Source organism: Mauremys reevesii, linkage group 13 (assembly GCF_016161935.1).
Source record: "Mauremys reevesii isolate NIE-2019 linkage group 13, ASM1616193v1, whole genome shotgun sequence".
In the NCBI taxonomy this organism is placed as follows: Eukaryota; Metazoa; Chordata; order Testudines; family Geoemydidae; genus Mauremys; species Mauremys reevesii.
The window spans coordinates 38,108,626-38,252,804 of record NC_052635.1 but is presented as its reverse complement, the minus strand read 5'-3'; the positions used below and the strand labels follow the sequence as shown (position 1 = coordinate 38,252,804).

The 144,179-nt window shown below is 43.6% G+C and overlaps 1 protein-coding gene across 3 annotated transcripts; it reads left to right on the top strand.

Annotated features, from left to right (window-relative positions):
* Positions 1-70,553: 70,553 nt before the first annotated feature.
* Positions 70,554-141,779, top strand: PMEPA1 (prostate transmembrane protein, androgen induced 1). 3 transcript variants are annotated; one of them, XM_039499214.1, is made up of 5 exons: positions 76,818-76,887; positions 77,599-77,711; positions 129,333-129,487; positions 136,126-136,179; positions 136,283-141,779. In XM_039499214.1, exons 3-5 carry the CDS (start codon positions 129,374-129,376, stop codon positions 136,829-136,831), a joined length of 717 nt encoding a protein of 238 aa, XP_039355148.1. In that variant the 5' UTR covers positions 76,818-76,887; positions 77,599-77,711; positions 129,333-129,373; the 3' UTR covers positions 136,832-141,779. The 3 variants fall into 3 exon arrangements, with proteins under 3 accessions (XP_039355147.1, XP_039355146.1, XP_039355148.1); XM_039499213.1 differs by lacking the exons at positions 76,818-76,887; positions 77,599-77,711 and adding an exon at positions 70,554-71,071 and having other exon boundaries at positions 136,286-141,779; XM_039499212.1 differs by lacking the exons at positions 76,818-76,887; positions 77,599-77,711 and adding an exon at positions 70,556-71,071.
* Positions 141,780-144,179: the final 2,400 nt, after the last annotated feature.

Sequence of the window (144,179 nt, the reverse complement as noted above, 5' to 3'; positions counted from 1 at the left end):
ATGGCTACGTATTTCAAAGTTTGTGAAATTGTTAGTGTCTGCATGTATGTGTGTTTTCTCCTAATTGTTGCCCATGGACGAAAGAAGAGACACAAGATAGGGTTTCGAGTGCCTATTTAAATTCTGGAGTGGTGAGCTGTGTAAGTCAGGCTGGCTGAGATGGTTAAAACCATTGCTGTTTGACTGATGATGAAATTTTTGTTTATTAGAATGGCTAACCGGAAAGCCTCAAACCAGGATACGTTTCCTGGAGGCTTGCATGTAGGCTAGAGGAAGTATGTCTGTAGAGTAAGTATCTCAGATCCAAAAGGCTGGATCTTCAGTTAAATATGGTTATAGCTCCAGTCACAAAAAGCAAACCACATGGTTGAGTATTCATTTTATTTTAGACTAAGAAAAAAGACACCAAGAAAGCACAAAAATAAAGTCTCTAGGAGCGAGAAGTGTGTGTGTGTGTGTGTGTCCATCCTCCATACTGGATGCAGCAATTTGGAGAACAAAATGGCTGCTGTCTCTACAGTCAGGCAGAGTTCTTAGCAGTGCAAGAAACTTTGCAGGCAGTATGCAGGACAACAAAAACCAACCAGTTCCATTTCAAATTATCTGGCAAAGATCCTTTGATAAGACAGAGTTTGCTCTTACAGACAGATGGGAAGAAGGTAATTAAATATACTTCTGGGGTGCATTAGAAGTAATCTAGTACAAAGCAAAAATCCTCCACGCTCTGGATGTTTCCATTTCAGACATATTGAAAGGGGTGGGGAGCTGGAGGGAGGAGCTCTAGAGAACCATGAATGGGCACTAACAAGGACCAGTCCAGGTGAAGTCAAACCAACAAGTAGTTAGTAAAGGCTATACTTGTAGATTCATAGGCACTAACATGGAGGGAATTGGATCCTTGTTTTGTGTCTCTGTATGAATGTAAGAAGTTTGCTGAATGCGTACATACTGCACATTGGAAAATGGCTATGGATGCAACTGAAATTTCCTTGGAAGATAATAGCAGTACTAACAGTAAAAAGTAGAAATTGTTTAGCTTGAGGGCCTGGAAGGGAGAGAGGTGCTTGAGAAAGAAGGGAGTTTATTAGTGTTTGAAAGTGGGTATCTGAGGGATGCTGGAAAGGAGCTACTCTGTCATTATGGGCTGCAGTTGGGGATGTTTCAGAGAGTAAACTAGTAATAGAAATATTTTATAGGACACCTGACCAGAAAGAACAACTGGACCGTGAAATGACTGTGCAAATAAAACAGGCGTGTGAAAAGGAGAGAATGGTAGGAATTGAAGATTTTAACTACTCAGGCATAGACTGGAATACATTAAGGGGAGAAACATAAGGCTAGAAATATGTTTGCAGATCAGACAAAGGCCCGCTTTCTAATTCAATCTATGCATCAACTGCACGGCTTGGGTATTATGGAGGTAGATATTACCACATCCGAGGTAGAAGCATACTAGAATAGCTTAATGGGACTAAATCAGGGGGCCCAGATAATCTTCATCAAAGAATATTAAAGGAACTGGCACATGAAATTGCAAACCCATTAGCAAGAATTTTTAATGAATCTGTAAACTCAGGAGTTGTACTGTAGGACTGGAGAATTGCTAACATAGTTCCTATTTTTAAGAAAGGAAAAAAAGTGATCCAGGTAACTACAGGCCTGTTAGTTTGACATCTGTAGTATGCAAGGTCTTGGGGAAAAAAATAGAGGAGAAAGTAGTTAAGGACATTGAGGTCAATGGCAATTGGGACAAAATACAACATGGTTTTACAAAAGGTAGATCGTGCCAAACCAATCTCCTTCTTTGAGAAGGTAACAGATCTTTTAGACAAAGGAAACACAGTGGATCTAATTTGCCTCGATTTCAGAAAGGCATTTGATATGGTTCCACATGGGGAATTATTAGCTAAATTGGAAAAGATGGGGATCAATATGAAAATTGAAAGGTGGATAAGGAACTGGTTAAAGTGGAGACTACAACGGGTCATACTGAAAGGTGAACTGTCAGGCTGGAGGGAGGTTACTAGTCGAGTTTCTCAGGGATCGGTTTTGGGACCAATCGTATTTAATCTTTTTATTACTGACCTTGGCACAAAAAGTGGGAATGTGCTAATAAAGTTTGGGGATGACACGAAGCTGGAAGATATTGCCAATACAGAGAAGGACCGCGATATCATACAGGAAGATCTGGATGACCTTGTAAACTGGAGTAATAGTGAAAAGTGCAAGGTTATGCATTTAGGGATTAATAACAAGAATTTTTGTTATAAGCTGGGGACACATCAGTTGGAAGTAACAGAGGAGGAGACGGACCTCAGAGTATTGATTGATCACAGAATGACTATGAGCCGCCAATGTGATATGGCCGTGAAAAAGCTAATGCGGTCTTGGGATGCATCAGGCAAGGTATTTCTAGTAGAGATAAGGAGGTGTTAGTACCGTTATACAAGGCACTGGTGAGATCCCATCTGGAATACTGTGTGCAGTTCTGGTCTCCCATGTTTAAGAAGGATGAATTCAAACTGAAACAGGTACAGAGAAGGGCTACTAGGATGATCCGAGGAATGGAAAACCTGTCTTATGAAAGGAGACTCAAAGAGCTTGGCTTGTTTAGCCTAACCAAAAGAAGGCTGAGGGGACATATGATTGCTCTCTATAAATATATCAGAGGGATAAATACCAGGGAGGGAGAGGAATTTTTTAAGCTAGGTACCAATGTGGACACAAGAACAAATGGATATAAACTGGCCATCAGGAAGTTTAGACTTGAAATTAGACAAAGGTTTCTAACCATCAGAGGAGTGAAATTCTGGAACAACCTTCCAAGGGGAGCAGTGAGGGCAAAAGACATATCTGACTTCAAGACTAAGCTTGATAAGTTTATGGAGGAGATGGTATGATGGGATAGCCTAATTTTGGCAATTAATTGATCTTTGACTATTAGCGGTAAATATGCCCAATGGCCTGTGATGGGATGTTAGATGGGGTGGGATCAGAGTTACTACAGAGAATTCTTTCCTGGGTGTCTGGCTGGTGAGTCTTGCCCACATGCTCAGGGTTTAGCTGATCGCCATATTTGGGGTTGGGAAGGAATTTTCCTCCAGGGCAGATTGGCAGAGGCCCTGGGGGGGTTTCGCCTTCCTCTGCAGCGTGGGGCAAAGGTCACTTGCTGGAGGATTGTCTGCTCCTTGAAGTCTTTAAACCACGGTTTGAGGACTTCAATAGCTCAGACATAGGGGTTTGATACAGGAGTGGGTGGGTGAGATTCTGTGGCCTGCGTTGTGCAGGAGGTCAGACTAGATGATCATAATGGTCCCGTCTGACCTTAAAGTCTATGATTCTGTGAAGTAATACAAAGGGACTGAGTAAGGACATGAGGGGAGAATGCTGGGGAAGCACCAATACCAGGCTCACAGGGAAAATACTTTAAAGAGAGAGAGAGAGCACTCTTTGAACACTTGGAGTTAGGGTTACGATGAACTAGTGAACCTTCAGCAGCATCTCTGAACCACTCTGCAGGATTCAGAACATGAACCCAACCCTGGAGTCAATGGAACTACCTTCATTGGCCCCTAGTGGTAATTCCTGGGGTTAAATCCTGCTCCCATTAAAATCAATGACAAAAGTCTCACTGACTCCAATGGGGCCAGGACTTCACTCCTGGTATTTCATGTTTTCCTTATCCAGAAGGTTGGGCTCTGAGTATGGGTCTGTACAGCAAGGCAAAATGGTCTCCCATAATTCCACAAAACTCTTCTCTAGGAAATAGAGGGGGCAGGGGCCATCCCCTCTCAACAACCCCACACAATTCTTGGTTACACACAGTCACCAAAGGGAGAACTGCCAGTAAAGGTAATGATCCAAAAACGCAGAGAGCCAAACTTGAAACCATGCACTTCTGTGTCCACCAAAATGCATAAAAAAGTATTTTACACCTGCAAATGAGCATTTGTGAACAAAAAAGTGACCACCAGGCCTGATCTGCTTGCAAAAACTCTTATATATGCATTCTTGTGGGTGCGAACACTTATGTGTTCATTCTTGCAGGACCAAAAAAATGTGAAGACTGGAGCCCCGCTGAAAGCTTGGCTCTACATTTTACAGAGTGTTAGTACAACAGCGTTTTGATCATTGCTACCAAACTCTGAAGAATGTTTTTTAAAAAAAACCTCCTTGTTTTAGTGTCATTGACTGAATGACCTTCACTTGTTTTTAAAATGGAAGATTTAAGCTTCCAAACTGTTATGAAAATAGAGTTTATTTTAATTTAGAAGACTCCCGCCCATTAATTTGCTTTGCTGGGCGATTACTCAAGGTTACTCTTGGCAGGCTACACAGTGTTATGACTGTGATTTTAAAAAAAAAAAGTGGAACTGATCAGAGTAGAATTTCCTGTTTAAGAGTGTAAAATTGACAGACAGTAGATGATTTTGGGAACATTGCAGCTCTCAGGAAGCATTCATTGTTTTCTCACAATCCATAGACTTGACTCTATCTCCTGTTTCCTGATCTACTGTAAACAATAGATAAACAGCATGGTGGAAGACTTTAAAGGATTATAGGCACTAGCGGAGTGTCTGGCGATGGCTACTGGTCTGATTTACCGGTAGTACATGAATGTTACAGGAACCTCCAAATAAACACTGCATTATTTCATTCTGTTTCTTTTTTGTGGAAAGGTGAAAAAGAAAAAAAAAAGGGATATCAATAGGTACCAAAGAACTACAGTTCTGTTAGTCACCCCCACTGGCTATGCAAATCGATAGAAGACTCGGACTATTAAATAAATATTCGGCCTTTGTGTAAAATGTCACCTGATGAACGAACAGTCTCTGTTCTGAAGTTGTTGCATCAAAGGCTCAGGACAAGACCTGGGAAGAGGAGAGAGCTGTAAGCAAAGTCACGTAGCAGGTGAATAGTGTGAAAAACAAAGGCTGAATTTTTAGGGGCGTTCATAAAAATAATAGTAAACTGAGCATATGTTTTTAAATGACTTAGAATGAGCACTCCAGGAAAACTCTTCCAAGTAGAAGGGCTGTCAGAGATAAAGGTAATTATGTTTGTGCTATAAATGTTTGCTTAACAAAATGCAAATTCACTGTAACAGGTGCACAAACTTATAATATAAGAAAGATATGGCAAACAAAAGATGAAATTGCAGCACGTAGGAGAGAAGCTGAAATCTTTTTTATATCCTGGTTAGATTTTCCATGAAAATGTGCCCTGCTCTGCATCAGCAGATTCCTGCATCTATGCATAGCCCCATTTAAATCAATGAGGCGCTGTACAAATGTAAGTGTCCACATGCAAGGAGTTCGTTACAGGATTAGAGCTGGATTGTAAATTGTTCAGTCAGCAGTTGTCTTCCTAGGTGCTTTGTCTGTGCCTAATATACAGTGGACACTGCTGGACTACAGTTACTAAAGCTGGTCCAAAAATGGGATGGTTGCTGCAGAAAATTTGGCCCAAAACTAACATTTCAACCTTTTGTCAAAGAAATGAAGAAAATTAGCAGCCTTAAAACCCCAAAATGTGCAGTTAAAAACTGCTAAAAATTCTCTGTTTTGGTCTTCTGATGTAAAACTGAAAAATTTCAAGGATAACAGGTACTTTCTGCAAAAATATTTGTTGAATCAAAAACCCAAGTTTCTGTCAAAAAAAAGTTTAGGTGGAAAGTTTTCATCCAGCCCTAATAAATAACAATAGCCACTTAGCTAAGACTCTGCTAGTAGAGCTGATAGGGTAAAATAAGAATTCTCTGTAAATCCTTTTTCATGATAAAATATTGTTATAAGCAGTGGATATTTTCTATATGATTTTTTAAAATGTCGGGTTGAATTTCTCATAACTGCTCTGACGATTTGATGCAATTACTGACCTCCCAGTTTCTAATATGTTAATTGGTGACGGTACTGTCAGTGCATTTAAATTACCAGTAACCTACTAAAAAGCTGCTGCACAGTAATGCTCTCATAACAATAACCACTGAAATGCTGTAACCTGCTAGAGGGCTAGTATTTTTCACTCGAGAGCCAAGCTTTGGTCTGTGCTGCTGTTGGCTAGGGTTAATTAAACAATCAGAGCAAAGTGATTAGTACGTTTTGGGGACTTTACAAGTTGTGTAGAAGAGTTGATTGAATTTGTGGCAAGAGATCCCCTACATTTTACAAGGCAAACTAAGCAAAATATGAAGATCTTCAGCAATTGTTGGCATGTTTCTTCCTTAGGGTCTCTAATCCATTGTTTTAACTTATTCGCATAAGTCACCACTTACACCTGCATCAGATTTTGCCCTGAGCCATCTTGCTGTTCCTGACAGCTGGCTTGGGGAAAAGAAAATCATCCAGCTATGAATGTTTTCTCATAACATCATAACGAGGGTATCTGAAAAAGTCTAAACCTTTGAGATTCAGGCCTTGACTTATTTAAAAAAAAAATGGGGCTGGCCACTGACATATGTGATTAATTTGTGTCCCCACACTCTGGTTGCACATGCAACTTGGGTTATGGTGCACACAAATTAATCATCAAGGCACTTGGAAAATACTTCCCTGATTTGCTTAAGTAGTCATGATAATTAGAGGTCAAGTCCTTAGCCACTCTTTCCAGCTGCTTTGTGCCTCTCAGGCAGCTGAAAGCTGCCTTAATGGGGCAGCTGGGGATGCCCCCTTGTGTAGGGGAATTTCTGGGTGGCATAAAGCCAGGATGACTGGCTCTAGATCACCTGCTACAGAAGCCCTCAGCATAGGGGTGTGTCAGAGGGAAGGCCGGGCCTGGCCAGAGCACCTCCTCCTCCGGTGATCACTGGCGGGCAGAACAATTCCTAGGGGATCATTGCTGCTGGGATAGTTTAGCAGTCATAAAGTGCAAAGTCGTCAGGCTGCTCTAAGTCATGCTATGCACTGAACTGACCACCAGCCGTCCCCAGCATAGGGGAAGAAAGCGGATTTAGAGACATCTTCCCACTCTTTCCCTACCTGCCCTTGTGCCTCTGCCAAAGATCTGATCCCCATGTATGCAAATCATACGGTTACCCTCACCGACATTCTTAAAACCAGGCTGAATTTGTGTAAGCTAATTTGTTAAAGCCAATATTCCTAGAAATTAGCTTTGGCCCTGTCCTCAGTGCAATTAGAGCCATGCTAGGACTGGAATGTTGCCTTCTGGTTGCCTATATCCCTTTGGAAAAGGAGATTTAGGCTCCAGAATCAGTTAAACATTGCAATGCTGAGCATAGCAACACCTAAAGACTTTTAAAAACCTGGCCCTAAGTGCCTTGCCCAAGGTCCCACAGTGATTCAGTGCATTTCCCCTGAAGATTTTCCATATAATACGTGTTCTAGCACAGGTCCTTCCGGAAGTATCTGTAGTACAATTTTACTGTGGCCACTGACATTATGTGACACCACCTTTCTGCTGGGACTGCCAGCTTGCAGTCCTAGAGCTCCTGGTTCCAGGGAAAGTCAGTGTACATACAGTTCCCAGAGGTGACTCAGCCCTCCAGTTTTATCATGGCTGATCTGGGCCTTTCATTCCTCTCCGTCCCCCTCCACTGCCTCCCTGCTTATGAACTTGTGTGTATTGGAATAGCCTGGAGGGAGGTTCGTTGTGGCTCTAATATATATTTTACAGTCCTGATTTTAGACTCCAGGTTTGCCAGCATGGATCTGAACACCTACTAACCCACCCCGATTCCTTTCCTAGCTGCAGGCAATCATTACACCTAACACCTGCTGGAAGACAAAATGGTGGTGCACTGCAATGTGCCGTGGTTCAGTCAGCAGGGGACAGAAACGAAGCTATACCAAAAAGAGTTTTGTTACTGCTGAACCATCTCCAGTTCTCATTGGACGAGGCCTGCAAACCACCCTGCAAGCCAAGTAGCAGACTCATACTTCCAAGGGAACAGTTGATGAGTACATTTAAGATGGAATAGTGGGAGGATGGGTTCCCAGTATCCGTGGCTGTGAAATGCCACACCTGTCACTGCTGAATCAATCTCTCCAGGCTCTTTTTATCATGTGTCTGTCTGCCTGTCTACCAGCACTGTACTTATCTGGTGGTCAAAGTCACTCAGTCTTATTTACATTATCCATGGGAGTGTGCTGTATTGGCCAGGGAGTGCACGCCCTCTCTTGTTAGATTATGTTGAATGCAACCCTATTAAAATCAGCTCATCCTCATACTAGATTGCAATTTAAGATAAGGTGTTTCTTTTATATAAATTAGACAAGAAAGATTATGTTAAATGCCACACCCTGTAAGTATTTCAAGAGGCATTACTTTGGTGAGAACTGTTTCTCCCCAAGTCTGTACTTCAGAGCCAAAGAAAACACTTCCCCGCCCCCCAGTTTTCTTCCTGTTTTGTTTTTTTAAAGGACATTTTCCCTCTATCTCCTACCAAAATGACAAGTTGTCATGATCTGTGATTTCATTACAGTTGTAGATGTAACTCAGTAGGGAATCTACTCACGTTCACATGGGCCTGATCCTGGTCTCTTTTATAGCAGTTTAAATCCATTAACTGCAGGGGAATTATTCCAGATTTACACCAGTGTAACCGAGATCAGAATTGGTTCCTAATTATAATACTTAACCTCTGTGTCGTTCAGAGCACTTTGAAAGTCATTAACGAATTAATCCTCACAACAGCCCTACAAGCCACTAATCATTCCTATTTTAGACATGGGGAAACTGAGGCAGAAAGCATGACTGCCAAAGTCACAGATAGTGCCAGCACCAGCTCCAGCATCAGAACTCAAGTATCTGGCTCCCAAACATGTGCTCAGGCCAGTAGAACCATTCTAATAGTCACTGTCTCAGCACCAACACATACCATTTCTCACCAGCTTTCCCCACCATCACCTAGCAGTAATCCCCCCAAACCAGCCTCAGGTTTTTGTGGGGTTCGGGTCAGTCCTGCTAAGGTACCGTGGATAGATTTTGGGTCCCAGGTGAAAAAAACATTTGAAAACCATCATGTATCTATCAGCTAAAGTGATTGTTGCCCTCCAATGCCTGCCAATGCACATATGTTGCAGTTACATGTAATAAACCCGCATAGCTTTATGGGGAGGGGGGAAGCTATTCTTGTAATGGCCAGATGTGAAACAGAAAAACTAGAGGACCCCATGTTTCTTATCCAGCGGATTTTACATGCAGAAGAGGTATATATTTACCTAGACAGGTCTTTTTTCTCTTGTATACTGACTCAGGTTATTATGGTAACTTGAGTCAGTTAACCACATGCATTTTTATAGCATATGGAGTCACATGCCTAGTCCAACTGAAGTCAGTAGGAGTTTTGCCATTAGCTTCAGTGGAACCAAATCTATCCAAGTGTTTGCTCACATAAAAGCTAAAGAGAAAATGGCTTTGCTGTCCCATGCTGATGCCAACCAGGGTTAACATTAGTAATAGGCAAAACAGTTCAGTGAAGATGAAAACTGCATCAGGCCAATAGAATATTTTTTTGTCAGTTTGGGTGGGGAGTTTGATTGCCTCTTCCCAACCCTTACTGGACAGACTTAGAGTTGTCCACACAGGAGAATTTCCCAGCATAGCTATACTGGAATAATTATTCCACGATGGTTAAACTGATGTAACGATAGCAGAATAATTATTCCAATATAGATACGCCAGGAAATATCCCTTTGTGGACAAGCCTATCGAGGGAAGGGCACAAGTGAGCTCGTTGAAGGATTATGAAGGAGGAGGGACCTTTAAAAGTTCAGATAAGCTTTAAATAAACCAGTCCAAACCTTTGGCGGTTTCCCCATTACTTGTCAAAGAGATCAAGTCACAAGAGAGAGGCAGAGAACAAAAGCGGCAGAAACATGGATTCCTTTTACTAAGGTGGTCAGTTGGACTGGGGAAATAGAGGAGTAATTTCCAAGAGAAACGGCCTGGTGCCTGGACTTTAGATTATTTGCTTTTGGAAGGTGTGAGTCATTAGGAGAGAGAAAAAAAATCTTTGTCTTTGGTCGCTATGCAGTTCCGTAGAACAGTAGTTTCTATGTTTATTTCTGTGTTTTCCAGCACTGAACTTGTTGCCACGCATCATTATGAAACTGGAGTTTGTGCACACTCCAAAGAGAAAAGCAAATATTCGCCGATACAATAGCAGCTGCTTCCAACAGTAACAACAGATGCAAATATGTTAAATATATCGGGAGAGGAGGTATAATTAAAAGAATCAGGCATTCTTGGTAACCTTCCCTTGCTGAAGATTTTTTTTTTATATATAACAGAAGCAACTGGACTGGAAGAGCACCCAGAGCAAGCTGGAAAGAAGAAATCTTTGATCTCCCCCTTTGTTATTATTGTGTCCCAAAAGAGAGAGAAATACTCCCCGTTAAGTTACTCTGTTAAAAAACATGGGCAGTAGGAGAGCTGATGGTTTGATCTTCTTAGAGTTTATTATTCCTTAAGTTTGACATCTCAGTGCTAGAATTCTACTCCTTGGTTTTGTTTTTACATCTCTTCACCATGTTTTTTGGGGTGAGTTGGTTGTTTGTGTTGGGTTTTGGTTTTGGTTTTTAAAAAGTTGAAAATAAAATGTGACCAAAACAAGCCTGTGTTTGTGAGATGCTGTATCTTCCACAATCAAGCTACTGCCTTTCTCCAATTTCGGTTGGGGTTTTATTATTTGGTTTGGTTTTGGTATTTTCAGTCAACTTTTACCTCAGGGTTGATTAAAGGCAGGATTTTGTCATCATGTTTATTGTTTACACTAAAATCAGCCCATTTCAGGGGAAATGAACTTACAGAAGTCAGGTGTGCTGGTGCCGTGGCAGCTTTCCGCAGACTGGCAAAGATGGCTTGAATCACTGTGCAGTTCTTCTTGCTTTCTCTCTGGGCTCTCCTCCTTTTGGGATGGACTCATAAACTGTCAGGAACACTAGAGATATTCCAGGGACCTATCGTTCACAAAAGCTGGCAGACTGCACCGTTCTTATACCCCACAAAATAAAAGATTCCTAAAAGTATCTTTTGGGTGCTCTTTCTTTTTCTAGCAGGGTTGTCTCCCTCCCATCTCACAATAAGAGATTCTGATACATAAATATATTTGGTTTCCACAGCTCCCTTGACTCCTGCACACACTCCCACACCGATATATTTTCTGAGGCTCAATGCTGTGCACTGTCTCTTCATGGTTAGTCTAATGGGGTCATTCAAAAATGCCAAGAAAAGACAGCCTAGCAGGTAAGAGCCAAGGTGCCCCTCGTGTGCTTTGTGAATTGCTTTCATGCTTGGTAAAACTGGCAGGGGAGGGGGAAAAACACTCTGCAGCTCCAGTCTAGACCTCCCCTGCTGTTCAGGGAATGAGAGAATTTGCAGCCAGAGTAGCTAGCCTGGGTGAAATCATAATAGTTCCATTGACATCATACAGTGTTTGAAGGACTTGCAGACCCAACATCCTGTCAGTTAAAATGTCTCACACTTGCACTGATGCTCTGTTGTGACTGAGGGACCCTGATAATGATGCCAGTTGTGCTATTTTCTCATGCAACGACTAACGTATGGATCAGGACAGCTCCAGTAAGGTTTATCTGGATCAGGAAGAGCTACAGATCTGCTTGTAATATAAGTAAATGGTACTTTATCTTCCCATTTATGTTTAAAGTGGTGGTGTTGCCGTGTTGGTCCCAGGATATGAGAGAGACTAGGTGGGTGAAGTAATATCTTTTACTGAACTAACTTCTGTTGGTGGAAGGGACAAGCTTTGAGCTTCTTCAGGCCTGGAAAAGGAAACCAGAGTGTTCAAGCTAAATACAAGGTGGGACAATCCCACCTCTGACTGACAGCATTCTGTGGCAGTTATCAAGATTATGTCCCCCAAAATCTCATAGCGTCCTTCAAATATCCTCTCCAGCCTGTTACCACATCTGACACTCCCAGAGCTACTGAGACATTGTAAAAACTAGAAAAACAACAAGGTATAATACAGCTGAACAATGACTTCTCAGCAAATCAGCTTGTAACAACGTGGAGGCTTCTGCAGCCTTCAGAATTATTTGGTGTTGGTTGACCAGAATTCTGATCATGTGCCCCGGCTTATTTTCTGAGCTGCTGCTGACTTTTAAGACCTACTGCACGGCTAACTGATGGAAAATAAAACCTTTATGTGTGCTACTGGCAGTGGCTGTAAGGGAGGATCTTGTTACGAAGGCCGTATATGGCACACTGACCTGTGCTATAACTGTACATTTCAATTGTGCTCTGCAAACTTTGCCCCTGCAAACTGATGGAAAAGAGATAGATGGAGCACAGATTCATTTCTGAAAGGAAATGAGAATATAAATTCATTTAGGAAATGTCATGTCAATTTTTCTTTTCCCTTTCCCTCTCATAATAAACTGCATGGCTGCCAGGAATTTCTGTGAAAATAGCACTTGCTTTTTGAAAATCCTGCTTGAGTATTATAAAAGACCTAGAGACTGATGTGTCATATCTAAGTTCTCGGCAGAGGTAATCCTCACTAAACAAATGAGGACATCTCCCTGAGTTTTACTGCTGACAATGATATCAGTGTAGGATGCAACATTACTTCACTGAAACTTTGAGAAAATATATAACCCATTTACTTAATGGACTGAGCTGTAATGTCATCGCTTAAGTGAATCCCATGAATAAAGAGCAAGATGAAGTAATTGCTTCCAAAACACTTCTGGAATGAAGCAAAGATTCATGGTGGTTGGTCTCCTGGGGCCTCATTGATAACTTGTTTTCATCACCGTTTGCTCTGCTGTGACATAGAGACCCCTTTCCAGGTGATACTACAGCATTAGCTTAATAGGTGGAGCTAACCATAGGACAGTTGTGGTCTAGTCCTTCTTAGATTGTGGTGTGTGGGCTGCAACATGGGTTGGGTTCAAGTGTAGTAGTAGCAGAATGAGAATTCATTCTAACCACACTGCTGAAAATTACAGTGGTGGTGAGTCAAATACTTTTGCATGTGAGGTGGAGTAGTCTAGCCCTTAATGGCTGAGACCTGCTGGTCTAATGATCTGAAGATGAGGTCAGAGGTCAGGCCCTCTGACTTCTGTCTCACGCAGGCAGACTGCAACAGAGCTGGAACCTGGAAATTTTGGTCTAAACAATTTGCCGCAGGTCATGCAGACGATGGAAGAATGAGATGGCCAATCATGGGGTTAAGCCTTGCCACATCTGCAGCAAATTGTTTTGACCAAAATTTTTAAACTTGAGTGCCCAAAGCCTTAAGCACTTATATAAAACTGACCATATTTTCCCAGCTGCGGAGCACATGCACCTCTCCTTGCAGGCTACCACACACATACCTACATCAGCACCAACAAACTACACAGAAGCCTGTGGTGCAAGTCCTAGCTGGGATGATTTCAACACAAGTGAAGAAACATTAATGGGCTGATGCTGCAGTCTGTACTGATTCACTACAGTGGGATTTTTACATGAGTAAGGTCTGTAGAATCAAGTTTAATTTGACCACATCTGCAGATAACCCTGTTGCTCTGGCTTCTTTCCAAAAAGGCAAATCTTCTGCAGATGTACATGAGCAGAGCAGACCTCAGAGATGGTGGAACTGGTAGCCTTCCACTGCAGAGGACCGGGGCAAAAATCTGGCACGGTACCACAGGGCTCTGCAACTTCTCTGCACTGTGGAGCTCTGATCGGCAGTGAGTCCCTCCCTCTATCCCAGGACTCAGGGATTTGCGTGGGGGACCAGGAGAGGGGTGTTCCATGGATTATCTATTACTCGCATCCACCATCAGACCCCCACTCCCCACCCTGGAGGTGGAGAAGCAGTTATAAGATAGTCACAGACTTCCTGGGTGATCTTCAGCAACTCATTTGATCTCTATTTCCCATCTTCCACCAGGGCCGCCCAGAGGGGGGGGCAAGAGGGGCAATTTGCCCCAGGCCCCGAGCCCCACAGGGGCCCCAACGAGAGTTTTTCGGGGCCCCTGGAGCGGGGTCCCTCACTCGCTCCGGGGGCCCTGGAAAACTCTTGCGGGGCCGGGCGCAGGAGCTTCTTCGCTCCCGGTCTTCGCCGGCGGGGGGTCCTTCCACTCCGGGGTGGAAGGACCCCCCGCTGGCGAACTACCGCCGAAGACAGACCCGCCGCCGAAGCGCAGCTCGGTCTTCGGTGGTAATTCGGCGGTGGGGGGCCCTTCCGTTCAGGGACCCGCCGCCGAAGTGCCCCGAAGACCCGCGGTGGGCCCCCCGCCGCCGAATTACCACTGAAGACCGGGCTGCGCTTCGGCGGCGGGTCCGGCTTCGGCGGTAATTCGGCGGAGGGGGGGGGCCACCGCGGGTCTTTGGGGCACTTCGTCGGCGTGTCCCGGAACGGAAGGGCCTCCCGCCGCCGAAGACCCCGGGCCCCCAGAATCCTCTGGGCGGCCCTGTCTTCCACTTATATGTTGTATCCCCTTATTCCACCCATTGTTTGTCTTATCGGTTTAGACTGTAGGCAGTTTGGGGCAGGGACAGTCTTTTATAACGTATATGCACAGAGCCTAACACAGCAGGGCCCTGATCTTGGTTGAGGCCTTTCAACACTTCTGTATAACAAATGATAATTTAAAAAATTAAATACCTTGACTGTCAGTGTTCCTGCATTTCTTACACAAAGGCTCTGGCTGCTGCATGTATCTATCAAAGCAAACAGAAGAAAAACAACTTCAGTTCTTTTTGTAACAGCAGTAAAATACCATAAGAAAAATCTGGCCCAATGTCCCAGTTCTGCTGGGAATAAATAAAAGGGCTGAGAACTCTATAAGTACAAACCCAGGATACTTGAGGCCTGATATTTTGTCAGCCAGAGGAACAAAGATAATGGAGATGTGGTGATTAGGGTAGGGCAAGGTTTTCATATCAAGTTTGTCTTCAAGGAACTGAGTATTCTTCTCTGCTCTGCATTAAGAGCAGTTTATCTCATTATAGTCAGTGGAGAAGGAAGAATTCTTTGAAGGAAAAGGGACTGCGTGGTTTCTAGATACCTGACTTCTAAACAAAATGTCTTGTGGGAATAAGGCAGCAAAAAGTTTGACAATGACAAAGAATCTAACTTAGTAAAAATCTGTCAGCGGGGCCAATAGTTTTTTGTAAAGAAGTACTTTGTGCATGAACAGGGATTCATCACGGACATGCCAGCACAGTAAGAAAAATTAAAAAGGGGTAGCTAACATTCAGATCCAGGCAGGGGGCAAGAGCTCTTTATGTTCACCAGTTCCAACAGATGCTGGCTACAGAGGCTGTCCCCATGGTGTATGTGCTACAGAGCAGCTTGAGGCAGGGGAGAGAATGCCGTGAACTAGAGCAGCCCCAGAATCAGGTGGATGCTCCAGGCACAAGAAGCCCTGGGAGAAAGAGAGGGAGGGAGGAACAGAGGGGGTAAAATGGCACCCAGCCAGGGCCACCGCTTCCCCCAAGCCTCCACACTCAGAACAGAGCTGGGGAGATTCCTCCCCATCCTACTTTGAGGAAGCTAGGACCCAGGTGGTGCCTCTCCTTTCCCTTCCACTGCCCACCTCCATACCCTGGCCCTGTGGCCTTGGGGAAAAACTGCAGAGAGGAAGCAGCCAAAGATGCCAGCTGATAGGAGCTGCTGCCTAAACAGCTGAAGCGGGGACCTGCGGACATTCAAGCCATGCCTTCACTGCATAGTGCTAAGCATGGGGTAAGTTACCCCGCGATAACCTACCCCATGATAGCACAACCACATTACTGTACTGTCATGACCTCCATATGCCAAGGTGCAGTATCTGGCCGTGACAAGCCAGGCAGCTGTCTGGGCACATATCCCAAGATTCAAAGTGCCACAACTCACTGTGCTGCTCTGGACTTACATTTCCGGGGTATCGTGGCACAAGTTGTCTGCCCAGCCTGGGGATCATGGAAGGAAATGGTCTAGGCCTGTGGAATTCATTTCCTGGCTTGCTCTCTACCCCTGGGTAGATAAGGAAACCATCTCCCTGCTTTGGGATAACCCTATGTTCCCCAGATACCACCCTCTGCCCTACCTGCCTGTGGGCTGCATGTCAAGGGTCTTTGTTCCCCAATATCCATGGCCACTTTCAGAAAAAGATCCTTTATTATAGGCAGCAGCCTCTTGGCTGCTGCACACATGACTTGGGCTTTTCTCACCTTTGGGTAGCAATCACACATGATGCAATCCTCCTTATCTGCCTCGGTTTCCCCACTTTCAGGTGGGGTCTCAGTTACAGCAACATGGAGCTGTGTGTGATGCTGGAGAAACTGCCAACTGCAGGGAACTAAGCAGATGCAGATAGTCCATTTCCAGTCAGAGGGCTTATGGGAAGGGATTGGTGGACCAACATGACTCGATTGTTGTGGCTGCCCATGGCTCTCATTACCAATGCAGTTAGCTCAGGGTAGCAATGCATGTTAACAGCTCCCTTGCAGTCTTCCCTATAGCTCAGGATGACCTTTGCCATGTACCACTGACAGAGAAATGTAGATGTGGAACATGGGGCAGATTAAGGGAAAAACTGGCAGTTGAGTCTGAGTTCAGTCTGCGGTGAAGACAAGCTCTCGGAGAACTGTCTACAGTTCTGACTGGACTTGCTCCACCCTGTTCTGAGTGGCTGTTTACTCCCATCTTCTCCCTCCCTCCTTCCCTCCCAACTTCCCTTCATCTGCCCCTCTTATCGTCTTCTCCCCTGCACTGTTGTTCTCAGCCCCCTTCCCTTCAATGTCCCCTCTCCATTTGGTTGATCTCCTCCTAAAATCATGGCACTAACACAATGGTTGCTGTCATCACATTGTTCACTTTGCTTAGATCTCATCCCGCTTTCCCCCCACCCCGTGTCTGTCTTGTCTATTTAGACAGTAAGCTCTTCGAAGCAGAAAGGTAGCAGACTTAAGCACTTCCTTGCACGACACTCAGCCAGCCTGTGGAACACACAGGCAGGGGGTGTTGTGAAGGCCAAAACTATAACAGAGTTCAGAAAGAATTAGATAAATTCAAGCCATCAGTGGCTATTAACCAGGATGTCAGAGATGCAACTCCATGCTCAGGGTGTCCCTAGTCTCTAAGGACTACCTTATTCTGTGGCCTGAAAGCATCCCAGTCACCCCAGCAGGTGTTGGGCAGTATTCTAGAGTATAGCCAACCCAGTGCTCAGTCGCTTACCCAGTGCTCAGGTCTGAATGAGGTTACATTGCAATGGAATTCCAATAAATAATACGCCAAGGCCTTCACCCAGGCAAAGATTTCCTTCTGCAGCATTTTCATTTATTCATCATCTGCTTAAATGGACCATCCTTCCAGGGAGAAATGTTTTTCACCCAACTGGGATACATATTCTTTTTTCCTATGATATTATGTATTATTCTTGCTTCCACGTATAATGTGATGATAAATGCTGTTTTTAAAGGTTCCAAACTGCTGTCAGACTCACCCATGTAACTCGCATTGACTCAATGTGGTCTGTTCATCCAGTTCTGAGGGCTGAGCTGGGTCGCAAATATCTCATTTAGATTCTGGGTTGGTTGAAGAATTAGAAATTTTACTGTGAAAAAAAGGGACTTTTTTTTTTTGGTGAAAATTTTCACATTTGTCTAGCTTTTCTCCACACCTGTGAGGGCTAGACACTTGCTTTTTTCCTTTCAAATGAAATCTAAAATTCTCAGGTAGTCACATGAGCCCAAGAGGTAGGACTTTAATAAAAACAAACGGTGGTGAGACTCACAATAAAGTCATGAAGTTGGGAACACTGTGCCCAAAGCATCCCGATAAGAGCGTGTGCACTGTAGGAAGTGATTACATGGAGTAAGACACTTTTACATCTCTCTGTCTTTCATGAAGACATCCACGACTAAAACTTTTTTTTCAGATGATTCAGAATCCCATCATGGGAACTACCATAGGACCTACCAGGGCACAGAAGAGATATGCCAAGAGCAGCCTTGCCCAGTGTATCATGAGCTAACAAAGGGAGAGGCTGGGCCATTCTGAGAGCTGAAGGCGGAGTCAGGATACTAACAGGAAGCCACAGCGTAGACGGAAGCTAAGGGAGAGGGCAAGCACACGGCTCACTGCTGCACCTCATCTGAGGGGACACAAGCTGTCTGGGATAAGACTGAATGCTAACAGCCTGCTATTCAGAGGTTACTGCTTCCTGTCGTGTTCAGCGTACAACGATGAAAATATAAGAAGTCTAGTCTCCATCTCTGAGGCTGGTGGTGTTCTTAGGAGGGATCGGTCCTAGTGGGCGTCATCTGTAAAAGCTAATGGCGGGAAAGGGAAATCAGCTTTGTACCAGGGTGAGGGAACAATCAGACGTACGAAAACAAAGGAGGAATTTTGTTTGGGTTTGTGTGTTTTCTCGCATTCTTGGGAGACTTTGCAAAAACGTTCTAGTCTTTGGAGATGCAGAAAGCATTCAGAAAGGCTGCATTCTTCTTTCTTCTCCTTTCAGAGACACGTCATCTGCAACAGGGCCTGAGATCTACTTAGACAAAATGCTTTTCAAAAACCCAACATGAAGACTGTACAATGAAAACCCACCTCTGATCTTTGCCTGCATCTCCCCGAGCAGCCAAAGAAACACCTTTCATGCTGAGTTTTTTTCTTTTTCTTTCTTTCTTCTGTGAATATTTTTATCCTGATTTTTTTTGTCATCCTGTGCAGCAAAAGAAACTGCCAAAGAGACAATCTGTAAAAGTGCTTTCTCAGTTTGCTAGACTTTTTTTTTTCCTATACAGGCTGTGAGGTCAGAGACTTGGGTTTCTCTTTGTTTTTTTGTGCCCAGCTGCTATTCCTGTGTTAAAGCACAAGGTCCAGATAAATAAGGGAACAGAAACAGAGGCGATCTATTTAAAAGAAAAGGTCTGTCCCCAAAAGTCTGAAGAGAGAGAGGATCTATTATCCCCTGGGCAGTATCCAAGGAATCTTTTGCAATCTTGATGCTGGAGCTACAATGCCCAGTGACTTACTGTGCCCTGACCAGAGGGATCATCCAAGAGCTGAGCTGCTTCACAAGCTGAAGTCTTGTTTGAGTGCCACTCTGCTGGGGACCTTGTCCAAGGAGAGGAGGAGCTCCTTGCGACTAACTAGAGCCCCCCAGAGTAACTCAGACAGTATCAGCCTGAGCCCCCAAAGGAGGGCTGGGAAAGTGCTGACGAATGTGGCAAGGATGATAGAGGTAGACCTAGGAGATGCAGAACAGGCTTTGGATGGATAAGAGAGAGGCTCCCCATAGTCTGAGAGCACTGGGATCTATTCTTTGGGCACTGACCATTATCACAATAGGGGCCAACTGTAATATTCAGATCCGGAGCCAAAACTTCCCCAAAAGCCTGGGGGGATTGGTTTGGGCCCATCTCTAATGTAGATGCAGCAATGCCTTTTCCTGGAAATTATCGCTATGGAGCCATTCACAAAAGGGAAATCTGCAGCTCCCCAGGTCAAATCTCATGTTTCAGAGCAAAAGGAGCTGATCGCTCCAGAGGTCAAGAAGGAACTCCCCCCACCACTTGTCTTTGCATAGTTGGCTGGGAACATTATGGGTTAGGCTTCTACCCTTGCTGTACCTCAGAAGCATCTGGTATTGTCCACTGCCCGAGAGTCAGGTTATTGGACTAGATGGGCTGACGAGGTAGAGGTGTGTCTCTGGCAGGCCCCTCCTGCTTTTGATGAGGTCAAACACTTATTATGGGCACTCACTCTGTTTGTTAGACAGGGATCAAGGAAAGCAACTGCACTGTTGTCAGTTAATAAGACAGCTGGGCTTTGTCTCCATGCGTGAAAGCATGACATGGAATGGACTGATTTAGCAAGGGACTAAGCAGTTATGAGAACAGAGAAGCTGGTTACATCCAATGTATAAAGCAGGAGTGGCCAAACTTACTGACCCTCCGAGCTGCATACAATAATCTTCAGAAGTTCAAGAGCCTCAAGACACGCACAAGGCACCACAGGGCAGCAGTTGCTGGGGCACGGGGCTAAAGCCCTTAGACACACACACACACACCCGCCCCGCGAAGGGAAGAAGCCCCTAGTCTCACCACGCCATCACAGGGCAGAAGCCCTGAGTATTCCCCCCCACTGGTAGGAGGAGAATGGGGGCGGGGGCGGGGCTGGGAGGCGCCGCGAGTCACACTTTAACTGTAATACGGCCAGGGCCAGCTCCAGGCACCAGCAAAGGAAGCAGGTGCTTGGGGCGGCCAATGGAAAGAGGCGGCACGTTCCGGGTCTTTGGCGGCAATTCACAGTGGGTCCCTCACTCCCTCTCGGAGCGAAGGTCCCGCCACCGAATTATGAAGCGGCGCGGTAGAGCTGCCGCCGAAGTGCCACCGATCATTTATTTACACACACACACACACACTCTGCTGCTTGGGGTGGCAGAAAAGCTGGAGCTGGCCCTGAATCCAGCTGTATGCAGCTCACAAGCCACAGTTTGGCCATGACTGGTATAAAGAGCTTTGAAAACCAAGAGAGCAATTTGAATGTGGGCTTTGTAGCTGGCTAAGAGGAGGGTGTGTACCAGCTTTCCTGAGTGGGAAGTGAGTCTTGCCACAGATTTCTACATCCGTGAGAGCGGCAAGTTTTCAGCACCTTTGAAAAATCAGGCCATTTATTTAGTCACCTAAATATGGATTTAGGGGCCTAATTTTAGACAGCCATCGTTTGAAAATATTGGCCCTAGAACACAGAGTTCAGGCAGAATTTGAAGGGTGGCTCTCACATGGGTTCTCCCATCAGTACCATGTGAGATTAGTGCTTGCATCCAACAGGCACTGAGCCACAACCACCAAACACATCCAGTCTGCCAGTTGGACTTCAACCAGACATCCAAAGGTGAAATCTTATCTCCGTGCTTGAGAGAACACAGGAGGAGGTGCAGATGGTCTCTATAAACCATTGCAGGAAACAAAGTACACTCGATAAGGAGAAAGGGAAGAAGATGACGAAAATGGCTAATGCCAACGATTGTGTTAAAGACTTTGACCGTGCCTTATGGGAGACTGCATAGTTAAAATATAAATAAACTGACTTTAAAACATCCAGGCTGGAACAGTAGCTGCTGAGCTGAATTTAAATCACCTTCTGTAGCTGTTGGAATGTTTAGCACTGTAGGGGAGTGGGATGGGTTTTTTTTCCTGTTACATAATTTTCTTTTCAAATCTCTGAAGCAGCATATTGAATTTATTTTTAAAAAAACGCCACCGGAGATGCCCACACCTCTTTTCAATATTTTACAAGTAACGTGAAAGACCACATAGGTTTAAAAAGAGGAACTAATAACCCAAATTGTCCTTTGTAGCCTTCTTCAAGCAGTCCTTTGCCTTTATTTGAAAACCTGAAAATTTTCAAAGAAAAAATGTTGGTGAAAACAAAATATTTTAGTTTCTATCAAAAAATTTCCATGTGTGTATGGGGCGGAGAGGGAGGGTGTATAATCATTTCCCAGTTCTAAACTATTGTAGGACTCTTCTTCCAAGGGACTTTTACATATTATGTGATCGACCATGCAACTGTTGTGTTGGCAAGTACTTACAAGAGAAGTCCCATTGGCTTGAATGGGACTACTTTTATGAGTAACTGAGAACAAACAGCTGCAACTCAGTCAACAGCACAAGGTCTATGTACCATATAAGCTCTATTATCAGGACTTAACTGATGCATTGGCTTTGTTCTGGTCCCTGGCTAAGAATGAATGTCACCCCATTCTGACTAAGAGCTGCGCCACCTAAATCTATATATAGTTCAGCATCTTTAGATCAACCCTTGACAATGTTAGATTTAATATTAATTTCATAGTATGTTTATGCCTCCAGAGGATACAAGACAATCCTAAAGCCCTTTTCCCCCTTCCAAAATGGTATATGAGACAAATAAATCTACAGGACTCTCTTAGACTGACTGCTGATTCATTTCTGATTCATAAAAATAAACAGATAGCAAGACATATGTCTGAGCCAAACAGCATTTACTCTGTGGGAACATGTAAATGTAATAACACACTTTAACAGGGTTAAACAACATTAGCCCTCTGATTTGTCATTATTAGTGTCACTAATTCTAGTTTCATGAACATCACTGAAAATATATGGCACGCAAAAAACAACCACCATAATGTGAGTACGTCCATCTGTCTTTCCAGAAGAAAAACAGGCTTGGCAGGGACTGCAGATCTGCACGGATTTAAAAATCACAATTTTTTTTGTTCATTAAAACGTGGTTATGGTCTGAAAATGGACTTGGAGGGGGTGGGAAAAAATGACCCCTCATTACAGACCAGCAATTTTCTCTTCCCCCGACACCTGGGCAAACTGCTGACAGATACAGAAACCTAACACTGCTCTCAGTGGCAAAACTCTCTGTTGACGTCTGTGGGAGAAGGACCCCATCCCATATGTCTACTGCTGTCAGCCGTGCGGAGCCAATGCCCCCCCCCAAGGGAGCAAACTGGTTTCTTTTCTCCCCCAGGCATCTTCAGCAAATTGCCAGCTAAGCTTTGATTCCAGACTCTCTATTGTGGCTGAGGATAGCTGATGACTGGGCTCAGCCAAGCTTGTGGAGTTTGAGGCATGCTCCACATTGCCAGCCACAAGCACAGCTCCTAGGGTAAGTACAGGGACTGCTCCTTCCATGCATCCCCAGGGGCCAAAAAATACCCCCAACTGGCTGGGGAGGAAGCAAGACCATGTGCCACCCGGTCCAAAAGCTGAACCATGGTGAGCTCCCTTAGGTACAATCCTTATTTCAGTCCTGTGGCAGTATATGTCTGCACTATTCCCTATTCCGGGGTCTCCCTATGTGACACAATCTAACCCTAACAGTAGAAGGCCGCAGCCTCCTGTGGCATACATGGCTAACAATGCTTGGCTGCAAAAGTGGGAGAGAACAATTATGAAGACAACACCAACAGAGGCACACGCTAGTGCTGCAGTCTCTCTGCCTCGTCTCCCATCCTCCAAATGCTAACCTGACACAAACATATGGCATGTACTTTGTCCACCAGTATTTCTCTCTTTCCCTCTCCGCTCTTTTCCTCGGTCTTTTTGTGCTTGTTTTTCACTCCACCTGCTATCTGTTCACCCTATTTTTCTCTCTTCCCCTATCTCCACTCTCATTTTCACAGCCTCTCTCCAAAAGAGAAGGTGAACCCAACACATTTCAAAATATGAGGTGAGACAACAATCTCTGAGCAGGTTTGAAAGAAGTCAACGTGAGCTAGCCTATCCCTCGGCAGGGTGATGAAAGAAGTAGGAAGAATGTAGACTCAATTTTGGATACCAGGTAGAGCACAGGGTAAGCGCCTATTTTAATCCTCTCCAGTATCTGTGAATTGGCTTGTACAAGCAATGCTGGTTTTCTCAGGTAAATTGAGCCAACAGGGTAGCAAAGTCGCTGATGGGAATTAAACATTGTGCACTAAGCTACAGTCATTTCTTTCCGACATGTTAAAGTACTTTAGGTACCAAAAAAACCTGAGTGTGTATTAGTCCATATTTTGCAGAAGATAAGCCTAATCTTTATGCTCATCTCGAATGGGACTTTGGGGGCTGGAGTAAAAAAGTCTGTCTAGCATCACTGTCACTCCTGGCAGTGCCTACTTCTTAGTGGGTGATCTGTTATTTTGCTGTTATTGCTAAATTCTAATAGTCATTCTGCTCAGTGGTTCACAACAGATATTGCTCTGCCTACCATGGGAATGGGGAGAACACACCATTCTCACATCCATGCCCAATTAGTCATCGACCAGAATTATACTGTGCTTATCACTGGGGTATATCAAAGCTCCAGGTAATGGTGGCACATTCTAGATCCTGCTCCATTTCAAGGAGAGATCTGAAAAGGCAAATACTTGCAGATGTTTCTATAATACAGACCAAACTGAGATTGGAAGGGATGCCTAGACAACAGGGGCCTGATTTTCAGAGATCTTGAGCATCCACAGATCCCGCTGACTTCCACTGGAGTTCTACTTGCTCAAAATCTCTTACAAAATATAGACCCAAATCTGAAAAGTCAAATCCCTCAAGTGATTCTTTTTCTGTCACTCATTCTCATAACACAAGAACTAGGGGCCACCAAATGAAATTAATAGGCAGCAGGTTTAAAACAAACAAAAAGAAGTATTTTTTTACACAACGCAGAGTCAACCTGTGGAACTCCTTGCCAGAGGATGTGAAGGCCAACATTATAACAAGGTTAATAAAAGAACTAGATAAATTCATGGAGGATAGGTCCATCAATGGCTATTAGCCAGGATGGGCAGGGATGGTGTCCCTAGCCTCTGTTTACCAGAAGCTGGGAGTGGGTGACAAGGGATGGATCACTTGATGATTACCTGTTCTGTTCATTCTCTCTGGGGCACCTGGCATTCACCACTGTCAGAAGACAGGATACTGGGCTAGATGGATCTTTGGTCTGACTCCGTATGGCTGTTCTTATGTTCTTATTCCCCATTCCCTTTTTGAATTTTAATGATGTATCATTGCCTTTGATTAATGATAAGCCATTGGAAGGTGAATTTTCAAAACCCAGGCAGGATCCTTCAAATATATTTCTTTAATTTTTTAACACATCCCGGGTCCCTCTTCCCAAGAACCCCTTAACACTGTGTACTTAGTGCTTCTGGTGATGGGAAATCAGGGAAAGATTTTTAATAGATTTATTTCTCTAGACTGTGTCCTGTCATTCATAAATCCAGTTAGAGAGACTTCATGACTGTAGAGAACTCAGAGAAATTTTATACCCACTCACTCACCTGCAGAACAACTTAACATTGCATGTCAGCATGTAAAGAGGATTGTCTGTAATTAGGCTACAATCAAACAGAAGTACAGTGGTCACAGACAGTAAAACCTGAGCAGGGATCTCTTCCTGCAGTGTCTGTTTGACTTTGGTATTCAATAGCCTACGTTCAGTCTTATGCAGGAGATGCACAGTAAAAATGAGTAAGATATAAATACATTACAAATATAGATTGGCTCCAAGGGCAATATCAGTAACATATTGCCTCAGGGGGTGGGGGGGCAGGAGAGCTTGGGACTGGGACAACGAAAGGAATTATTTTTAATTGACAGCAATCGTTTTACTTCCATGGTCCCAAGAGACTCACCGTTTCACTATCTTTCTTTCTTTTTTTCCCTTGGAGCCAGCTGGAAAGATGTGCAGGGAGCAGCTCTGCTGGGGAGATGTGCTGACTTCACTGAAGGCAGAAATGGGTCCCTTTAAGGGATTGGAAGCTGGTTTCTTCTGTTGTTGGTGCTGTCCAGCCACAGGTCAAGAGCCCCAGCAGCGTGTCTGTGCTCTCAGGTGGTCTCCTGAAGCAGAGCTCTGCACCCGGAGGCCCCAGAGCACCTGTTTCATGGGGCTAGGCGTGCTCTCTTAAAGCCTGAAGACGGGTGTCTTCTCGTGTTCTGCATGGGCAGGTGGGTAGCCTCCTGAAGCTGGGGCTCTGGATTCACAGCTCCCAGAGCTCTTGTCTCCTGTGCAGGTGGATGGGCAGCAAAGTAAAATGAAGGGTCATATGTACAATTTTCTTAGTACCAAACACCTGATTCAAGGGCGGCAGCATGCCCCCGTCTGAAGGCAGTCTGCATACCTGTGTTATATTCCTGATTCAATGTGTAACCTTGGATAAGTCACTTCACCAACCTGCTCTGCAGCCTTCTCAGCTGACCAATAGGGAGAATGACACTTACTTCCCCTTTGGAGATGTAAGGCAGACATTTTTCACAGTGAGGGTAATTAACTACTAGGCAATTCACCAAGGATCACAGTGGCTTCTCCATCACTGACGCCTTTTAAATCAAGATGGGATGTTTTTCTAAAAGATCTGCTCTGAGAATTATTTTGGGGGAGTTCTCTGGCCTGTGTTATATAGGAGATCAGACTAGGTCATTGCCACTATCCCTTCTGGCATTGGAATCTGTGAATGTGTGAGGCAAAGCACCATGTAAGTTACTTGCAGCTTTTGGTGATATTGTCAGATGCAGAAGGGACACCAAAAGAACCCATTAGGCAACTACTAATAAGTTGCTTATTGTTACCTCAGACTAGTCTGGCAACAAGCACAGCTTAACTACAGGGCTTGCGTCCGTCTGCTGCGTGTTTAGCGGCACCGCTCCACGGAAAGATGAAATATATGGCTGGGCAATAACAGAAAAGCTGGAAAGAAAGATTTATAATTTTCCCCTTAAGCTTGTCACTCACCTCCCTAATAGAGATGTGATTTAGGAAGGCAACAACTTCTTTTTCTTTTTTCTTTTTTTGATAAAAGCTTTGTGTATGTACCCACAGCCTGACAACCAAATGGGGCTGCTTTTTTTTCTTCTTTTTCTTTCACTCTCTGGATTGCTTCTAAGTCTGTCAGTCAAATGGAGCAGCAGTTTCATGAGGAGGAATGATTAAGGCTCCTTCAGAATAATGGACTGCACGCTGTGTTTTTTCTATTCGTCAGCGCTGAAGATGGAAGAGTGATTCTGTGCTGCTGAATAGCATGGTTTCTCAGACATACAAAATATAGCTCGGAAATACTGTACTCAATGAAGCTCAAAAGCCTCCAAGTGCCTCTGCCTTTTTTCTGATTATTTCTGCATGAACATGCTTTATTTTTTTCTTTTCACCACGTGCTCCTGGGCCCTGATTCAGCAAAGCCTTTGAGCAAATGCTTAACGGTAGCTCCATTAAGCATATGCTTTAATCTTAAGCACTTATTCTGCACTCCGTTCCTTTTCAATGAATCGCATAAGCACATGCTTAAGTTCCACTGAAATCAAAGGGACTTCAGCACATGGTTAAACATGTTCTTAAGTGCTTTGCTGAGTGGAGATGGACTCTGTGAAGATTCCCATTGACTTCAGTGGGCTTTGGGTCAGGCGCTGACTCTCTAGAACTTGTTTTTCATTGAAAGTTATATGATCAGAACAAACAAACATTGAGACCCAGTATGTTTGGTGGCGAGAATGTGCAAATCACTCACAGTAGAATCCTGCCTCAGTGATGTCAAGGCTGTTCATACTATCAGGATTTGGGATAAGGGGTAGTGAATAAGGGAGTCCACAGGACAGGGAGATCCTGGGCAGTTCATTAGAAAGGGAAGTTTAGAGTGTGAGTATCTGAATGATCATATTAAAGACCTGTCTTATCGGTACAATTAATAGCTGTATTAAAGGCCTATGTAGGACCTGGGATATCATGTGCATTTAAAAGTGAACTTTGCTTTTATCTAGCATCTCTTCTCACTTTCACCTGTGTAAATCAGGAGTATCTCCAATGGAATTACAGGCATGAAAGAAGAGAAGTGGGCCCTACATAGTCAAAGAATCGGGCTCTATATGCTGCACAAATATTAGCTAATCCGTTAAACCACACAGCCCCTTGCAAACAGGAAAATGCATACTATTATCCCTGTTTTACCTGCAAGGAAATCTGAGACATGGAGGTGTGAACTGACTTGCGCGGGGATGTAGGAGATCAGAGCCAAGATTTCCTGATGCCAAGCCCTATGCTCATTGCACTAAACCATGCTGCTCCCCAGCAAAGAAATGAGGAAGCTGAACAAAGGGGGGCAACAAATGGTGTTTGGGCACTTTCCTGCTTCTTTATAGCGGCCAAAGACAGCTGCATAGTGGTTCTATTCCTGTCAAAAACACAGGATAAAATGTGGATTTATTTTGTTTGCATGATTGGGTTGTAACTTCCCCCTTCCTTGTGGAGGACTTCGGCAAACTGTGGAGGACCTGGAATATGACATCACATCTGGAAGTTGCACCGTGAGCTGCGGCTCTCCTCCAAGAAGAGAGGAGATGTTTAGTCTTGAGTCTCAGGCAGGGACATGCGCAGCTAAGGTTCTCAGCCCCCCTCGGTAACGTTCTCCAAAACTCCCCCAACCTCGCTCTCCAAGGGAAAGAAGGAAGTTAGGATCTGATATCTGAAGGCAAAAGAAGTGGCTGAGGTTGGCGTTATACCTTTGAAAGCCGTAATAAGGGGCAAAGTCCACATACATGTTTTTGTTTTGTAATTCAACTAAGCACAAGCTCCATATTGGTATTATTAATTATGTCTATTACAGTAACATCTAGGGGCTCCAACAGAGATCAGGCCCCTATTGTGACAAGCACTGGGCAAACAAATGATAAGACATGGTGCCTGCGCTGAAATGCTTAGAAAGTAAATGGATGAGCCAGACTAAGGGTAGGAGAATGGAAGTATTATCCCCAGATGGGAAACTGAAACACAGAATAATTAAGTGACGTGTCCAGGGTCACACAGAAAGCCTGTAGCAGAGCTGGGAAGTGACCCACAATTCCTCAAACTTCAGTTCCATGCCTTCATCACAGCACTATCCTCCTCCATCCAGTTAAGGTACAATGTATAGAACCTAGAAAACAAAAACAAAGTGAAGCTATGTCTGCACCGCGATAACCCCTCCCCCGGCACTGAGTCTCAGAGCCCAGGTCAGCTGATTCAGGCTGGCACAGCTCAGGCTGCAGAGCTAAAAATAGCAGCATAGACATTCGGGCTTGTCCGGCTCTGAGACCCTTCACCCCTGCAGATGTCAGAGCCCAGGATTTAGCCTAAGCCCACACGTCTACACTACAATTTTATAGCCCTGCAGCCTGAGCCCTCCAAGTCAGGGCAGCTGACCCGGGCCAGCCACAGGTCTTTCACTGAAGTGTAGACATACCCTCAGAGTCCCTCTGCAGTTCACTGAAATGCAGGCTATTACTTCACGACTCCCTCTGATATTTTATTGTGTGGCGAATCTATTAGGGGGGTAATTTTCAAGGAGCACACTTAACTGAATTTTAAAAAAGGAGAAACTATTCTGGTCAGTTTCACTTATAGTTTTAATGGCTGCAAGAATCCTGCCTGTGTGAGTGACTGTAACAGCCCGTGTGCTATGTTTGCCAACGTACAATGGAGTGAACACTTTGGTACAACATGGTAAATGTTTCATGAAAAGAGTATTAAATGGACGGTCTAAAACCCTGAGAGACTGTCTGCAATGCAGTCAAATGCAGGACATTATTTTATGATTCCCTGTGATCCCTTTTGCATTGTAATTCTAAACTGTGAAAAGAAAAGTGGATGAAGGTAGATTACAAATCCTAGTCCATATATTGAACCTGTAATTATTTGCTAAACCATTGCATTTAGTCTCTCATGCTCTTTTCTCTCCAGTCTGGGATATGCTGTATTTGCCTGCTGCACTCTCTTGACTGTATTACCAGAACAGTTTAGAGGGACCATCTGCATCTCCTCCTGCTTTCTCACATGCATGGAGATAAGATTTCACCTTTGGATGTCTGGGTGGAGTCCAACTCGCAGTCTGGATGTGGTTGGTAGTTGTGGCTCAGTGCCTGTTGCATACAAGCTTCATTTTGAAAGTAGAGTTCATGATTTTAAGGAATGGCAGGAGGGAAAACAGCACAATAAAGATAATGGATTTCAGGAAGGCAGATTTTAGCAAACTCAGGGAGTTGGTAGGTAAGGGGAAAACAGTTCAAGAGAGTTGGCCGTTTTTCAAAGAGACATTATTAAGGGATCAAGAGCAAACGATCCCACTGCATGGGAAAGATAGGAAGTATGGCAAAAGACCACCCTGGCTTACCCAGGAGATCTCCAATGATCTGAAACTCAATAAAGAATCCCAAAAAAAGTGGAAACTAGGTTAAATTACAAAGGATGAATATAAACAAATAACACTAGCAGGTAGGGATAAAATTAGAAAGGCCAAGACACAAAATGAGATTAAATTAGCTAGAGGTATAAAGGGTAACAAGTAAACATTCTAAAGATACATTAGAAGCAAGAGGAAGACTAAGGACAAAGTAGGCCCATTATTCAAACAATATCAGAAAATGTGGAAATGACAGAAGTGCTAAATGACATTTTTGTTTCTGTTTGCACCAAAAAGGTTAATAGCAATTGGACATCTAACAAAAAGAATGCCAGTGAAAATGAGGAGGGTCGGACGGAAGCTAAAATAGGGAAAGAACAAGTTAAAAATTATTTAGAGAAGTTAGATGTCTTCAAGACACTAGGGCCTGATGAAATAGATCCTAGAATACACAAGAAGGTGACTGAGGAGATATCTAAGCCATTAGTAATTATCTTTGAGAAGTCATGGAAGATGGGAGAGATTCCAGAGGACTGGAAAAGGGCAAATATAGGACTAATCTATAAAAAGGGAAATAAGGACAACATAGGGAATTTTGGAACTGTCAGTTTAACTTCAGCACCCGGAAAGATAATGGAGCAAATAATTAAGCAATCAATTTGCAAACACCTAGAACATGATAATAAGGTGAGAAGTAACAGTCAGCATGGATTTGTCAAGAACAAATCAACCTGATAGCTTTCTCTGACATGGTAACAAGCCTTGTGGATGGGGGGAAGCTCTTTAGAGCACAGATCAAGTGTAGTACCTGTTCTTAGTTTCAAATCTTGATCTTAATGGTTTTTGATACTGTCTTGCATGATCTTCTCATAAACAAACTAGGAACATACAACTTAGATGGAGCTACTATAAGGTAGGTGCATAGCTGGCTGGAAAACCATTCCCAGAGAGCAGTTATCAGTGGTTCACAGTCAAGCTGGAAGGGCATATCAAGAGGGGTCCCTCAGGGATCAGTTCTGTGTCCAGTTCTGTTCAATATCTTCATCAGTGATTTAGCTAATGGGATAGAGAGTACACTTATAAAGTTTGTGGATGATACCAAGCTGGGAGGGGGGTGCAAGTGCTTTGGAGGATAGCATTAAAATTCAGAATGTTCTGGACAAAGTGGAGAAATGGTCTGAAGGAAACAGGATGAAATTCAATATGGACAAATGCAGAGTACTCCACTTAGGAAGGAACAATCAGTAGCACACATACAAAATGGGAAATGACTGCCTAGTAAAGAGTACTGCAGAAAGGGATCTGGGGTCATAGTGGATCACAAGCTAAATATGAGTCAATGGTTAACACTGTTGCAAAAAAAGCTAACATCATTCTGGGATGTATTAGCAGGATTGTTGTAAGCAAGACACAAGAAGTAATTCTTCCACTCTACTCCACGTTGATTAGGCCTCAACTGGAGTATTGTGTCCAGTTCTGGGAGCCACATTTCAGGAAAGATGTGAACAAACTGGAGCAGGACAAGGGAGGTACTAGCCGCCGCTTCCAGCAGCTCCCATTGGCCTGGAGCAGCGAACCGCGACCAGTGGGAGCCGCAATCGGCCAGACCTGCGGACGCGGCAGGTAAACAAACCGGCCCAGCCCGCTAGGGGCTTTCCCTGCACAAGCGGCGTCCCAAGTTTGGGAAACACTGGTCTAGGTAATACTAGTCCTACCTTGAGTGCAGGGGACTGGACTAGATGACCTCTCGAGGTCCCTTCCTGTTCTATGATTCTATGATTTTCACACAGAACTAATGGGAGCGTGCATGCTGAAATCCAACTTGAACTCAGTCATATTTTGATCAATTTTTTAGATGTCTTAGGACAATTTCTTGAACATGTTTTGGGCTGCCATTTTTTTGGTGTAAAACTAATTGTTTTCCCATGATAGAAAGCTAGAGTCTGCCTTAAATCTCAAGGAACTTCAAGAAAAGTCCTTTTCTTTCTTTCTTTCTTTCTTTCTTTCAATGGGACAGAAGGGACATTCCCCCGTATACATATACAAGAACATATACATATATATGTGTCTCCAGTAGTAGCAGGATGCATATATATATATATATATATATTCTCTCTTATTCTACTTTATTGCAATTCAAAATAGCAACATTCTGGCTATCTGTTCTTTCCCACCAAAGACAGGGAGGAGTTATTTGGGTGGAGTGGGGAGGGCTGATTGTTTGAATTTTTTAAAGTCATCACAATGAAGTTAAATATAATTTTCGTTAAATGCTCCAAGCACACCACATTTGCTTGGGTATGTTGTTTTTCAAGCTTTCTCCCACCTCTAATCAGATCTGATTCGGCACAGTTGGCAGTCACTACTCAGCTGTGGCTCACATCTAAGCTAGTAAGCAGACTGTCTGAATCACAACTCAGCCCTAGAAAGGATGGTCTTTCTAGGTCAGGGCTAAATATACCGAGTATGGGGGTGAGGATGGAAAAGTTCCCGTTAAAGCTGCCTACACTGTGCCTAGCCTGTGCTGAGTCTCCAAGGATAATGATTCCCTATCTCACAGGAACGCTGGGAGGATTAAGTCACTAACATTTGTAAAGTGCTTTGAGATCCTCCAAAGGAAGATGAAAGGTATTATTATATTCACGATTGCCCTAGCCCTGGCAGCCCTGAAGGTCTGCGGGGGTGTGGGGGTATGTAAAAGTGGTGTGAAACCAGAATGCATGCTCCACGTGATGCTGGTGAAACCCTTTGTGCATGTTCTTTGGGCATGATTCCCTGCTTAAGCAGCATGGGGTAGCTGCTCAGATTTTTCCAGAATGCGACAGGTGGTAGGAGTGGATGCACAAGCTCAGTCGACCAGTGGTTGTGCTGTGAAGAAAGGTATTGTGTGGATACAATTCAGCCACGTTTGTTGCAACGGAGTTGGATGAAGGTGTCAATGTCTGGTTAAAAAGCACAGAAGTCCTTGTGGTGTAGATGGAGCCCAAGTGCTTTCCTTGGGGCTGAAGTTTGCATGATACCATCTGAAGCACATCTCCGATGGAAGAAGGCAACTCACAGAAACTACCTCCAGCCTGGTCCAGGTCTCCCTCTACCCTGCAACTGAAAATTGGTAACTTGGCTGGAAAAAATAAAGCACAGATCTGCACACTGCTTAAAGGCAATAATGAAATGAATGCCCATTTCCACGGGCACACAGGCCACTCTCTATTAATTCTACAATAGCATCTTTTGGTGTCATATAAGACATTAGCCCTGTGTGAGAGTTTTCTTCCCTTTAGAAGATGAAGCTTAGTCTCGATTGTTACGGTTGCTAGAGGCAACTATTCTGCAAAAACTGTTTATTTAAAATTTATTTAGCTAATTAAAAATATTGTAATAGCACTGTGTTCGTAGGATCCAATATCTCCTCTACACAGTGCATGTAATGGGCTACGTGTTAACTTCTTCTGTAGAACCACAGAGAAATGGGGAATATAGGGATAAAAAAATGGCTGCCCCAATTCAGCTAATTCTAATGCGCCATCTCCTATAAAGCATTGGGACCCACGATCTGTCTCGTTTTTTATAGAAAGAAAAGTAACAAAGTGTGTGTGTGTGGCGGGGGGCGGGGTGGGGAGCTTATAATGGAGTCAATTCAATGTAGTTGGCAACAGGAATAGAACAGCCTTACATCAGTGACATTTTCCAGTGAAACAAACCTGTCGTACAGAGAAAAATTTTTAATTAACTCTAAATCTCATGTGTCGAGGAATGTGAGCAAACTTCTTTATGACTTTACTTTCAGCTCCAAAGTACATCCCAATTTTTACTCTCCAAGAATAGAACCGGGGGAGGGGGGGTGAATGGCAGGGAACGGTGGGTTTCTAAAAATGCATGTGAAATTAAGTGCAAAACAACTTTGCAAGTATGCTACTGATTTTTTTTATCTGCCTCTTTTCCATAATACAAAGCATAGTGCGTTAACCATTACATGGTCCTGAAAAAAATTCATGTGCTGCCAGAGGTGGCTGAAGTATGTATTGAGATTGGAGCCACCCAATATTTGGCTTCCCGTCCAAAAAGGGTGGCCCCATCCAAGACAGCGAGCAGTATGTGCCATACACACTGGCCAAATCAGTCATCCGATCACCAACTATCACCTGCCCACAACTTCTCTCCTGCCATGAGATGGTTTGGGAGGAGCTGTCAATGATCCAGAATGCACCTCTCCTTCCTGTGACATCTGCTGCTCTCTGTTTCAATGGCAAAGCTTGGATCCGTGGAACTGGCTTTAGGGTGTGATTCTGTGATTCTTTAGGGCATGAGTTCCATGCATGGAACTCCCATTGAAACAAATGGTTGCTCTACATGAAGAGGGCCTAGGAGATCAGACCCTTAAACTTAATGTAACCCACACGCCTCCTGGATGTGATGCTCTATCCCATCTAATGGCACCAAGACCACTGAGAGAGAGAGAGACAGAGAACGATTAATGAGTCTGCTCTACAGCCTTAGCTAAGAGCCAGTTGGCTTTTAGCTCATGAGATAGAGGCTCATGCGCTAAGCTTCAGAGGTCCTGGTTCGATCTCGCCCGCCGACAACCGGCATCTGTTGGTGTTACATTAACACTCCAGCACTTTGTGGTAGGAAAGTCTCCTGACTTGGCTAGAAGTGTTGGGAAGGTGGGAAAGGAGGGGACTGGTTGGCAGGGTGGTCCATTGCAGAGGGGAATGCACATTGCCAGTTCTCCCAGGGTGGTGGAGCTGCCAGTATAGCATGTGCATGCTGGAAGTCTTTATAAGGAATTCTTTCAGGAGGCTCCTAGTGCAGTACAACCCCTCCACACATCATCAGTGTGGCCTTAAGCTGGAATCTATCCATAGGATAGCACAGAGAATGTAGACATAGCCCTTGGAACAAACAGGTTCCAAATAATTGCTGTATATGTCTCAGTTCTGAGCCACCTCAGGGACCCATGCAAAAAAGTAACCGAGTGTAAGTCATTGCACGCTGCTCACATGGGTAGGTGAGCAGGGGAGCAGTCTCTATGGAGATGCTACACTCTGTCCCACGTGTTTGGGTGAGGGTGGGGGGAGGCTTGGCCAGCAGAACTCAGCTGGGGCACCAGGGCAGGTAATCGATGCCTGGTAAAGGGCTCTGTGTCACAATCGGGTCCCAAGTCTGCTCCTTGGACAGTGCAACAACATGGTGAGCCTTACACAGAGCTTGTGGCAAAGCCAAAATTGAGCCCAAACGGAAGCACTAGAAAAACAAGGGACACTTCTCCAGTGTGAGACCAGCGCTAACCCATATACTTTTTCCTGGTCAACAATATCAAATTACTATTATTATTATTTGTTGTGGTTTTTCTATAGAGGAGCATGGAGCTTTGCAGATAAGCACCAGAATGCTCTGCCCCCAAGGAGTTTACAGTCTGAACTCGTGGACAGGCAAAGAACTGGAGAAGGAGTAACAAAAGGGGAAGGTCAGATTTGGCTTGGCACATCTCTTGCTATTCCAGGGACTTGATTTAAAATATATATTGTGTTTATGGCACTGGCAGGACAGGATTACTATCAGGCAAGCTGAAAGAAGTGTGGTTTAGTGGGGACTTGAAGAAGAAGAAAAATCAACCAGCTATAAATTAACCAGTCTGCAGGCCAAGGAGCTTTATAAATGTAGCCAACGAGCCCCCAGATCTCATGCACATGTCTCAGTAGAATGTTCTGTACTGGCTATGCAGCTGCTCTCAGCATATAGGCTGCAGCTGTGTTGCAGAACTGGAAGATGACATGATGAGCACCATAGATCATATGAGATATGAGCCTGTGTGCTTTAATTCAACTCAGACTGGGTTTCCGAAGTCCTAGAAAGCATAATGACAGATCCAGAGGGATTGTTAGTCCAAGCCTGCATAATAATCTCATCCAGGATTTCCCTAATGGACAATAGTAAAGATGTTTCTCAAAATAATGGGTGAGTCAAATGAACCAAAGAGCAGCTAAGTAGGAGGATATATGATCTGGTTCAGGGGCCTTGCAGTTGGGAATGGGAGAGTCTTACAAGCTGTAACAATTCCGGAAAGCGATGCCAGTGAGTGAGTAGCAGCCACTGTGTTAAATACAAGGGTCTAGGGAGCATTATATTTATGGATGAAGAATTATTTTATGGGGCCAAATCCTTCTCCCATTGAAGTTAATGGGAGTTTTGCCACTAGTGTCAATAGGAACAGGATTGGATCCATAATGAGAAAATAATAATGGTAAAGAGCAGCCAAGAACCTTCTAAAGAGATGTAGGTAAACTGTATGTAGTTTGGGTGCAAATATAGGTTTTTGCATCAAAGTCAGTCATTCCCCAAACATTTGTGCAGACAGGTGAACAAAAAGGGGGTGCAAAGTGTTATTAAGTGGCACCAAAACATTTTAAAATAGTTTGTTTAAAATTCTTAAGATTTGGACACTATAGTTTTAGGTTAGTTTTTGGGCCAAAGTCAGCAGTGTATACGGTGGTGAAAGTGCTTTGAGATCTACGGATGAAAAGCACTACAGAAGAGCTAGGTATTATTATTATAAGGTGTACTTTACAGGTTATATACCTGGCATTCTAAGTTGTTTTAATTTATCTCTTCTTCCATTTCCTCGGCTTGTAAATTACACAGACTTAGGCACACCCATGGATGTGTAATTTACACTTCTTTGCTCAGTACCTCTGACTTCAGTCCATTGTCTCTATCCCAGGCACACTGAAATGGCTGGAAACAAGTTATAAAGAAAGCAGCAAAGAGTCCTGTGGCACCTTATAGACTAACAGACGTATTGGAGCATGAGCTTTCGTGGGTGAATACCCACTTCGTTAGATGCATGTAGACGAAGTGGGTATTCACCCACGAAAGCTCATGCTCCAATACGTCTGTTAGTCTATAAGGTGCCACAGGACTCTTTGCTGCTTTTACAGATCCAGACTAACATGGCTACCCCTCTGATAAGTTATAAAGAGATCACATGATGCAGCTTCTCAACCAATAAAGGGCCTTTACAGACTCCTTCCTGTGTTAGGTTTCATTAAGATTGGTTTGGATGCCTAGCCCAAGCTACCTAACTCACTCTGGAGGTACAAATAGCTTTGTTTCACCATCCACAGTGAGGTTATGCCCCATATTCAGAGATTTGCTTTTCTGAGTTATTTCACCCCATCTCTAGTTTAAATACACTGGGGAAAGAAAGTCAGAGATCAATAAAAGTGAAGCACAGAAGGCAGCCAGCAAGTAATAGCTTTAAGTATTCCCCCTAGAGACCCTCTGCACCAGAAACCTGCCACTTAGTGCTGGTGATCCTGACACCTCCTACAAACTGTCTGTGGGTGGCCATGCTCAGTATGTGGATGGGAGACTTCTAAACAACACCCCTGTTGCTGCCGGAAATGGGATTGGTAATTCAGTATGTGACTCTCTTTTCTCGAAGTCACTACTCAGTCCATGGCTCAGGATGTTTGCAGGGGCACTCGGCTGCTGGTGCTGTTATTTTTTGAGATGAGATTTAAAACCAATGTTCCCACTGTCACTATCTGTATTAAATGATACCTGGCTTTTTCCCTAACATTTGGGTGTTAACACCAGTGTCCTGAGCAAATTTCAAAGCAGGCATTTATAGGCTGCCTCCCTAAATTCCCTGTTTGCAGTTTTTGTTGTACATAGTATTTTTCATTCCTGTCTTACACTGGCAGGTAATGTAGCTGTGTGCTGTTAAACAACCAGAGTGTTTTGCCCCAGAGGTGGCTGCATTTTATTGATGTATTTAAATGATCCCTTTCTCAGTTTGTAACAAACAGTGCTAGCAACATGGAAAATGTAGTTCTTATTATTGCCTAACTCTGCCCTCCTTTCTCAGAGCGTATTCCCATTGCAGGATCGGCCCCGTTGTAATTAAACCTGTATAAGAAGCTTTGCTCATCTGTGTAGTCTCTAGGAGTGACCCAAGTTCAGCTTAGAATAAACTAAAGGACAAACCAGATAGACGAGACAACCCATATGTTACTGACGGGAATGAAAACCTTCTCTTACTTGTATGTGATAAGACCTCAATATTCAGTCTGACACAGGGTTTAGCACTGTGTCAATGAGCCCTCATGACATGAATCTGTATCTTTTGTTCTTGCAGTGCTAGAGCCTTTTATTTTCAGAAATGCTAAAAATTTGCATGATATTAAAATGCATATTCCATTGGGCTTTCCATTTAAATTTGTTCTTAACAAACAGGGCTCAGTTTCACCATTGTTCAGTTTTTCTCTTATTTAAGCAAAATTTTAAGCCCTTCAGCTGCTCTGCCGAGCGTTTTCTTTCATTACTTTATGGCAGATGAAAGTTAAGAGGCCCAATTATGAACATTTTATGATGGCACAGAATATTATTAAAGCACTTAAGAGGTTATTAACACCTTTTATGTACCTCATTATTTAAAAGACTGCCATATTTAATCATTTTAGCACCATTAAATTGGCATTAACAACAACCCTATGACTTACACTCACAAAATGTCACAATTTGACAACACTCATGTAATAAAACATCTTGGAGAAACCTGCAAGCTCCAGGTGCTTCTTGAAAACAGGAGTTTTTAGTAGCTTTATAGCTACAGAGAAGCAAACGGGGACCCACAGGCACTGCGGCTTTCTTAGCCCTTTCCCCCACTGAAGCATTTTCTTATGTCCAAATGCAATTGGATGCTCTCGCTCTCCATTTAGGACCTGTTACCCGCCAGTGGACAATACTGAGAATAGCGCCTGACTATACAGGCCCAGAAAAAAAAGACTCGTATGATTGTGTTTAATGCCTGCCAAGGTTTAAGATGGCTGGTCATAGCTGGATGCAGCGAGACAAGCGAAGGGCAACACTTGTTCCATACGCGGCTCTATCCATGAACAGGCGAGCCTGTTGACAATCCATTGCAACACTGTCCTCCATTAGAGTTGATTTTTGCAGCCCTTAAACATTGTGCTTTTGGAAAGCGATGCCACAATTGCATTACTTTTGGCTCCTACGGTGCCTCCCATTGGAGAAGTCAACACGTTTTGCAGCCGTGAAGGAACAGATTCTCTGCTGAGCTCAGCTTTTGCTGGGTGCCAAAGGCAGGGGCTGTCTGAGAGGCATTTACAGGTCCTTCATTCTCTGCCTGGCTCCAGACACAGGTAAGAGCAGCCTTGGGGCTACTCTAAATTGCACCAGCTGGAGACAGCTGACCTCCAGGCGACCAGAGATAGTGAACGCTCATCACTCTCCAGCCACTCTCTCGCTCCACATCCCTCCTTGTCTTTCCCTGCTCCTGATATGCCCCTTGCACTAGCGACTGTGGCGAGGGGAGTAAGAGCTAGCCCTGCCAGCTCTATGTCCACTAGTGACTACTCCATGCCAGGGGGTGTCCACAGTAGGGGATTTTGGGGGTTGGTGGTGCCTGAGTGGATTAAAGAGCAGAGTGGGGCCAAGAATCTAATCCAAACTGTTTAGTCTTCACTCCCCACTGAGGTAGGGAAGCAGTGTTAGCCCCATTTTACAGCTGGAGAAGGTGAGTCACAGAGCAGTTGTTAGGTGACTTTTTCAGAGTGACATAGGAAGTTGGAGGCAAGGCCAAGGTGCGATCGCAGCTGCTCTGAATCCTGCCTATTAACCACAAAACTGTCCTTCCAAATGTCCATGTTCAGGGCAAACACAGTGGGAATTCCTATTTCATATTTCTACAGCACCTTTTACACTGGCCCTTTGGCTTGCTGAGGAATGGGCACATTCTCAGCTGCAATGGAGTATGTTTTAGAACAAATGGAGAGTGAAATAGGACAAATCTTTCAGAGAAATGGGGGCCCATTTTCAACTTCAGATGGAAACTTGAAAAGATCCTCAAAGTCTGACCCCTTTTCCCTGCCATTGCGGTTACACTGCACATCCCTGAGCGTGACTCCAGGATAGCCGTGTACCAGAAGGTGGGCGGAAAGGGAATTCAGGAGCAGCAGCTCACCTTGTCTTGGTATCCAGAATGCTGAATCACTAAGGGACAGACAGACTCTGCCACCGTTGTGCAAACCTCTCCTCGTTCTGGGAGCATCCCCATCCATTTGGGTAGCAATATTTGTGGCGTGCTGCTCAGCACGACTCAAGGTGGCAGAATCTGACTCTAAGGGTAGGTCTATACTTACCCAACAGTTCGACTTCTCGGAGTTCGAACTATCGCGTCTAATCTAGACGTGATAGTTCTAACTCCGAACGCTCTCCCGTCGACTCCGGAACTCCACCACCGCGAACGGCGGTGGCAGAGTTGATGGGGGAGCCGCGGATTTCGATCCCGCGGCGTCTGGACGGGTGAGTAGCTCGAACTAAGGTACTTCGACTTCAGCTATTCGCGTAGCTGAAGTTGCGTACCTTAGTTCGACCCCCCCGCCTTAGTGTAGACCAGGCCTAAGGGCTAGATTGTAACTTTACAATCTGGCCTGAGTAAGGGGCCATACGTAGCTGCGGTGCCCCAGGAGCAGACTAGAGAAAGGGTTGTGACCTAGAGAGTCCCACTTCCTGCCCAACTACTCCTTGCTCAGGACAAGGAGTAAGTCCCTGTGCCCTTTTCTTACATCTCTCTGTGCACTCAGCTAGCCAGTGTGGGGGCCGAGTCAGGGCTCCTCTCAGGCCGCATCTACTTGCTTATATAACACACTGCTCACTGTGTTATGTGTCCCCCTTCGTGCTCAATCCACAGAGGAAGTGAGCCTATTACGGCTACTAGTTTAAAAGGCTAGTTCTTTAGCTCAAGGTGTAGCAGTCTTGTTCTGGAGATTAGCCAGTTCACTCCTCAGTGCAAGCCAAAATAGTAGCTATCACCCTTGCAGTAGGGAATATTGGGTGAGTATCTCCCACAGGAGAAAGCACCTTCTTCCCCTGTGCAGCCAAGTCAGAGCTGTAACAATCTCCCCTTGTGTTTGTAGAATAATGCAATAACATATTCGCACATCCCTGAAGGGTTTCAATGCTGTTGTTTTTCCCGTGTCCCTCATTTCTGGGGCTCTGTCCCTCTTTTTGCCCTGGAAGGTTGAGGCTGAAGTATGATATGTTGGTCGGGAATTATGCTTTTAATATTAGACTCTACCAATTCATTGTGAGCTAGATTGGGGGGGGGGAGGGCAGGAATAAAACACACAGACACAGACAACAACAGCAGAGTGGCTAAGTGGAGCATCATGTTAATCAAGTCAGAAGTATTTTTTTAAAATATCCTGATTATTTCTTACAACCCGGTAAAAGCCAATGTGACCTGGATACCTCAGAGAAGGTCTGATCGAATTAGGAGTGTTCCTATTCCATTTGACTCACAGTTTGGTGCCACAGGAAAAAGATTCAATTTGTGAGGGGATTTTTTTGTAGCAAAATACTTGTTGAATTTTAAGGCTTGCAAACAAAACCCCCACAGTCCCAAAATGAATGCTACTAATGTACTATGGGCTTAGGCATTTTTAAAACACATTCTTGTATCTGCTCTTAAAATGCCTGCTATAAATATGAAGACAGAATCAGGCAAATATAGCCCATTGCTCACCTGCCCTGACTCCGACAGGGTTCCCTTTCTTCAACAGGGTTATCCAGCTCCAGCAGAGAAATAGGAAGTCCAGGATGCTTTAGGTTTAAACCATGAAAGGGAGCCCATTGACTTGTCTTTTCAGACACTATCCTCACATACAAGTGACTGCATCTAAAATAAATCAGATCTGTGTACAAAACATACTGATACCATTGGCTGGAAAGATGCCATCACTGCTATCAAGGGTATTAGTTCAACCATTTGGGGTAAATGTCAGCAATTCCAATGCAAAGAGGTCAAGACATTCTGCGGTTAATTATGCTGTCTGTCCACAACAAAACTCCCAGTGTTTAATGTTAATCACTGGCTCTTGCCTATTTCCAAGGCCCCCGATGGAATATATTAAGGCTTGGATTTGTTTTACTGTTTGTGCTGCATCCATATCCGCAGCAGTTTAATGTTGACAGACCACCGTGTCTCTTATATGTGTGACAGGAGCCCCTCCACTTAGAATCCTACACCTCATGTGACAGGCTGGAACACTGCGTTCCAAATTACTCAGCAGTCTAATGTCAGCAGAATGAGACGGGTCTGACTAGTGAATCCACCATTGGAACAGAAGCTGGATTGAGTTATTATTTGAAAAGGTGGGGGGGTGGAGAGAAGGAAAGAGTTACCACTCATTAAAGTGAGAGATAAATAGCAATGCTTTGGGGACCTCCCTAGGTCTAGCCTAATCCCCACCTTCAACCTTCCTCTGTTTCCCTTCTAGAATCATAGACTATGAGGGTTGGAAGGGACCTCAGGAGGTCATCCAGGGCTGGTGCAAGGAAGTTTCGCACCCTAGGCGAAACTTCCCCCTTGCACCACCCCACAACCCAGCTAACCCCGCACCCCCACGGCAGTTAACCACGCCCTCCCACTTCCCCCGCAGCAGCTAACCCAGCCCCCCACCCGGGAGCCCGCCCCTGCAGCAGCTACCCCCCCCTCTGTAGCTAACCCAGCCCAGGGAGACCCCCCTGCAGCAGCTAACCTCACCTGGGGAGACTCCCCTGCCACCCCCTGCAGAAGCTAACCCCGCCCGGGGAGCCCCCCACCCCCCGCAGCAGCTAACCCCGCCTGGGGAGACCCCCCCACGGCAGCTAACCCCACCTGGGGAGCCCATCCCAGCTCTCCTCAGCTCCGCCTCCTCCACTGAGTACGCCGGCGTCGCTCTAATTCTCCTCCCCTCCCAGGCTTGCAGCGCCGATTGGAGGAGACTTAGAGCAGGGGTTGTGTGCTCACTGGAGGAGGCAGAGTGGAGGTGATCTGGGGCAGGGAGCGGTTTCCCTGTGCGCTCCCCCCCCCCATTACTGCAGGCAGCCCTCCCCGCGCGCCCCCACACCCAGCTCACCTCCACTTCACCTCCTCGCCTGAGCGGGCTTTTAGGCACCCTCAACCACTAGGCGCCCGCCTAGTTTCCCTAAGTGGTTGCACCAGTCCTGCATCTAGTCCAACCCCCTACTCAAAGCAGGACCAATCTCCAGACAGATTTTTGCCCCAGATCCCTAAATGGCCCCCTCAAGGATTGAACTCACAACCCTGCTCAAACCACTGAGCTATCCCTGAGTGACTTAGATGCCTGAGTCCCATTTTCAAAAGTGACGGAGGCATTTAAATCTTATTGGAACTTGGGCTCCTAAATGCCTACGTCACTTTTGAAAATGGGACGCAGGTTTCTAAGTTACCGAGGCACTCTTGAAAAATTTGCCCTCGGTGTTGTTTGGAGGGTGAAGGGGATGGCCCTGGGTGGCTCCATTGTACCGGCCTGAATGTGTTCTCGTGGTCTAGCTGACTACACCAGGAGCAGAGAGGAGGGGGCAGAAGCTAAGTAAGTGGGTTACTGCCTGAATCTTTGGGCCTGGATCCAGAAGCTGCCCACAACCTACTGCATTATGGGCAGCCTCTCTGTACACAGAAGTGTCACTGAAGTCAGTGGTAGTTTTGTATCAGATGTGTTGCAGGACTGGAAAATCATAGGGATGAGGCCATATGGGGAGCAGAGCTGTGAGCGGCTTAGGCCTTGTCTACACAGGAAAGTTTTATACCAGTTATAGCAGTATAGTTATACTCATATAACCTCCTTGTGGACACTCTTATTCCAGTATGAATGGCTTTTTTTTGGTTTAGCTTAAACCCCTTCCCAGGCAACATAACTAAACTAAAGAAAGCCTCTCTTATACCAGAATAAGAGTGTCCACACAGCAGGGAGAGAGGTGATAATGGTGGTATAACTCTATCAATTTTAAATTCACACCTTAGCTTATACCAGTAGAACTTTGCCGTGTTGACATGCTCAGAGTAGTCGTGCCAGGGTTCATCCATCTCTGCTCCAGAGCAGAGTTTTGATTTTCTGCTAGGGAATGTAGCTTTTCGCTTAAAACCCAATGACAGTTCACAGCCCCATAGGAGACAAGTCTCCTGGATTTGCCCCACGTGTGAAATTTCATTCCACTCCATCCCATTTTCAGATGCAAAGGGCAATTTTTATGCTGGTTTTCATAAAAACTAGTAAAAAAAACCAAAAGGGCATTTCTTGCCCATGGACGACACAGCTCTGCTATGGAAGGCAGCTCTAACATAGCCCTCAGCCCAACAAACCCCATTGGTGAGGAATAGTCACCAGTAGAGCTGGTCTGCAGTTTTTTTCTGCAGCAGAACTTTTTGACAAAAATGAAAAAAACAAAACAAAATCTTTAATTTTCCAGGTAAAATTTTGAATTTTTGTTAATCTCAAAACCAAAGGATGTGTGCTGAAAGTGGGAGTCTTGGTACCTCATGGGAGTTGTAGTTTGCTCCTTGAGTCCCCATTTTTCCTTCAGGGGCTAGGATCTCCAGCTAGACTACATATCCCATAAGGCATCACGGTCTTCCCGTCTGATGAGGGGAAGCTGTGGAAGACAGAGCCCTTGTATGTGGTGCAGCCCATCCAGGGTGGAAATTCCAGCCTACTAGCTAGACTAGTAGCTGCTGCCTCTTCATGGGAATCCCAGGTAATGAGCAATCCTGGATCCAGAGCTCCCTCCTGCAATGGGCCTGCCATGTGAGACTATTTGGAGCCAGTGCAGAGCCCTACTTCTGGAGTATGAAATGGGTACTGTGCACCAAAACCAACAGCAGCTCAAGCGTCCCTATTCTGATTTTTTAGAGTTCACCCCTAAACTGCAATGTGTGAGAGGGTATCTCAGAGTGCGTGCCCATTCCTTTCTCCACCTTTCTCTGAGGCTACCAATAAGATGATCATCTGGTACCATTTGTAATAGACCAAAGTAACCAACCCAATCAATCATACACCCAGATGATAAATGGTTATTGTGACTACCAGTCTGGGCTGATGTATGGCTGCAGTCTTGCACGTAATCTGCAGAATCAAGGTGTGTATGTGTGTGAATTGCTGCTCAGTTGTCCTCCCGCCTGAGGCCCATTGACTCTAGCTTTGAGCAGGGAGAAATACATTTCACCCTCCATACACAGAGTTCAGTGGGAAAGTCACATTGCTATTCATCTAGTACTGAATAGCAGATTGAGGACGTGCCTATTTTCCACCACTTGATTCAAGAGATCCTTGCAAAAAACAAAAACAAAAATGTAAAGGCCTTCAGGATCTCAGCTCCTGCATCTGACAAAGTGTTTTACTAATGTCCCAAATGTTCACTGTAGGAGAAAGACGAGGTGACATATAGCAAGTCCCACTTTGGTCAATTCTTACTCAAAGATAGATTATTGTAATCAAAAAGTGAGTTAAGGTTGTTGTTCTGTTTCTAATTATAAGACTTGATTCTAGAACAGGCAATCATACAAGTGAGATTGGCTCACCATCCCACTTTAACTCCACATTGTGTCACATTGGAATGGAAATGGCCTGGTAAAAGCCAGGGAGTTCATATATGATGCTGCCAGATCATTATGAAATATTCACAAGACATTTAATTTAATGTGGTGCTAATTGAATCCTGACAGCATAAGTTACTCTTGCTTGCAGCAATAGTCCATCACATTTGGGCAAGTGACATTCTCCCCCTTTGATACTATCACGGAAAGTACCCTGCACATAGTAGGGGATACAGTATCTCAGGGTCCAATCCTGCTGGCCCCATGCAGGAAGAACTCTCGGAAGCCAATGGGAGTACAGCTTCACAGAGTGAGGCAGGCTGGTCCCGTGTTAGGGGAGTAGCTGAGGAGTTGAGAGATGCAGGTTCAGTTCCCTACTCCCCACAGACTTCCTGAGTGACCTAAAGCAAGTCACTTAGCTTCCCTGGGCCTCAGTTCCCAGCTGTACAAGGGGGCTAATATGATGAGGGTGTTGTGAGGATTAACACATTAAAGATCAAAAGGTGCTCAGACACTAAGGGGGTGGGTGCCAGATAAATAGGGATTGCAAGGTTGGAGTCTACGGGGGTAAGTTTTTCGATATAACTAAGGTGTAAGTTTATACCAGTCTAGCTCTCATGATTTAACCTCCCACCCCACGTGCACACTGGCATAAGAATGCCCTTTCCCAGTTTGGTTCCTATTACTTGGGAAGAAGCCACTCATACTACAGTAAGAGAATCTAGAGGGGGTTCTGTCTGTGTAACGATATTGATACCACTGGCAAAACTTTCTCATGTAGACAAGGTCTTATTCGCTTCTCCGTCTGATTCTTTTCTAAACAAATGAACATAATGTTTAGTGACAGTTCTAAATTTGTTTATTGTTTTGTATGCTCAGTTTTCCCCAGAGGCATTAAACATCCCATCAGGAACTTTATTACTGTCTTAATTGTCCCTGGTTTTACTTATTTCAGAACAAAGTTTGAAACATTACTTTAGAAGCATGATGTCTGGATTCTTCAGAGGGGACGTGTGGTCTAACGAGCTTGGGCCCAGGCCTTGGAGCCAACAACTCTTGAATGCTAATCTTGGCTCTGCCATGGCCCAGCTGTGGTTTTGGATGAGTAGCTTGACTCCTCTGCCTTGGTTTCCCAGCTGCAAAATAATAATGCACACATAGCACACAGAGGGGTGTTAGGGAATAGCTACATGTTACCATTTGAGAAGTGCCATGAAGAAGTAAAGTGCTATGTGAATGCTAAATGCTATTACTGGCGTGCACACAGTGAAGGCATGGATACTGAGAAGTAGGCCAACAAACGGACACACCACTTTGTAGAATTATTTGAAGCATCACTTCAACATTTTCCATTTCCTAACGCATCCAGAGGGAAGTTCACAGCACCTGCGTAGAGCCAGAACAATAGTATAGTGGGGAAAACCCAGCCCTTAACCTGGGCTCAGGATACTTGTGTGGAGTTAGGGCCACTGGATGTGTGTAACTGAGGAACCAGGAGTCCCCTCCACTACCCCCAGCACCGCCTTCCACACCAGCCAGTTTAAGCAAATAGAAGAGCTCACTTCTTATGCACAGGGCATACTGAGATCCTGCTACACCGCTGCTCTGCCCTGTCCCTCCTATGGAAGACAAATGTGGTGCAGAGAGCTTCTGTGGGACTCTCTGTACAGGTGTGGATTTCACCCCATGAGATGGAGACCTGTGTGTTACAAAAGTGACTCAGGACATTTTTAATCTGGAGAGCAAGCTCCTGATCTGCCCTCCTCACCTATCCTTGGTAAAGAAGGGAATTAAAGGAGACTGGCTCACAACACAGGAAGGTGTTAATTAATTAAGCTGACAGTGATTTAAGTGCATTAGTTCATTGAGTAAATGGCCAGCTGACTACAAGTTCTGATGTGAGTGCCAGCTGACTATAAAAATGTATATAGTCCTAACACCACTGGAAATTCTAGAGAGGCGAAGTCACGCCCTGGTCCTTAAGGGCTGGCCTTCACTAGAAAACACTGGCATTTTAGCACTTTACCTCACTCACGCCATGTTAATTATCACTGTGTGGTCCGTGTAGGCAGGGACCATCATGTCTGGCTACGTCTTCATTGCAAAGAAAGGGGCATTTTTACATCAAGAGAGATTACTTGATGTGCAGCCCTAGCATAGACAAGGCACTGTTGTTTTTACCTCAGTGTAATTCATTGAAGTCAGCTCTAGTTGAGGGTTGTAGAATTGACCTTGACTGACTGCATCAATGTAAGAACTACCTGTGCCAAATGACTGGAGGATAGCTAATGTGATGCCAGTTTTTAAAAAGGGCTCCAGAGGTGAGCCCAGCAATTACAGGTCAGTAAGCCTGACTTCAGTACCGGGCAAACTGGTTGAAACTATAGTAAAGAACAAAATTGTCAGACACATAGATCAACATAATTTGTTGGGGAAGAGTCAACATGGTTTTTGTAAAGGGAAATCCTGCCTCACCAATCTACTAGAATTCTTTGAGGAGGTCAACAAGCATATGGATAAAGGGGATCCAGTGGATACAGTGTACCTGGATTTTCAGAAATCCTTTGACAAGGTCTCTCACCAAAGGCTCTTAAGCAAAGTAAGCTGTCATGGGATAAGAAGGGAGGTCCTCTCATGAACTGGTAACTGGTTAAAAGATAGGAAACAAAGGGTAGGAATAAATGGTCAGTTTTCAGAATGGAGAGAGGTAAATAGTGGTGTCCCCCAGGGTCTATACTGGGCCCAGTCCTATTCAACATATTCATAAATGAGCTAGACAAATGGGCAAATAGTGAGGTGGCAAAATTTGCAGATGATACAAAACTACTCAAGATAGTTGAGTCCCAGGCAAACTGCAAAGAACTACAAAAGGATCTCTCAAAACTAGATGACTGGGCAACAAAATGACAGATGAAATTCAATGTTGATAAATGCATAGTTTTGCACATTGGAAAACATAATCCCAACTACACATATAAAATGATGGGGTCTGAATTAGCTGTTACCACTCAAGAAAGAGATCTTGGAGGCATTCTGGATAGTTCTCTGAAAATATCCACTCAATGTTCAGCGGCAGTCAAAAAAGCTAACAGAATGTTGGGCATCATTAAGAAAGAGATAGATAATAAGACAGAAAATATCACATTGCCTCTATATAAATCCATGGTATGCCCACATCTTGAATACTGTGTGCAGATGTGTTCACCCCATCTCAAAAAAGATATATTGGAATTAGAAAAGATTCAATAAAGGACAACAAAAATGATGAGGGGTATGGAACGGCTTCCGTATGAGGAGAGATTAAAAAGACTGGGACTTTTCAGCTTGGAAAAGAGACAACTAAGGGGGGATATGATTGAGGTCTATAAAATCATGACTGGTGTGGAGAAAGTCAATAAGGAAGTGTTATTTATTTCTTCTCATAACATAAGAACTAGGGGTCACCAAATGAAATTAATAGACAGCAGGTTTAAAACAAACAAAAGGAAGTATTTATTCACACAGTCAACCTGTGGAACTCTTTGCCAGAGGATGTTGTGAAGGCCAAGACTATAACAGGATTCAAAAAAGAGCCAGATAAATTCATGGAGGATAGATCCATCAATGGCTATTAGCCAGGATGGGCAGGGATGGTGTCCCTAGCCTCTGTTTGCCAGAAGCTGGGAACGAGTGACAGAGAATCACTTGATGATTACCTGTTCTGTTCATTCCCTCTGGGGCACCTGGCATTGGCCACTGTCAGAAGACAGAATACTGGGCTAGATGGACCTTTGGTCTGACCCAGTATGGCCGTTTTTATGTTCTTATGCTTTGTCTCCACTAGGATTTTGAATCGAGAGGGCTAACTCAAGTTGTCTATCTTGCTGTAAAAACACACTTTTTTTGCAGTGATAATAAAGCCTTAATCATCAGATCAGCTGATTATGGGTGAACCCTGAGGTTTACATTATAGGGTTAACTACAACCAGTTGATGTGATGTTAAATACAGCATATCTCAGTCTACACTTCCTGCAAAGTCATGTTTAACATCCTGTTAGTTCACATGACTCCTCAACTCAAGGTCTTATTTTAACATGGCCTAATCTGAAGACCCAATCTAAAGGGGTGTCAGATACAATGGTGATGGGTGCCAATACAAGAACCCCAGCTAAATAGATCACCTACACTAGCTTTCTCCTCCACAAATTTCCCACTGTTGCTACCACTGAATGCTACTTTCCAAGTGCCATCACCATAAATGGGTTCAAATTGTGACACTGCACCCCATATTCTTCACAGTGATTTTATTATGATATGATTATGACAGTCATGATGTATTTTATGCAAGGTAAGTCATGTGAGATGTCATTGGAAAGGATATGATTTGCTAAATATTGTTATCCTATTGGTATGCATGTATCATTCTTGTATACAAAGTTATGAATATTGACTATGTATCTATTTCACATGTAGCTATTCCTGGGCAATGTCCACTAGGCAAAAGGCTCTGGCTGACTGGGAAGGGCCCATTCAAGTTAATGAGCCATTAGCGAGAACAATGGGACTTAGGAGAAGCGTATGTCTCACCTTGGGAGTCTTTCTGAGGATCCTTGGAGTAATGGCTGCTGTGACACTATAGGGACATGTGACAAGGTCACCTGGTGCTGGACTCCATCTTGGGATGTCAGTATTTTTCCACTGACTGGTGTGGGAACCAAGCTTTGAAACAAAGGGTTCCTGCCATATGCAAAAGCAATATATAAGGCAGGGGAGTGACATCACTGTGATTCTTCACTGACTCTCCCATCCAAGATGACTTGTGGAAACAGCTGAGAAACGAAGACTGAACTGGGGGAAGTGCTGGACCCAGGCGAAAGGGATTTTTAGCCTGTGAATGGAACACCTGGGGATTCCAAGCTGTAGGCAAGTGCAACTTGCCCCTTAAGAATCTGAAGCCTGCTTCTACCTTCACTTAGGGTGAGAATTTGCTATTCATATCCAATCTATGTAGTATACTAAGCTTAGTTTGCATTTTTGTTTATTTGCTAGGTAATCTGCTTTGGTCTGTTTGCTATCTCTTATAATCACTTCAAATCTCTCTTTTGTAGTTAATAAACTTGTTTTTGCTTTATCTAAAACCAGTGTGTGGGAGTCATAACTCGGGGCAGAAAGCTGTTGCATATTTGTCTCCACATTGAGGGAGGGGGCGAATTTCATGAGCTTACGCTGTACCGTTCCCTGTTCAGTGCAAGATGGTATAATTTGGGTATACACTCCAGACGGGGTATGTGCCCGAGTAGCTGGGAAGTACCCTAGCTGGAGTCTTCCCATGCAGGGGCTGGTCAGAACATCTGCATATAACTGCACCTGGGTGTGTCCCTACCTGTACACATGATGGTAAAAGGAAAGGCTTGGAAAGGGCTTGGCGGCTTGTCCCAGCAGTACAGTGTAAAAGGGAGCCCAGGCTGATGGGTCAGGGGAGCTCAGTGGTACCCCAGTTCCAGGTGGCACCCCGGGGGGGAACCTAGCACACAAATGAATTTGCATTTCCTCCTGTCTGCATAACATAGCCTCTTGAGAAAGGGATGCATGACATGCCCCACCCTCCATGGAATCCTGCACCAACTGGCTCCCATAACTACTTCTCCTCAGAGAGAAACTAAATGATGGTCTGGAAATCATCTATCTTGATTCATTTTATTCTGGGCTAGAGCAAAGCCAATAGACAGTGGGAGGACTCCACTAATAAAATATTTTTTCCAAAGCAGAGAATACCAGAAGATAACACAACAGCAAATTACTGCATATTTTAAACCCTTGTAGCTAAACATACAGTTTTGGGGCTACGCCAGGTATCTTGTGGTGCCAGTGAAAATGGGATACAGATGTTCCCTTGTTTGGATGGAGACACTGCAATAATTCATGCCTGCTACAAATTATATGACGCCTCGTGCTCACAAAAGAACACCTCTATCTTTTTGTCAGTAATGAGAAAATATATTCTAGCTGCCTATCTTAAGGAATACAATGCCTGTAAGGATTTGGAATCTGGAAAGTTGGTTCTTTCTTTTCCATAATGCTGTAGAAAGCACTGACTTCTAAAAGTATTAGTACCACGGTACAAAACAAATGGTGTGTTAAAGCCATCACTCAGAAATGCAAGTCAATTAGTGGCAGGGATAGGTGTAAATCAAGTTAAAATGTATGAGTAAAAAGATATGTCATGGCTCAAACCTACAGGACTGTGAGAGAATTTGCCATGAAAAAGCAATCTGCAGTGTCAGTGGGGCCACTACAGACTTCTTCTGTCTATAGCCATGCTGGTCAAGGATGTGAAGAGGTGAGATCCCTGACGGACACAGCTGTGCAGGCAAAAGCCAGGGCTGCCCAGAGGCGGGGGGCAAGTGGGGCAATTTGTCCCAGGCCCCAGAGGGGGCCCCATGAGAATATAGTATTCTATAGTATTGCAACTTTTTTTTATGGAAGGGGCCCCCAAAATTGCCTTGCCCCAGGCCCCCAGAATCCTTTGGGCAGCCCTGGCAAAAGCTTCTGGGGTAGGTGTAGCTATACCAACAAACGTGCACTTTTTGTGCATAGCTCATTTAGCTCAGGGGGAATGAAATAAGCTGTACTGGCAAACATGCAGCTTTGCTGGTCTAAGCTTTGTCCACACTAGGAGTGTTAGTATACCAGTATGGCTATACCGGCAAAGTATACCTGGAGTAGACCTGGCCTGAGACTAAGGCTCCTAAGTGCCTCAATCCCTTATACCAATTTGAATTTTTTACCTCTGGTCTTGCAACCATTCCTTTTGCAATGTACACACCATTATAGCCCCATTGGAGTCAGTGGGATTACTCAAGGCAGTAAAAGGCTCAAGAATCTGCCCCATCCAACTGAGGGGGAAATGTGAAACCTGTCAGGCATATGCTGAAAGGGGGTAAATTTCCCAGAGGGCTGAGGTCTGCCCTCCCTTTGCAGATGGAGAATGCACTTGCAAAACTGTCATCTGCAAATGGTATTCTGAGAGCAAGTCTGAGTACTTACACCTCTGACTTGCACTTTCCATCAGATTTCTGCCAGCAGAAATGCAACTGGATTTGCATCGACAATTCAATGGCAGGTCCAAGAATGCAGGGATAAGTCCGGCAAGGGCAAACGGCATCCCTAAAAGACAAGCCACCTCTTTGGAAATCTGGCCCCACGTCACTTAGCTTTCACTCTGGCTATAATTTTTTTCCTGTTTTTCTTGCAACATCTATATTTAAATAAAGGATTTTTAGCCTCTCAGTCCATCATCTCCTGGTGAAACCTTCACTGGAGCCAGAGTTAGTGCTGTGTGTTATCACCAATTTCATGGGACTTTGTGTGAAATTTTGTAATGTTTCCACTATTTTGTCCCCACCCTTTACATTTGACCTTTATTTGCAATTTTGACAACATGGCTTTGAACTTGCTGAGATTAGGGCAACTTGTAATGTATCAACATCAAAATTGTTACACTATGGCAAATCTCTAATTTACCCCAGTAATCAGTAGGATAAGTCACACTAATTGAGTCTCCATCATGCACCAGTGCATCACATCCACGCTAGTGAAAAAACAGAGACAGAGCCTATTTTTGTTCTGCAAGAATTCTCAAAACATGAATTTCCATGTGTTTCCAATGTGGAAAGTAGAGTTACTTTAATTTGCAAATGAGACTGTATATGCTCAAAAAATTGCCAATTTCCAATAAAAATAGTGCCTATTTTTTGCTCTGAAAATATAGACCCTTTTGAAAATTGTCCCATCAGATTTGGAATAGGATGGAGGTATGTGTGTGGGGGGGGAGGGGTGCCATGAATTTCAATTCATTTTTCATTTCTCTAGGAGTATGTCACACACCTTTAGTCACAATGCTGCATTTTCTATTGTCACATTAATTTTCACAGCAACAGACTGATATAAACACTGTGACTGCAGTGCAGAATCAAGCAAGAGAAACTGGATTGATTTGGAGGCATAAATATCTTCAATGATACTGAGGGGAATACAGAAAACAACCAGCCAAGAAATTGCTTTTTGTATAAATGTTATCTTTTTACAAGTGTGCTCCAGTGTGAACGTCCAGGAGCAACAGGGAAACCAGTGACCTCTTAATCCATTTATCAAGCTGATTGTTGCTCCTGTTCCAGTGAGGCAATACCACAATGAATACAGGAGGAAGAAACTCAGTCTGCATTCAGAAAGTTTTATGAAATACAGGGGCCCAATCATGCACGATCTGCACAAAGGGAACTCCTACGGATTTCAGTGCGAGTTCTGTGCATGTAAGAATTACAATACCAGGCTCAAAAAAAATGATGTATTTATGACAAAAGATCAGCACGCACCCATTGAACCAGATCCTCCAGTGCTACAAAGCCACATGAAGATTCCTTTTGTGAAGGGGAATCCTTCAGTGGCATAGAGCCAACAGAATAGCTCCTACACCTGTTCCCTTCCAGTTCCGGTGCAGTGAGCTTGTCCTGGAAAAAAGTGGGTACGGCCAGACATCCCTGTATCCTAGAGATCCTTGGTGGGTCATCCATGCTTTTGTCACCTCCAGATTGGATTATTATAGTGTGTTGCTACATGGCTGCCATAACTCAAGACCATCTGGAACCTTCAGCTAGTGCAGAATGAGGTGGCTCTCTTGCGAAGCAACGTGTTTCCCAGTCTCCCTACTAGCAGCGTTTCCTGCAGGGAGCACATTACACCGGAGCTCTATGATCTGCACTGTCAACCCAATGATATCTGAATGAAATTGAAACTGTTATCTTTATCTCATAAAACATTATATGATTAAGGCCCCGCCTGTTTCAGTGACCACCTCTCCACTTGGCTCAGGAACTGAATTCCTTCTTTGGCCCACCAGTGCCCAGGTTTCTGGATTTTTCAATGCATGCTGCAAAGCTCATCTCTGCGACCAGTTGTTTTCAGAGGAAGGACTGAGAGTGGCACTGGTTCATGGAGATGATGTTTTGTAATACATTTGGTTAGAGATAGTTGAAATGCGTAAATAATGGAAGTGGGAAGTGTTCCATGAACCAAGTGCTGGGTAATAACATGAGAGGACACCCTGTTTCTAAAACTTAACTGGCTATTAATAGAACGGTTTGCAGAGATGTTGCAATTGCGGCTAGCACTTCAACCATGTGCAAAGAGTCCTGGTGCCTCCTCCAAACTCTTCCTTCCTGCAACCTGTGCTTCTCCCAACAAGTTCCATGCAGATTGCTCCATGAGGGACTATCACACCGTCTGAACAGATTTTGCTAATAAAGGTGAGTTGTGTATCCATATGTATGCTACATTTCTCACATTTTTCCCACTCATTGCTGGAACTGCATAGTGTTTTGTAAAACTTGTTCTTCTGAGGCTGAGCCTGCAGTTCCCAGTTGATAAGGCCAAGCTTCTGACAACAAATGCCCTGAGTGGAAAATCACTTATACAAATTTATTTATACTATATGAATGGCTTGCAGTAGCCAGAGCTTTTAAAACAAGAACAGATAATGGCATCTTCATAATGGTGTGTACATTGCCTGACACTGGACTGGACTGGATATGAAAAATCACTCATAGCCAGACCTGCAAACACAAATCCACAATTTTTGAAGAGTAGGATTCAACTGAAGTTCTTAAGCCCTATTTTATTTTATAAAGATCCACTAAAATTTTCAGTTTGAGCACATTATTTTTTTAACAAAAGAGCACGATACAGCCCAATATATCAGTCTGAAGCAAAGTGATTTGTGTCATGAATACTAATATGCATTTGACGGCATCACATAAATTCAACACATTTTGAGGAACATTAGCAAGAGTTGTAGCTACCGTACTTAAGAATTTTTTTTTTCAGTTACAGACAAAAGGAATCTAGCAAGAGTCTATAATTGTATTCTAAACAAATATGGCTCTGGTAATGGTAAAGCTTATGTGTGCCATGCTACACCTGTGACTAGTGCACATTATTGATTTTGTCTACATTAATCACCCTAAAGCTATAGGAAACACAAGCTGACACTATATAGATCTGATTTCCACATTAATTTGTTGTTCATTAGAAAGATTTTCTCTTTCTTATTTGCCGCACCCCTGGTGCTGCACGTTCATTAGGGGAATGGAATGTATTCCAAATATTTCCTAGCACGGGCAGGGCAGATGGCTAAAAGTAATGTTGCAAATTCCTTTGGAAAAGAAAATAAAACAAAACACCAAAACCAGAGACATCAGTTCTCCTAATGCTGATGTGTTTCACATTTTTATGTCCCTCTGGATATAAGACATTTTATGTCAGGGTTATGTGAAGGGCTGTATATTGATGGGTGTGTATCACATTTAGGGTGACCATATAAGACTAGGCCCCAAATATCAGGCTATAAAATCAGGACATTTGGTCACCCTAATCACATTACAAATGTGATGCTTGTGTGGCTACTTTTTTTTCCCCCGCCAAACACTGGGGTAGAGCGTCAGGTGAAGTTATGCACCAGCCAGAGTCATCCCCAGGCTGAATTCTGTCTGTCCCAGTTGGAAATTCTCCAGGGAGCAACCAGCCTACCTGCTGCACTACCATAAAAGAGACATTAGGTGGTGGGGAATGCAGGAGCCATGGCCCCAAATCCTTTCAGGCACCAAATGCCCCCTAAGGTCCTGGGTGGTAGCAGAGACTATGCTTCCCATTGGTGTTCTAGCCAGCTTTACACAGAGCAAGAGAGGGAGTACAAGTTCCTTATGTCCTCCTCCCCCACTGTGTAGGTACTGGCCCTATGGAAGAAGAGGTATCCTGCACAGGTCTAAATGTTCAGATAATGGCAGAGTAAGTAGCCACGAGTGTGTTTCCTTCTTGACTCCTCTGTAGAATCAAGAAAGTGAAATGGAATGGAAAATTCAGCTCTTAGATCCACTTGAAGGATCTCAGCATTGACTCTCTGCTCTCCCTTCATGCTCACTTCTCCTGTTGTCACAGAGAGCAGACGGGAGAGCAGAATATCAGAGTCAAGATCTATCAGGCAGATCTGCAAGCCCTAAACGTGGGTAACAAAACAAAACAAGTTTCAGAGGGGGACTCCTCATTGTTTTTGCTAATACAGACTAACACAGCTACCCCTCTGAAGTCACTACAAAAAATAATTTCCCCTCTGTTGATACTCACCCCTTCTTGTCAGCTGTTGGAAATGGGCCACATCCACCCTAACTGAATTAGCCTCATTAGCACTGACCCCCCACTCGATAAAGCAACTCCCATCTTTTCATGTGCTGTGTATTTATACCTGCCTACTGTATTTTCCACTCACTGCATCTGATGAAGTGGGTTATAGCCCACGAAAGCTTAAGCCCAAATAAATCTGTTAGTCTCTAAGGTGCCACAAGGACTCCTTGTTGTCTTCCCAAAGGCATCCACTGCTCATGCTTGGAATGGTCTCTATCTTTCCACGAGCCCCTTGACCTTCAGGTCTTTCCTCAAACCAACACTCTTGCAATGAAGCCTTGTAAAAAGGACCCACTGCTGGATTCTTATATCAATTCTGCTCACACTAGCACAACATGTCAGACACAAAGAGTCTGAACTGAGTGTCTGCGTCTGTACTCTAAGCTCCTTCGCAGCCACCGTGGCTTCATATTTGTTTTCAAAATGCTTAAGCACAGCAGTGATGATGAGTCATAAATAAAAAAGAGAGTAGGGTTGCCAACCCTCCAGGATTGTCCTGGAGTCTCTGGGAATTAGAGATCAATCTTTAATTACAGATTATGTCATGTGATGAAGCCTCCAGGAATACGTCCAACCACAACTGGCAAACCTAAAAGAGACAGGGGCTCAGATAGAACCCTAGATCTGAACTGAGGAAAGTTCCTCCTTGGCATCTCTTAGCCACTGCTGAAAACAATTCTCTCATGGGTGTGGACAGAGTCAGTCAAGATCAACAAGTACTGCAGCGCAACATGCTAGAAACCTGGCAGAAGAAAGAAATGTGTTTGACCCCATCTACACCAGTGCGTCACCCAGTTCCAGCACACAGGGAAGGGCTTGGAAAAAGCTGTTTTTGACACCTGTTGCAAAACCCAGGAGGATTTCTAGTGCAGACACACCCTTGGGGTTTAATTTTCAAAAGGGATGAAGCCCAGCTTTTCTTTCTGCAGGCATAGTTTGCAGTGTTCAAATATGTGAGTGCAAACTGTGGGACTTGTGCCTCTAGCTATACACAATCAAGTGTTAGAACACAACTTTGATCCAGCAATTCAATGGTGGGCTCAGATTTTGTAGGCACAAATTGCTCTTCAATTCAGAAAAACATTTAAGCATGTACTCAGCTTTAAGTCCCTGCTTAAGTCTCATTGACTTAATTTCATGGGGCCTGATCTTTCTTTATATTGTCTTCAATTTTTTGTAAAGTAACATGTATGTTGCCTTCAGTAGGACTTAAGTCCATGCTAAAATGCTTTGATGAATTGGGGGCCCCAAAGAAGACGTGAATCCTTTGAAAATTTGACCCTCACTATCCACTGTTAGGCTACTTAATGGACCAAAGCATGAGATCAACCTTGTAATAGATTAGTACTTATGTGGGACCATCGTGTTCCTCATTGGAGAGCTGACTTTCGCTGTTCTATGGCTGAGAATAGCTAACACTAATCCTTGTTAATACCCCCTAGAACTGTCTAGCAAACAGTGTTTCAGCTGAGGTTTAGAACCCTGTCTAAGCCATACACAGACACATATTTTTCAGTGCCGAGTTTTAAACTACTTACCATCAGCTGGCCAAGAGTCTTCAGAGATGAACAGTGGGGATAATTCCATTATCAAGATTTCTTTTTAATTTGTTTTTACTGAAATGTTGAAAATGTATTTTATTCACAATTATAATGGATTGGAATGAAGTTTACTCAGGGTAATTTACAGCACAGCCTACATATGTATAAAATATTATCACAGTCATATTTTAATTAAAATCTGTTAAGATGATACCCTCCCCCCAAAAAAACCTGAACCAAGATTAAGTTTCTAATTGTTTTAACAGTGAGATTCAGTTCAGTGAACACAGGGCATATTAGTTTCCTTGGAAACACTAGCAATGTATTAGCTGCATAAAATCTACAATAAAAGATTTGGAAAGTAAAGCCTCTAGGTCTTAACTGATATTATAACTCTTTTCATTTTAAAAACCAGATTGATGTGTGGCCCCTGGGAAGGAGTCATTTTGGTGTGTTCTGTTAAGCCTTAAAATTAATCAGTTAACAAATGACCAAAATCATTAAGAAAAGAATCTAAAATGGAAAACAAAAGCCCTCTGCCAACCCAATATTCCTGATTCATAAGGTTTATTTCACTGGTGCAAGCACGGCAGAGCTCAGGCAAAACTCCCAATGACTCCAGCAAGAGCTATAGAAATCTGGCTCTTTGTGTTTTAACATATATTTTATTACTATTATTTATTATTTAACACACATGGTACTATACGCCAGAACCTCAGCTGGTGTAACTTGGTGTCGCTTCATTTACACCAACTGATGACATGGCTCCATAAATTAGTCATAGGCATATAACACCATATGTTTTCATGACATAAGTTTTGGGAGATGTAGTCCAGCCACAGAATTTGGCGCAATGAGGAGAATAGTGGCATGAGGTGCCTGAACTACAACTCCCATGAGGCAATGTGGCAGCTCAAATGGACACACATCAGTATCAACGTGAACCAAAATGAAATATTTTGTTTCAATTCTCCTGATGGAAAATCAGAACATTTCCGGAAAAATCAAAATTTTCTGTGGGAAAAGTTCTATTTTATGGAAACAGCCTTTTCTATCGAAAAAACATTTTGACAGAATTCCTGATCAGCACAGCACAACACCACTTATGCTGAAACAATCTACAATATTTTAATATGTGTGATTCACTCTGAGCAGAAAATGTGAGGCTATATAGTAACGAAGGACCAAAATATTGCAGAATCGTGTTTTTAAATTAAGCAAAAAACACTGTAGATAAATTAACAAATGTATGATTTTAAATATCAGAGCACAAAGTAGATGGCTGGGTTTTAACATGTAAGACTAATAACTCAGTTAAAATCATTTTAGCAGCTGCTGAGTAAATACATTTACAGAGAACATCTATATGGATGAGTTTGTATTTTGGGATTCCCACTCCCAATCCCCCGCTCCCTTTTTTCCCTTTCCCTTTTGTGTTGAAGCTTCCAAGTTAACAGGTTTATTAGGTAATGATGACGATGTCAAATGTGCAGCTATGCAATCAACAAAGCCTCTAGACTGTAACATATACATATAAATTGAGCAAATTGAGTGCAAGTTCAGCAGCTCATCCGCAAACAATAGGCCTTTCTAAAGCAATAGGTCTATTCAACTACGTGCTTGGCTGATTGCCACCAAAAGCTGTGACCAGTCATGCACAGTCCAGGAGTCTGAAACACTCACAGACAGACACACACACACACAATCCCCAAGAAGACTTTTCTTTTCCTTGTGCTCTTTAGTGATTTCTATCTGCTGCAACCAGATCACTTCCATTGCACTTTTCCCTAGTGAGCAGTAACCAGACCAGCTCTTCTATAGAAAGAGATTCCTAATGCATGCAGTTAAAAGCATCAGGAAGGTGGAATTGAGGAGGGTATGAAATAATAGGAGACTAAAGAAAAACAGGGTTCGGGGTATAATTTTGTTCCAGTTGAAGCCTCTAAGGCAGTGGTTATCAAACGTTTGTACTGGTGACCCCTTTCACATAGCTAGCCTCCGAGTGTGACCCCCTTTATAAATTAAAAACACTTTTAAAATATATTTAACACCATTATAAATGCTGGATGCAAAGCTGGGGTTGAGGTGGAGGCTGACAGCTTGCGACCCCCCATGTAATAACCTTGTGACCCCCTGAGAGGAACCTTGCCATTGACTTTTTGGGAGCAGAATCAGGCCCCGCGTGACAAATGTGAAAAGGGATCTTTTGAATTTATTGGAGGGGTTAGTACACACCTTCTGCACCCAGTTACACAGAGGTGCCAAGACTGAGTTGTGTTTAAACTAGTGGCATACACAAGGATCTGTTACCAAAAGCTTTTCCCATTTAATAAGATGGTAAATAACAATGCAGTGGTCACTAAGAGCTGCTGTTATTTGGTAATCTCTGTAAAGTGCTAAGTATGTGTGAAGTGTCAATAATCAGTGCCGAGAATGTCTGAAACTTCTGGTTTTTTAAAAATAAGGGCCATATCCTCTGCAGGTGTAAATCAGTTCAGCACCACTGAAGACAATAGATTTGCCAATTTGCCCATGTGAGGAGACGTCACGTATAAACAGTGCTGTATTTGATTTAAAGTTTTGTGTTTTATGACTCACAACATATCCTTCAAAATGAGCATAGTTACAACTAGAAATAAGCACTGCCCTTGATGGGAAGCACTTGCGAGATTGGGGTCCCTTGTGGCATAGTAAAATATAAGCCTGGATGTGCTTCTGTATCAGGCTGTTTGCTTGTGTGTAGATTTCTTGGGGAAGCTGATGTGTGCACACACAGAGATGTATGAGTAACTTGACACAGGTGAATAGTGCTATTAAAGCAGCTCTATTCACATCTGTAAAGTTACTCCCTGGCATAAGTCTTGCAGGATCAGAGCCTATATGGTGACATACTTGTGGTATTATGTCCTATTATTATTTATTGATAATATTAAAATGATACCATATAATTAAACGTTATGGGCTTTGTTCTAGCAGGTTCTGATCACTCATGACTCAGGATCAGACCCTACTAGAATCACACACAGAAATCCGACATATTACAAACCCTTTGTCTAGGCTTTAATTGAGATGAATTTATCTGGAAAATAGCATTTTTCCTTTCTTTGTGAGTACAGCATGTTTACTTCTCCCTTCCCTATTGGAACATGGATAGGTGTATTTTAAATATTCTGAAGCTACCAAATAACAGGAAGAATTAATTTCTTTAAAAAAAAAAACCAAGAAGACCGATCTGTTTAAATTGAACTTCATCCGTGGCAAGAAGCAGTGATGGCTTTTAGGAACGTGTTTCCATTGCTTCGTAGACAGAGACACTGGTGCAGCTTTTGCAGGGAGGCAGAACAAGTGGGGGGGGGGGCTGTCTCTTTAATGCGTCTAGTTCAGGGAGAAGAAGCTGTTTATTCCTTTGTGATAGCAGTGGGTCAAACTGAGGTTAGCAGCCCCTTTTTACAACAGCCTCTGATTGGAAAGGTAATGAATTGTGTCTGTGTGCGCAGACACCCCCTCCCCCTTACTTCCAACACGTGGATTTAAAACCCCACATGGACAGATGGGTCCTTCCTTCTCTGTGCTGATTAGCTCCCTTGCAACCAGTGGAAACTTCCACTTGTAGGAACTCAACTTTTGATTGGCTGAGTGGTGGTGTCATTTACATGTAGAGACAGAGAAACTCCTGTCTGTGAGTGACATCAAACCAAGTCTGAAACCCACCTCTTGGGGGTCTGGAGAGGTTTAAAGCAGCAGAGCGCTCTGATCAGAGCTTCTCCTCTAAGCTGCAGTAGATAGTCATGACTGTACACGGTTATAGTTTTAAATATTTTGTATATTTCCATAGATAGAGAAAAACTGCATATTCCTGGCCACAAGTTCAAGCTGTTTTATCAAGGATAGAGTGAAAAGATTATGTATATTGAAATAGATGGAGAACACACAATACATATTCAAAACCATCAAATCTCACTTATTTTCAATGGTAGCATTAACTCCCTTCGGAGGGACATTTTTGGAGAGTCTTGAAATATTTGATTATCCTCTAGCAACTGAAATACAAATAAACTGCATTTGCTCTAATTTATTTATTTTTTGCCTGTGGGTGCAAAGCAAGGACTTGCCATTTAAAAGAGAGGGCAAGCATCAAACTTGGGTCTGGGCTCTACACAAAACGTGTACCCTGTAATTCTCCGTATTTGAGAGAAGGGATGCACGCACATACCTATCTGTCTCCCTGCAAACCACAGAGCATTTGTGAGTGGCAGTAACTGAGGTAGCTAAAACAGTGTTTGCCCCCGCTAGGGTATGTCTTCATTGCAGTTAACTCATGTGATCCGCAACCAGGTCTGAGCATACCATGTAGCTTGTCCACAGGTGTGAGCAGCCACCCCATTGCAAAGCCCTGCCTCAATTACTGTGTCCTCAGTGGCGTGGCTCCCTTGTGTGTGTCGCTAGGACTTCTGGGGGCATATCCCATGGTTCTTTGTGCTGTAGTAAGCTCTTTGAGTCTTTCACAGTGAATTGTAGAAGTTGTCTGTCCTCCTGGGCACACGGAGGGAATTGTGGGAAGGCACTGCAGAACTGTCAGCACTGGATGATTTATCTTTTATCCTCACTGCAAAAATGTGTGGCTTATCAGCCCAGTGAAAGAGGCACCTGGGCTCCAACCCAGGGGCGGGCAAACTTTTTGGCCTGAGGGCTGCATTGGGTTTCCAAAATTGTATGGAGGGCTGGTTAGTGGAGGCTGTGCCTCCCCAAACAGCCAGGTGTGGCCCGGCCCTGGCCCCTATCTGACCCCTCCTGCTTCTCGCCCCCTGACAGCCCGCTGCCCCATCCAACCCCCCCATTCCCTGTCCCGACTGCCCCCCGCCACCCCATCCAACCCCTCCTCTCATTCCTGACTGCCCCCCCAGACCCCTGCCCCCATTCAACCGCCCTGACCCCTATCCACACCCCCGCCCCCTGACCACCACCCCGAACTCCCCTGCCCTCTATCCAACCCACCCTGCTCCCTGCCCCCTTAGTGTGCTGCCTGGAGCACCAGCGGCTGGCGGCGCTACAGGCACGCCGCCCAGAGCACCAGGAGAGGCTGCTGCGACGCCACCGCACAGCACAGAGCACCGGGTCAGGCCAGCGCTCTGCAGCCCCACCGCCCAGAACATTGTGCCAGCAGCACAGTGATCTGGGGCTGCGGGGGCGGGGCCCGGGGCTAGCCTCCCAGGGCAGGAAGGTCCCACAGGCCGGATGTGGTTTGCCCACCTCTGCTCTAACCCATACCCCCAGCTACCTCAGGTTGAAACCACAACTGAATTTGGGTCAGAGGGTTTTTTGTATGGACAGGACGATGGTTCGGGACAACAGCTGGATTAGAGCCTGGCTAACTCTGCAGTGAAGATCTACCCCCAGAGTAGAGGTGTTGCAGCAGTGGAGATTTGGACTGACTCCATGCAACTTACCTTAATATAGAAGCCCTTTCTTAACGTTTGGATTGGGGTTTCCTTTGAGATCAAAGAAAGAATAAGGTCTCCCTGAGAGAGACGAGAGTGTGCCTTTCATTTTGTAAGAGCCTCCATTTAAAATCCACTCATAGCTTCGTCCCTCACCAGGCAGACAGCTATAGACTTCTTGAGGCAAATCCTCAGCTGGTGAAAACTGTCAGAGCTCCAAAATGGATTTCTGTAGAGCACTGATAATTCACCCCAGTGGAGAATCTGCTCTTTTACATCTAAAAGTGCAGAACAGAGGCAACAGAAGGAGATTTACCTGCACCCCAATAAGGTAGTTCTGCTACACAAAAATATACTTCTGAACATGTCTAGTCAGCAAGAAGAACAGTACAATCTGGATTTCTGAACTGCTTCACCAGAAGAGCTAGAAGACTTAACTTTGATATGCTGGCTGCAATTTCAGAATTTCAAAGTGTCACCTTTGTTTGCCTTCCAAAGTACCATTTCTCTGCCCAAAGAGATTGTCTTTCCACCAAGAAAAATCAGCCGGAGTTTATGCTTCTGTATTTTAAAGCGTTTTCTCTAGTGCTGTTTTATTTTACATACTGTCATTGCTATTCTTGCTTTTCAGAGCAAGAAAGTAAAATGTTTTCAACTTGGAAATCATGAATGCTAAGGAGGTTTATTTTTTGTTAGTGGTATGCCACATTTCTTACCGGTGCTTCCAGCGAAATATGAGTTAAGTTGGAGTCTTTCCATTGATTTCAGTGGGAGTTGTATTGGGACCAAAATCAGATGGAACCGACTGAAGTAACATTCTAAGGGGGTTTCAGTACAATTTGTCATTACAAACAAAGACAAGTGGACTTTCTAGCCCTCCTGGTTGTGAAGAAAACTTCCCATATGTGACCCAGGCAAATACTGTAAGTTTCCAGAGACAGAGAATAAAGCATTAGCTACAAGGCAGCTGTGAACTGTCTTCTTTCATCTAAATTGAGGGTTTACACTGGACCCTAATGATGACTATTTTCCAACTGATTTTTCTTTTTTTTTCTTTAAATCCCACCATACACGGGGTTGGAATTAAGTCACCAGGAATGATGGAACATGAACCACCAGGTGAGAGATGGAGCAGTAGCCACCAGGGGCGGGAGGGAAGGGGGAACATGGCTGAGGGGGAGTCACCCGATAAAGGGAAAGAAATGGAGGTGCATCCACCCAAAGGAGAGGAAAGGAGGACGATTCAACAGCCACCAGGGATGAGTTATGCTGATGAGTACAGTATAAATGCCGGGGTGGGTGGACATGTAGATTAGGTAGAGAACCACTGGAAGAGTTGAGTGGGACATGAAGATTGTTCCCCTACTCTGCTCATAGGAATGTGGTGTAGGGTGAATAACTCTTGTCAACTATTCTGAGATTCTCAGAAGAAAGGTGCTTTACAAGTGCAAAACTCAGTTGAAACTGACATGCACCTGTGTCTCTGCTCAGCACTGTTCTGCTTTACCATGCCATGGAACTTGCTATAACTGGCATGGAGCAGATTGGAATCCCTAGCACCAAACAGTTTCAAAACAAAAAGGAAAGAAAAGAAATGTGGATTAAGAGGTTAGTCACCAGAAAGTGAAAACCATGTCTGGAATTGTTAGAAATAAGGCTTGCTTGAAAATAAATATAGAATTATTCACCATGGTAACTATTGCCCTATTGCGTTAGTGAATATCGATTTAACATTTATCCTGAGACTAATGCTGTGAAATATTTGGTCTTTTTAATGGACACCTATTTATTTAACAAATCTTTGGGGAGCTGTTGAGTTTTTGTGTTTTTTCTTTTCTTTTTTTTTTTTCCAAACTGCCTTGACCTATTTTCTGAAGAAAATGAATTGACTCCTAGGTTTAATTATTTCTATTATGGGTCGTTTTTTCATGGTATTTTATATGAACTTATACTTAGTATAATAATTACATTGGGTAGCTCAAATGCTTAACAGATTTTGTTAAAATCTGAAGTGTTTGTAGTAAGGCCTAAAAGCAAAGATTTAAACATGTAACTGTATACGTGCAGAAGGAACTTCTGTTTTTTAAATGGAGTAAAATTATATTATAATCAAAACACAGCGAGAACAGAAGATGAATTTATGCATCTCAGTTCATCCAAGGGTCTCAAAACACTGCGAACACTCATGAAACTTCACAAAACCCTGGGAGGTAAAATTAACCCCATTTCATAGATGGGAAAACCTAGGCACAGAGAGGTTAAGTGACATGCCTAGGTTCACACTAGGTTTGTGGTAGAACCAGGAGAACCTAGAGTTCCTGAGTGCAAGACTATGCTCTAACCACCACATTACTGGGGGATTAGTAAAATTAGTACAAAGTTCGGAATAAATCAGTAAAGGTCATCTAATGTTCTTTAATTTTTACAAGCCCCATCTAGAATTACTTTAATTATTCATTCTTACATCACATCGGAAAAATGTTGGTTGTTCCTAAGGCCACACATAGCTCTTCTGATTAAATTCGGTAGTAAATGTTGCATTTTTAAACCAGCATCAACTTGCAAACAGTGATCTATCTATTTATTTAATTATTTATCTTGGATGAAAGGTTAAGAAAATGTGTGAACTTGCAGAAGCCTAAATCTGAAACTGGAGCTTATATCTGCCAAAGCTGTACAAAACTTGTAAAATCTCCCCTTAAAACAAGAAAGATGATTCACAGGAACTCTTGCCCCCACCTTTTCCCAGCCACAAAGAAAGATGTCCTTTCATCTCCTGTGCCTGCTCTTTCTTACTCACCTACAGCCTGCTCCTGCTTCCAATTAAGTCAATTGCAAAACTCCCATTTAGCTAAGTCTGGGCCTGATCCTGCTCACCCCAAACTCCATTGACTCCAATTGATAACTACCTAATCCTAGCCTCAAGAGGAAGTTTGGCTGTGCAAAGAGTGCAGAGGCCTAAATGAGAAAGTCTATATCCTGAAATGCAGTAATTATTTATCAAACATGATGCAGAATGTCACTTATTCTTGTACAGGAACATGGATGCATATTAGAAGACAGAACACAGAGGGTTGAATGGTTAATTGCAAGATTAGTCTGAGAACGTCAATAGTTTCCCATGAAATGTGAGTAAGGTTGTATTGTTAACATTGACTTATTTATGACTATACTACACACTGTAAGTGTGAAGGCATATGTTAGTTGCAAGTACAGTAGTATGATCTAGGCTTAGCTCACATAACTACAGAGCTTTTTGGGCAAGCAAGCAAGGTCCATTGAAATAGGGTCTTTGCTATTCAGTTTCCATCAAAAGCTTTTTTGGAAGAAAAGATCCAGTTATCCAAGCCTCAATGAAATATGTCAAGTCATTTAAGGCTGCAGAGGCAAAACAGAGCATTCCTCTTTAATGTTTCAATTCAGCAAAGCATTTAAGCATGTGCTTAACTTTAAGCACATGTTTACTACTTTGCTGAATAGGCTTCGACTGCTGGATCGAGGCCCTAGTTAGTTTAGTTGAGCATCAAGTTAAACTGGCTTTTCTTAGATATGAAACCAACATTTAAATTCTCTATTTGCATTTCCATGTCAGTAACAAAACCAATTTTTTGTGTTTTCATAGTGCTTAACAAAGGGGATCTTGGCACACTTTGCAGCCATTAATGAATTGAACCCATAAGGGAGATAGGGATTACAGACAGGGAAACTGAGGCACACCTTAACGAGCTGGAAGAAGACAGTGCTTTGGCTAAAGCACAGAGTTGGGAACCAGAGGATTACTGTTTTTTTTCCCAGTGCTACCACAGACTTCTCATGTAACCCTGAGCAATTGATTTAGGCTAAAACTTTCAAATTGGGGTACTCACATTTAAACACTTCAATCCATGTTTAGACACCTAAAAATTGTTGTGATTTTCAGAGTTGAACTCTCCCAGCTCCCATTGACGTTGGGGTGCTCAATGCCTCTGAAAAAGCAGACCACAATTTTAGGTACCTACAAACATGCCTAATTGAGGGAGCCACCCAGGGTTGAAAAGCATAGCCTGACTACAGGATATGTGCTCCACAGCCAAAAAAATAACTCTGACCTACTGACTCCCAGTCTGTGCCTTAACCACAGACACTACCTCCTCCTAGTTCCTTAACTCAAAGCTGTATTCTGTGCACTCAAATATGCCTTTTACTATGGAAAGAAAAGTCTGTTGAATTGGCAGAGTGACCTAATAGATTTTCTTTGCCATCTGTAGTTCTACAAAAATTCGTATCCTTTTAGCACTACACTTTTAGGAACCAAAATCTAGCTTCTTAAGGCTCATTTTCTATCTGATGCAAGACTTCTTCCCCCTGTTCATACTGGACTAGTTATTGTTGGAGATACCTACTGTCAGATGGCATAGTGGTAAGCCTAATCAATCTTTCAATAACATGTCTCTTTCCATCAGGCATTTTCCTGAAGGGTAGATGGAGATAGCCATCTCCAAGGAGTATAAAGGATTATTTGAAACCACATCGTAAATAATCATGTGAAAAAAAATCCTATTTTCGGGTGGGTGAAAATAAAAGTTCAAACTTGCCAATAAGTAAATCATGCCTGACTCCAAGACCATCTCCCTTCATCCTCCATGATTTCTATGGCTTTGCAAGAGATTTTGGTTTTTAATTTGGTATTCACAGTTTGTATTCTTTTTATTTAGCACAATATTCATGATAGCATCTTTAGGGAGCATAGGCCCAAGTGAAGACCCTTTAACTACTTCCAAGTACTAAATCGTAGTTATCAAGAATTATGGGAAAATATGCCTTCTTGGAAGATAATTGAATCTGACGTTATCTCTCAGTAACAGGATTTACCAAGTATTATGGGACCTTGTTCACACCACTATAGTAAAGCGTGTATCAGCATTTTCATTATAAACCCCAATTTTCACAGGTCTATTTCTCAACTGAAAAAAATCACTCCTGATTAAAACTTGGCACAAAACACTCATTGTGGGGATGATTCCTCCTCTCCCCCCTTATATCTGTCTAAAAATTAAACTGGGCTGGACATTTTTAAATTAAATGACAATGGAACTGTATCTCTTTGGATTATTTGTTGAGGTTTGCGCCTATAAAGCGAATGCTGGTTCAGCTGACAAGTGATTAGACCATACAATATCTAATTGCTTTTGGTGCCTTTACAAAAATAAAATAGTGACATGGAATTTCTGAAGTCATTGAAACTCCTGTTCATAAGAATTACCAGTGGCACCATCATGCCTTGGCAAGCCTCAGAGTGACCTTACAATAAACCCAATCTTGTAACTACTGCACATACACACAAAGTTTGCACTGAAATTTTCCTGCAGAAAGACCACAGGTTCAAGATTTATAACTTCAGAGCCTGAATCAATGGCAAAACTCCCACTGACTTCAATGACAGCAGAATCAGGTATTCTGTGTTTTCCTCAAAGCTTTTATTTTTCACACCTCCACATTCCCTTCCCTGGAAAGCTCCCCCAACTTTTCACTTAGCATCTATCTATACAACCAAATCTGCAAAGCCACAGGGATGTTGCTATACTATAATGCCCTATTTTGTTTCTGTCTCTGCTGAAGGGACCTAGTCATATTACACAACCGTGATAAAGCCCTGTATAGTCCAAGGCCAAAATTTTCAAAAGAGGGCACTGATTTTGTATGCTTCAAGTAGTTAGAAATTATTCAGGGCAGTGGTTCTCAACCAGGAGTCTGGGGTCCACTGGGGGGCTACAAGCAGGGCCAGCGTGAGACTTGCTGGAGCCCAGGGTAGAAAGCCAAAGCCCCACTGCATCGGGCTGAAGGAGAAGCCTGAGCAATTTAATGTCGTGGGACCCCGTGACATGCAGCCCCACACAGTTGCCCTGCTTGCTACCCCCTAATGCCAGCCCTGGCTTTTATAGCCTGAAAACTAGTTGTTGTGGCACAGGTGGGCCATGGTGTTTTTATAGCATGTTGTGGAGGGGTCCTCAGAAAGAAAAAGGTTCAGAACCCCTGATTCAGGGAAGGTTAAAAATCAGCATTACCTTAAGAGTGTTCTCTGGAATGTGCATTTTAATGTACATTACAGATTTCCTAAACACATCTGTACATAACAGTGGGTCACAACAGCATTAACCAAGAATACAGTATTTCTGGGGCCTCATTTGCAGAAGTGCTGAGAAGTGTAACTTCTGCTAAAGTCAAGGGGAGCTGTGCTGCTCTGAAAAGCAGGGCAGGGACTTGCACAGCAAACCTGTACTGTGCAGACTTCCTTACAAAGGAAGGAAAACCTTCTAGTAACAGGTTGAAGTGCAACGTTCCTGCATTTGGTCGTGAAATTTATGTAAATGATTAATAAAAATGTAATTAATTTATTATTGTTAAAACATATGCAGTGGGAATTGTTTTAGTGATTTTTTTTTCAGAATACTCTCACAGTAATCAAAGATGTATAGTAATTGGGAAGTACATTTGGCACACTGCGGTGCTTCGCAACAGCCTGATTCTTATAACCCCCTTCATTATAAACTGTGCTGCCCCCTACCCCAGTATAAGGAGAGTCAGGATGATCTTCTAGGAATCTAGGGAACTGACCTGGTGCTGGGAGCCGGCACACCTAATTTCCATTATTACACCGCTGTGGAGCTGGAGCAGCCACCGTGGCGTTACTCTGGATTTACACTAGCATCGTTTAGGTCAGAATTTGGCCCCAGGGTTCGATTCCTGACCGTCACCGACTTGCTGCGTGAGTTCGGGGCTGCAGGCTCGCCGGGGGTGGGGATCTGCGCTAGACGCCAGGGGAAGCGGGGGGCGATGTGCCACCAGCCCTCGCTGGCCTGCAGCCCCAGGCCTGGCAGGAGTCGCCTGCTCGGGGGTCTGGTGTGGGTGTCCCCGTGTGCAGGTGGCGAGCTCCCCCCTTCCGTTCGGGTGCGCGGGACGGGCAAGGCGCTGAACGCCGCTCCCCAGGGACGGGTCATTATTACCCACACCGCCGGGAACGACCTGCACCACCACCGCTCGGGGCTGCCGCGGCCAGCCCCCGGAGAGCCCGCTGCCCGGCCGGGGCTCGCCCCGAAGCCCGCCGGGGCCAGCGGGAGCCTGGGGGCTTTGGAGCGGCTCCGCCCGGGCACGGCACAGCAGGGAACAAAGCGACGCCCCGGCGAGCTGCGAACCGCACGCGCCGCCCGACCGAGCTCGCCCCACACTGCGGGCCCGGGTCAGGGGCAGCGGCGCTTGGCTGGGTTCGGGCGCTCCGCCTCCCGCGGGGCGGGGATTGGCCAGCAGAGCCGTCACTCACCTGCCTCCTTCTCCCCCCCCGCGTCTATTTCCTCCCCCTCCCCGCCTGGCGGGGCGAGGGAAAGGGCAGTCCCAGTCTGGCGCTGACGTCACCCCGTCTGCCTGCCTCCGACGCCCCGTTCCATAGGAAGCTGCATCTCCTTGGACTTGAATGAGGAGGAGCGAAGGGGGCGGGGCGGGGGGAGCCGCTCGGAGCTTGCCCGGGCAGGAGCGAGCGAGAGAGAGAGAGAAAGTCGCGAGTCTGTTTCACGCACCCAGCCCTGAGCGAACTTCCCGGGCGGGCGGGCGGGCCGGCCGGCGGGGGGAGGGGAGGGAAGCCAGCAGAGCCCGGCTCGGGTCTCCGTCTCTGTCCGTCGGGGGCCGCCTTAGGAGTGGGTCGCAGTTCCCCCTCCCCCCCCCCCTCCAGCTCCAGGAGGAGCCCGGCTGGATGCGGCGCTGCCCGGGGAGCCCGGCTGCCTTCCCGTTCTTCGCTCTCCCCCTTTGGTAAATGTATCGCTTGATGGGTGTGAACAGCACAGCGGCAGCCACCCAGCCCAATGTCTCCTGCACATGCAACTGCAAAAGGTCTTTGTTCCAGACGATGGAGATCAGTGAGTACTTGCGCCTTCCTTCCCGAGCCCGCGGACCCGCCCGCTCAAGTTTCCTCGCTGTCGCTGTGGGTTTGGGTCCGTCCCCCCCCCCCCCCACGGGTGGATCGCTTTGGGGGGTTAGAAATACAAAATGTCCAGAATCTTTGCTGCTCCCCGGTCCTGGCTGGCAGGCTCTGAACTCCGGCTGCCTTTCCCCGGCTGCCTCCCGGAGAAGGGAAAGTTGTTTTTTAATTTCTTGTTAAAAACAAATATTGTTTAATTCCCCCGCCCCCCACCCCGGTACACCTTTTCTCGTAACGCGCCGCAAAGGAGCGAGTCGCGGTGATGACCTCTTAGGTGTGTGTGTGTCACTTGTGTGTGTTTTAATCCGATTTCAGCCCTCTCCTGCCTCCTTCCCCCCAATTCTCTTACTTCCTTCTCCTCCACCCTCGAAAGTTGCGGCTGTATAGGTGGGAATCAATGTATGTGGTTACATTTTTGAAAGATCTCAATGTATGTAAGGAACGAACTCTCCCCTCTCCCCAGGGCACTTTGTGGGGGACTTTCAGTTGTAGGTGGAGTCGGTGTATTAAGTGCGGACAGGAGATCGGACAGACTTCTGTGCATTCTCCTGTGTAGTCAGAAAGGTTGCGTTGCAGGGAGGGTTTGCTGCCAGGTTAGTGTTCCTGGGATGGCAGGGGGAGAGGGAGGTCTCTGTCTGGGGAAGGGTGAGTTCTAGTCAGTTTCAGCTGGCTGCTTCTCTTAGCTTTGTCTCTGCCTGCGCCCCCAAGGCAGACGGGGAAACAGACTGCGAGGGCTATTTAAAGCACATGCAGAGTCCCAGCGTTAGGCTGGCGGATCCAGTAGCTCCAGGCGTCCTTTCCTCCCCCAGACACACACCATCCCTCTTGTTTTATTACAACGCTTCTCCCCCATAATTGCCCTGGACCTGACATCCCAGGTATCCCTCACTGTGATTCCCTCTTTTCCTCTGCTTCCCCCTACCCATTGAGTTATTCTATTCTCCTCCCCTACCCTCATTTAGATTTTGCAAAGAGCAGGATTTTGGGGAGTGCATTAGCTCCATTCTTGGTTATTCCGTTGCCTGTTCCTAAAGGGTGCAGTTCAGATGATGTGGCTGTGATAGGGAGATTATGCGGGTCCCACTAACCTTCTGTACTAATTCCAGCTTTGAAGTGTACAGTCAGCTGTTATTTTATATCTTGATTTTAGGATGATAAATCAGTGAAGTTGCAGAAAGATGTCTGTATTTTTCTCCTTTCTTTTCTCTCCCCCTACCCAAGATGATAACAATGGTGTAGTAGTAGCATTAAGCGGTCTCATCAACTTGTCTGTGGTGTGTGTGTGTGTGTGCGCGCGTTTGGGAGGGGGGATATACATGTACATCCAGCGATCTAGAATTTGTGACTATAAATAGTAATCGCTAGGTCTGAGAAGTAGATTAAGACCATGTCTAGCCTGCAGGGTGGTTAAATAAGTCAACGTTTTCCTGCCTGTCTGAAGGGGAAGAGGGCCTGGCTAATAAGCTGTATTGTTAGACAGACTGTGAAACCAAATACAGAAAAGCTTGGGTCTGTTCACAAAGGTCTGTGAATACCTAAGGGGTAACTGCAGGGGCTAAACAACTTGTAGAGATATTGCTAAAGGGTCAGAGTGAAGTAAAAAACCATCAGGCAATAGAATTCAGTCCTTTTCTTAGTCTTTCTGCTCCAGTTTCTTTTGGTCTGCAGACATTTCCAAATATGTGTCACATCCTAAACTATTTAACATGAATGCATTGATGTGTAGACACCCATGTATGATCCTGATCACACTTGACTCATTAGCCAGTTTAACATATGCTGTTGCCACATATTGGGCTGAGTGTTTTCTCCAGGAAGACTCTGTCTGGTATTTAAACATCACAAGTACTATACAAAAGGTAAAAATAACAAAACACCATGTCGTTCTCCATTCTGGGCTCTGTCAAGCAGTCTTGGTGTCTTGACTTTGGTGAGCAGAATACAAACCTCCTAGACACAGAACTTCCCCCCCAAATGATGTAAAGTTTTTGCTGGGAGAGCAGTGTCCGGTTCTGCCTATCAAAAACCTCTCCTAATTAAAGATGAGGAAGTCCATTGAAATGATAGAATAGCTCCTTAATTTAAAAAGAACTGTTGCTATTTTTAATGGCTTTTCCATGCTAGCCCTGATCTTTCATCTGTTGCTATTTAGGATTTAGAATATTTATGAGTCACAGCATCCACACATTAATAAAACCTAGCCATATTAATGTGGTTTTGTTATAAAGCTGTGCGAGGAATTTGCTTGATTAGGACAAAACTGCATTTAATGCTACCTCCATATATAATGTTGAGTAGTTTGTACAATGGACAATTATTATCCATCTTCCCCCACTCAGCATATATATATATATATATATATATATATATATATATATATAAAATCCTTTTCAAATTCATCATTTTTCATTTAGGTCCTTCCCCTCAGCTAATAATGTAAACATAAACATAATGATATTTGGGCTGACACTTAGGCAGTTTGGTTAATTTAGTTGTCTGCTCTTCCAAATAGACAACATTTCTCTCCCTTCTGATGAAGTGATGGTCAGGAGATTTTGACCCATAAGGTTAGTGTTGTCAACACTTGAACAGATAAATATTGCTTTTAGATATCTTGATTAGACACTACATTTAAATTAGATGTATGCGTGTAGTTATTTGGGGGTTAGAGGGCTACAGACAGAAATGGAGCAAATATTTGGAAAAGTAGTTTTTTGTTTTTAAATCCATAAAAATGGAGTAGCAGTGAGTACGTTGTCGGACCAAATATCTCCAGTTTTGTGTTTGCCATTCTGCCTTTTGAAAATGGACCGTATGGAGCTGAGCTAGAAAGCGAGCTTTGGTTTGGTGTGAGGGGTTTTAGTTTCGGGGATAGGAGTGTTTTTGTAGTTTTTTGTTGTTGTTGTTTGAGAAGTTGATTGGCTTTTCTAGCTATTACTTTTAAATTTATTGTCTGGAAACTCAATCTTGTCAAAGTGTTTCAGCCTGTGTGGTTTTTCTACATCTAGAAGGCCAGATTCTGATCTGATTTACACCCTGTGCAACGCTATTGGAGTCAGGGCAGAACCTGAACCTGGGTGTGTTGGTGCATTGAGTGGAAAATGGAAATTTGGGGCACATACCTGCCCTCACTTACACTCAGGCAACCCTATTGGGCCAAATTAGTTCCTGGTGTAAGTAGGTGAAAGTAAATTGAGCTGTACCCATTGATGCCAGCAGGGAATTTTGCCCATTGTACAGAGAGGGTTCAGGACAGTATTGGGCCCTTAGGATTTTGGATGGTCAGATTCCTGCGTTTCCCTGCACATTCTGGGCTGACTCAGGTTGTTTGAATTTTGAAAAATCTATTGGCATTCACACGCTGGGCACTAAAACGTGTTCATCTTGAATTTTAAAATAAACTATGCCCTTTGTACAGAATGCACCTTTAATCTTGATTTAATCTCATTCGTGTTCAGACAAAACTAAACTGGATTTGCCTGATTTTATTAACACTACCAATACTGAATAGACCATTATTCTTTTTTGACTATAACAAACCATGTTAGGTATTCATACCCAGCTGTACTATATAAATACGTAATAAAGATATGGCTCTCTTTTATGCCAACCAGTGAATGAATGTAAATTATTTCTCTGTCCCGCAGCATAATGAATCTGAGGAACTTTTTATTTTTTTTAAACTAGGTCAGATCAAGGCAGTGATGATGTAAAAAGTAGCACTATTAAAAGAAATAGCATCTGTACGGTCTGTCTTTTGAAGAAAAAGTCTCTCCTACAGTCTGACTCATGGCATGAGTTTTTTTTGGAACCGTTTGGGCTGTTTTTGAATCTTATTCCTTGATTATATATATAATTTTTTTTTTTAGAGGTACTGGCCATTTTCAGATTTTTGTCCAGTTTCTGAAAGACTCCACAGCAGACAGATGCCAATCACTGATGTTGCTATTGCCTGTGTGCAATGCCAGGAAGAATTAAGAAGAAATAACAGTTTTTTGCACAATCTCTTTCAGTAAGCTGGAACCAGTTTTGCTAGAAGCTTGTATGTCATACTGTTACACTGCTTAGCTCCTCTACCAAACAGTGTCTTTCTAATACTGCGCTCTTTTCCTATGCTGTCAGTCAATCAGCACTGTGATCCTGATCCAAAACCCACTGAAGTGGATGGAAGCCTTTTCAATGACTTCATTGGCCTTTGGATCAGGCCCGTAACATTAGTTCTTCTATTTATTTTGTAGTAGGTTACTTTAAATTGCTGGCAAATAGCTAATTTCTGTGAGGCCAGAGTTGTTACCTTTCCGTGTAAAACGGGACTAGCTACACGAAGGTTGCTCCTCGTCTGGATTTAATAGAAGAGTCAGAGTTGTGCCTCCACAGGACTGATTATTAGCAGAGTTTTTCACTGGCTATTTTATCTCTTTAAAATAACTATTTTAACTGGCCCTAAAAGTAGTCAATTTTGTATCTGTAAATATACTGTAGGAATGCGGCAGGAAAGTAGCACAACTGCAAAAGCTTTTTAATTTAACCCTCTCTCTATAAGTAGGTAAGCTGTGAAATTGACTCAACAATATTTTGGTGCAGTCTTTAGTCCATATGACAAGCATGAGTATTTAGACAGATTAAAGCAGGTGGCATCTGTTGGTGGCACTCTGGGATTAGAATTGTAAAAGAGTGTTTTGGTTTTCTTTTGCATTTTTTTTTTTTAACTCCAGGTTCAAAGTCTTGACTACTGTAGTGACTAAAGCGAGTGCTCTGAGTGTATGTTTATACTACCCAGTTACAGCCTGGCTGTAGCAGCACCGTGACGTGGGCAGTGTAGACATGCTTTATTGCCAGGGTAGAGCTCTCCTGGCGATTTAAAAAAAAACAAACCAAACCCATCCCGAACGAGCAGTGGTAGCTTTATCGGTGATAAAGCGCTGTCTATACTGGCGCTTTTCAGCACTAAAACTTTTGTTGCTCAGGGTGGTGTTTTTTCACACCCCTGAACGGCAAAAGTTTTAGCGCTGAAAGTGGCAGTGTAGACAGCCTGAGTTGCTGTACTGCCAGTACTCTGCGCCACGTTAAACCAGACAGACGTCTTCTCTATAGCCCTAATCAGCTGGCCGGGTGAAGGAGGTCAGGGGTGATTTTAGTGTTGGCTGAGTCTGTAAATAACTAATTATTCAGCTGAATAAACAAATCAGTGCTGCACCCTTCATTCAATAGCTCGCTTTCCTGCTTGCTAAAAACAGCAAAACTGTTTTTATTCAGTTCCATGTTCTCCATGGACAAGTCTTGTGACTGCCCAGTTTGTCCAGCACTAGAGTCATTAGCACTGGTAATGGGTTCCTTGTGAATGCCAAGCAGGGTTATTTTAGACTACAAAGGAAGTCTAGGCTGCCATAGGTAGGGCTGGACACCCAGGACCAGAGAATGCTTCTGCGCTTTCTTAGAACTTCAACATGCTAGCGTGGTGCAGGTGCAAAACACTAATGACTTCAGTGGGAATGCTTAAGGGGTAAGGTGCTATTATTCACAATGAGTAAGGTGCCGGTCCGTTTTCTTTTACTGATGTTAACCAAAATATTCTGCAGATTTATTATTATTATTATTAAAGTAGTTAAAATATTCTTTAACTAAGGAAATAAGAACATTCTCCTTACATCCTTACAGCTGGAAAGCAGATGCTATACACAAATTTAAAAGTGGCTTAGATTGCCGGTTTAAAACCATTCCGAGTTGACCATCTGAGTGGATTTCTTTCTGAAGGTAGAACTTTTAAATCTTTGCATTCTTGAGTTTAATAACCAAATACAGATGGCTCACCCTGGTATCATGTCTCCTTTCCGCCCCAAAACTATTTCTTTTCAAATGTGTGTCATCATTGACATCCCGTGTCAATGGCAGCACTTGACCTGTTGCTCTCTGTTGACTGAAAGAATCTGAGTTACTATAATAATATTGACTTTTCTGTCACACAGTATAGTTTTTGACTAAAGTTTTCATAAGCAAGACCAGTACATGTCAGAGAATGGCCCATAAACAGCACAGGTCTGCTACCAGCTTTTAAAAAAGCTGCTGTCTCTTTACTTTGTTGCTGAAATCTCAATTTGATATATACAAACCACAGTCAGGAGAGTTCTGGCTCTCTTTGGTTGTGTCTTTACTGGGGAGGGGAAGTATGTTTTTACAAAGATAGCCATCTCCTGTAAAATCCAAGAGCAGACAAGGAACAGGTTGTATCTACTTTAAAGAAAGCACTACCAATGCTTTGTCTCCACTGGGATGTTACATAGGTATCTTCAGCTAGCTATCTCTAGCTCTGTTAAAAACATAACTTTTTTTTTTTCAGAGAAGACATAGATATAACTTACCTTCTCTCCCTACTGTGCCTACATATCACAGGGGTCTTAGAATGATGATTTATTATGTGCCCCAGGACAATGACTTCAATCTTTGTGCTTTATTCCCTTCATTCAGTGTTGATTATAAAAGAGATGGAGGAAGAACCAGTATCAAGTACATTTAAAAGAAAGAGAGTCAGACTTTTTTCTTCTTCTTCTGTGCTGTACTCCATGTCCTGATACCACAAGGTGGGTCAAAGTCAGGTGGCATGCATTGGAAGGGGGGCACCTGAAATCGTGTATAATGCAAAGCACTGACATGATACAGCTAACTCTTCTTTTCGGTCGGTATTGTGGTAGATTTAGGAGAATATTTGAGATAAGTTTTGTTACTCTGTATCATGGAGGTGTGTGTTACTCACTGAATAAGTCTTTTTTTTTTTAATTATTTTTAGGTGTACTGAAATTATATCAGGTTCTTGAATACTAATGATCGGAGTGCCTGATGGATGTTGTAGAAATGCATTTGATAAATAGCTACATTAAGTAGGGACTGAGGTTTTCTCTGCATTTTTCAATATTTTAAACAAATAATTTAGCTTGATTTTCCTGATTTCTTTGAAAATGTAAGGAGTAGGTGCCTAAAAGAAGTAAGTTCTTCTTTTAAATTATTATTTTTTCTTTTGCTGTTGCTCTCCAAACATGCTAAAATCTCTTGGTCAGAGAGCTGGCAGGCTCAATGGAATCCTCGAATGAATTTGAAAACCTACATTATTAATGGATAGGAGTAAGAAGGGAACCACATAAATATATAGTGACTCTCTCATGGACAGTAGCTGCGGTGATCTAGATTTTGCCCATGCGGTAAATAGTTGTACAGTCACAGGTGTTGGTCTTGTTTCAGTTTAATATTACCAGTTATAATTTAGTAACTCTGATCAGCTAAAGGGCTATTTACCTGTAATGGTCTTCAAATAAAAACCATTTTTCAATTAAGAACATTTGCTTTGTATAAAGAAATGGCACGTGTGGCACACTTTCTAATCCAGTACTTTTTAAATTCTTTGGTTCAGATGGTTACAATATGTCTGTTAGCAGCAGTATTTATTTTGCCTTGTTACTAGCAACTCTTGGCATGGAAGGCAGACAAGTAGAGATGTATAAGGGGCCCTCTGCTGAATTATGTATATTCTCTGTTCACACGGGTATACTCCTTAAACAAACATGCAGCAAAGGGGCTATTAATATTAATGGGAGTTGTATGCAAGCACTAAGACCAAGATCCAGAGAGAGAATGTGCCAGTTCGTTCATTAGAGTCAGGGGCTACGGGGAATGGCTCTGTGACCAAATTGCTGGGTGATCTTGGTCAAGTCATTTGGGGCAGATCCTCATCTGGTGTAAATGGTGATAGCTCCACTGAGATGAATGATCATTTACACCAGCTGAAGATCTGTTCCTTGGAATCAAATCCCTGTTGAATCGATATCAATGAAAAGTGAAATCCTGGCCCAAATGAAGTCAATGGGAGTTTTTTCACTGATTTGAGTGGAGCCGAGACGTCATCCCAAGACTCCATTGAACTTCAGTGAGACCAGGATTTGACCCTTCATCTCATGGTGCCTACATTTCCATCTGTAGCTTCTTCCCTACTTCACAGCTGCAACAGTTAGTGGTCTTTGATTGATTGAATTCCTTGAAGAGTGGTCAAGGTATAAGTGCAGAATATTACATTGTCCAAACACACATACTGTACAAATAGTGTTAGTATTTGAAAGGCTAGCATAGTCATTTACAGGGTGCAGGGGCGGCTCCCGGCACAAGCATGCCAAGCGCGTGCTTGGGGCGGCAAGCCGCAGGGGGCGCTCTGCCGGTCACCGTGAGGGCGGCAGGCAGGTTGCCTTCGGCGGCATGCCTGTGGAGGGTCCGCTGGTCCCGCGACTTCGGCAGACCTCCCGCAGGCTACTGCCAAATTCGCGGGACCGGGGACCTCCTGCAGGCAAGCTGCCGAAGGCAGCCTGCCTGCCGTGCTTGGGGCGGCAAAATGCCTAGAGCCGCCCCTGACAGGGTGGGATAGATATAATTTGTATACCTGTTGATTCTGAAGTGTTTTCAACAATTCCAAAGGACTACAGGTTGGTTTTATTTTTACTTCTTTGGTAAAAGGTAATTTGCTTAACACTGCCAAAAATAACTTAAAATAAATTCGATGGACTTTCTGAAGGCTATTGGATAATTTGAGGAGGCAGTATCTCTTTTCAGATAAATTTCAGCTGTATCAGTTACCCAAATCCTCTGAATAAGGATGACAAACTATTCCAGGTAAAAGGGGCTTTGATGGTTTGCCAAGGAATATAGCTTAGAAGGCTGCGCTTTGATCTGCATTTTAAATGTTTCTTTGTAATGAAAATTTTTCGTAATTTTCTTTCGAAGTCTGTGATGCAGAGATTTGTTTTTTGTTAAAAAGAATAGCAAAAACATATTACCAGACATTTATTATTAGTTCCTCATCTGTAAAATACAGGATTTCGAGATCTCCTGATGAAAAGTGCCATAGAAGTGCTAGGAATTATTATTTATTATCTACCTTGGAGCCAGCTAAAAATTCTAGCTCATCACATGCAGTGGTATACCTCCTAACGGCATGATTACGCCAAACAGGAAATTAGTAGTGATGTTAATTTATTATCAAAGCTTTGAGTTTCTTTTGAATACACTAACTTTCTCCAGTGAGAAACCTAAACTGGCACTAGCGTTTTGAACACTGTATATTATACAGGACTTACCTTGACTATCTCCCTTCTACCTAATGCTGAGGGTCTCTGATTTAGATTTTTCTCCCTAAATAAGATACATTTTTATTATTTAGCAAATAAATCTGCTTAGTCTTGTATCTCACATATTAGAAGATAATGACTTAAATGAACATTTCAGACACTTTGTACAAATAATTTGCTTGGTTTCCTTAGCTGTTCAGAATCTTTTCTACAACCTCCACCTCACCTTCCTGACCAAATTAACAATTGGTCCCCAGAAGAAGTCTAGGGTGCTTGTTATCCACATAATCTCTCACACATGCAAAATGATGGCTGTTGTGTTTGATGGATGTAACGTGGATCCAGGTTTATCTAGAACAGGGATCGGCAACCTTTGGCACGTGGCCCGGTTTGTTTACTTGCCGTGTCCGCAAGTTCAGCTGATTGCGGCTCCCACTGGCTGCGGTTTGCTGCTCCAGGCCAATGGGGGCGGTGGGAAGTGGAGGCCAGCACATCCCTCAGCCCCTGTCGCTTCCTGCCGCCCCCACTGGCCTGGAGTGGTGAACCGCGGCCAGTGGGAGCCGTGATCAGCTGAACCTGCAGACGCGGCAGGTAAACAAACCAGCCTGGCACCCTGGCGGGCCGCGGGCCAAAGGTTGCCGATCCCTGATCTAGAAGAAAGATGGATAGAAACACAGAAGACATTTAAAAAAGGTTTAATTTAATTTACTTCCTGAACATAATCCTTCTTTCTTGAAGCTGATCTGTGCAAGATTTATTTTTTGGTTGGGAAGCTGATGTCCTTAAGACCTAGAAAGTAGGCTTTCGCAAATAGCTTCACCAGTGCCTTCTAGTACTGACTTGCTGCTTTTCTTCTGCTCCAGTCACAGGACTTTCTAGGGCAGAGATGTCCAACTGCCCCGAGTGGTAGCTTTCTGCTTGTGGGCATTGGTCAACTGGTGTTCAGAAGAGACCAGCTCCATTCCATTTGTAATCTAAACTAGCATGTGAACCCAGGTCTCCAGATCCATGTAATACTTAGTCCCATATGAATGCCTTAGGGCAAACAATGTCTTGTGTATATTTAACCTGTATCTTTCTGCACCCTTCTCTAGAACTAAAATGTCTTCCTTCAGTTTGACTTTATTATGCCGTGCACGTACTTGAGATTGGATGCTGATATTGGGCTTATGGGTGCTCCTGGCCATGTATCTTGTAAAACCTGCAAGCATGGTAGCTGAATTTACAAGTGATGCGTGCTCACATGCCTGATATTAGCACTGGGTCCTCCTAAAGCTTATTTCTGTTTTATGACCTAATAGTAATTTTGCAGTATGTGTAGTAAAAATTTTGAGACTCATGTATAATTTATACAGTAGAACAGTACCCTTGAACTTTAGAATTTGTATTTGATAAGGTGCATTTATGCTGTATTTAGAAGAGTTTTCTTTTTTGAGATGCATTTTAATGTCAGTTGGACTATAGATTTTCACGCTCAGATTAGCACAGAATTTTTAACTTCTCAAGATGCTTGTTGAAGTTATTCTGTGTGTATTGGTGTATTTCTGTAATGCCTTCAAATTGTGTGTGCGCGCAGGCGTGCACAATATACGTACAATGCTACACAAATCACTTAACAAAATTGACCACTATTCTCAATTATATATAGCTAATTTAGCACTTAAAATACATGCACAAAAGCATTTACATGGGCAAACATATTTGCGGATGCCAGGCTATTAGTGCTGTTTGTTTGCATCTGCAGCTTGAATATTTGGGCATGTAATATGGAATTGCCCTTCAGCAGGTGCAACTTAATTGCCCACATTTGCAAACTCGACTCGTGCAAGCCAACAAGTAGAATTTAGCTTGATAATTAAATACGCACATGCAAGCTGTTGATTAACCAACAGTTTTAAAGTTACTAAAAGTGAAAATATTTAATTACAAAAATCTATATACATTTGCAAGGATATATGCAGGAATTGTTTTGTTTTTTGGGGTTTCTTTGGTCTTGTATCACTTCTTCATGTGCTGTCCAAAATGTCAAGTAGACACTTTGTTACTGTAAGCTCCTGCAAACATTGTCAGTAATAATTCTGTAAAACTATTAATCAACTTTGCATGACACTGTGCAAACAGACTGAGTAATTTCTTTGTTCTTTTCATTTTACTTTGTAATTGGTGTCTGTAAAAGCCCAAAGGTTTGGTCTTGTGGAAAGCATGATTCATTTATTGGTGTCTGTGCCGACTAGTTATCTTTCAGTAATTCCAGAGTAGTGCTACAATCCAAGAATGATTCATACATGGCTAAGTGCACAAACAAATGGGGTCATGGCCATCTGCAGAAACTTTTCTAATCTATTTATGGTATCAGAGAAAGAAGTGGGTGTATGAAGGATGATGGAATAGGTGTCAATTACACTGGTGAATGTAACCAGTTAGACAACGCTAACCATTACTTAAAAACCACTTTCTTCTTGTTGCTAAGGCTCATTACAATAGATTACATTTAAATGCTGTCATTTCCACTTAGTGACCCAAGTGTACTGAGAGAGTGATTTTTTTTCTTTAAATAAACATAACTACAGTGGTAGTTCCCTTCAGCCAACCTCAAAATCTAGAGGCTGACGTTAATTGTCTGTGTAGATATTGGCTTAATTCTTGCTCTCAGGGTTGCACTGGTATATGCCATTATTCCATTGCACTCAGAATTTGGCCCAATACTTGCATGTTCGTGAGCAGGGATAGCATTCCATTTTTACATATCCAGCAAAACTTCCATGGAACAGCTTAGAAAAGTAAACACAGGGCAAGTGGGTCGATTCTCCTCTCAGATGCAGCTCCATTGGCTTCCTTGGTGTTATCCTGTCTGAGTGGAGAGCTGGTTCTAGTCAGGACATCTATTCTGGAGTGACTTTTTCTCCTTTGCATTTGACTGGTGGTGAGAATTAATTTCACTCTGTGCTCAAGTGAATGAATGCGTCAGTGCTAAGTGCACCAAATATTCAAACGGTGCTCTGCTCAGATAGAAACTCCTGGGGTCTGTCTTCTGTTTGGGGGATTCAAAGTTGCCTCAGCGTTGCTTAGCCGTGTAGTAAAGCCAAACACGGGCACCGCCGTGGCCCTTGTTGCCTGTGCTGCCAGAAGCAAGAAGGGGGGTTGCAGCGGGTGGGAGAGAAGGGAAAAGTCCTAATAAGAGTATCAAGGGACAGATGTTGTAGTAATAACAACACCTAGCTCTTATAGTAAACACAGTGGGCAAGATCTGCTGAAGGGCAATTCCAGTGTACAGATCTCAAAGTGCTTTATAAATACCTCTCACAGGGACGTGGGTAAGCATTATACTAGAGATGGGGGGTGAGTGGCAACATTAAATGTAGTTCATGAAATTTGCAACATGCCCAAGTTCAAGGGTACCCCTTTCCAGGAGGGGTTGAGTTGGTCACATCTGTGGTGCTCTTAGCTTACAGAAGAGTAAATTGAAGCCCAGAGGTCAGTGGCTTGATTACTCAGTAAGCTGAACATGTGCACTAGGGCTGGCTGAGAAATGGGAATAATTTGGCACAAACTTCATCAATTTTTGAAATTGAAATTGTAAACACTTTGACTAGCTGGACATAAGAACGATCTTACTGGGTCAGACCAATGGTCCATCTAGCCCAGTAGCCTGATTTTCAGCAGTGGCTAGTGCCAGATGCTTCAGAGGGAATGAACAGAACAGGGCAATTATCGAGTGATCCATTCCCTGTCACCCAGTCCCAGCTTCTGGCAGTCAGAGGTTTAGGGACACGCAGAGCATAGGGTCGTGTCCCTGACCATCATGGCTTTTTTGTATACTTGCTGTGTGTGCGCCCACAAATGGACCAAACAGGAAATAGACTCCAGGAGGAGAACTGACGTGGACTTTTGCTCAAACACTGATGGATCTCTTCTGATGTCTGAATTGTATTCCTCTCCCACTCTCACTTTATTTAAACTAACAGACTGGGTAATCACGTGCTAGACTTACCTGCAGGGTGTGGGAAGGGAGCCATGCCTTTTGGATCAAGTCTCATGAGACTTCTAGCCGTTGAACATTGGGGCCAAAATTTTCTAACCTGAGTACCTAAATTAATGCTTCTAAATCCATAATTAGGATCCTAAGTAAGCGTAGCCTGATTCTCGGATGTGCTGGACACCTGTGGCTTCCACTGACTTGAATGGGAGCTGCAGGTTCTTGCAACCTCTGAAAATGCTTGACTGTTTTCAATCCCAAAGGCTAGGATTGCACTCTTACAGCGAGATTTTTTTTTTCTAAGTGCTCAGCATTGGCCTAACTCTGTGTTGAAAGAGTTTGAAAATCCAGCTTTTAATGTGTTGGGTTGGGATTTTTTTATTTTATTTTATTTTTTAAAAAACCTTCAAATGGAAAACATAGTGAAGTCATATCCCAAACCTCTCCTGCTCTCCACACACCTCACCTGTTCTGCATTCCACGTGCTGCTGTTGCTGATCCTAGACACACACTAATGTCTAGTGGAGTTACTCACACAGACTTGGCTAATCTGCACATTCCTTTGGTGTGTGTGGCCAAGGGTGGGGTCCCTTGGATGGAGTTAGTGGTTTAAAATACAAAGGCCCCTGTTGCCATCACATGTGTGCAGGAACACCCATAATACAGTAGCTGTGCTCTCGTTAATCATGTGCACAAAGAGGGTGGCTGGGTGGGAAGAGGTTTGATCTGGGGCCTTGGGGAGCTGAGATGAATTCATAGAGGTCTTGGCTGTCCAGTTTGCACATTGTAGGGGGAAGGATTTCTGAGCAGGAGAACATTCTCTGGTTCTCAGTAAAGCATTTGGGGTGAAATCCTGGCCCTCTAAGCAACTGGGAGTTTTGTCATTGGCTTCAGTGGGGCCAAGTTTTCTGGTGTCTCTGTGCTTGCTCTGTCCTGTTGGTGCATGGTAGGCTTGATGCCACATTACACCTGCTAGTGCTTTGAGAAGGCAGTGATGTGAAACGTGCACATTATAGGCCCAATTATCAGAGGTACCAATGACCTCAAACTCCAGGGAAGTCAATTGGAGCTGCAGGGGCTCAGCTCCTCTGAAAACCAAGTCCTAAACCTTTTGTACAGGTGTAGGAAATACTGCGGTTCCTCCTCTCCTCCTTCCCAAGTCTGAGAGGGAGCAAACAGCCTCACCTCCGCCTCTACTCAGTGTCTCAATTGGCCTCTGTGCTCCACTGGCTCCAATAGCCCCTCCTCCCCCACTTCCCCCCAGCATATACAACATCAGTCCCTTCAAAACTGAGCTCAGCTCTGAGGGAACATTGGCCAGTAAAGTTCCCCCTTTATAATACTTAACCATACGTCACATTGTTCTGTTTTACTCATTCCAGAGTGAAAATTAGTTTAGGTTTTAATTGTTCCCAGTTTAGGATACAGTATCTCCTTTGTACTTGTCTTAGACCTGTAGTGGAGACTTTTAAGGAAAGGTACCTTTCCTATGTGGTACTATATAACTTGTTGGTATATAGTAACTTCAGAGACTAAAATATTCTTGTTTTGTGTCTCTCTCTCATGCTCCTAGTTTAGTGTAATATTTTTAATGATTTTAGCTGGTCGCATATGAAGCGATGAAGCCTCATTCTCCAACCCTGGAATGACTGACGCTTTGCAGTATATCTGAATTGCTCTTGCTGCAGCTTTTGCCATCATATCTTGCCGAGAACTTTAATAATGCAGAATTCTAGGGCCGTGTCAACTGAAAATAGTGTTCTCATCGGACATGTGTCGGTCATTGCCACAGGACTGAGTTGTGAGGAAAAATAAACATAATGGTCAAACTGAATTGGATAAATTCACTATGTCCTTTTATTAGTTGTTGGGTTTTTTGGTTTTTTTTTTAAAGAAGCTGCATTCATTGATATTTAAGTTTTGAAAGAAGGTATTTCAAATTTGAAGGAAACATGCGTGAATGGGTCTAATTTAGTTAGTCAGTTATGGAGCCAGAGGGGAATGAACCCTTAAGGAGGAATAATGAGTAAAGAACTAGCTGTTCTTGAATAAGAGTAGCAGTTGTACCCGAACATTAAGGAACTTCTTTATTCACTTGACCATCAAGCTTTGTTGCACTCCAAATGACAAGTGTACTTCAGTCTCAAAGAGCCTATGGCTTTGAAGAAATCTTGCATCAGCCTATATTCTTTTTTATTCACTTGGCATAGGTAGAATCAGAATGTGCTCTGTGTGTGCGCGCGCGCGCGTCTTCCCTGACTACATGTTTAGGAATTTTTTTACTGCAGCCTTATATTAGTTTTGCATTAGACCAAGCCCCAGTCTCTTCCAAAAAAAGATCTCAGGTGTAAGGCACAGGTCCACTTAAATGAAGAGGGAAAAAAAAACCAACAACAAATTAAGCAAAATTTGAAATTAGCTGTTACAAAAATAGGTACAGTAGGTCTGTTGCACAATGGTTTTTATGGCTTCTAATGTTAACGTCATAATAAAATCCTGTATCCAGATCACTCTAGTTGAACTGAAAATATGAGGGGCATCATAAGGAAAACAAAACAAAAAAACCCCAAAACCTAAGATAATAGGAATAAAGTTATAGGGAAAAAAAATTCCTGTTTGCCAAACTAATCACATCTGTTGTATTTTGTTTTGCTTTTTGTTTTTTAAGAAGGCTGGGAGATGACATTACTCTTCGTTGTATTTGCAAGCCAAACGATATCTGTCATGTTCATTCTCTCAGTATTTGGTGGTGGGTGGAGTGTAAAGACTTTTTTTTGTTAATTGTTGTTACTGGAAGGTGAAAAATGCAAACTCTCTTGCAGCTGTACTCTCTAATTGTACTGATGCCAAGAGCTGCAGCTCAGTTTTCTAGCTTGATCAATGCTGTTAGTTTAAGTAGTTGGATAATTTAGTAGCTCTAGGCACTTTTGTCTGACTAGCGTGAGCCTGGATTGCTTGCTTTGCCCCTCTTGGGAAGGAGAGATGGGGACTTCCCTTTGAATACAAGGGTTCCCCTGCCTCAAACAACTGTCAGCTGACACTTTCTGGGGCCGATACCCAACCCTTTTGGAATTGAGGGACAAAGGAAACCGTGGATATGATGCTTTGACTTTCCAGCCTCACGTTAAGCTAGGTCAGGGGTCGGCAACCTTTCAGAAGTGCTGTGCCGAGTCTTCATTTATTCACTCTGATTGAAGGTTTCGCGTGCCAGTCATACATTTTCATGTTTTTAGAAGGTCTCTTTCTAGAAGTCTATAATATAGAACTAAACTATTGTTGTATGTAAAGTGAATAAGGTTTCAAAATGTTTAAGAAGCTTCATTTAAAATTAAATTAAAATGCAGAGCTCTCTGGACCGGTAGCCAGGATCCGGGCAGTGTGAGTGCCACTGAAAATCAGCTCGCCTTCAGCACCTGTGCCATAGGTTGCCTACCCCTGAGCTAGATGCTCTTTCCTGTTGCCACATAAAGCCTTTCACTCTCCTTACTGGAGGGGCATAACATTAGCCCTTCATCCAAAGCATCTTCTTTTCTTTTTTTCCTTTTTTTTAAATTGGGCTTGCTTACCGGATATTGCCCATGAAACTAGGTACTAGGTATTCAGGGCAAAGCTTCCATCCATACAGCTGTTAAATAGTGGGATGAGCACTCCTTCCCTTTATTCAACCAGTTGTTTAACAATTTTTCTCTGTCCTGGGTGTTTGTTTGGCCTGTCTTCAACTTTGGCTAAGGAGTAGCCGGGTGGGACTATGACAGATCGTCTTCCTAGGATGTACAGGCCTCTGAAGTGGGGAAACCACGTTTCTTTTCTGAGCAGCATCTTAACCAATACAAGAAATGCAGAAATAGTGACTTCTAGGAAGGGGAAAAAAGGAAGTTGAGCTGTAAGGGGAGACTTGATCACTATTCTGCACTTGTCCATTTAATCTCTCAAACAGGGTTCTCCCACTCCCAACAGGAGAGGAATATGTATACATACAGTATATATTTTTCAATCACTTTTCCTTTCTTATGAAGAAAGGATATGATTATTTAGGAGAGGAAGGATGGATTCCTCATATTGCTGGAGAAAACCCTCTACCTAGCATTCAGTTGCTTCAGTGGAATATGCTGCAAAAGGTATGGCTGACGTTGCTTTAGTCCATGAAGATTCATTTAAAAATAAATTAAAAGTTCCAGCTGCAAATGAATGAGCACACTTGGGGTATTGGTTTGTGCAATTTAAAAGCTGTCCTTGCATTTCCAATGGTATTATAAGTCATTTGCTGACCCAGCCTCTGATGGTTATCATGGGGCGATACAGCAAGGCAGGGAATTGATTGCAGTAGATCAGTGCATATTGGCTTTGCCTATCAAAGGCCATGCTGGTTACAAACATTGATGAAAGCTGAAGACTGATGCTCATACGAGCAATCTTTAGAGAGCATAGTCTCCCCCTAACCTTGTCACTGAAATCTCTGGATTTTGGCTATTTCTGAAAAGCACTTTTCTTGAAACTTAATACACCTTTTAGGATGGCCATCCACCTTGAAGACAGCATGAAGCCTGGTTCCCAGCTTGGCCGTGGACCTGTTGTGTGACTATTGACAATTCTTTTCTCTTCTAATCATTATCCATCTTAGGGCATGTCTACACATGGAGTTATTCTGGAATAGCTATCCTGCAGTAAATCCACACTCTTACCTTATGAGAAAGAGAGAGATTTCTGAAAGGCTCTTAATCTTGATATCTGAGAATACTCATTGTTATTAAACCAACGGGCTTCTCTGTAAGGAACTTCTCTACATCAATAGGTGACTGTGCCTTTACAAAGTAGGGAAGAAGTGAACCAGCACTCTAGAAGAAAGGAGGCTGCTACTTCCAGGGAGTAAGAACCAGGTGGTTGTTGACCCGGAGTTCCTCGCTAACCACAGGGATATGAGATTGTGATGCCTAGAGCAGGGTTTCTCAAACAGGGGTCGCTGCTTGTGTAGGGAAAGCCCCCGGCGGGCTGGGCCGGTGTGTTTACCTGCCCCATCCGCAGGTCCGGCCGATTGCGTCTCCCATTGGCTGCGGTTCGCTGCTCCAGGCCAATGGGAGCTGCTGGAAGGGGCGCAGGCCGAGGGACTTATTGGCCGCCGCTTCAGCAGCCCCCATTGGCCTGGAGCAGCAAACCGCAGCCAGTGGGAGCCGTGATCGGCCGGACCTGCAGACGAGGCAGGTAAACAAACCGGCCCAGCCCGCCAGGGGCTTTCCCTACACAAGCGGCGACCCCAGTTTGAGAAACCCTGGCCTAGAGCCTTCTGGCAGAATGGGGAAGGGCTGTTCCAAACTAAATCTGGGTCGCGGCTTATTCACTGCATTTCCCCGCCCTCTATAACAAACTACTGGGAAGCTGCTTTCAACGGTGCCAGTTACTGGAGCTGGGTTCCAGTGTAAGAGGAGAAACCCCTCCCCACCACAGTCTCACTGCCGCGTTGTCACTTCATAGCCCTTTGAATATTAAGGGTTTGCTTGTTTTGAACTCCCCCATTGACTAAAACAAAAGAGCTTATTCAGACAGAGATTATACAGATGCATCTTGTGCCAAATGTATTTTGGACCTTGAAACATGGTTGCCCCCTACGTAGACTTTTTTATTTTTTAAAAAGCACTTAAGCTGTGCTCACCTCTGTTTTGTAGGCAGTCCACTCAGTTGTACAAACAGTATAAGATGAAACCACTAGCAGCAGCAGGTGTTGGCGAAGCCAATATAACTACCTGTTCTTTGTTCGTTCTTGTAGATGGAGTTTGTGGGCCACCATTTAGAACAGTGGTTCTCAACCTAATTACTATTGTGGGCCGCATATGCAGCTCTCTCTGTGTTATGTGGGTTGCATCCATACAATATTCATACTACCTAGATGGCCCTGAGGGTGTCACATGGGCTGGGTGCTGATTGGGCCACTGGTTTAGAGGGTCATTCAGTAGTAGTGCAGCCACAGACGTGATCGGGCACTGATCCATGGTGGCAGTTCACTGAATGTTCTGCAATGCCCAGATCTTTCCTCTAACAATGAGAAGTCTAGAAGGGATGAAAGGAGAGGAAAGAGATGGTGGCTCAACACCTTTGCAAGAACTCACTTTGGACATTGCTCTTTGATAGCCTCATTTATATTTAACACTATGTAAAATGGGTTATACAGATTAATGGACAAATATGAGCATAGGATAGCCAGACGAGGCGGGGGAGAAAGGCAGGACGTAACTTCCTAAAACCCTGCATGATGACACAAACTCCAGACTAGCATTTCCCACACAACCAAGGCCAGTTCCAAAACCTCTTGGGTAAGTCATATGGGCAGATAACGTGTGTGTACACTGTGTGGCATATGAGTGATGGCCACCCTCTTGGCTGACACATCAGTGATTGAACCAGAGATCTCTAGAGCTAAAAGCACGAGCTGCTATACAGCTTGAGCTAAAGAACCAGCCTCTGAAGCTACCGGCTGTAACAACTCATCCTCTGTGGATTGGCATGGGGGCGGGGAGGGGTTAGGGGACTGGTAACACACTCAGCAGTGGGCTACATATGCACCTGTAGCTGAATTTGAAGTGGTGTGGGAGGAAAGTAACCAATGGCTACTTTCTTACCCCAAACAACCTATCCCAAGTGTGACTGATCCTATATCTAGCTATTTTTATAGGTTTTAGAAATTGAAAGCAGTTGGGTATCTTCGCTTCACCTAAAAGGCTGTGAAAGATCAAGGAGGCGGATAGAACTTGTCACCACAAGTGGGTGTTGAGCTTGGTAGATTTCTTTTCTTTGTGTCTCCATTCATGAGAAATGTATGAGATGCTGCTTCCAATCAAAACTTTATTGCATGCACATGTGCTACTATTGCACACTGCCCAGTGAATCCCATCTGCCCAAAGGAAATGGCGGGGACGGTTTACATTTTACAAGATAACTTTCCCTAATTCCTTCTGTGAACAAGGAATTGATTTGCAGTGTAGCTGAACTTGTTCCTGTAAAACAGAGTGACTTAAAAGCAGTGAGTAGACTCTGAGCCTAGAAATCCCATGTTATTTAGCTACTGCGGTAATTTACACTGACACTCTGACCCTTAATCTCTTTCTAGGGTGAAAAAGTTGCCTATCTCTGTCCTCTCAGGAGCACTGAAAGTAATTGCAAAGGTCTTTCAGGAGAAAGGCTGTGTTAACATAACCTTTTAAATTGCTGTCTAGACTCCTTTCCTACCTTCTCACTTGCCATCTTGCAATGGGAAGGCTGGGAGGAGAGAGAAGTGCAATGCAGCCTTTGGCTTGCTAGTTTTGGTATTTAATGTCTCTGGCAAATGTTGCCCTCCTGTTTATGCATCAAATTTAGACTAATACAGAAAATCTCCTAATATGCAAGGCTGTAGTCTTTTTAGTTGTATATGCCAAATAACACTCACTGGCAGGACATTACTCCTCCTTTCTTTCCCCTCTCTGTGAATTGTGGCTATATGAGTGAAAGAGCTCAATGTATATCACAGTGGTGCTCAAATTGTTTACCCGTGCTAATAATTGGAAGCAGATGCTCAAACTGGTTATGGTACCATTAACTAGTTGAGACTAAATAATATTGCATTAAAATACATAAAGAAAATAAGCAATTCAGTGCCTGTTATCTATCATCTAGCACAATGTTTCTCAAACTGCAGGCCAATGCGAGCTGCTGAAAGCGGCGGCCAGAATGTCCCTCAGCTGTGCCGCTTCCAGCAGCTCCCATTGGCCTGCAGCGGCGAACCGCGGCCAGTGGGAGCCGCGATCGGCTGGACCTGCGGGTGGGGCAGGTAAACAAACCGGCCTGGCCCACCAGGGACTTTCACTACGCAAGTGGCGGCCCCAGTTTGAGAAACACTGATCTAGCAGGTTTGTATTGATCACTAATAAATACCTTTCTAGGGAAACCACTGTTTGAGTCATTGGCACGTTCTATACAAAACTTTTGCTTGTATTTTTGTATTTATTGGTTTTCTAAGATTTCTTCCTGCTTGGCGTGAGGTAGGGTTTAACAAAGTGCTAATTTCTAATGGAAGCCCAAGTAGTGTTCTCGGGCTGTGTCAAACACAAATTTATGAACCTGCAGCATTGTATATAGGACGCAGAACCCCACAACTCTGTCTCACGTAATATGCTACATTATATTTAAGGGGGCACGACATTATATCCGCGTGCTGCATCATGGCCATGATCCAAGGATGATCACCTAAATAATGTACCTTACCTGAGCTCTAGATCAGGTATCTGAGACCATTTAGCTGTTTAATCAATTGGTTAGCCTAGAAATGGATATTTGTAGCATTACCTTCGGTTGAATTCATGACAGGATTGGGTGACCTGCTGAAGTTTTGGTCTTTGATCTAGTGCCTAGATTATTCTTGGCCCAGCTGAAGGTCACGTGTTTTTCAGTTACAGCATTCACTTATTGTTATTACAAATCATTAGTGCACATTTTTATGTTCCACCCAAAGCTAAAGTCGTCTTCAGATTGTTGCAAGTATCCACCACTACTTGAGAGTCTTAGGAGGCCTCTGTCCTTTCTGAAATGCTAGCTGTCTCAAAGTCTGGTATGTGAAGATTCCTGGGGTTTCTCCTAAGGTTAGAACAGGTGCAGCGTAGGCCTTTGTACAGAAGACATCAGGGCCAGCTTTAGGACATGCAGGGCCCGATTCGAAAGAGCTGCCGCCGAAGACAGCAGTAGAGATTGAGCTGCCGCCGAAGATAGTCGTGGCAATTCGGTGGCAGCTCAATCGGTTGCTGCTGTTTCCGGTGGCACTTTGGCGGAGGGTCCTTCCTCGACAGCAGTTGTCTTCCAGGGCCTTACCTTGCACGGCCCTCTTAGGCGCGGGGCCCGATTCACGGGAATCAGGGGAATCGGCCTAAAGCTGGCCCTGGAAGACGTGATACTCCAAGATAGACAGACAGCCCATGAGAGTCTCCCACCTGAGGCCACCAACATTGTATGACAAAATGTAAAAGGTAAAAGAGTGTTGCTGTTACTGGAGATGATAGGGAAGGCTCTGATAGGTTGGAAGAGAAGGAGAAGGGTGACTGTGACCTCCAAGGTGTTAGATAAGGCCTGAAAGGTTTGTATATTTTATCTAAGCCTTCCAAGGTTAAGCCATGAGTCATGACTGTTAGTGTTGGATGTAAGTGCTACTGGGTAAGCAGTCGTACTGGTATAACAGTGGATTACTTCCCCTTTTAATTCACTATAACTTCAGCTAATTTGGAAACAGGTTTTTTCAGTCCTTTTTTTTTTTTTTTTAAACAGAAATGGTCCAAACTAACTTGTTAAAAAAAAAAAAAAAAATTAGCATCACTGAGGATTGCGGGGGTAATGGCATTAAGGGTCAGAGATATTTCAAGTTCTCAAATGTCGTTGGGTCTTTTGAAACTCAGGCCCCAAAATGTTGTAGCAAATAGCTACTTGTATGGGAGTTACAATGAATACTGATAAGGCTGCTAAGGTGGTGGGAGTACAGATGCATTACTATAAGGTGGGAGCGCAAGTGGTTGAAAGACCGTACTTCTAGAGTAGCTATCAGTGGTTCACTGTCTAACTGGGAGGGCATATCTAGTAGGGTCCCACAGGGGTCAGTCCTGGGTCTGGTACTAATTCGTATTTCATTAATAACCTGGATAATGGAGCGGTGAGTATTCTTGTAAAATTTGCAGATGGCACCAGTATTTTTGCAAGTGCTTTGGAGGACAAGATTAGAATTCAAAACAATCTTGACAAATTGGAAAATTGGTCTGAAATCGGCAAGATTAACGTGCAAAAGCACAACTACAAAATGGGGAATAAATGGGCTTGGTGATAGAACTGCTGAAAAGGATCTGGGCATTATAGTTGATCACAAATTGAATGAATCAACAGTGTGATACGGTTGCAAAAAAGGCTAATATTCTGGGTTGTATATACAGGAGTATAATATATAAGACATGGGAAGTAATTGTCCTGCTCTACTCAGCACTAGTGTGGCCTCAGTTGGAGTATTGTGTCCAGTTCTGGGTGCGACACTTTAGGAGAGATGTGAGTCCACAGGAGAGCAACAAAAATGATATAAGGTTTAGAGGAAATGTTAAAAAAAAAAAAAAAGCTGGATATGTTTAATCTTGCGAGAAGATGACTGAGGCGTGCCCTGATAACAGTCTTTAAATATGTTGACCCCTTGTATGCAGAGTCCACTGAAGGTGGGATAAGAAGAAATGGGCTTGATCTGCAGCAAGGGAGATTTGGGTTAGATGTTAGGAAAAGCTCTCTAACTATAAGGATTAAGCGCTGAACTAGGCTTCAAAGGGAGGTTGTGGAATCTCTACCATTGGAGATGTTTAAGAACAGGCTGGAAAAACACTTGTCAGGGATGGTCTAGGTTTATTTGGTCCTACCTCAGTGCAGGGGGATGGACCCAATGACTTCTCAAGGTCCATTCCAGCCCTACATTTCTGTGGTTCTTTGTTGGTTTTTGTTTATTTTCAAATGTATCCAGGCCCCAAATTCTGATCTCACACCTTTCCAGGTAAACTGGGCAAGTTAAATATTTCAAGAGCGATGAGATCTAATTACGAGCTTATCTGTATGTTGCTGGACCACAAACAGCTTTCATAGTTCACTCAATGGAAATAGGTTGTAAATCCCATTGTCATGCTATTAATAAAATAGTATGTGTATGACAGTAGATATTTGCCATATTGGGTGTGGCAAGAGGGCTGCAATATTGTGAGGAACCATCTGTACCAGCTGATTCTATTTAATTCTACAAACCTGCATAGTTTGTTCTTTTTTCCCTCCCATTGTTTGACAGACCTAGGAGCTGTCATGTGTAGCCTGCAACTTCCACTGTTGTCTAGTATGGAAACAGCTGTTAAAGTGCTAATTTTCCTGTTCTCCTTAAAGTCTTGATCACTTTTCTGTTTGTTGCTCCTGTTCTAAACTTAGACTTTGGTTAATGAGGAAACACTTCTGTGCATTCTGTGAAGGCAGACGTGTGTGCACTTCAGTGACCTGATTTTTCATAAGTGCTGGGAAGCCACAACTCCAGTTGAAGTTGGTAGCAGCTGTATGTATTTAGCACCCAGGAAAATTTGGTCCTAAATGCCTACTAGACCAGACTATCTGATTCAATCTGAAGCTGCTTGCAAAATGCTCTTTGCTTTCTTGAGAATATGTTATAATTACATTTATGGGGTTCACGGACCTAAATTTGGGCACTGATTTTTACATTAATTCAGTCTAAATATAAAACATCTTTTCTTCTTTGATTAAAACATAACTTGCAGAAATCAGTATATTGAAAAGGTAATCCTTTATATTGAGGTTCCATTTATAAAGAGTTTACAGAGTGTTAGGAAATTTATTTATTAAAACATCTATTAATCAATTGGCATAGAGCCTGACAAGTCAGTAGGTTGTTTATAACCTTGGCTCATAATCAATCATCTATAACACACTCTGCTCCATGTTTGTAACATGCTTTTAAACCCTATAAATCACTTGTTAGTCCTTTATAAACCATTTATAAATGGATCCTCAATCAAAAGCAGTAACCAAAAGCTTTGTGCATGACTCTATTTAAAAAAGTCCAGATTCTACAAGGTGCAGGGCAAAGTAATCACTTTCACCAGTGCCAAGTGGCTGTGAAATGCCACCATTCTTAATAAGGCCTTGCACTCACTTTGCATTGGTGGAAATAATGACTCAAGGAGCAGGGCTTCAGAGAATGGAGCCCAAGGATGGGAATAGGTGGTGTGTGGAGGAGTGTCAAGAATAGATGTAGCCAATGTGTCTGGTGAGGAAAAGACTTAGTAAAATCTGATAGGGATTTGTTTTGTGGGGGTGGGGGGAAATGTTGTTGTTTTTTTAATGCTTCAGCACCAAATACTTCCACATTTTCTGCTGTTTAGAAGCTTTCTGTAAATATGTTGGACCAGCCCAGAAAGCCCAAGTGTTCAACTGGCTGCTCTGATCAGTATGATCACACTGGTAGGAAGCACCCACGGTTTTAATTTTGTCATACTTGCACCAGTTATCTTGCTTCTGTAGCATGTGAGCAAAGCCTTGTTCTAGTTTGGGTTGTTGTTTTTGTGTTTTTTATTTTCGTTATTGGCATCACACACACACACACTTTTTTTGTTTTTGTTTTTGTTTTTTTTTTGAAAAAAGATTCTGCTGAGAATTTGTCTTTCTATAGTAGGGGTAGAAGAGGATTAAATGTGAGTCTTTCTAATGACAATTATTCTGTGGATTCACTACGTCTTGGCTCCTTTGCCTAACATTCCCTTGATTTATCCTGAAAAGGGTTGTTTGGAATACAGCATAAGGCATTCTAATAATCTTACCATGAACCTAATTTCACTCAAATTCAGACCAATGGCTGACCAGGGTTTTTGTTTGTTTTTTAAACCCCGTCCAAGAACCTTCTACTTAAATGTTACACAAAAAGGGGAGACTGCAGAACACAGGAAAAAAACAAGAGAACACTTGTAAGGCACTTAAAAGCTGTAGTCTGCAACACAAAACTCCCTCTGTCAGATGGTTATTCTCAGAGGCTTTGTCTGGGACCCTGACTGCAGCTACAGATTGTGCCTATATTGCAAAAACCTCCAAATCCAAAAAATGATTTATTCTGTAGCTTGCACAGAAAGCCTCCTCTGAGAATCCACACGGAGATGCCTGCAAGCCTCTCTTTGGCATTCTTGGGCATCTGGAGCTGCATTTTTAGGGAATGACAAGCTTTCGTTTCTAAGAGAGGATGCACTAAAAACTACACTTGACTGAGCAGGGGTAAGAGGGAGAAGCATCTCTCTCTTCTATTCAAGCCCGATGTTGCACTCCAATAAAGGGGAATTTTTTTAATGGAACCTTCTTTGCATTTAATGACTTGCCCTTTAGCTGTGACAACCTGGCATTAAAACACTTGTTAGTTTGCACAACCACAATAGCGCCAGTGGCAGCATTAGCCAAGATCTGTGCTGGCTTCGCTGGATAATCCCTAACTACATCTCTCTTTGGATTTGAGATAAATCTCTTAAAACTCTTCATGCAAGGGGTCAAAACACAAGCACCAGGCGGGGAATACTATTTCAAGTAAGACTGATCTGAGGGAGTTTTATGGTTAACTGCTTTTTTTTCCCCTTCCCACTTTTGCCTGCTGACTCCTGAATACCTAGTGCAATCTTCTAGTTTGGTTGCGGGGCTTTTTCTCAAAACTGTTTGAATCTCCGACTCTAACCTTTTAAAGGATGAGGGACAATGGATATAGCGCTAAAGAACTTCTGCTTCCAAAAGAGAACCAGGAAGCTGAATGCTAAACTGAGGCACTTGGGAATTCCTTCCATCAAAATATATGGCAACGAAAAACTAAGCGGCTCTTATTGTCTTCATGGTGGCCTCTCAAAAAACATTTGTTGTTTTATAACATGAGAACTTTGGGAAAGGAATCATCTCAAGAGCTTGTAGCTCTATTTTGGATGAAGTACAGTCAGTGTGCACAATAAAATGGAAGGGAAAGGAGTGGGGTGAGGGGACAAACCTTAGAGTCATAAGGTTGCTTGGTTACTCAGTTTAGGCATTTGCGTATTTCACCTGCAGTTTCCTGGTAATATTTCAAGAGTGATCTGGCTGGTATTAATGGATGTGTCAGCCGTGGGTTATGATTCTGGTGGCTCCATATGGTCTATAGAGTTGGTGATTACTAGACCTAGTAAACATTACAACAAAACTACCCACCAGACGAGAATCTTAATTGGAAGCTGTGTCCAAGTAGACACTGGAATTGCATTGCTCGTTCTAATGAAGTGGTTCATTCTGCTCCACAGTCAAATCCGTATCTCATGCATCACAGGAGACCGAATTACAGACTTCCTCCTCCTCCTCCTCCTAGCCTCTACCGTCCCTCATAAAAGCTGGAAACCACATTGGTGTTTGCACAGTGCTAAATATATATCTAGGCAAAAATGTACTTTCCATTGACTTCTTTGGGCTTTGGATCAAAATGCTTCAAATCCCAGGGCTGCCCAGAGGATTCAGGGGGCCTGGGGCAAAGCAATTTCGGGGGCCCCTTCCATAAAAAAAAGTTAGAATACTATATTCTTGTGGGGGCCCCTGCAGGGCCCGGGGCCTGGGGCAAATTGCCCCACTTGCCCGGCAGCCCTGTGAAATCCAAGCCTCATCTGTCACTGTTTTCAGAAGCCTGGAATTGAATCCTGTAATGCCTCAGTCAGTTGGTAAATGGCCTATGTCCTTATTTCTTTATTTCACTCTGTTCTTTCAGTATTTGGTTATATTAGTCTACACTCTTCATAGCTAAACATTATTGATAAAACCTGTTTGTAGGATCTATGGATTTTTCTGTGTTGAAGTACAGAAAAATGTACATGCAATTACCCCAAAATTTCTTTTCTTCAGATAGTAGGGCCTATAGATAAAGGTTGACCATTTGGTAGCTAAGTGAATAACAAAGCTCTTATGCTCTGCAGTAAGCATATGCATAGTCAGTAGTTAATGTTTTACTTATCAGAATATGTTTGGTTACAAGGACACAATTTCTGTTGCAGCTGTGGAAGCTGTCTTATTTGTCTGGTTCTTTGTTAGCCCTATCTCTGAGTTTAGTGACTGGGCTGCAAGTGGGCTCCGAAGACCCGTTGTAAGATCTGTGGATTTCACTGTGCTGAAAGAAAGGAAACTTTTGGATAAATCGGTGTAAATCCTCTTCTTTCACTGCCATTGCTCTGTAAGCGCTATGCTGACTGGCTTTCGTGATCTAGAAAATACCGCCTATGTTTGGATACAGCAGTAATTCCCCAGGTGATATCACAGAAAACAGCACTGGCTCCCCATGCCTAAATTGCTTTTTATTTATTTGAAGTGATTGGTAATCTTCCATCAGAATGATTTTCAGATGGAAAATGCAGTTTTCACAAAGTTGCAATTTTTCATCAGGAAAATCTAAATTAAATATTTTTGTTTCATGCTGGTTTGGGCTGAATCAAACTATTTAATTTTGTTGCACTGACCCAAAAAGTTTTATTGGACTGATTTGAAATGAAACATTAATCTGCATTTCCCTATGGCACATTGCCTTAGAGGAGTTGACGTTTTGGCCTCCATTCTCTCCTGTGGGATGAACTTCTATAAGGCAATGCAGATTTCCTTCTGAAAAAGCTCTTTGTGGTGCATCATGGGAGGCACATGACCCAAAGTATGTCATGGGGAATGTAGTCTGACCAGGGAGCCTGACCCGTAGGGGAGAATAGGGGCATCAGGCTTCCATACTACGCATCCCAGATGGAAAATGCAGTTTTAATGTTAAACTGATTTGAAACAAAGCATTTCAGGTTCTTTCAAGAAACCGAAATAAAACATTTCAGTTTTGGGAATGTCAAAACGTTTTGTATTGATCAAAAATGGTGAAATGAAATGTTTTGACATATCTGAATCAAAATGTTTTGGAATTTCCATTCCATGAAAAATTTTGAAATTTCAACTTTTCGTCCCTATTCAGGTAAAAAAAAAAAAACTGTTGAAGTGTCAGGATTTCCCCCAAGATGGAAATTCCAAATTTTGCTCATCTGTAATGTTTTCAAACTTTTTAAAACTTTACTAAAATACACTCCAGGTATTTGGTAACAACCCAATTTCCTTAAGGCTGGGGGAAGAACTTTTGGGGGTGTTTGGTGAGTTTCTGTTTCTACTTGTACATTTCCCATTATTGTAGTATCTGAGTGTTTCACAACACCTCTGTGAGGTAGAAAAGTACTATTATCTTTGTTTACAGATGGGGAATGGAGGCACAGACTTATACGCAAGGTTAGCTTGGACTTGAACACAGGTGTCCTGACTCCTAAGCCAGCATCCTAACCACAGGATCAGAAGGGACTTCCCAAAAATGTTTTATTTTAGACTAACAGCAAGACAAAAGTAGAAACTCCATGAAAGAGAGCATGGTGTATGCTCTCTCTCCGGTAACAGTCTGCGCTGAATTGATCACGAATTGGGTGCATTAGTGGAGGTGTCAGAGATCTGCAGAGTACAAAGAGGCTAAGGGGAATCCAAGCCCATTTAAACGGAACATATTAAGTCAGACAAGCAAATTCCAGCTCCCAGGGGTTTGGCAGACTTGATGCCAGGATGCGATGCTGTTTGCCTAGACTCCCTAGAGTGTAGCAACACTGACCAGAGGGACCCCGTGTTGTGGAAGCCTATCCCAAAGCATCGATTGGCTAAGAAGGGACAAATGTAGTCTGGCTCTTTCACTGTGATGGGATGTAGTTTTATTTACTAAATATTAGGGCTGGAGCTTGCATTACTTTTGGCTTTCCCCTTCCCTGTCTAGTCCTATATGCGGCTCCTTCAATGTCTATACTAGCCTCTGTTCTCTAAGGCAAAGCCTGTATCTCCGCAATACAATACTTGCCTTCTCTCACATTCAGACTGAAGGTCTAGACGCTTTCTCTACCTTTTGTTAGTGGGGGTCAGAGGTTAGGGAGTGTTCCCAGCCAGTCTTCTCTCAACTGATCAGGGAACCCGTCCCAGAATACGGAGCTGTGCTTGGGAAAGGAAACGGGGACTCCGCCAGTGGGAGTAACCCCGCTATTTAAACATGCTCAGATTTATAATTATCAAGGCAGCTCCCAAAGAGAAATGTGCTTTTGAAATACAGTCAAGATTACTCCCACTCCAGTTCTTACATGCCCAGATGCTCAGCTGACACCGTCTAAATAAAAACCTTTTAGCCTATGCCAATAAGTCTAGAGCAAACTGCCAAAAAGCATCTAGGACCAAGATACAAATCGAAGTCAGGTCTCAGCAGAGGGCTTATATATAAAGGAGACAGCTGACCTGCCTCTGTCTTTTGAAGACCGCATACAAGATGGTTCAGTCTTTAGGGATTTATTGAATGTAATAGTGGAACTGCAAAGGTTTTCAGCAGATACAAAGCAAATAAACTCCCAGCAACAAAGCAGTTGATTCTTTTATGCAGATTTGTGATGAAATATTTGTTAATTTTTATTTCTTTAAATCGCAGATGGTTTTGGTTGAAGGAGAATTGTTAATCTGCAATATTAGCTTTATTCAGTGCATGTCCTACCTCTCTCTCCTCCCCTGCCCTCTACCGCCCAGCTTCCCCTAAACTTCGATCATATCTAGCTTTACATTTCGTTGGTCAGTTTGGGTCCAGTTGTGTCCCTGCTACTAAAGTCTGTGTTTGGCCCATTTGCCTGATATCTGGAACTGTCAGATAAATAAGTTGGAAGCACGTTTATCACAGTCCCATGGAAAGAAGACACAACATTTGGCAGGCTAGTACTTCTTTTCATTTAATTAAAAACCATTTAATGGTAACAGTGGGCTGTCAAATCCTGAAGTGCTTATTTAGGCCAAACTCTCCATGAAGTAAAATGATTCAAGATTTGCCCCACTTTCGTATTTATATGTGTGTGCGCGTATCAGATGTGTAGAATGAGCATACGTATGATAGTATATACTTCATCAGGATTCTGGGGACGATGAAATTATGAGCGTTTTGTGGGGGAGGTTTGGGGTTTTTTCACTTTATTTGACATGACAAACTCCAAGAGAGGTTTTAAAAAGAATACAACCGATGGCTATTTCTCCAGATAGCTAAGGCTATTATCTCTGGCTTTTGCCAAAATGAGTCAAGGAAGAATTCCATATAAACTCCAGGGCTGATTTGACAGCTGCAGAATTGTGGCAGGTTTGAAGCCTGCTTGTTAAGCAGAAGTGATGTAATTTTTACAGAGCAAATCTGTCTGGTAATTTACATCTTGGGAGAGGTTGGAGTGGGAACAAAATCCAATAAACCTATTCCCCACCCCAGCCCGAAAACCGAGCTACTTTAACTAGGCTGGAAGTAGAAGCCTCGGTTCTGCAAAGCTGGCTTTGGAATTGGGGAGAGCCATTTTTTTTTAAAAACCAGAGGGTTTTTCAATGTCTTGCCCAAGAGTGACTCTCTGAATTTCTCCATTCCAGTGTTTGGCAACTGTTTGAGGCCATGTGCCACCAATTACCCACGAAGACACAAACACACATGGTCGTTCAAAATGGAGCTTTTGCCAGAGCAACTCTTTTTTTTTATGAATAGGCCAAGTGGTAGGGTTGCCAGGCACCGGAACTCCCGGTCGACAAGGGACCCTGGCAGCTCTGGTCAGCACCGCTGACCGTGGCATTAAAAGTCCAGTCGACGGTGCAGCGGGGCTAAGGCAGGCTCCCTGCCTGTCCTGGCTCCGCACGGCTCTCAGAAGTGGCTGGCATGTCCCTGTGGCTCTTAGGCGCAGGGGCAATCAGGGAAGCTCCGTGCACGGCTCCTGCCCTGAGCACCGGCTCTGCGGCTCCGCAGCATGGTGCCACCTGGCTGCCTCTGCACCTAGGAGTTGGATATGCCGGCCGCTTCTGGGAGCCTTGCAGAGCCAGGGCAGGCAGGGAGCCTGCCTTAGCCCCACTGTGCTGCCAACCAGGTAAGCACCTCCCACCTGGAGCTTGCACCCCGAATCCCCTCCTGCACCTCAACCCCCAGCCCCAGGTTGGAACCCCCTCCCGCACCCTAACTCCCTCCCAGAGCCGACATCCCAAACCCCTACCTCAGCCCTGAGCCCCCTTCTGGAGCCTGCACCCCCTCCCACATCCTAACCCCCAGCCCTGAGCCCCCTCCCACAACCAAATTCCATCCTGGAGCCTGTGTCCCCTCCTGCACCCAAACTTCCTTCCAAAGCCTGCACCCCACAGTCTCTCCTGCACCCCAACCCGCTGCCCCAGCCCAGCGCCCACTCCTGCACTCCAAACCCCTTATCTGCAGCCCAGAGCCCCCTCACGCACCCTGAACCCCTCACTTCTGGCTCCATCCCAGAGCCCAAGCCCCCAGTCGGAGCCCTCACCCCCTCCTATACCCTCACCCCCTCCCCAGCCCAGTGACAGTGAGTGAGAGTGGGGGAGAGGAAGGCGGGATGGAGTGAGTGAGGGACTGGGCCTCGGACAAGGGGCAGGGCCTCGAGGAAGAGGTGGGGTAGCGCAAGGGTGTTTGGGTTTTGTGCCATTAGAAAGTTGGCAACCCTAGCCAGTGATTGCATTAGGTTAGTGAAGCGATTTGCATTCCTTCCCAAACGCTGTAGCCCATGCCCCAGTCTGGCTCACCTTGCACTAAAAAATAACCAATTGACTTCGGAATGCAAGCAGGATTTGGCATCTTGATACTCTCTCCAGTTCCTGCTGGCTAGCACACATGTTGTGCATACATACTCTGGGCCTAGTCCCATTAACGTCAATGGAAAGAGGTAACTGAGTGTAATGTGAGTCTGATTGGCCCCCTGCGAATACATATTGGCTCATTGTCAGAGCGGCACCAAAAATCTTTGTGACTTCTCACTTTAAAAGAGTAGCTCCACTCAAGATAGAGAGGTGATCTCTAAGCACCCACAACCCACCAAATTTAAAACTGCTCCAGTTAAAAACAGCACTTTAACCCTTGTAGAAATCATCTCACATTGAGTAAAATAAAATACCCTTTTGGCCGTGGGTTCAGTTCCAACCAGCGAATGCTTAGCACAAATCTAGATGGATAATTTTTGAGATGCATGTTGACCAGTGCTAAAACATCCTTATAAATGGCTTCTAAGGTGCATACGCTACAATAAATGCAATACTTTTGTCTGGTGAGGATTTTGTAACACCTGACAGAATATGGCACAGGAAGCAATTAAGGGCTAATTGCATCTTTGGCCCGCAAAACCTGCAATGCATTTAACACTGCTATTCGTATAGGGGAAAATATTAAACTTTTCATAAGGGAAGAAAAGTATCCAGCTCCATTCTTTACTGCTCAGTTTAGTAATTTCTTCCAGATAACCAACACATCTGTGTCAGTGCAATTAAAACAGAAATTCTGTCTAATGAACAGTTGTAGCCCGTGGGCTATTGCAGAATAAGCTGTGAAGTTGGGAACAGTCTTATTAAAATAATAATTAAGCAATGAGTGTGTGTGCGTGGGGGGGGGACACAAATGGGGTAGAGGGAATGTTATTGTGCAATAAACAGATAATCCAATTTTGAACTTAAAAGACAACCCCCCCCCCGCCCCAATCCCACGCTCCACTCATAACTGCCACATGATGCAGCTAGAAAAGAAACTGTGTATGCATAACTGCCTCCTCTTCAGAACCTGCTTTTGATGCCCTTTGTAATGGCTGGCTAATTTTACCCTATCTTACAATAAAATCAGATCTTTAAAAGTCATAGCCTTACACTTGGGTTTTGCTGAAATTGTTGCCCTGTAGCATTATCTGTCAAGAACATTCACTAATCTGTACTGCATCACAGGCGTTGTAAATCTAATTCAGTTAAACCAGATCAGATATTTTGCATATTCTTTATAAATATTTCGGCTCTCTAACAGCTGATAAAACTGGGACGAGGGGGGGATGGTTTTTGTGTTGGCTAAGCTTTTAACTTTCTGTGCTTCTCCCAGAAAATTGTCCTTTTGTCAGTAAAAATGGTTTAGACACCCATTCGATTTGCATTAAGTTGCTTTATGCCCCTAAGAGGAGAGGATGATGTCCATTCAGGTTGCATCTCGGTGAAGGTAGACCAGTTGCTATTACATGAGGTGTAATTTATGTATTTTTAAGCCTGCAGCTTTGAAGGCAACCGTCAGGTTTTCTTTTTTATTTATATATGGTGATGCATTTTGTAGTTAACCCTTTATATAGAAAGGCTTCCCATTCTAAATCACTCTTATGTTCTTGTGTATCATCTAACACTCTTGGAGCTGGGCTTTAAGCACCTAAACATCCATATTAAAGATTATTTTGCCAGATAAAGATACGTACATCTCTACTTAATAAAAACAAATGCTAGCCAAATTCCACTGGAAAAATCTAGTGGAATGGTTTTGACAGAATATAGATCAAAGAGCTGTGGGTGTTTTTTTGTTTGTTTGGGTTTTTTGTTTTTTTTTGCTTATTAAATGTTGGTTATGAACTCAAGTGATTACGAACCATTTTCATTTTAATTCCATCTGATAAATGGTTTCAGATGCAGAAAGCAATACTGCATCTTTAAATGGCTACTCTGTCTGCGCATCTCACAGGACTTTAAATGCCCTTTGTTATCACAGTCTAGACAGGATGCAGGCAGAATATTTGATATGTTATAACTTATAAGGCAAAGATTTGACAAGGTTGAATTAATTTACCACTTATTTAAAACTGAATTTCAAAATATTTTCCCCTGCAAACAGTCGTCTTTGTTTTCCTTTATTTTTTTTTTGAGAAGTTAGTACAGTACGTTAAACTGCTTCGACTCCGAGAGGAGACATTAGCTTACTGCAGCATGCAGTACTTTAATTGCCCTTTTTATGACTGTCTAGACATCATGCAGATGCATGTTTGTGGTGAGAAGACATTTCCCCCTCTGGTTATATGATAGTGAATGTAAAGGTTTCAGACTATCTTTTTACTCCCCAATCCTGGAATGTCCTGCTTTCCCCCATCCACTCCCCAAATCATTTTACTTTCTTTTTTTCTTTTTTAAGGGGCACTTCAGTCTCCTTTTGTTTTTTTCCTTTATAATATGTTATCTTGCAAGTGCTAACATTTTTCTGGGAAAATACAGGTAGGTAGGACGAGTCTCTCTTGGAGTTGCATAGGCAGATCACATTACAAAAGCCATGATTATAGTTGATATATATTATTTGTGTGCATTCACATTGCGGTAAGAAGAATACAGCTCGGTAGGCCAGGTTTAAGAATGAAAATATCAGCATGGTTTGAATGGGTTTGTGGTTTTAGTTATGCAAATTAGGTGCATTAATTAACCAGTTGCTATAGCTACTACTTTATTGTTAAACAGTGGAAAAGGGACAAGCTGTGTCCATGGATAATCCTCCCCTCTGCCCACCCCCATCAAACTCTTCACCCCCACCAGAGCCAAACTGCAATGTAAACTGCTATTTCCTGCACTCCCCTGAAATTCTCAGGGTCCCTGTGTTTACCTACACCACAGGCTTGCCCAAGGTGGAAGGGGAGGGAGCAGGGCTAGCCATCCACTGCTTCAGCCAGACTTAAAAAAACACGAGAGCCAAAAGCAAATCAGGATATTTAAGTCCCTACAAAGCTGGTTAGAAGCCAAGCTAAAATCACATTTAGGAAAACTGGGGAGCGGAGGGGAGGGGAGAGAATGAAAGAGGGTCTCTTCCCCATCCCCTTGCTCTTGTGAAAATCTATTGTTGGTGTTGACCTTACTGAATAGCTGTAAATTTTCCACTGCAACCCCTAGTCATCCATCTACCTTCTGGTTCCTACGTGCAGGGTGGGAGAGGTCTCCGCTGGAAGGGGGCGGGGAGCAGATGTCTCATGGGGATTCCAAACTAGTCCCGCTTCTGCCGTAGTGACCAATGCATAGACTAAATAGAGAGAGATTTCTGATTTTATGAAATAATCTTTGTGGCTGGAAAAGGAACAGGGGAATGGTCTTTGGATGAGTTTAAAAACAGATTTCTTCTTTTTTTAAAAAAAATATGTAAACATCAATGCTTGCTCCAGAAGCGAGATAGCCTTCGGGCAGTACCCACAATTGTAATGGAAATAAGTTTATTACCCTCCCCTCTGTAATTTTACCAGGCCCATGATATTCCTCCTCGTCTACTCCCCCACCTCAGGCACTCAAGCCAATTTGAGACTAGAACTAAAATACTGAAATGGTGAAATGCGGATCAATTTGAGATTTTTGTGTGTTTTGGAATTTTTTTTCTTGTAAATTTTATGGCTACAATTGACATTTTCCTTACTTCACAGAAGCAGCTGCCTTGTGATGTGTCTCCGCCATATAAACAAAAGTGACCAAACCAGGCAGGGGGCACAAAAGTAGAGGAAATATGAAAATGTAAAGATGTTCTTTTGGTTACTGCATTGGACTAGGAGGAGATCTGGCTTCAAATGCAACCACATCCTTATGCGTGACTCTGGGCAAGTCACTTTTGTCTCTCTGTGCCTCGCTTCCCTATGTGTAAAATGGAGTAATCCCACCCTTTGACTTGCCTATATAGTCCCCTGTCCTGCAAACGTTTTGCTTCCCAAGGAGTCCCATTAGAGTCCATAGAACCTAATGAACTATTAGAGTCAGTAAGATGACCCACCTGAGTAAGGTTACACATGTGATTGCAGAACTGGGACGTTCACCTCTAATATCTCCAAGGCAGGGATTGTATTTTTGGTGCGTTCATGGTTCCTGGCACAATTTCAGTCAGGGCTTCTTGGTGCTTCTGTAATACAAATAATAATATAACCTGGGCTGTAATGGAACTGTTGTCTAAATAATGAAAGTGGGAAGGGGCTGATGATTCATATAGGGAAAGACATGATCAGCAGACTGTCACATGAAAAACCTCTTCCTTGGTCACAGCGGATGAAATGTTGCAAAACTGGCTTTGTAGTGCATCTGGTCCCAAGTTCTGAGCTGTCAGGTGATGAAGCAAAGCACCAGTGAGAGTGAGATGTTCTCAAATACTTCTTTCTCAGACTAGCAGTGTAACTGTGTATATGTGCAGGGATCGTTATTTATTTGTATTACAGAGCCCAGCTGAGACTAGGGTCCGATTGTGCTTGGGGCTGTACCTGCACATAGTGAGAGATCATCCCTGCCCCAAAGAGTTTGTAATCTAAGGCTATGTCTACACTACAAAGATAAATCGACTTATGTTAGGTCAACTTACAGCCGCTGCATTAAGTACTGCGGTGGCTGATGTCCACATTACCCTCTTTCTGTCAGTGGTGCATGTCCTCACAAGGAGTGCTTCCACTGACTGAGGAGGGGCAGTGTGGGGGACTGAGAGCCAGGGCTTACAGCTGTACTCGGCCGGGAGCAGGGGGCAGTCGTCCGGGGCTTCTTGCCTCCGTCAGGGAGATCCACGTCCAGAGTGCGGTTGGCTGCCATGCTCCCGGTGGCGTCCCCGGGGGGGCAGCAAGGCTCCCAGTCGGAAGCAGGGAACCCAAGCTGGGAGCCTGGGTGGCAGCCCGGCTTGGAGCAGAACGGGCAGCACTGCCTGGCTCGGGAGCCAGCTTTCTTGTCAATTTCACAGCTCCAGCCAAGCCGTGAAATTGACAAGAATGACAGCCAACAATCGCTGTAAGGAATGCAATGTCTACGCAGACACTGCGTTGCCCTAACTACACTGACAGAAGCCCTACGCCTCTCGTTGAGGTGGTTTTATTATGTCGGCGTAGCAGGGGAGTTACACTGGCGAAGGAGCATTTCAGTGTGTACACCTCCACTGTTTTGTTGACAAAAGCTGACTTTTGTCGACAAAATTTTGTAGTGTAGACAAGGCCTTAGACAAGCTGTGACTCTCCTATGCATATTGGAGTCTCACTGGTTCCCCATGTACAGTAACTACTGACTAGTGCAGGTAAGGTCCTGAATAGTCCACGAATCCTAAGTAGACAAGTCAAACAAAGGGCTGGCTTGGGAGCGGAAGGGAGAGGCAATATTATGGAGAAGCCGAGGCAAAAAGAGATTAATTGATTTGTCAGCGGTCACACAGGACGCCAGGAACTGAACCCAGTTCTTCAGATGCCCAGGCCACAGCCTGACCCACAAGACACTCATTCCTTGGGGGTGGGGGGCGGGGTGTATGTAGGTATATAGAATACACATGTAATTTTCCCTTTATTTCATTATTCCTTGTCCAGATTCAAAACTACAGAACTTACATAACTTAACCTGGTGTGATATTTCTGACAGTGGCTCAAATGTATATTCTGCAGTAGCTTTTCAGTAGCAGCAGGAAGCAGAGCCAGTTACTATCCTACAGAAAACAATCTATTGTGCCTCTACCAGAGGGGATCTAGACTTTCACAACTAAGTGTGGAGCTTCATGCGAAAAGTCCTATGAACACCAGCCAGCTCTCCAGTATGGTGACAGACAGACAGCTTAAAAGAAGATGGGAGTGGAAACCCACTCCATCTAATTGCTGTTAGTTTTCTGGGGAGGTGGCAAAGCTCTCCCTGGAAGAGGTTCACTCTCCTTAGAGAGTCCCTAGCTGACAATTTGATCAAAACAGATGTGGGCAGCAACAAACATCTATTTCTATAACTAGAAACAAATTTGGTAATTGCCTCTTTCAACAGGACTTGCTCAAGCAGGAAATGAAATTCCTAAATGGCAGTTAGCAAAAGTATTTATAGCTAAGTTCTTAAATGAGACATGCTCTTTTGTCATGAGTTTCTGATGGCTGGGGAAAAAAACCTATCCAGCAGCAAACCACATATTGATCCAGAGTGTTTCCAGTGTACATGGGGCTATTCGGTCTTGTTTTAATAGAAGTTTAAAGCACTCCTGGCTAACCAAAGCATCTTTCGTCTTTCAGAGTATATATACAGGGCTTGATTCTGATATTTACACTACCGTAAAGCCATTGATTTCTGTGGCGTTGCTCCTGATTGATGCCAGTGTGATTGGAAATTGATGTCCACAGTCTCTCTTACTTTCCTCTGTACAAGGCCTCATGCAGAACTGGAAGCCTGGGGGTTATTGTTGTGTTTTGGTCGAGGATAGAGTTGGGGTCTGACTTTTCTCTTTGGGCAGGAGAGGTGGGTGGGTGCTGAGAGATCATGCCATAAAGTTTCAGCTGTTAATTATTGCTGTTGCTAAGGAGAATGAAAGGGGGAATTCAGAGAGTGACTCGGGGGGCTTTGTTTCTGGTATTTGAGCAGCCATCTAACTGTGGTAGCTTTCTAGAGTTGACAAGGGATGGTGAAGTAACTGTTTTTGCTTACTCTTTGGTCAGTGATGGCTAGAGGAGGGGTTTGAAAGTTTTTATAAAGTGTAGTCGGTCTGTAAGTAAATTCAGAATCTGATTTTATAAAAAGTAAAGTGACCATCCCTGCTCTTGGAAAGAGTTTCCAAAGAGGTACACAAACTGTGGACCTTCCATAAACTCCAGTGGGCTTTGGAACAGTCTCTCTATGCATAAAATATGTTGGTTCAAAAGACTTTGTGGGGGAAACTGGGCAAAAAAGGGAGTTAATCTTTAAAAGTGTCTCACTGTCCTAAGGGATCGCCAGTTTGTTCATAAACTCTCTCCAAAACTCCTATAACACTGGTTAGTCCCTTCCCTGTCCCTCATTCCTTCCCCCCACCCCGAAATGTAATGAACCTCTTCCAACACGGTGCTGGACTCACTTATTGCCAATTTGCTGTTCTGTTTTTGTTTTTAACAATTACTTTAAAACAAAAAGGTGACCCAACTGAAAAATCTGCTGATTTTTAACATTCATGAGCGTAAAGCTTCAAGTAAGTGCTAAGGCTTGTCAGATAGATCCTTCTCCTCCATTCCTAGGAGTTTTGGCTTTGAACTTGACGGACTCTTATTCCTTAAGGCTGTGTCTGTGCTAGCTTGGGTAAACTCCCATCCTAGCACTATCACTAGCAGAAGTGTGACACACTTGTGTTTTTAGGGCAATCGTCAGAGCAGGTCTAGATGATGCTGTGGCAAAAATGTCCAAGCCCCATCTACGCTGATGTTGCCAATGTTGCTGTCACTGGCAATCATGAAATGTGGGCGATTTTGTCCCGAAAGGCTAGGTCCTAAGAACTCACGGCCATAGTTTGTCTGTGACTCAGATAACTGATGACGCTTGCTTATCCAGTCTGATGAATGAAAAACTGAGCTGTATTAAAGTGCAGTTATGGTCTGAGAATTGACATGGAGGGTGACATCTTGGTGTTTCATCTTTCTCGAGCAATGATTTCTGTTGCAAGCTGGCTCCCTTTCTGAATCACGGCGTGATTTGTTACTCTTTACCCCCAGTGCTACAGTTCTCAAGCTGGGATCAGTATGTATATCGTGCTGTGGTATTTCTGCTTTGTACAACACAGTTGACCATGTTGACTCGGGAAATATAATTTAGCTGTTAAGTGTGTTGAGGATGCATGAAGCAGAACTGAATCAAGCTCACTCTCCATAGTTATGTACCTAGTTCTACAGTGCTGGTTATTATGGGCCTGATTTCAGGCTCATTTATGTCCATGTTTTTTGCCAGTATAACTCTGCTGACTTGGAGATAGTAACTCCTGCAATGTATGTGAGATCAGGATGGGGTCCTATATTCTTTTTCTTCAGTATTTTCTATCATGCATTGTTCACAGATGTACTTGTTGATCTGGTGAGTCTTTTCATTTCTGGTTTAAACTGAGCTGATGTTATTTGGAAAGTAAACAGACAAATATGTGCAGTAACAACCAGATGCCATGTTTGGTGACCATCCTCCTGATGTGCAAGTGATAAACTAGTGAAATCTACCATCTTAGTGTTTGCCCTTTCTTCCCATCTTCTCCAGCTTTGGTCCTCATATGTGTTGTTTGGGATCTGGTGGGCGCAGTAGCTATAAATCAGGAGCTGGATTCTGTGCTGCGCCACCTTTGGGCAGCTGCTGAGTTCTGGCCCTTGTAAGGGCTGAAACAGCTCCCAGCATTAAGTTAGAGCAGCTCGAAGGACAGCAGGCCTCTTACACTGGGGAGAGTGCAAGGCTGTTCATGTCAGCCCGATGCTGCCCCTCTGCCAGGGGAATTCTCCCCTCTCCTTGTGTTCCTATGTGGGTGGAATAGTGGGAACTGGCCCCTACATTCTCCTTTGGATAATCAAGGCATCGCAGGTAGCCCAAAAGGCAGGTGTTACACACCAGTTCAAAGCTGTATTCAGAGCTTTGGAGCGGAGCCCAGAGCAGCTCCAGAGCAGTGGAGCTGCAGCACAGCTCCAAAGCCCTGGCTGTATTCCTAACTATTAATATGAGACTTTTGTAAATCTTTTTTTAAATCACCAACAAAACTCTTAGGGAGGCGTATACAAACTCTCTGCTCTGTCTGGAAAAACTGGGGTCTGAGGTCTGGCCATGTTGCTTGACCCATGTAACACCACAGCATTATGCCAGATACTCATGTATCTGAGCCTGCAGCTCGTCTCCGCTCTTCTCACTCGAGCAGATTGTCTGTTTGAATCTTGCCTTCAGCGAGGTGCTGCTTGTTCCGAAATCTTCACGCAGCGCACAGTCAACTTGTGGAACTCCTTACCTGAGGAGATTGTGAAGGCTAGGACTATAAAAGCATTTAAAAGAGAACTGGATAAATTCATGGAGGTTAAGTCCATTGATGGCTATTAGCCACAATGGGTAAGGAATGGTGTCCCTAGTCTCTGTTCGTCAGAGGGTGGAGATGGATGGCAGGAGAGAGATCACTTGATCATTGCCTGTTAGGTTCACTCTCTCTGGGGCACCTGGCATTGGCCACTGTCGGTAGACAGGATACTGGGCTAGATGGACCTTTGGTTTGATACAGTACGGCCGTTCTTATGTTATCTCCGAGGAGCTCTAGCCGTTCCATGATTTAGGCACTGCCCCTCAAAAGCCAATAGGGCATTGTCTGATATTAGCGACAAGACTTTGGCCAGTGTAGACCTTACTGTTCACTCACAGCGTGGGTATCTGGCTTTAGAGCATGAGGTACAGGGAGGGGACGCTTTGTTTTGTTCGTTTGTTTGTTTTTGACTGAAGTGATTAAGTCTCTATTTGGGCAGATCCTGATTTTCGGGGCATGCCAAGTACTGGGAGGCTGTAAGCTCTTCATGGCAAGAACTGTTTATCTTTGTACAACACCTAGCAAAACAGGACTGTGGTCCAGACTGGGGCCTCTGGGCATTACTGCAGTACAAATAATAGGCATGCTCTGGAACTTAATGATGGAGGAAGGAAGTTGTCTGACTGTATCTGGCCATGCCTGTCAACAGCTGACAGATATGACGGGGTATCTTCTTCTCCCCCTCCCATTCCCCTTTTCAAGAACCAGCACTTGATTTTCATGGCTTCTGAGCACCCATATCTCCTGCTGACTCCCACTGGAGGTTTGGGTGCTGAACCCTGCTGAAGATCAGGTCCATAAGGTCTGGTGAAAGGCAGCATCTCTGCCTGCCTGGCAGCGATAGATTGTGGGCCTGAGGCTGCAATGTCTAACCTTAATTGGCTTGTTCTTTGGGAAGCTGCACATGCAGCAGGTCTCCCTTCAAGTGCAGGTGACGGGTGGGGTCCTCCAGGCAGCTGGCCCAAAGGGAGGCTGCGGTACAGAAAGTTACAATATTATTCAGGGCCACCCAAAGGATTCAGGGGGCCTAGGGCAAAGCGGGGGAGCTGCGGCACTTGTACTCACCCGGTTGCAGTCCGGGTCTTTGGCGACATTTCAGCAGCACTGAAGGGCCCCCCGCTGCTGAAATACCACCGAAGACCCGGAGCGACTGAAGGGCCCCCCCCCGCCGCCGAAATGCTGCCAACGACCCAGACCGCCGCCGGGCCAGGGCTCGCGGGGCCTGGGGCAAATTGCCTCACTTGCCCCCACCTCTGGGCGGCCCTGATATTATTAAAGCAATCCAAAGTCTTGAATAGTGAAAAGAATTTCCTATCGAAACTGGGATACACACGGCTCCTGCTCTTCCCTCCTTTCCAAGAGCTGCTTTTCATTTTCTCCTGCAGGTCCTGTGGGGCATCTTGTTCTAAAGTCCTACAAGTCACCACACAGGCTTGAGCTGACGCTCCTATTATTGATGGCAGTCTAGTGTTCTGTATGTCCAGCATCCTACTGTCTCCCTCCCTTCCCCCATCAAGCCTATCAGGTACAGAATTATGGAAGCTAGAAATGGGAGAGGGGTGCATGGAGACCTATTGGCCCAAAATCCCAAATGGGGATGCAGAACACTATGGTGAACATCACCTGATTTAGGCATCTTCTCTGTCTCTCTCCTTCCCGTTCCTTGTCTTATATTGTTAACACCTGAACCTGTCTTAAAGTCAAAATCTTGCACTGTCTCTGTATTTCCTTTACAGCTGGTTCTACAAACTGGCACTGCCATCAGGGACTACAAGGAATCTGTTCAAGCAAAAGACGCCCAGGGTGGGAGGGGGAGGGGGGAGCATGAAAGGATTAGAAAATCAGGATGAAAATAGAAACTAAGGTTGTGCACATAACTGTTACCTTTTGCTTTGTGAGTCACATTGTTAGGGCAGCCGTTTGGCTGTTGGAGGTGTTAATGGAAAATCAGAAAACAGCACATGATCAAAAGTACTCATCATGGATTTCTGAATCTCTTTTTATTTATTCTTCCAGATACTTCTCTCTTGCTTGGAAAGTGTGTGTGTGTGTGTGTGTGTGTACCCCCTGTTCTGAGACCAAGAGAATATTTTTAAAAGACCATTTGGGAGAGTGGGACCTTTAAACCCATATAAGTTGATGTTTAGTTGCCAGAGATTGTAGAGGAAGTTGAAGTGTGTGGCCAAATGTATCACAATGCCGCCGCTTTTAGAAAATAATGGTAGACTGCAGCTTTATTGTAGTCAGCAATTCACTTCAGATTGTATAAGCTTCAGAACACACTCCTCAACCTCATTGTGTTTCACTCAAAGCTATTTTAGATGTAGGAGAGGACAGTGTATTTTGGTTGAATTGAAAAGACATTACCCAATCAGAATGTTATTGTTTTAAGTGAATTCTCCTCCTGATGTGAGATGGCATTTCACACCAACTTGTCTAAACTCTGCTAGAAGTCCTTCCCTATTCTGTCACTTCACTGGGCTGAGTCACATTCATAAAGTGAGACTTCACAAATAGCTGCAAATGCTTTATGGAGGAGTAACAAAGGACACCTAGAGTCTGTTCCCAACTCTGCTACTGTCTCCTTATGTGACCTTGGGCAAGTCCCTTAATCTCTCTGTGCCTCATTTCCCAGTTCTGCAAAAAAGGGTCTATAAAGTTGGATCGGTATTTAAAGTGCAACAAGACCCTCATATGCAATGCACTATGTAAGGGCAAAACGTTCAGTGCACAGAAGTAAGACTTCTCCATTCAGCATTTCTACATTATGCTTGCATCTTTGAGCAGGAGTCCATTTTCTTGAGCCACTGGGTGAGATTTTAAGGGCTCCAAAGGCTGCTCACCTCAGTCACAGGGAGTCATCCCAGTGTGGCTGACAGCAGCGTCTCCCATGACAGGTTACACTCTAGCTGCTAACCTAGCTTAGAGTCAGTTAAGTCCCTAAAAGATTGTTAGCTCCTCTCTCCCCTCCCACTATCAACCATGTCTGAATTCACATAACCCTCTTTATACCTCTTAGACCAGTGGTGGGCAGCCTGCGGCCCGCGGACCACATGAGGCCCATCAGGGTGATCCGCTGGCGGGCCAGGCCGCGAGACAGTTTGTTTACATTGACCGTCCGCAGGCCCGGCTGCCTGCCCACGTTCTCTCCAGCAGTGCTGTGGCTAAGGGAAACGGATGTTGAAACTGACTAGAATTAAATTCTATCAATAACACTTTTAAAGCTGAACATCCTCAAACTACCCACTGTTAAAAGAAGTCCTCAGTCCCCTGTCTTCTGAAAACTATTCTGATACTCAGGAGGATATTACTCAAGTTGCACCTTAGTTCATTTTTAAGAACTAAGCATTTACTGAGCACTGGTAGTTAGGCAACAGGAATCTTTTTGCACAAAAGATATCGTGTTAAATATACCAGTGTAGCTAAGCTACAAAAGTTATTTGAAATATCTTAGACAAATTCAGAATCAAAGGCAAATAAATGTACAGTGCCGGAAATAGTTCTTTGGCCATTCTGTTAACTTCTTGGGGCGCATTTCTCTGAAAATTTTGTCACGTTTCTTGAGCTTCTTAATTAAAAAATGATACCCTATTTACAGAGGAAACTGGCCTGTTTGAGAGGTGTTGATTTGCAAACAGCCCAGGTCCAGGAACACCTACCAATTTATCCCTCCTGTAACTCTGAGTCAAGTTCGAGCTCTGTACGCTCTTTCTTTCCCCTTAGTACTCAACAGGACAGTCCCTTATCACTTATGCAGAACATGACTAAAGTCAAGATAAAACCAAATTCCCCCTTAAGCAGAACCAGGCTAGGTGAAAGAAAAACCTACTCAGTACTTCTCCTGAGCAGTGCTTGTAATGACATTGGCAGTGCAAGAGGGTGGCTGTGATTCCGAGAGAAATGTTGTTTCCACTGGACTCTTAAAACTTGTAATATAATAAAATCTGTGTTCCTTTCAGTCTGTTTTCTTCTTTACAGTCCCAGGAATTCTTACTCACTTCCTGTTTCTTTTTTTTCTACTAATTTAATTAGCCTTGATATATAGATTAGCAGTAGATGCTACTGAATGAAAGCTGCAACTGAGTTTCCATTATAAACCCGTTTTTGGCCCCCTCTCTATAACCTGTTGTTAACAACACTGGGGAATTTTCAAAACTTTCCCTGGTATAGACAGGGCTTTTCTTGTTATACCTTATTCCTGTGTTCGTCAGGACTTTCGACCCCCTTTGCATATTACTCAACAGCCACTTTTTATGTTGGTCGCCTGGAACAGTCTGAGGGTCAGAGAGGGGCAGGAACTTGACTGAGGGGGCAGTGGAAGAAAGACGTTGAAAAGAATTGACTTTGAATCGAAACAATCAAGACTTTTTACTGGTCCAGGTTGGGCCCCCTCTCTCTGTGCCTGGAGGGACTCACTGTATGTGGATCACCCCATTTCCACCTGGACAAGGAGCTCAGTTACCTCTAGGGCTGTCTCTGTCCCCTCCCATGGAGCCAGCACTGCTTTTCCCTTTTCTGAGTTCTGTGCTAGAGGAAGGTAAGGAGTGGAGAGCCTGGGGGGATTCATACTATCCTAGCCTGACAGACCTTACCTGGGGAAAATAGAAAGATGCTCTTCTGCATAGCCCCCTCCTTGGACCTCCCACAGGCCAGGAGGTTCACCAGTTAGGACACCTCCACTGGAGCCATGCTACCAGGGGACCATGGAGGTGCTGGGGAAGGTGGTACAGATGCAGAGGGTCCCACCATGGATCCCTGAGGAGCGGGTTTGGGAGTAGGCTGAAACATATTTGACACTCCTTCCAAACTCTATGGAAAAGCTTTCCAATGGGATGATATGGGCTGAGCCTAATGGAGATTTACTTCCCCAAAGCAGCATCTTTGACCCTCCTGCAGTAAATCTGGTGCACAGGTAGGTAGGGAATGGATTACACACAGGTACACGTCCTAATCTTCTCTTAGTCCTGGCTCAGCACTTATCATGTATGAACAGTGACTTGCTAAAATAATTCAGAATGCCACTGCTTTGATGCTTCCTTTCACAGAGGTCTCTAGTGTCCAGCCAACTCACAGTGCATGGGCACAGAGGATGTGAGGCGTCTGCTATTATTTTGGCATTTGTTAGGGTTCACAGCAAAAGAAGTGCAGACCCATGGAGTATGTGGGCAAATACTGCCTGAATGATTATTATAAATGGAAAACTGCCCTGTCACCCGTGATCAGATTCAAGAGAGAGAATTAGCCACGTGGTTTTAGCAGGAAATAGGATGGAAATTTTTCTTTCTTTCAGTGACAAAACTCATCAAACTGTTTACTGCCTTTTTTCTTTAATTTGTTAACACAAGGAATTAACGTCTCAGAAGAGTAATCTTGTATCTGTATAATCTATATAATCTTTACTGTTGCTCTAATGTGTAAAATTTGTCTTGAAAATGACCATGATAAGTCAGAGCAACGGACAGAAGAGTCTTCGTTCTGACTCACTGCATGGTCTTGCCCAAGCCCTTGAACCTCTGCTTGTCTGTAAAGTGGGGATAATAATACTAATCTGCCTCAGAAGGAAAATAAGTTCTATGTATTAAAGTTTTAAAGCTCCCTGCTGTCCTTGGAAGGAGCTATTTGAAATGTTTATGAGGGTGAAAGTATGGCCTTATTTAAGTCAATAGCAAAACTCTCATTGACTTCAGTGAGGTCAGGATTTCACCAAGAGCTTTTGCACATATGTGAGCTTTTTGTATGTACAAAATGACACACACAGTTGTTTACGTAAAAGTGTTCTTGCAAAACTGGAGGCTGACCTGAGCCCAGGGCCGGCTCCAGACCCCAGCGCGCCAAGCGCGTGCGTGGGGCGGCATTTAACGGGAGGGCGGCAGGCGGGTCCGGTGGAGCTTCCGCAGTCATGCCTGCGGGAGGTCCAACGGAGCCGCGGGACGACCGGACCTCCCGCAGGCATGACTGCGGCGGGTGCGCTGGTCCCGCGGCTCGTGTGGACCTCCTGCAGGCACACCTGCGGAAGCTCCACCGTAGGCGCGGGACCAGCGGCACGTCTGCGGGAGGTTGCGCGGGACCGGCGCCCGGCTGCGCAGCACGCCGCCCTGCTCGGGGCGGCGGAATTTGTAGAGCCGCTCCTGCCTGAGCCTGGTTGAAAACTTGGCTCTAAGAGAATGTACCATGCTCATAAGGGCTTGCCTGCCTCTGATGCCAACTGCCTCATGATCTCGCTGCTCCTGGAGCTATCATAAAATATAGTTTCAGATGCTCTCTTCAGAGCGTGCTTCATTAAAACCAGTGGTGATGAGTGATCTGCCACTGGTTTTGATGCCAGTCTAGGTAGGTAGCATCCAAAAGTTCAGGTGCACTTCCCAAACCTTCTGGGTTGGAAAGTGAGCTGTGAACCTTTAAAAAGTGAGGTTTTCTTACAAGGTGCCTGGTATTTCTGGTTTGGACGTGGTGCATGGACTGCCTTTCTTCTGATACTGTGATTGAGCCACCTCCAATCCTGGCAAATACCTAAGAGTGCATGAAATTTTATGAAGAAAAGTTTACAAAACTCATCAAGAACACACATTTGGGGTATGGTTCAGGATCTAGATTGTGGTCTAGATCAGTTCTCTGTATCATGTGAAATGCCCCAGAAACTGATTTAAACAAGGAATTCAAATTACAGTATCAAGAGAATTTAGATGAAATCGTTGTCCAAAGTAAAAGAAACAAAGCATTAGAGGAATCCATTTCACCAAGACTTCCTTTGACTCTGAATTAATATGCGTAACTTTAAGTCTCGCTAAAAATGTCCTTTAGTTTCAGCCCAGTTTACCATAGCATGTATGACCTGTGTATTCTTTACCAATTGGTAAAACAAGAAAATGTAGTTGCATTACCATCTTCAAAATAATTTGGTCTTCCCCACCCCCACCCTTCTCTTGCATGGTATGTAATACACGGAATGACTGAAGCCTATGGATAGTAATAGAACTGTTCTGACTTGCAGATTGTATCCAACTGAAAGCAAAGGTCTTACTGAAAAATACTCTTCTGAAAACCATCCTGTTCCTTTGTACCTTACAGATTTAGGGCGTTTTTTTTTTTTAAATTAGCTCAGCAAAATATTTTCCGTACATAACTTGTTCCCCTACAGTGGTGGAATATTGGCGTTCATAAATAAATGGTATAGCAGAAAAGAACAGTTATTGTTATGTAGTCTGTATATGGGAACAATAATTGTAAAATAAGGAAATGCATTTTAAATTATCACATTTCAAATGCATCACAAATATCATGTGGCAAAGCTGGTTCTGCTTAAAAGCTGAATACTTGCACCACCTGATACATTTGGAAAGAGTAATGATCATTGGTAACAGTATGAATATTAACCCAAATCACTGTTTTCTTTTTAAACAAAATGTAAACCTTTTGTGGATGAAATGCTCAATGGACATAGTATTTGAAATGCTCCTAGTAGCTATCAGAAAGTTTATTCCTTTCAGTGTCTGATTCAATTTGATTTTAAATTCTAAAGAACCAGGTCTTCATTCAAATGAGTAGGAAATCTTGGCTCTGGTGCTCCTGGAGCCTAGATAAATGGAACGGTTTGCCAGCTGAAAGTCACTCACCTGGGGCTGGTCAGAATGACAATGAGTTGTCCTCTGCCTTGTCACATAGGCAACAGTTACTAACCAGATTAGATTTTCATACATTTCAGACACTTTCAGTTCCTAATACCTTCGTGGGCAGACAGAAGTGCAGGCATGACCAAATTTGCACATGGTTGTTTTTAACCAGGAAAGGAGGAGTTGTTCCTCTTAGCTCGTAGGCAATTTCTTTACAACAGTGGCACCCACACTGTGCAAGGCTAAGGGTGCCATTCGCTCTTGTTCACAAATTTAGACAAAAAGTCAAAATAGCTGTGTGTGAAGCTATAACTCTGTGCACTTCTGTCATCTGGGGTAAACTGAATAGGCTGTGCTTTTCGTTGTCCACAAGCTGTGGGAAGCGCTTTGGGCTTCTGTGTTTGATTTAATGTAACACTATGATCCATTATGAAACGGTTATTCAAGAACAGACTAGTGATAGAAACTTGAATGCAGCACTTGATAAGTGATTTCACTTGACCGTCAATATCAATTTCCAGAAATTTGTTTATATCTATATATAGATAGATAGATAGATACATATAGATCACGCACTGATCCCAAAACCGGCAATGTCTGCCTAGACAGAAAATATAGAGAAGCAAGTTATCACTTAAATGTGGTGTCTGAACCTGTTAGTTTGAAATGTATTCAGGAATGAAAATTGTGCTAAATTAAATTAGAGTGACCTTACTTTGTATTTGGAAGCCAAATTTGTCCATCTCATAAAGCCTGGTGCATTCATAACACCTCCCTGGGGGAAAATTACAGACAGAAATGGAATGAGGTCTCTTCTAATTGAAAAATGACAATGATTAGGAAGCCAAATACAGAAGGAGTGGGGATTTTTTCTTTTTCTTATTTTTTTCTTAAGACACCTGCAGAATTATAAATTATATTCTTTGCAGTCACCCTTCCCTCCCCCCCATACCCCTTTTTATTTGCACAGTGGCTGAATTGCATGGTTTTAGTATACTTTAGGGTTTATTAATTAGTTTGACTCTAGCCATTTGGATGAAATTTTACTGTGTAGATCCAGCTTTCCAGGGAGTTTTCACTGGTTTGAAAATGAAGCACATGAATACAAGTTAGAACAGAAGGAAGAGTTGGCATAAACTTTGACCCTTCAAGTAGATCTGGCCCTTTTGAAGCTTGAAATGAGCAAATCGTGTGGGATTTTTATTTATTTATTTATTTCGGATTTTTTTTTTTCCAAAAGGCCAGATTTGGGGGCATGAATGTTCTTCCTATAGTGATACAGCACATCTGACTTCGCCACAGGCTCACACGCTGTGCTGCTCACTGCAGGCTAGAGTTTGGGGTCAGAATGAGACTTACAGGCATCTCACTGATGCAATCCCCATAGGTAGCAGCTGTGGTGGGAGCAATAATGTCCAGATACTTGGGGCTGCTGGTGTCTCTATCACTATGTGATCTAGACCTGCTCTGTAAGTTGCTGATGCATTGTCCGCACGAGAGGCCCATTGATGGCAATACGATGGTGAGAAATCTTTATTTATAAAACTTAGCATATCCCTCATCTCCTTGGTACATCTCAGCCAGGTGCTAAATTCAGATTCTAGTCCAGTAAAAATCTAGAGTTACCCTGTTAGGGATTTTTAGGTGCGTAGGAGCCATTTGCTTCCCTATGCAGACGAAGATAAATGATCAAGGACATGGACATAGATGTAGGCGCTGACTTACCGAGTTGCTAGGGGGTGCTCGACCTCCCGCTTCACCCCAGACCCTGCCCCCACTCACCCCTTCTTCCAAGCCCCCGCCCTGCTTCATCCCGCCCTCACCCCGCTTCCTTCTCCCACCTCTTCCTTCCCTCCGCTCCACCCCCCTCCCCGCCTCCTGCATGCCACAGAACAGCTGATCCACAGCAGGTGGGAGGAGGGGGAGGCTGAGCATGCACTGTTGGTTTTTCCTATGGGTGCTCCAGCCCCAGAGCACCCACGGAGTCGGGACCTATGGGATATGAAGAAAGAATAGCTGAAATGAGAGGAGTGGACCTATGATATTGCAAAAAATATGCTTGTAGGATGTTGAGATTAAATTTCTTAATTGGAGGGGAAATTACTTTTGTGAAGTTCTGATCCTGTTTATAATGTTAATTTTTCCACACAGCATATATTGTTAAACTAAATGATAAATTTAAACAGCCTGACTCATAATCGAAAGTAGTGAGTGCTATGTGATACACTGCAGAACCATAAATTTCATCATCTCACCTGCACTCTGCCCACTAATCTACCTCATTTGAGTATTCACTTCTAATATTCCAAACAGCTACCTTTAAAAGAAAAGGAAAAAAACCTTGCCAGAAAGAAATATTTCCTCTTCTCTAATAATCATATCATGTTAAAATAATAGCTTTTGGCACCTATGTTGTAATCAGCCAATCAAATTAGTGGCAAAGTAGGCAATATTTGGTACTGGACCAGGGATACAGTATCAGACTTTTAACCTATGTCCCTAACCCTTACACCAGGGGTTGGCAACCTATGGCACGCGTGCCAAAGACGGCACGCGAGCCAATTTTTAATGGCACGCTGGAGCCTGCCGGCCCGCTCTCCTCTGCCCTCTGCTTCCCCCACGGGGGTAGGGAGCAGAAGCATAGCCATGCGCACGGGGAGGGCAAATGGCCCCACTCTCCCGGCACGGCAAGCCGCGGGGTCCGCGCTACCGGGCCGGAGCGCCAGGCCTAGCGCAGCAAGCTGCCGGCCCCTCCCCTGGAGCCCTGCCGCCACGCGCCGTGCTCTGGGGGTTGGGGCTGCGCGCCCCCGAGGGCAGCGTTTGGCTCCGCGGGGAGGCAGACATGCTCCCTGCTCAACCGGGAGCAGCGTATCTAGCTCTCCTGTGTGGAGCCTCATGGTAAGGGGCCCAGGGCTGGGGGTTGGATAGGGGTGGGGGCAGTCAGGGGACAGGGAGTAGGGTGCGTTGGATGGGATCCCGGGGTGGCTAGGGGTGGGGGTCTCTGGAGGGGAGTCAGGGAGCAGGGGGTTGGATGGGGCATGGGAGTCCTGGGGTTTGTGAGGGGTAGGGGTGGATAGGGGTCAGGGCAGTCAGGGGACCGGGAGCAAGGAGGGTCCGCAGGGACAGTTAGGGTGGAGGGTCTCTGGAGGGGGTGGTCAGGGGACAAGGAGCTGGGGTTGTATGAGTTGGGGTCCTGTCAGGAGGCAGGGGTGTGGAGAGGGGTTGGGGCCGGTAGGGAGTCGGGGTTGGATGGGTCGGGAGTTCTGGGGTCCTGTCAGGGGCGGGAGTGGTTGGATGGGGCATGGGAGTCCTGGGGGTCTGGCTGGGGACGGGGGTGTGGATAAGGGTTGGGGCAGTCAGGGGACAGGTAGGGGGTAGGGTCCAGTCTGGGGACAAGGAACAGGGAGGGTTAGATAGGGGGTGGGGTCCTGGGGGGCAGTTGGGGGCAGGGCTCCCAGGAGGGGGTAGTCAGGGGACAAGGAGCAGCGGGGTTGGGAGTTCTTAGGGGGTCAGTCACCCAGCCCTCTGCCCTGACCCCCGACCCCCCACACACGCCACGCCCTCTGCTCTGAGCCCTGACCCCCGACCCCCCACACACACGCCCCATGCCCCCTGCCCTGAGCCCTGAGCCCTGCACACCCCTCAGGCCCCTGCCCTGAGCCCTGTACCTCCCTCATACACACCCAGCCCTCTGCTTGACTCCTTCATCCCCCGCCCCACAACCCTAGCCCTGACTCTGGCACCCCCACCTATACCCAGCCCCCCCTCTGCCCTGACACCTACACCCCCCCACATACCCAGCCCCCAGCCCTGACTCCAGCCCTCTGGGTCCTGGCCGCCGGCCCCGCACAGCCCGCTGCTGGCTGACGGACCCTTGCCAGCCGGGGTCCCGGACGCAGGCCTCGCTCAGCCCGCTGTCGGCCTAGGTGAACAGAACCCCAGACCAGCAGCGGGCTGAGCGGGCCGGCAGCAAAAGATCAACATTTTAATTTCATTTTAAATGAAGCTTCTTAAACATTTTGAAAACCTTGTTTATTTTACAATACAACACTCGTTTAGTTATATAATATATAGACTTGTAGAGAGAGACCTTCTAAAAAACATTAAAATGTATTACCGGCACGTGAAACCTTAAATTAGAGTGAATAAATAAAGACTCGGCACACCGCTTCTGAAAGGTTGCCAACCCCTGCCTGAAACCATCCCCACCCTTCCCCCTGGGGAAAACATCCTTTGTTCAATTGCAGACTCTCCAGTCATGATACTTTTGTGTATGGAAAAGCTGTTTTATGCGACTTTTAGAGGACCATAAAATTTGAGGTTGGACCCATGGTAACTAAGAGTTTTGCAGGTGGGAGGGATATGAAAAACACTCCCAGATGGCTTTAGCTTTACTTATACCAACAAAATTCCTCAAGCAGTTTAGCAAGACTTGGCTAATTGATGTGTCTCACACCCATCGTGTGAGAACTTTTTCTTTAGAACCAGCTAGTCTTGTTTGGTTTTTTTTTAAGAGTCTTCAGAATCTTTTGGAATAGAACCATGTCCTTTTTTTAGGTTTTATGAGCCATTTGGTCACCGATATCACTCTTTTTTATTTATTTATTTATTTTATTTAAAGTGACCAAAACATTTGTCACACTTTATCACCGGCAAAGTTGACTTGCCTCTTTAAAATCCAGCTTTGTGTAAATAAGGCAGCAAGCAACACATTCCATCATGTGGGATGGTTGTTTATCCAGCTGATGATCTCTGTCACAAATAGGTAGGAGAGAAAAGAGGGCTCATCATTATAAAGGTGCAGTGCCGGCTCTAGCACCAAAAAAAAAACAAACAAAAAAAACGATCAGCGGCTGTTCGGCAGCAGGTCCTTCACTCCGACAGAGAGTGACGGCCCCGCCGCTGAATTGCCGCCGGACGTGCCGCCCCACTCTTCATTGGCCGCCCCAGGCACCTGCTTGCTAGGATGGTGCCTGGAGCCGGCCCTGTAAAGGTGTGACGTTGTCTGTGCCCTTCTGTTTTGTACAGGAGCTGGACATGGAGAGTTTCTAATTAGAACTGATGGAATATGAGAGTTTAGAAAGTCACCTGAATTTGAAAGGGGTTGTTGCAATAGGCCGAAATGGAGTCACTGAGTAATTTGGGCATTTTGACAAGGGCAGGATCATTAGAAGTGGAATGTTCTTCAGCAGTGCATTGTGTAGACTTTGTGCCAAGCCTTAGTTACAGAAGACGCACAGGACCTTTGCTGGGACAGCTCAGAGAGAGCATAAAGAGTTCAGACCGGAGTGGCAGACCAGAACTGCAGCCTGAGTAGCAGGCAGTCTTTGTATCTGCTGCAGTTTTAGTTGCTATCCGTACTTTGAAATGAGTGTCTGGCAAATTCTTGTGAATCCATGTGCATGTATAATCCCTAGCATTGTACAGGTGCATTCTGAACACCATATTGCTACAGTACCCAGTCATCTTATGTGACCTCCATTTTTCTTCCTGAATAATTAAATGGGGTTCCTCTCCAGATTTCACATGGTTGGGGTCACCTTATAGGAAAAGTGTGCGGGGGGAGGGGGGTGATGAGGATATTTGCTGGAAAGTATATTGTACAGTAGCTGGACATGGAGAGTCTCTAATTAGAACTGATGGAATATGGGAGTTTAGAAAGTCACCTGAGTTTGAAAGGGGTTGTTGCAATATGCTGCCAACTCTTGTAGTCTGGCCACCCAAAGGAAAGTGAACTGGGACTCTTCTCCCCCCCGCCTCCCAACGTCATCCATTTACAGCAGGCCTTTGGCTCTGAATAAACATCTCAAGGGAACCTTCTTTTTTTAAAGGGGGTTTGGTGTTTCCCAGTGAGCAGAGGACCATAATAGCCCCAGTAGGAAACAGAATCACTCCTCCTAGTTAAGTCTGGTGTTCTGCAATTCTGGTACTCTCGTCTCTCCAAAGAAACGCAGACTAGCCCAAAAATGCAAGTCTCCTGCTGCACGGAAAACGTAGATAGCAGCTCTGGGAACTCCCTCCATCCTGCAGACAGGCAGCCATAAATCTGGTTAGTAAAACAAAACAAAACAAAATCCCTTGCTCCTATTTGAACCTCCTACTTGTCAGGCGAGGCTGAGGCCTGTGCAGTGCGTGATAGGACTGCCAAATGCAGTCTGCCCTAACTCCACCCTCAAGGCAGCCTGCCTGTCTGCCAAGCGCTTAGAGCTGTCTAGGAAGCAACCAAGCATGCCCAGGGCGATAGCAGTTAACACAAGGACAAGGGGATTGTCTCCCTGTCAGGGTTCCTGTTACCTTTAACCTCTCATGGTTGGAAGGAAACAAAGGGGCTCCGGGTAATGGTTTAAAGCCTCTCATCCTTTTGGTCATGCAGGGAGACTTTCTACAAAGGGCCCTTGAATTTTAATGGCAGATATTTAAATGAGGCGGAGGGCCTGTGTGACTGTTTCCCTTCATGGCATTGTGTGGCTTTTTGACATGTATCTCATTGAGGTAGAAAGTGCAGAGCTGCCTTTTCTCTGGAGTGGATTTAAAGACCTCTGTTTATTACGGGCCCCAAAACAAGCCCCAGTGACAGGCTGCAGCTGTGAATGTGGGTGTCGGGGGACAATATGTGTACTGTATGTTACCCGTTCGGTGGAGAGCGTTACATCTAGAGTCTTGAGACTTTGAAAGGCTCTGGAGGGGAGAGAGAACTCTTTGCTGTCGCTGGGTAAATTTCTCCCCCCATCTCCTTTCCAGCCCTTTTCCTCCCATTAAAAAATGGTATCCAAGAGGCTCATGCTTGGAAGCTGTAGCTTTGTAAAAGTTTGAGAAGGGAATGTTGGGGGTGGAGGGAATCTACCAATATAATACACACATTTTTCTCCAGGGAAACCTTACCTGAAGTTTTCCCTATGCCGTTGCATTACAAAAAGTAAGGAGATTTATAAGAGTTCTTAATAGATTTCCCCCCCCCCCTCCCCATACTATTGGAATTAATCATGTGGAGGTTGTGCCTGGAAGAGATGATTAACTAGGGTGACCAGATGTCCCGATTTTATAGGGACAGTCCTGACATTTGGGGCTTTTTTTTTATATGGGTTCCTATTGTCCCCCATCCCCTGTCCCGGTTTTTCACACTTGCTATCTGGTCACCCTATGATTAACTCGCTTTAAGCATCCTTCTCTTTCTAGAACCACACATCTCAATCCTAGCAGGGTCAAATAGCCCTTCATTCTCCCACAAAGCATGCTGCCTGTGGGGGTGTCAGATTAAACCTTAAAAGAGAGAGGTTCTATGTAGCTGGCATGCTGCACCCATCACCATGACATATGGGCACCTGGTCTGCTTTACTGTTGAAGATCCCATGGCTCCCTTTTTAAGAGAGTAGGGTTTGTCCCTGGGACCTTAGCTAAAATTCCCTTCCATCACTGTTTGTGCAGGGTACTGTGGACTGATTGTTCCACCCAGTTGCTTCCTTCCACCCCAGAGGTAGCTGCACTTTCAGTGGTGCTGTAGATAGGTGGGCTCCAATCCTGAAAAGACATGCTCTCACGCTTAAATTTGAGCACCCAAGTATTTCCACTGACTTGAAGACATGCCCAAGTCTTTGAAGGTTGTGGGCACAGTCAGTAGTGGTTTGGGATCCTTTGGGATGAAAGATGCTATGGGAAATGTAATATGAAGACTGGTCTGGTGGCAGATACGGCTGCTGCTGCTGAGCAAAGTTAATTCCAGGGTAACTGGCGAGAATTGCCACCTGGACTGTTTTGCTTGACATTTTATTTGCTTTTACTTCACTGCTGCCAGAAGGAAAATGCTCCATAAAAAATATCTGCCTGAGTCAGGAGACCCCATCCCATCAGATACAGATGTTACTGTGAGCTGTCCTGTTTAGGCCCTCTTACATTTTAATGCAAATTACAGTATCTGTGATAGTGGAGGGCACCGTTTTTGAAAAAGTGGTTTCTGTGGCTTTTCTCGCAGAGGAACAGGTTAGATCTAAGTTGTCAGCACTGTTGGCTTTGCTTTTCCTCCCTTCTTTCCCTTGAAATGGCCCCTGTCTTTATAAATATCACGGGGGGAGGGGGGGCAGCGGGAGGGGGAGGAAACTTTCCTGAGATTCCCTCTGCCAGGATAGCACAAATAGAAAAGCACCGTGCCCTCGCTTCAGGCCAGAGAACAGGTGAGCATCTGTGTTCGGCAGACGGTTAGAGTAACTTCTTGGCCAGCTGTCAGGGAGCTGAGTTGCTCAGGGTGGCTTCCAGGCTCTCTCTGGATGCTGAATACATCTTCTCAGAACTAGGTTTGCATGGAAATAGCACAGAACAGTCTGACAGATATTTCCAATATCTAGTTCCAGCCAATGCATGATACAGTCCAAGTGAGGAACGATTTCCTCTGACGTTAGGAGCTATTCCACATCAGTTGCTGTCTAGACACACTGAATTAACTGGTAACCCACTGAGGCTCTTTATGCCAGTTCACACCATTCAAGCCCCCACTGTCAGCTGGCAGTGCTGGGCACAGAACTGAATGTTATCTGGAGATCTGGTATATAGATGTATTGGGGAGGGGTGCAGTCAGTGTAGATTCAAGGTTTGTCCTCTCATGAAAAGCACAAATTCTGATTCACTATGTGTTTTTTGGCAGATTTACTGAACCTAGAGAGGGAGACTTGTAGTGTGGCTGGGACTGGGAATCGATTTCTAGGTGTTGCAGGCTTGCTGTGACCCCTTGAGCAGGTCTCCATTTACAAACCGGGAATAATACTCACCCAACTCACACGGCTGTTAAGGCCTAATTTAATACAAGATCCTCAGCTGAATACAGCTATGTAAATGATAAGTGTACTGCAAAACCGAACTCAGTTTTTAATATTGTTTAATTAAGACCGGAAGTATTTGAGGCATCCCTTCATTAAATAGGGTGACGGGGCATTCAGCACAAAAATAAAACGTTGACAGACTGATTAGTGGAGGCATCTAGCAAGCATTTCTGGTAGAGATAGGCCTGAACCCAGCCCCCTGGGAGATTTTGAGAAACTTGGTCTCTGGACTCCAGCCTCGCAACTCAAGCCGATAAGGCCGACATCTAGGTATGATTTAGAATTTGCAGATCACATTTAAAGACAGTCCTTCGTCTATTATGGATGAGGGCTGTTATTCCTTGGTGCCGGTCATTTTCCTTTTCTGTGTTGCTTGACTGGAAGCTTACAGAGAATTTTTGTGTCTGAGAGCTTGAAACATCCATGGAAACAATTCAGCTATGAAACTCCACTAGCTGTATGGCCGAACTCAGCCTAGGATTTCTTGTGCTGTATTTCATGCTGCTTTCTAAGGTGGCTCAAAATGCATGTCTGTGTCTCTTGCAGCGGAATTGGAGTTTGTACAGATAATCATAATCGTGGTGGTGATGATGGTGATGGTGGTCGTTATCACATGTCTGCTGAACCACTACAAACTCTCTGCACGATCCTTCATCAACCGGCACAGTCAAGGGAGAAGGAGAGATGAGAATCTGTCTTCAGTAAGTAACTGCGCCATCTCTGTGTGCACATTGCTGGCCATATGGTCAGAAGCTTGTGAAACGTTAAAGGTGGAAGGAGTCCAGTTTGATTGCATTTGCCTATCTAGTAAAGTGCATGTGCCATTTAGAACCCTACAAACAGGCACCTTCCAAGCAGCTGAATCTTTCAGGTGGTTGGGGTCTTGCAGGATTGTATGTAGAAACTTCAGGTTAGCATCCTGTGCCTTGAGAACAAAACCACAACATGTGGGAAGTTGGGCACTTTCATGAGGGCAAACACAGCCGTCTTTTTATGCTCTGTAACCTCCAGACATTCAGCTGTGAATGTGTATACCAATGCCAACTAACTGGCCTGATGTTATTCAAAGGGGGGAACCACAGCATGGCATGGGGGAGGGGTATTCTTGTATCCCCTTGAATCTGAAAACACCAGTTATAAATCGTGGATGGGATTCACGTTATTGACTCTCATAATCCCAAAATACAGCAGTCCTTTGGGTGTTTCATTGGCCAGGGAGTCCTAAACTATACTGTTGTTTAGAGATGATGGTGCAAATATCATACAGAATTTACTTGGGTGTTCTGTAGTAGTGGTCCAAAAGCTGCATTATTACCACTAGAAGTGCAATGTTGTTGGGTTTTTGTTGTCCCATGTAGAACACAGAAAACCTGGTCAGTCTAACAAAGTGAATTCTCCCTGAAATAATGCCTGAAAAGTTCATGGTGCAATTTAAGCTTCCTGCCTCTTTCGAACAAAGAGGAAACAAAATTCTTTTAATTGTAGTGTTGACACGAATTCAATCAAAATCCATTCCAATATCATGACAGATATTAGTCACGTTGCTTAATGCACAACTGGAAGATGTTCAAACACTATGGTGATGATCACATTATAAAAACCTACATAGAAAAGAAATAGAATCTTTATTTTTCTTGGAGTCTGAGCATGTGATTTTCCACTACTCTTTGTTTGATCTACCATTTAGTGCAGCAATAACTTGCATTCATCTATTTCATTGCATCCTGAAGGATCCCAAAGCTCTTCAACAATAAGAACCTTTCAAACTACCACTGGTGTAGAAGGCAGTACATTGCAGCACTGCTCAACGGTTTGGGACAGGAAGTGAGGAAGAATACATCATCCATTTGAAACTGTTCAGGAGTTTCCTTAGGCAGAAAATAAAAACGAATGTCCCAAAATACAAGTAACTTTTTCCCAATTTACAGGTTTCCACTATAAATCAAAAGCACCGACAGATGTTTAATTTGTCATGTATGGTGCACCATACCCATGCATCTAGTGTTTCCTACAATATAGAATCAAATAATGCTATCCCTTTGAAAACAGGAAACTTGACATTCAAAAGAGTATGTTCTAGTAAGTCCTCCCTATGGCACCTATTGAAGTGCCCAAAGCATGTAGTAACATGGCATCTGGCGACACTGTCCAGTATTCGTTTAATGTCCTGACGAACGCAAACCATCCTCATCCCAGAGATGCCCTCTCACTTTCACATGAAATACTCAGAGGTAGCTGAGGCCCCTTGACAAGGGCTTCTTGCCAAAGTGAGAGAGACCCTCAACTGTGAAATCATGCAGTTCAGTCAAAGGACCCTTCATTTAGTCTGATGTGGATGGAATGTGTCTCCAAGGAGTGAGGGAATGAACAAGTTGTTGTTTAAACCAGGCAAGAGGAGTGAACTGCAAGGGGTAGTATGTGAACTCTTTAACTATGGTGATTTGCAGATGAGGCATTTTACAAAAGCATCTGCCCCTGTTTGGAGTGAACAAGCCGGGGGATCAGAGCTGAAATTCTAACCTGAATCCAGATGCCAGTGGGTAGTGTCAAAAACCTTTGCTGCCATTCTTCCTAAATTCTCACGCACCTGGTTTCTGCCAGTAACAAAATACCAGAAGAGAGGCTGGTTTTGTCATGCTTCCAGTCCAGCCAACAGCCGACAGGAGCTGAAAGTTCAAGAGAGAATCCATTCTTGCAAGATTCCTAGCCCACAGCGAGCTACATAGGGATTTCATTAATAAATCAGACCAGCGTTCCATCTAGTCTGGTATCATGGCTCTCTGACAATGGCTCATCCCAAATACTTCAGGCATGCGAGACACCCCATCATGGACAATTGGGGAATAACCTTGGCATCTTTCTGCTCCCAGTGAGGGGTTGGTTGATGTTCACATGTCAGGAATTAAGAGAGCTATGCAAAAAAAGCTCACCTGCAATGCCCTCTGTTATAAACCAGACCTCCAAAGGTGTGGTGAGCCCGCAGATTCTGTCTCTGATCTAAGGCGCCTGCTGTTGATAAACCAGGCTACATTTAGAGGCTTACGTGCCGAGGTGTGCAAGGTTCTGATTCATTCTTGTGTTATGCCTAAAGCAAGCTGCTAAAACCTCCCACAGGACAGAAAGTTGGTGCAGTTCTCTGTGGTCTTTGAGGGCTCTTTGGAAGTGGAACCTCATGGGCTTGGGGAAGGAGGGAAGCAGTGCAAAACCAAGGTAATCTCCTGGCAGGTTTACACTATGCCAGTTCAGTGCCGCTTGCATTGTGTACAATACTTTCAGAGCCTATTTGAATTTACCACCGAAGGAATACTTTTGTAACACAAATTAGCTCCATAGATCAAAAGCTACATTATCTTTTATTTTTAATTATGAATCATGTCTTGGTTTCCTTCCTCCCCATTCCCCAGAGGAAAGCTTCACCCCCACCCCATACAGTGTAATTAACTCACAGCCACACAGTACTTTAGTTACTGGCATGCTGTGAGCACTCCTGTAAGGACAGAAAAGCCCCCTAGTGTGCTAAACAGGAAGCTCATTACACAAGGATCAATCATAATAAAGATTTTAAAAGTGGCCTATTTAAGATTCAGCACAGTATGATTTTTTTTTCCTGTAGAAAACAATGTTCCAACATCAGTTGCTGCCTGTCATCCCCGCACATTCTCTGTATTAAACTAGATAGTGGTTTGCCAATCCACAGAACACACTGAGAAGTTCTTTTTTTAAAGGCAAACTTTTTCATGCCCAGAGATGCCTACTGGAGACATGCACTTTCCATCTACTGAAGTACTCAAGTGGCCTATTGCTTGGTTACATTTTTTCTTTTATTCAAGATCTGCATTAGAGCCAACACTGTTTTGCTTCTTAACATTTGCAATTAAAAGAAGAAAGGCTTACAATTGCCCCCAAAATGTTTTTAATGTGACTACTGCTGGCACCATGTTTCTCTGTTGCCTTCTCTGCCTGTCACAGATACCTTCATTTCTCCAGAGTCTCTGTCTCTAGGAAACACGACAAAACCTTCCTTTCGAAACAGCCTTTTCCACCATAAGAATGATACTCAAAATACTGACACCCCCTTCTACTACGAAAGCCCTTCTGACTCCCTGGAAAAGGAAATCAAAATCAGAAACCCTTCTCCAAGCACGGTGTTACCTCCCAAAAAGCTTCACTATTGCTATTACCATTTGATTTTACATGGAAGGTACTCATATATTACTACACTGATGGGCAGCCATGTAAATAGACGGATAGAATTCTTAAATAAATAACTTTCAGTGTTATAGTCTCTCACAAATTGTATGGAGAGTCTTGCAGTTTTGTTCTTTAAGCCCTAGACTGTGGAGTTATGTATAAACACCACAATCTCAGCTTTTTAAGAAATAAATAAAAAGTAGGTTTCTAGGCATCATGCATGCAGAGGGAAGCTTGAAAACAAATGATCCCTAAGTGCTCAAAAGTTAGAAAGCCAAATAACTCCCAATCTCATGGTTGGTGTGTTTTTGGTTTTGATTTTGGTGGGAGGGTGGAGGGGTGGCCTTCCTCATGATTTTGGAATGCTTAGGATTGGCATTATAGCACTCCTATGTCCAGGAGACTGATGTCTTTTTTAAAAAAAATAAAAAAAATAAAATCCATGATTAATATTTCAGCCTACCAACTTTGCACACCTCTGGCTGCTGCTTTCCTGGGCTGCTTTTTATTTTCCTCTCTATATTGAGAGATGAGACATAAGCTGCTGCTCAGGCACCATAATGACGGGTACTGTACAAGGCCCCAGTCCTGCAACATTTTAGCCCATCCTTAATTTCATTGGGGTAAGTCAGTTGTTTGCAGGATCAGGCCCTAAAAAAAGCCCAAATAGAATGAATTAGAACCAAAATCCCAGATCAAACCACTTCAGACTTTGGATCTAGATCTGAACTTCTCAGCCTCTCGCTCCTTCACTGCTTAGATTTCTGGTCGTTCCATTTTAATGCTGTTCTGGTTCCTCTTGGGCACCATCCACTTATGATTATTATTTTTTGTATCTTGGTAGCACCCAGGAGCCCTGGTCAGGGACCCCATTGTACAGTGACTACTACAGAACATGGAACTAAGAGATAGTCCCTGCCCCAAAAAGCTTACTGCCCGGATACGGCAGGGGGGTGGGAGGTGAGGATTCCAGGGGGAGGGAAGCTTTGAAAGTAACTTAATTCACTTAACAATGTTTCACCTCCTCTTTTGAGAGCTGCTTTATACAGAAAACGCAGAACCCTATCTAGTGGCATGGCGTTATTCCCTCTGCCCTGGGGAAAGCACTGGCCTTCCTGCTGCATAGCCGCCACCCGTGTGGAAACAGGTTGACATCACTGCAAGGGAAATGGAAAAGCAGATGGGATATTGCAATGGCACTGCCCACTGCTAAGTTAAATATAAAACATCTAGCAGAAGGCAGGGAGGCACTAGCTGCTCAGGAAGTTTGCCATGAGGACATTGCAAAGTAAACACTTAAATGTTTTAAAGTGATTCCCTCTGCTGCCCTTTGGTTCAGCTTCCTTTTTAATCGAGGTAACAAACAGTAATCAAACGTACCCCCAAGCCAGCAAAGTTTTAATCCGTGTGTACAGTCACAGTGAATGTCTCAAAGCCATATATTGACTCTGTATTCACTTCTGAGTAGTATCCTCAAATCGCAGTATCTCTTCTGTTGCATTCCTTGCCTAGCCATACAACATAATCCCATGCCTCCTTTAGAGAGGGCTGCATTTGGTACAAAGAGCCAGATCCTTAACTGGTGTAAATTGGCATAGCTCGTTTCCAGTGATTGAAAAGTTGTTTGGTATTAATTATTTTGAGTCCCTTTTGCGGGGGGATAGCGGGGTTGTGTTTTTGTTTTGTTTCCAGACAGGATTTCAATCTGTGATGGGTGCAAGTGCCCTTTGTGGCTTTGGATATTGAGGGAATTTTACCATAGAATATCCTTACAGAACATCACTTCATGTAGGCAAAGGAAGCCACATGCAATTAAATAGACTAAACAATCAGTGCCTGTGTAGACAGTTACATATTAAAGTCTCAAAACTCCCTATAAAATATTGCATTGTTCACAACTATCAGACATTTCGGCTGCATAGATATGTGGTATCAAACTAAAATTATAGATCCATTATCTTTAACTCCAAAGTATGTGGTTGTCATAATACTTAACCTCTTGCATTTCAAGGAGAGACTCCCTAAAAACCACAGAGAAGGGAAAAGAATCTGAGACATCTTTTCCATATAAATCCCTGTTTTTCTTCCACTGATAACAGGACTGCCTTGTGATTTGTGTGCAGAAATTGAGCTTCAAAAGCAAGTACTTGATTGGATTCTTGAAGTATCCGACATCACATGCAATGCCACAAAATATATTTTTCTAAAATTGAGGGAAATAGAGAGAGAGAGACAAAGGTTGTGCAAGTGGATGGGAGTTCTCTAATTCAGAATGCACTGTTAGATAAGTTACTTTTCCTCCTACCTAATATTAACAGATATGTTTTCATTATTTAAAAACCCACAAAATTGGAGCCACTTTGGCACCAGAGTTCACCCATGTGGATCTCAGTGTTGCCACTACTGCAATTTTATCATGTCTTACTATATTTGGTGGGTTTTTTTCTTAAGTCCCCAGATGCTGGAGTATAGTTGTTACTATATACAAATTTCCTATTAAAAGAAAAGGGACATTTCTAGCCCTTATAGTTGCAGAGAAAAGTTTGAAAATGTGAACTATAAAAGCTCTAATAGCAGAAACAAATAAGGAACCTTTTTTTAAAAAAAAAAGTAATTTTAAGCTAATCTTGGTGGTTTTGGGGCTTGGCTCCTGATTTTTGAGTGCCTGATGTTGGTGACACTGAAATCTAATTGCAGGACTGGGGGCAATGCTTGAACACAGATAAGACTATTCAAGCCTGAGCACCAAAAAGTGAAACTGACCAAAAAAGCAAAATTAAAAAACTCTAATGAAAGAGAGAGTAACACTGGTGTTGTTTTCACTGTCCAATTCAAGTTGTAAGTGAGATTAAAAAAAAATAGAAAGACTAAATGATTAAAAATTAGATTTTGAGAATTCTTTCGGTGTTAATAATCTAATGCTCTTAATAATGCAGGTAAGAATATTGACTGTTTTTTAAGACCTATGACTATATACTTTGCTCTTATAAATTATGTGGCTCCACTGACTGGAGCTACATCGATTTACCCCAGCTGATGTTCTGGCCCAGAATGTAACTTGGTAAAATTCCTTTGAAAATATTTGGCAGTTTAGACTCTGGCTGGACAGGAATGATTCTCAATTCTCCTCTTATTCTTTCCAATGTAGGAAGGAAGTCTGTGGCCTTCAGAAAGCACAGTGTCAGGAAATGGAGTAACAGAGGTGAGGACAAGGCTGGTATTGCATAATAACCTCATCTGTTTACATGCGGGCTGTGATACAGGCTGAAATGTTCCAAAACTCACTCTCTCTCTCTCGTCTTCAGCAGCAAATCTACACTCCAAGACCCACAGACAGACTATCAGTTCCATCGTTTTTGCAGAGGGACCGTTTTAATAGATTCCAACCAACATACCCCTACATGCAACACGAGATTGACCTCCCACCCACCATCTCCCTATCAGATGGAGAGGAGCCGCCCCCTTACCAGGGACCCTGCACACTACAACTCCGAGATCCAGAGCAGCAAATGGAACTAAACAGAGAATCGGTCCGGGCTCCTCCCAATAGAACCATCTTCGATAGTGACTTGATAGATAACTCAGTGTTCGGAGGGCCTTGCCCACCCAGCAGTAACTCTGGCATCAGCGCGACCTGCTATGGAAGCAATGGTAGAATGGAAGGACCACCGCCGACCTACAGTGAGGTGATAGGTCACTATCCAGGATCTACGTTTTTCCAGCACCAGCAGAACAACAATGGCATGCCCTCGATACTGGAGGGCAGTAGACTCCACCATTCGCAAATCAATGGCCTTGAGAGCACAACCGCATGGAACAAAGATAAAGAGAAACAAAAAGGGCACCCCTTTTAAAAACGAAAAAAAATCAAACACGAAAGTAAGAACACTCTGCACTTCTCATTAAAAGAAAAAAAAGAGAGAGTTGGGGAAGACGAGCAAAAAATAAGAAGCCCTTTCCCACCACTCTGTGTATAATATTTACTTGTTATGTCTGGTCTGAATGCACAAGCCAAGAAAGCTTGCAAAAACATTTCTTTATTGAGCTGCATCTAGAAGTTTAAAAAGGAGAAAAAAAAAGAATCAACCGTAGTCCTTCATTTTTTGTTGTTGTTGTTGTTGTTTCTAGTTGAGCTGTGTGTGTGGATGCTTTTTTTTTATTTCACTTAACTTTAAAAAAAATATTTGCACAAAAACGTTTTGTTTAAAGATCTGCAATATATATATAAATATATATTAAAAAATAAGAGAAACTGTATGTGTGAGGAGCAGGAGTATTTTTGTATTAGAAGAGGCCTAGTTAAAAAAAAGTTGTTGTTTTCTGAACTAGGAGAAAAAAATGGCAATTTTTTGAGTGCCAACTCAAAAAGTATGTATTACATTGTAAAAAAAAAAAAAAGAAAAAAAAAAAGAAAAGAAACAAAAACAGGAAAAAAACAGAAAAAATCAAAAGCAGGGGTTTAGAGTTATTTATATAAATGTTGGAATTTTGCACTATTTTTTAATATAAATATGTCAGTGCTTGTGTTGGTCAAAGCCTCTATCATGTCTACCACAAAACTGTTAAGGGATACATTTCAAAGTGAAGAACAAACTAGCTGGAAGGGGGTGGAAAAATCCTGAAGTTTTAAGTGACAGCCCTGGAAGGAACATTGCAAGAGAGACTGCATCTTATGCAAATCTTTAATTTCCATGGTCACCTGAGTGTTACCCATACAATACAGTCTGCTACTGGGTAGTTTAATGATAGTCACTGCTTTATACATTCCCTATAGAACAAGAGGAGTTTGTGTGTTTGCATGTATGTTGCCAGTTAGGATTATTGGAGTTAAAACGAATAAAGCTCTCAACACTTCTGTGAATTAAAAACAACAGAAGCAAACAAATTACTTTTTTTTTTTTTTAGTTTTTTTTGAGGGGTGGGGCAGGGGTGGGGGATAAGCTTCAGTCTGAAGGAAAACAATGGGTTTTTTGTTTTGCTTTTCTTTAAATATTAAACTGAAGGGCTCTGTTTTGAGAGAAAGCGGTGGTTATTGAGGTTGATGTGAGTAAACGGTAACATAACTGAAGTCTGGCTTTTTGGATAGGTTTTTAAATGGGACACCAAAACAAGCTTTACAGTCTGTAGTTTGTTCACGTCATTTTCATAGATGTTAAACTGCAAAACTTTTATTTGGAATAAAACAGAGTGCAGTTGTCTTGCATAAATATCTGCAATCCTTGTACACTGCCTCTGGTTGTTACTTGTTTTTCTTTTATTACTCTAGAGAAAGAGGCGTAAAAAACAATAGATGGAAATGAATCTGCTCCTGTGATGTATTAAATAAAGGCTAATGAAACCATGCTTAATGCTTTAGAAGCAAAACCCTTTACCTCTTCTGAATATTTCTTCATTCAAAACAATCACCATCCCTTGTTCCCCAATGTCAAGGTTCCACCTCCCCCCAACCCCTTCCAAGCACCTCCTCAAAAGCATTGGATGTGTTTTTAATTTATCTTTGTTTCATAAGCATTTTGTCTTACTATGCTATTGTTTACATTTTTTCTATTGTGTGGATATCTGATAGACGTTTTACCCTTGTGGTGAATTTGTATGTGACAGAGTGAAATATTAGAGAGAGAGAGAGAGAGAAACACATAAGGGAATAATTGTTCTTGCTACCTTGTGTGCAGATATTATTAGCTGAGCTACACCACTCCATTTGCTGGGAGAGGATATCTACAAATGTGAGGAAGGGTCAGATGGGGGAACTACAGAGAGTGAAGATTTTACAAGGAGGTGTAACTTCTTTTTCTGCAAGATGCTAACTAGTAGAGTAACATAAATGAAAGATATAAAGGCAATAACTATAAACTATTGTTGTTAAGCAACTTTTCCTATTACTTGAAAACAAACAAACCATGAGAACAGTTTTGAAGTTTTGACCATTTGAACAATATTTATATATATTTTAAAGGAGATAATGAATAGATGAACTTGAAGTTTGATCATTACTTTGTTTTTGCTTGTGGGTTTTTTGTTTTGTTTTGTTTGGGTTTTTTTTTGTTTTGTTTTTGTTTTTGCCTGGTAGTAGTCCTGTACCTTCACAGTATCACTGCCTGCTTTTCCACAGCTTCTTGAAATCGTCATAACTTTACAAGTCATGTCACCTAAATTCTGTTGACCTTCAAAACAAGAAAACAAAAAACAAAAAAATAAAAGTCATGCAAAGGAATAAATCTAGTTTGTCACGAAAGATACAAAACTGATGAATTTATACAAGTTTTTAAAATTTATCTTTCCTTTATGTAACATGTCTATTTAGTGCCTTATTAAAGAAACAGTAATCCTCCCCTTACAGAGGGAGAAACAAATCTTTGCTAGTGTTGTGAGTTACCAGGGTCTGGTCTTCTGACCTTTAGATCCTTGCATTAAATTTTCCCATTATGTATTTAAAAGGGGTACTGCTTCTTTAAATGCTCCCTTTCACCCACTAGACCCAGTTTGATGTGTCTAGCCATGTAAGGTGCTCCCTTTCTGCCATTTGTTTTCATGGACTGTTTGTAAGGTAACTTGAATACATTTATGCACATATCCTACTCCAGTGGGTAGGAAACTGTGGTGGATATTGTAAATGAGATACCAACCAAAAGACAAACTGAAATATAATATCTACTGCCCTCTTGAGCCAAAATGCGTGAATAGTATTGTTGGGTTTCTTTCTTTTTTTGTTTGTTTGTTCTGTAGTCTAACTAGTTTGTTTGCTACAAAAATGGTTACCTCAGCAGGTTTTGGGTGGAGTGTGCATCACATCTAAAACTGTATAGTAAATATGGAAGCATTATCCGGACTGGAGGTTGTTAAGTAACTGAACTGTCTTGTCATTTTGGGGGGCAGGGGGAATTAACATGCCCAAAAAACCTGTAAAATCAATCAGAAAGATATCTGGCTCTCCTGAAGGCACTGTCTAATGGGGGTTGGCAGGACAGGGTTCTAAAAAGAATCGTGGAAATAGAGCTGGTCAACATACAGAGAGTCTAATTTTCACCTTTTTTAAGGAAGATGTCCACCTTTCCCTCTCCAACCCCAACCAGTTCCCAGGAAGAGTATTTTCATTTGTTTTTCTTGTATGCAGAAGATATGTCTGTATAAGTAGGAAGGCTCAAAACATGGAATTTTCATTGCAAAGGAATTCCCCTTTCAACCCATCTATTGCACAAAGACAAAAAGGATCTATCTTTTCTTCCAGCAAGGTGTCCTTAACATCCACTAACCGGGCTTTAGATATGGGCATATATGGAAAGGGAAACCATAGATTCCAACCAATCTAGATTTCCAACAGCACTTAACCCTTTGAGGTGAAATCTGAGCTCTTCCAAAGTCAATGACAAAACTTCAGTTGACTTCACTGGAGCCAGGATTTACCCCCAGTCATTCCCCCCCACCCCCAAGTCCTCTTTCTGCTTTGTGTAATCTATGTATTTGGTACCCAAATACTCAAGATGGGGCCCAAACCAACCCCAAGATCCTAACAGGATTTTAGGAATCATGGTCTAATTTTTTTTTTTGGCTCAGGGTCCATTTCTACTGAATACTGATATCCCATATTACCACCAAGTTACTGAAAAACAGCTGTGCCGCACAACAGCTGATGTATCTTTGCCCTTGGTTTCTCCCTGCCTTTCTGCAGATGAGAGAATTGTACTTGAACTTGATTGACTTCTGTAGTGTAGGACCATACTGGGAGATTTGCTGTTGATGTTAATGGGGGGTGGGAGGGGAAGAGTTTGAAGCCCTTTAAGAAGGAGCACCCTTTCTGTTGTTTTTGAATTTAACAAAAGCAGAAGAAACAAGACATTGCTTATGCTTAGCAACCTCTTGTCCCAATCTGCCTGTTTGCTAGAAGTTTGACACGTTAGCTTTAAAGTCATGTTACCTTTTTTTCTTCGTATCTTCTAGTAGGGCAAAGAGCATTCTTCAATAAAGTGCCACCAAAACTTAGTGAACTGCAATGTGAACAAGGATTTTTAAATACGGATGGCAAGGAAGAATGGGTTTTATTTGATTCTAACACTGGTAAAACTAAGTTCCCTTCACAACCCTTGATTTCAACAGTTGGAATATCAGCTTTACTGATCTAGTGCATTGTTTCCTTAAGTATTCTAAAATTCATTCTATCTGAAGTGGGGGAGTAAGGAGAACTGATTGCTTTCTTGGGAAATGACCCCTTTTGTATGCATATGAATCTATGAAATTGCACTAACTGCTATACTGAAAAAAATAAAAGCCCAACGTTTTTATTAAGGGTTGAAAAACGACTGAATCCAGATGTGTGGCATAAACAATGTTAGTCAAGAACAGAATGGATTTTTATTCTTTTCTGTCAGCTCAGATTTTCTATGTACAACACAAAGCTACAAAAAAAAAAAAAAAAGTTTTCCAGAAACTGTGCTTCAAATTTTTGCTGTACTATAGAAGCTCATGAAGGACAACATTAAAGTCCTAATTTGCCTGCCTTATAGTCACATTTCATTGTATTGATATTTTCTTAAACTTCCAGTTGCATTGCTTTGGCTTTGAAGTTTGTTATAGGCAGTCCTGTATCCTGAATTCTGTTCAAGTTTAAACTTATGTAAACTATTGACAGCACATGCAATGCAGTACTTATCTATATTTTGCTGTTTTAGTATGAATATGTACTCTGATGCCAATTTACAAGAATCTGTTGTAAACGCTTATTGTGTAACAGTAACCAATAGTGGCAATTATATGTCATTCTAAAAGCTGCAATACTTATACAATAAATTTTACAATACTTTGGAATGTTTGTTTTCACCTTTTGCTTTCTTAGCCAAATTCAGAGTTTGCCAACACAATGTATTTTTAAATGCACTTCCCCAATTTTGGAAAACATTGGAAAAAAAATATATCCTCAACTCTGTGTTTGTGTGTAGGGGAGTTAATCACTAACTAACATTCTTAATGGGTTAAAATGCCAAGCCAGTATATGTGTAGACACTGTGGTTTTCAAATGAAGCTGTAGTCTGCTCCTGGTGTATTTGCATGCTAAATGTTTTTGTTTTGCGTGTGCATGTGTGTGTCTGTGCGCACAACTAGGTACTGTTCTCTTTGGAATGTGCAGCTTTAATTGCAGAAGCAACATTCCAGTTTTGCGTCATGACACCAATATATACCACCCTTGTAATCCTGCCTTTGCAACAAGAGCATGGTTGATGGTGAGAAGTTCTTAACTTGAGTAACCATCAATCAACGGAGAACTGTCTAAGTTGACTTAAGTTTTAACACAGATAACTTGTGTGACTCGTTTCCTTGGAGTCTGTGGTGAGCTTGCAGAGATCACAGATTAAAAACCTAACAGTTTGCAGGGTTTTCTTTCACTTTCTTAAGGGTGTTCTAATAGCTGGGTTCAGCTTTGCAGGATGTGCCATAGAGTCTATTTTTCCTCTTAAAAGCGTGAAGCGTCTAGTAACACTGCACTTCCATAGCACCACTCATCTGAGTGCCTCAAGTACTTTACAAATATTAATTAACCCTCCCACCAGCCCTGCTCTGTTGGTGGTGGTTTTGACATGTTCTAGATGGCTAAGCTGCACCACAGAAGGTAAGACCAGCATTTCAAAAGTGGCCACTGGTCACAGGCACCTCAGGTTTTTGGGTGCCCAACTAGGGACAACGTGACTCTACTCTTCAGAGGTGCTGAGAACCTGCAGCTCCCATTGACTTCAACTGGAGTACTGGTTGTTCCACACTTCAGATCAAACTGTCGAAGGTGGGTGCACAAAATCACTGACTGCTTGTGAAGACATCAGCCTGGATGGCTTAAAACAGATTAATGGCAGGACTGGGAAGAGAACCCAAGATTCCCAAATCCAACCCCCTAGACTACATTGTTTATCATCTGCTTAAAGTGTTTTTAGCATTCGGTAGTCTTTCCTGCTGGGGGATACAAACATGGAGGGAAGCTATTATGCTAGTAAACCTCCTACCACTCCACCCCTCCCACGTATCTATCTAATCGTAGGATCTGGTGGATTGAGGTATTACACTGCTATCCTTCTGAGCTATTTGAATCTCATATAGACCTCCTCTCAAAATAAATTAATTCCAGATGCCATAAATTTGCCCAATTCTAGAATAAAACGACATTTCAGAAAGTGCATCCGCCTCATCTCAAAGTGTCTGAAAATTTGTGTTTGAAAGTTGAGACCTGACCAGTCATTTCCACCTGATGCATTCTTATTAAGTTATCAAAGACAGATCAGGTAAAGGATTGATGCTTTAGAAGAGTTAAATACCTGTGAGAGCCAGAGCTGTTGTGTAGGCAGCACTTGTAAGTACTGTCTCTGTATTAAATTGTCCTTTCAGTTTTTGGATGCACAAAACACTATCCTGGGGAGTGTGAGCTCGGATCTAGGTGTGTATGTGCAAATGACCCAGTTGTGAAAGCATGGTCCTCAAGAATGTGAAATCCTTTCTTTATTCAAACAATACTAAACTCCTGAGGATCATGGAATATTGATACACCAAACATCAAACAGGCACAAGTCTTTCGTCTATCACACATTTAGAGCAACTGTTGGTCAGGCACTCCTTGCAAAACTTGATTTAGCAGAATCTAACACTTTTTTTTTTTTAATCAGATTGGTGGCTTGTTTCTGGAACAAAGTAATTGCCTTCAGAAACTGGGCAGTCTTGGGTTTTTTCCCCTCTTTGCTTATGCCAAGTAGTCTAACTAACACATTTTACTAGCAGGCAAATTGATGAAACAGGACATTTCAAGTGTATATTAGGGGATAATCTTAGGAAACAAAACTAAAACTCCAGTGCGAGTATGTGCAGCAGAAAAGTGAGTCTGAGAGTTACGCATCTGCAAACAGGAAATGAAAACATCACCACATCATCTTTGAAATTCACCAACCCCGTTTCATATCTCAGCTATTGTGCACTCACAGACAGTTAATGTCAGCTGGATTAAACACCGTGTGTTTAAATTTAAGTTAAGCCTGTGAGTAAGTCTCTGCAGGATTAAGGCCCTAGTTTAAAAAAAACTACAAAACCCAACAAGGCTGAAAAAGCACTGAATGAATTAGGTGCTCAGCTCTAATGGTGCAATAATGGAGTATGGCAGCTGTCGCACAATGCCCGAGTATTGACCATTAACTCAGGTACTAGGCAGCAAAAGCCAGAATCCAATAATATACC

Excerpts from the sequence above, each read along its gene's own strand:
- PMEPA1 (XM_039499212.1), top strand. The coding sequence starts at position 70,969 with ATGTATCGCTTGATGGGTGTGAACAGCACAGCGGCAGCCACCCAGCCC. Across the intron at positions 129,488-136,125 it reads GAGATGAGAATCTGTCTTCA|GAAGGAAGTCTGTGGCCTTC; the intron begins GTAAGTAACTGC and ends TTTCCAATGTAG. Across the intron at positions 136,180-136,282 it reads CAGGAAATGGAGTAACAGAG|CAGCAAATCTACACTCCAAG; the intron begins GTGAGGACAAGG and ends TCTCGTCTTCAG.